The following is a 127,465-nucleotide window of genomic DNA, read 5'->3' on the forward strand; positions in this document are numbered from 1 at the left end:
CATTTAAAGGAGCGTGCAAGGGAGAAAATTTAATCCTACCTCCTTCCCATTCCATCAGTTTTAGCCATTTTCTCCCAAACAAGGTCATTTCTGGACTCTTGTGGTTGCTGGGTGTGTGAATTTTCTAACAAGGCATCAACATGAAATGGGCTGGTCCCTGTTTTCTCAAACAAGGTTGGAGTGAACTTTCTTCAGACAGCCTCTGAAGGGGGAGGGTGGTCCAACGTCCCAGAAACATTCGACTTTTTTGACATTTCAACCATTTGCACAAGCCCACCCAGATGAGGCTTGTGTGCAAGCTGCAGGATAACATCCTTTGCACCCACAGTGTGCTCCTACAAGTGCTGGCAGGCCAAGATTTGAAGTGTAAATGAGATTTCCAGAGAGCAGAAAATGGAAAGGGAAAATTGAAAGCCACAGGATGTCACTTTCATTCTATTCCTATAATTTCTCCGATTTCCACTGGCTGGAGGGAAACAACTTATAGCAATGGAGATTGCCAGAGCACCTACCAGAGTCTTAGTAGAAATTTTTCCTTCTGCTGCCTCAAGAAAAAAATTATAATTTCAAAAACATTTGAATAAATTATGGCTAGATACACTTTATAGCCAAAGGATCCTCGTGCTTGTTTTGATTTTTACCTTTTGGCATTATGAATTGAAAACCCAAATGGTTTTGACAGTTAACTAGAAGGAACATTAACTGTATCTACTGAGCTGCAATTCTGCGGAAAGATCAATCAGAGAATCTTATTAATACATGTCTACCCTGTTCTGCTTGCCCAATACAGTGTTTACAGTAACATAATGGTAGTATCTCTTTCGGACCAAGCTTGACTTCTTGACTACACACAGGCTCCTATATGCACTCAAGGTGGCTATTTAATTGCCTCCTAATAATATGCACACTGCTGGAATATAATCTAGGCACAAACTAAGATGCTCGATTTAATGTAACGTTTCATTTACACACATCACTTTGTTCTGTTTAATATCAAAAGCCATTTAGAATGGAAGTAGAGATTTCACCACTAACTTTCTTCTTGACTGCAAGTAAGGGGCAGCAAAGCACGAGGGTTTCCAGCCTCAGCAGCATCCACTTCCCCAATAGCAACGCATTAACAAGTAAATCACCCTTGTGGGAAAGCCTTGGGCTCTCCATCTGCCATTTATCGTGAGCCTACTTTGCCTTGGTCAGTCTCTCTCCCTTCTGGGCCCGGTTTTCCATCTTCATCTGCTCGAAGTCTATTTAACACAAACCTTCTGCCAGTTTTTCTTGGCATTCTTAGACTTGCTTCATGCTCTTGAATCCTAACTTCAATTTTACATTTTTTAAAGAGGAACGTCTGTCATCTCCTGTCTCTTGTTTTGTTTTCTAGCTTGGATTTTGCCCACTTCCTTGATGGCAGCCTATCTCCCAGTGTGCCCACCCCCCCACCCCGCAGCTCTAGCTCGACTGCCTGGTAGATCTTCCATCCACCTTGGCCAGTTTTTGATTACAGGACTGCTGAAGAGCAACAATCTGTTTCTGGTACCAAACCATTTTCACTGCCTGCAGGTTCTACAACTGCCCTAGCGTGGGAGGGTAGCAGCAGCTGTAGCACTGCTCCTAAACCTTGTGATATCCAGTAACTCCTAATATTGCAGCGCCTGCCTCTGGAATGAGGTCTGCGTAGCCCCCATACCTGCTGCTACTTTGGAGGGCCTTGAAGTCTTGACTCTTTGCCCAGGCCTTTGGCTAGGATAGGTGTTGCCCCTTCTGAGGAGTAGGTGTTTTGTTGCTGCTGGGGGACGGGGCGTTGTCATCTTTTGTTCCTTGTATTATTTTATTTTTTAATCTGTGTTGTATTTGTGAAACCACCCAGAGTTGTTGGGAAGTGTACAAATTTAATAAAAATAAATAAATAATGTGCTGCTCTAGCTCCTCCTGGCCCAGATACCCTCCTGGCCCTTGGTGTTGTTCAGGAGCCAGCCAACTTGCCCTGTAACTTTTTGTTGCAGTGGCAGAGATAGTTGTCAGATCCTGCCCCATGCACTCAATTAGCCGTGGACATTTGTCAGCCAGGCACTGCTCTGTCTGCTCCTTGGTCTCTTCTCCCACCTTCTTGCTCTTTGAGCGCCACTGACAATTAAGGGCCAGCTGCTGAATCGCCTCTGCTCCAGCCCCAGGGGCCGTGGTGGATCCAGCAGCCGGGGCCCCAGCCCAGGCCCACTCACGTGCAATGGAGGCAGCTCCGCCAGCTCCCTCACAGCGAAGGAGGTGCCGGCAGGCCTCCCACCGAGGCACATGTTGAAGAGAATCCTTCACCAAGCTCTTTCCTCTGTTTCTGCAGGGGAGGCGGTGGTGACCAAGTCCTCTTGCCCTCAGCTCCCGCTGCTGCTCCCGGTCCTTGCCTGAGGCCGCTTCCTCCCTCGTCCCTCCTAATGCTGTCTTCTCCCCTCTGCTGCTGCCTCCTTGGCGGGGGGGGGGGGGAACTCTTCAGAATCTCTGCTGCCCCCATATCCGCAGGCAACTCCTGCAGTTCTGGGAAAATCAGCATGATCGTCTTTTTGTGCTCCAAAGAGTGTCCTCCTCCTCCACCTGCAGGTCCACTCTCTTCTCTCCCCAGTGACATATTTCCTCGGCCTTCCAATGATTTCCTGCTGTCTTCTTCTGGCCTGTTTTTGAACTTCGCAAACTATCATTCCTCCCTGGGCTTTCCTGGTGGTCTCTCATCCAAAGACTGATCTGGTCTGCTTAGTGCTGCCACCCCGCTGGGTGATTTGTGATAATAGAGTGCCAAGCCAATCCCACATCCAGACACCATATCTACAAGAAAGGACAGGACTTGGCCCGGGCTCGCCTCCTTTTCACTGAGGGTGATGGGAATTGTTGTCCCAACCATCCTCAGAAGGCTCTTCATTTCCCCCAGAAGCAGCCCGTTGGCGGGTTGCGAGCTGAGGTGGCCACCGGTGTGTCGCTTGTAAACGTCCAGTTCTCTTATTTATATCTAATTACAAAAGGCAGAGGCTGCCTCAGCCCGACTGGAGTCGAGGCGGTGTGCGCACTTCCAGCCTCGACGAAGAGCAAAGAAAGACTAATCCAAAAAAATGGCGGGAATAAAAGGGCAGCGGCTTTTATAGGCTTCGCGTCTGTTCTCTCCCCGCCTCTCCCACTCGAGCAGCCAATGAGAGAGCGCGCTACGTGACAGAAAGGGAAAGTGAACCATTTGTGGGGGAGAAAGGGAGGGAGGTGGCATGAGAACGCTGATTGGCCCGCTGGAGAGAAAAAACCGAAAACGAACTTTCCGAAGGCGAACGCGATAGAGAGAAGAGAAAGGCAAGGGTGCAAAAACATCTGCACGTGACTTCAGAGGCGGGCCAATGGAAAAGCGAGTCTTCTCTGACGCTATTGGTCTTGCCGCCGCCCCGCCTCCTTGGTTGAGAGGATACAATAGAGAAACGAAAGGAGAAGAGTCGTGCGCTGCTCAGAAATTGCCCGTCTGGCTTTTGCCTACCCCAGAGAAAAAGAAACCAGGTGTAAACGCCCGTAGACACCTATATCAACTTAGAAGTCAATGGAAAGGTCAAGATTTCTCCACTGACTTCCAGAGAGAGGGAAATTGTTTTCTATCTCTGCGAGCGAGGGAGCTTCCGCGATAGAGATGCCGCGGGCTAGAGTGCACCGACCTAAATGCGGTTTGTCTGCCCTTCCGGAAATTACGGCTGCTGGCAGCGTCCTGCGCGATGGTGCGATTTAAGAACCGGTGAGGCTTCGACGGGCTGGGGGGGGTGGGCGCCCTGGGGCTGGCCTCTTCCCCCCGGAGCTGAAAGAGCGCGATTGCGGCGGGCGCGCGGCAACTTCGCACGGCTTCGCGCCACCGGCCGAGACAGCGGCTGCTTTCCCACGACGCGTGGAAACGCGGGTCGAGCGCGTTGTGCGAACCCGCCCGCGCTCTTGCTTACGACTCCGCGTGTGCAAATCCGGCAACCTGGGCTTCCACCAAGCCGAATCCGAAGGGCAGGTGGGCGTCTCGTGCGAACGCAGCCAGTCCGAGCGGAGCCTTCGGAGGGAGTTACAGGCTGACTCCTGGAGGGGTGACCGAGTTGTGGAAAAATCCGGGCGGCGGATGTAGACCTGGGGGAGGAGGGAGGACCGCTTTGCTTTATTCACGTGTTTAAAACCGAATTATCCTGCTTTTCTGCTTGGAAAGCGCTGCAAGTGTTCTCGGTGAAAGTCTGGAAAAGATTATTAGGACTGAAGTGGATGCGTTGACAAATAAAGCGCATTTGGAAAACTTATGCAGAACACTTTGTAAGAATATTTTGCTTCTAGGCTTCTAATTATTACGTGTATCTTTTCTGCCGTAAAAGACAGAGGGGAGGGTGCTTTTTGCTCTGGTCCAGCCACTAAATACTCTTTTTGATGTAATGGGAAGCTCTTACTATTGCAGCTCTGAGATCCCGTTCATTGAAAATAGTACAGAAATGTTTCAAGTAAATAATATGGCTTGCCAAAGGAAGCTTTCATTGACTGGCAACAGATCTCCAAGGTTCTGAATCAGCCTTTGCCTGGCTCTGCCTGACAAGGGCAGGAATTGATGCTGCTATCTGCAGGCTACCACCCTCTCAACCGTTAAAACATCTGTTTACGTGTGTCTGTAAATTCTGTGAAGAACACTGCAAATTTGAGCCTAGGCAACCCTGATCTTTGTCTGATCTGGAAGTTATGTAGGTGTTCTGCTGCCCAGCTGCATAAAGCTGGTAGTGCACTATAGGTGGTTTCAAGAAACCTTTCTTTGATCTTTTGCCTGCTCTGCTTTTCCAGGTACTTCCTCTGTGAGATCATCTCCGAAGACCCTCGCTGTCGGCAGCTTATTGAAGAGCGCATAGTGCACAATGCAGTGAAGAATGCTGTTGCAAGAATACATGGAGATTTTGGAGTAGCCTGTTGCTCCATTGCTTTTTCAGGTCTGGTTTCCAGGGCTTTGCCAGTGCGCAGTACGCTTTATGCTAGAATGTGTAGCCACTCCTGGTAATAACAAATAATTGAGGCCCAGTTGAGAATTACATCAATGTTTGGCAAAAGTCTAGTTCAGCCTTCTCAACACATTTGGGAGATGTCATGTCAAGGAAGGTCATTCCTATTGCTTGAATAAGGAAAAAAATATATACAGTAGTCCTCAGTTAACAAAGGCAATTGGGACTGGAATTGCTGTTGCTAAGCAACATGATCATTAAGTGTGACATCATGTGAGTGCGCCACTTATTCCAGCACTCCTAGTTGCCACTGTTAAGCGAATCACCATGGGTCATTAAGTAAGGATGTTATGTGGTCACCATTTGCAACCTCCTGCCAGCTTCCCCATTGATTTTGCTTGTTGGAAGCTGGCAAAGGTGGTTGCAAATGGTGACCACGTGACCGTGGGATGCCGCAACATGTATCATGAATGCCCAGTTCATGAACACGTGACCACAGGGATGCTGTGACAGCTGAAACACTGAGGACTGGTTGTAAGTACCACTTGTTCAGCACCATCACAAGTTTGAACAGCCACTGAACGAGTGGTCATTAAGCGAGGACTGCCTGTATTTAAAAATAACATATAATTGGACAACTTGCTTTTCTTACCTCTCATGTGTAGTTCCTCCACAATGCTGTAGGTGAACACATGGGTTATTTTGTTCCTTCAAGGGAGGTTGGGCAACCAGTCTGAGTCCACCTGATAAGGTTCATGATGAATGGAATTTTATCTTGGGGCTCCACATTCCAAATAGGATTTTTCTTCATTGAACTGGCAGGTCGTTCTGTTAGAACTTTGCTGTCATATTTTCAAGGATGTCTGCACAACTGTAAAAGTTACTAAAGGAAGCCACAATTCTCCAAGAAGGGAGGGAAACCACTGCATGCTGCCCATCCCACCACTTCCCCACCTCCCCTTCCTAGATTGGGAAGCCACCAGATTCTCTTCTGTTTCTCTCTTCAGTAAAGTACCTCAACGCCTACACGGGAGTGGTTCTCTTCTGCTGCCGGAAGGATTTTTATCGGCTTCTGTGGTCATCCCTTCCCTTTATTACTCACTTGGAAAATAGGAGCCAACGCTGCCCCTGTTCTTTTAACACCCTTCATGTTGGAGGTAAGCTTTCTCTTGTAAGAGTCTGCATTTAACAGTACAACTTTTTAAAAATCATCTCCTGTGCAATGAAATCTCTTAATGTAAATAGTCTGATGTGTTATTACTGTGTTCATCTTTGCCAGAAGTGGAATCATTCAGAGTCTCCCAATAAACTTGGGTAGCAGCAGCTGTTATAAATGCAGTGGTGTAAACAGATGTGTTTGATTTTTTTTAAAAAATAAAAAATCTACAGAGTTTACAGTAAGGCCACAAACACGCACGGTATAACGATCAATTGTAAAAAATAGACAGTTGAAATGAAAAAAAGAAAGCCAGGTTGGTGTCGTGGTTAAAGGGCATTGTGCTAGAAGGTTGGAAGTCACTTTTTCTGCTTTCTATCTAGTTCTGCAGTTTTATAGTTTTTCTTTTTTCTTTAGATCTGTACTCTGTCTTACTATACTCTATATTTTGTATTCTAACTATACTTTGAAAATCAGTAAAGTTCTTTTAAAAAAAAAACTGCATGGACTTGTGCAGGCAATTGTCAGGAATTAAGATTAACTCAAAGGCACACAGGTAATGGAAGAAAAAGCAAGCTTCCCAGCATCACCACTAGGATGTAGCCTTCAGGGATGGGTGTCACCTTCTTAGGGTTCTAATCCCCTTTCTGTGAGTCAATATCAAGAGGTTTTTGTCTTGGCACGTTATCCACAAGTAGGACTGGTGTAGTTCAGCTCCTGGGGTCCATCCAGAAATCATGCTAGAAGCAGTTCAGAAAATTTACATTACTTTCTCTTGCACCAATATTGGGCAATAATTACGTATGTATCTTATTTCTATGCTAATTTCTAAACTAATTTCTAGATTTTGTAAGTAGTACATATTTCAGTCACTAGATGGCAGCAGAGATAGAGAACAATGATGTTTTCCTGCCCTCTAGTGGTTGCCTGGATTCTTGCAGCACAGATACTGTAGCCCTAATCCTGAAGGAATTGTGCCCAAGTTCTAAAGATTACATCAAGGGCCTTAATATAATCTCCATTTCTTGCTTATCATATGAATTCTTTAAAAATGGGCAACAAGAGTGGCTCACTGTGGTTTGCTCCATTACTTCTTCCATTGTGTCTCCTTCCACATATTTGGTGCCCACAAGTTTCTTCTCTGATGAATATTCTTGGCAAAATTTCCTGCTACAATTTGTTTCCTGGCTTTTTAAAAATCCATTACTCTGAGCAAATATTTAGGCTGCAAGTATTTCCTCACCTGCAGAGTGCTGATCTTTCCCTTCTCTGCCACTAGCAACAATACGCACGTGTCAGAAGTTCCTTGTTCAGTACAACAGGGACCAGCTACTGCTGCTGTTACGGAACTGTACCAGTGAAGGTAATTATGTGGAATGTTGGCATCCCCTGAGCAAAGTGCAGGCCTGTAACTTAATCTTTGTTTCCAAGAATTTCTCAGAATCTCAGCTGAGACCTGTAAGCTTTCAAAGAAAATGAAAATGAGGGGCGGGGGAATGGCAGGACATAGTTTGGTAAATCAGTACTTTGTTAACTGTGTTGTCTGTAGCGGCAGCTCTTTGAAAAAATGTGAACTGCATCCCCCAACCCACGTATTTTGCAGATCCATTATAGGAAGGCAGACCTTCATATGTCTCATAGCTAGGCCAAAATCAGAGTGCCATGTAAAAAGAGATTGAATCTAACATTACCAAGCACTTCTTACTAATTATCTAATTACTAATCTAATTACCAGGCACTAGGCTCCCTAGGACATTGGCTTTCTTCTTCACTTTCTTTTTGACTGCTTTCTCCAACAGGCTGTGGAGTTTATTTTTTCTTTAAATCAAATCCCCTGTGTATTTTTAGTCAAGGTTGAGTATTACCATTCCTCAGTGGGAGTACCAAAAACCTATGTGGAATACCAGCTTCCTGGAAATCTCAACTTTTTTCTTCTAATTTCTAATCCCTGATGCTCAGAAAGTTAATCTGGGTTGTGTATGAGCAGTCAAAGCCTGCTAAAGGTCAAGGGAGGACAGCCACTTTTTTTTGTCACTCCAGATGCTTGACCAACAGGTTCAGACAGTCAACAAGAAAGACCATCCATTGGATAGAGAAATATGGGAGCTGCCGTCCTAGTTGGGAGAAGGAATGCTACAGAGACACTCCATCGCCATCATCTAAGCTAGATGGGGAGGGCTACAAGAAGACCTTTATTGATGTGAAAATGAGAGTGCCTTGCAAGTTCCTTTCACCTGTTTTGCCAGCTGATAGAGAAGCCATCCGGAAGTCCATCCAGAGCTGTGCACTTGTGGGAGTGGAGCAGTCCCAGAGGGAAGATGAAGAGAGTGAGGAGAACATGGAGTTGGATTGAATTGCATCGCCCTGGAGGTGGTTAAGTCAAGGAGATGGGTTGTGTGGTCCTCACCTGGCAAGGATCAGTATTCCCCCCCCCCCTTCCGTTTTTCAGGATTTTAAAATCTGCTAAAAAACTAGCTGAATGCTTTAGCTAGTGTGTGTATACCAGTATTTCTCAACCTCGATAATTTTAAGATGTGTGGACTAACTCCCAGAATTCTTCAGCCAGCCATCTTAAAAGTGGCCATGGTTGAGAAACATTGGTATATCATATAGATCTGCCTCCCACAGGTCTCTGTCTTCCTATTTGCACAAGTGCAGAGGAAGGGTGGGAAGGCTTTTTGCCAGAAAGGTGCTATTGACCCATAGGAAAACCACACAGGGGCTGAAGCTGGACGGTGGGTGGAAACTGGGGTCACAGGCAGAGTGGAGGATGTGCAGAGTGCAATCAGCAAGTGCTGCAAAAATTAGCAGTCCAGGCAGCAAGTGGCCATGGTTGGCAATACCCAACAACCACCCATGGAGTAGGCAAAGTGGTTCCCCTCCCTCTCTGATTAGAGCAGCAAAAGGGTACCCACGTGAAATCCCGGTTGACAGAAACAGCAGCAAACCCAGAATATGCTTGCTTGGGATGGAACGAGCAACAGTCAACAAGATCTGAATTTGGCAGGTGCACATTTTTGTACTTTTTTTTTTTGTATCGTTTTGATAATTCTATAGTTGTGTTTATTATGAGGGCATGCTATGAATGAAGTCTAGAATCCTTTGTATAATATAGTTATAAAAGGCTGAATAAAATAAAAACCAAAATTATTGGTATATTATTTTTGAGGGGGGGGTTGGTGGGTGATGTTTCTAATCATGAACCATCCAGAACTTCCAGGAATGGGTGGCATTCAGTGTGTGTGTATCCATCATTCATTCAGGAGATAATTCCTTTCTTCAGTTTACATACTATTTGACTAATACCTGACTAATACGCCACTGTTTCAACTCTACCCTTAATTGCACTATTCTGGGTTTCAAAGGAAATTTTCCAGAATAATTTAACCCAGGGGCGTATTCTCACATCCTGCTAAGTGCAGCACAAAATACCCTGCTAACTCTTGTTAAAGGACACGACTGCAGGAAATTTAAAATATGAAATATGCCACTGTAAATAGGCTCTGCTTTCCGAGAGAGGGGAAAATTCAGTGTCTCAAGAGACAGATGCAACAGCACTCTGAAAGGATATCAAGGCCTGTTCTCTTGTTCCCGAGTGCTGGACATGGAGCCACATATTGGAATTGAGGATTAGGGTGACTAGAAAAACATTAACAGTAAGGACAGACAGACAGTGGGACTTGTCCCCCAGAGAGGAGGTGGGCTCTCCTTCATTGGGCGTGTTCAAGGGAGGCTGGACTGAGATGCTTTAATTTGGATGCCTGCCCTGAGCAAGGGATTGACCTCAACATCCCATCCAACTCCAGGGTTCCGTGATACTGGCATTAGACATACTGCTACCGTGTCATTTTCTGCGCAATTACAATTAATGCAAATGCCATTCAGGCCGGGCCATGCCATGCTACAAGGGCCGAACTGAAGTACTTTTGGTAGTCATCCATCTCTCCACCAGCGTCCTTTGAGTCACTGCAGCCTCAATACTGAAGGCCAACTACTGTTTTAGTATATTCTGTAAATCAACATAGCTTGTTCAGGCATCACATGTTATATACACACACACTGCGGTCTGTGAATCTTGGGTTTAGCATGCAGAAGGCCGCTAGGCGTATCTGGAAGTACCATCCTACGAGTTAAAAAGTTTCTTGTACTGCTGTGCTGTATATTGTATGCCTGAAAGCAAAGCAGCATCTATTATCAGAAAGGTGTGTTTCTAAAGGGGCACCTGGTCCTGATGAAATATTCCCCACAGTGGGGAACGTGCCCATCTTCCAGGGATGACTTAAAAAAAGCATCTGCAAAAATGAGGGGATCACACAGACCAAAAGTTTGTGAATTTTAAATTGCTACAAGACGTGTGACTGGTTTGGGCTGCAATGGAGTAACAAAGCAACAGCGTCCTGTTCTGGAAGACAAGCTTCGGGCTTTTGACGCGGCTAATCCCTGCTCACAACGAGACAAGTTGTTTCCAAATGAGAGGGACTCAATCCAAAACAGAATGACAAGAAACCTGCAGAAATGCCAGTTGTTGTGCATGTGGTTTATTGCCACTATTTACCTTTCCTGCTGTAGCACACCGAACTTCATTGTAGTCAATGGAAGTGACACTTTAGTACTAATTAATTTCAGATCAAGCCAAAAGCAGCGCAGAACAAGAGACTTTCTCGGACAAAAGGAACAAAGGTGGGAAAAGGACACACATCATCCTGACCAAGTGGAATCTGGGCGCCAAGCAAACGCCGGGCGCCGGGCTCCTTCCGTGCGAAGGGAAACACTGTTCCTTATCCCTCCCCCCCCCCCAGGAATTAGCACCATGACTCCAAAAGCGGCCGCTGCACGCGGACTGACTACAGCAGGTTTCTTCCAACAAAACTTCTGCAAACACTGCCCTTTGGGGAAAGGTTAAGAATAGCAACTGGAAGCGGGAACCGAGCTACTTGCACCACGACCTATTCTTCATCAAGGCTCTAATTAAGCGGGCACAGCAGTCAGTGCGCCCTCTATCAGCTGGTGTCTTGCCTATGTCCAAAGGGGGGCAACAAGCAGGCAATAAAAGGCTGGCTGCTCTTCGCCCGCTGCAGCCCCAGGCTGGTCGTATGCAACACTGCCTGCCCCCCGAACGGCAAAAGCAGGCCCGCCCTCCACCCGTCGTGCTGTGCTTCTGCGGTCCAACTGTAAGTCGGGTAAAAGGGGCCGGCCTGACATAGCCCACGTCCTTTTGGCTAAGGGTATGTGATGCAATACTTCAGTTTGGTATCAGCAAGCAAACAACATATGCTCATTTTTTGATCCCTAACCCTCCCGCTTCCCCGAAACAGATTGTGTTCAAACTAAAATAATTTATCTATAGCAGCAAAAACACAAAAGCAAACCAAATAAATCAAGAGGAGGAAGAATTTGCTCATTAGTAGGATCACTTGGTATGAACCACCGAAGTACTGAACAACAGCTTTTGCTTCTGCTTTTTTTTCTTGCCTCTTTTCTCCTCTGCAAAAGAAAAACAGCCATCAGCACTTTCCAAAGCAACTTTCATTTGAGCAGGACGGCTAATTACTTGCGAGGGAGTTCCAGCCCTATCTGAGGAAGAACCATCCCTCAAGCAGTACCGATCGGTTCCCTTCCTGCCTCCTAAGCCCACATTCCTAGGAAGCAGTGCTTGGGAAGGAAAAAAGCTGCAGCTCCTGTGACACCTGCCTGCAAATTCCATTACCACCACTGCATGTTGCATGAAGATCCCAATTCTATTTTACTTATAAAAAGTGCAGCCTGCATGTTGTAGAGTACTTCTAGGGCCCGCTCTTCTACATCTCACATGTAGGTCCAGCTACATATTATTTCCTAGTATTATTTCCTTTGTTCCACACCATTATGATTTAAACTCAACTATGAGCCACATGCACTCAGCAACTCCACTACTTGCTGCTGCAGCAGCAAATGCCAACTTAGTACTTAGCTGGCATTGCCACACCATCCCATGAGGTCTGTGATTCATGCACTGCATTCTGCTGGGAAAACGTAAGGAAGGCACAGCCACGATGGCACAAGCGTCAGCACTGCTGGGGATCCTAGCCGCCATGACACAAAGGCCCACCTGCACCTGCATTTGTGCACAGAATTAAGGGCCAGTTCCCTGTTCTTCTACTTACCTAAGAGGTGGTCAGAAGTGGACGGTTTGTCCAGTTTGAGGAAGGCTGCCTCAAGAGCCTGGCTGAACGAGTTCTGGAAACTAGGCACGGGCACACGGTCGGAGTTATCGCTCTCCCCATCGCTATCTCCTGGAGCTGGAGGTGCCCCAGCGGTCATCTCTTCTGAAAGATGCTGTTTTGAGATTCCTAGAAAGGCTGAACAGGCCTGTCACCCCATCACGATGAAATAGCGACTGTTTGAGTCCTCTCTGGTGGCTCTCCACTTGCCAGGAAAAGACTGAGGTCTTTGGCCTTTCAAGTCGCTCTGAGTTTAATATTTATGGCTCGTTCGAATATTTCAAGATAATAGTGTTTTGTTGCCATCCTTGATTCACTTTATCTGTTTTTAATCTTACTGACAGAGGTGAACCTTTTTTGCATTTTATCACTGTTGTTGGCTATTTCAAATGTGATGCACGAGAAAGGTAGGATTATCAACTGAGATAACTCACTGCGCAATTATCCAGAAAAGCCTATTTGAGAAAGCTGCTGTAGAGAAACAGGGAGCAAACCCCACACTCCCCCACACTGATGGTGTTACCTAGTCGGGTAATGAAACGTCTGCAAGCAAACAACCAAGCTCAGAGAGCACCCAGGACTCCAGAGAGGCCTAGACCAAAAGAATAATCCTGCTTACCTTTCTTCTTTGGCTGAGAACTATTCCATACTTCTGGTTTGGCTTTTCCAGCCCTCAGCATCTAAAAAGACACAAGACAGACTCAGAAACCAGACTGTTCACCTCACATGATGGTTTTTATTGATTTGGGAATCAAACTGGATCATCTGATTACCAAGCGAGACATAAACCTTCTGCATAATAACACGGCTGCTTGAGATAAATGAAATGATAAAGGGAATGGCAATTTCTCCATTTTAGATTTACTCAGCAATGTAGGCTGCTTTGTAATTCGAGTTCAGTCTCAACTTTTGCTCTCCATAAAACCTGTTTGTGAAAGGATCTATTGAGAAGAGAAGGTCTTGCATACAGCAGCACGCACCTGGGCAAATGAAGGGAAGGCAGCGTCTTCCTCCAGACTTCCAATAAATAACGTGGGACTGCCAAGGCTGGCAGATGACAGTGGAGTCAACAAGGACTCTAGAAGAAACAAAGGCACATCTTGAGCGTAAGAATGAAGAGTCGTTACTAAAGAGGCAGAGACAGTTTTTTGATACTGTGCCCCCAAAACCCCACTTTTATTACTGTATTAACACTCCTGGTTTTTCAGATGTGAGCGTCCTGTAACTGATTTTCAGCCCTTCGGAGCTTCACCTCGCAAATATCTGCTGCTCTGCTTTGAAAGTATCTGGCGGGCCTGCAGCTTCACTACTGTCCCCTTGGACTGAGTTATTATGCAAATGTTAAGAGTTGCCACTCACTGGTGGAGGAAGCAATTAAACAAGGCTTTACAGCAGTGTTTCTCAACCGTGGCAACTTTAAGATATGTGGACTTCAACTCCCAGCATACTGGCTGGGGAATTCTGGGAGTTGGAAGTCCACACATCTTTGCCAAGGTTGAGAAACGTGGCTTTAGAGGATGCTGCTGGTTGGTGGCTGAAACTGCCCTGGCTGCTCACCTGTCTGGGGAGCGGGACTTCCTCCAACACAAGCCAGTAGCGCGTCGCTCTGGTTCTCAGGGCCAACGTGTTCCCCTGAACAGGCACTGAAGGCCGGAAACTGCTGCAGGTTCTCTAAAGCGAAATGGACCTCTGGATCTAGATGTAAAAGCAAAAGTTCCACTTCTGTAACAAACTTAATCGTTTGGGCAATAGCTTTCTCTTCAGTTACTTTGGTCAACTGAAGCTCAGGCAACTTCGTTTTCTTCCCAGAAGAAAAGGTTACTAAAGGAAGCCACAATTCTCCAAGGAGGGAGGGAAACCACCGCATGCTGCCCATCCCACCACTTCCCCACCTCCCCTTCCTAGATTGGGAAGCCACCAGATTCTCTTCTGTTTCTCTCTTCAGTAAAGTACCTCAACGCCTACACGGGAGTGGTTCTCTTCTGCTGCCGGAAGGATTTTTATCGGCTTCTGTGGTCATCCCTTCCCTTTATTACTCACTTGGAAAACAGGAGCCAACGCTGCCCCTGTTCTTCAATAGCCCCGCAGCTTCACTGCCCAAAACAGGTTTGTTCCATTGCCACCTCTGCAAAATCACATTTGGCAAGCCAACCTTGCCAAAGTACAGCATAAATGATCCCTCAGTACCGACTCGGCTTTCCCTCTCTGCCAAACTAGGCCTGGGCCTGCACTCTGGGTGGTATAAGACGCACGGACGAGCTTTGCCCGGGAGCGCCACTCACATTTGCCTTGCTTCTTGTTTTCTTCCATCTCAATCCTGCGTTCCCGACGTCGTTCATCCCGTGCTTTCTTCTGCCTGAGGCGCTTCCGTTTTTCAATGTCATCTAAGGGCCGTTGAAAGAGAGCCTTGGTGAGATGGGCTACTGCCAGCGAACAAATCTCCCCTGCACAGCCCTTCAGGGAGCTGGGCAGCAGCCCCCCCGCCCCCGCATCCCCATCAAGCCCAAACCCAGGACTCGGGCTTCAGGTTTCACTGGCTGCCAGGTCGTCCACGTCCACGGATTCAACCTCCTTTCCATATCCAACACTTCCACTAGCTGCCTTTCTTCTTTCAACCCAAATCCCAAATACTAGATTTTCCTGAACAGAAAACTCGTTTTTCCTTAGTAGTTTAATTTAAAAGTGAGAGGATACTTTGTCTAAGCTCTTTTTTTAGGCAGTCTTTCCTGTGGGTGATTAATTAAGTTGGGAACCGCTGAACCCACCTCCTGAGGATTCCGTGGCCACCCCCACTACGCCTTCTTAGGAGCGACACGGGAGCACCGGGAGGTTTTCCCTGTGTCCCAGGCTAGCTGCTGCCACAGCATTCCTCGTGGCCTTCCAACTATAAACCAGGCATGGTTCAATTCTGAGCTCCAGCAAGGTTTGTCAGGTGCTGCCACCGGCTCAACAGAGGGTTAACTTTTTCTTGAAATCCTTTTTACAACAGAAAGCAGAACTCCCGGAGCTCAGCTTTTCAGAGCTCACCTGAAAACATCTGCAGAGTTTCCTTCGAAATGACAGGAGGCTTCAAAGCTAATTCGCAGATACTGAACTCACAGGTGAGGGGCAAATGACACAGGTAACGATGACGCTGGCGCACGTCCTGCAGGCAGGAGTTGCGGTTTAGAGAAGAGAAGCGGACCACAACTCTCCCCCCTGCAACTCCCACCCCTCAGATTGCCGGCATACAAAATATGCTAGCCAACGCCCCACGTGAGCAGCACGTGTCGCTATACCCAGCCCCAACAGGCTCCCAGAAAGAGTCTGAGCAAGCACTGGATTGAGCCATCTTCCAGCAAATTGAGGTCTTAAGGCTGACCCGAAAGGCAACGTATGCCCATCAACAATTACCTCCGTCATTGAGTGGCCAGATATCTCCACGACAGCAGCTGTGATCTTCTCTGGACTCTTCTCAAGGCTCCCGTACTCGCGCACGAGGCAACGGACATTCACTGGATGCAGATACAGACACTGTCCGTCTTCAGCTACAGTATCAGAAAAGAGGTTACAGGACAGTTGCTTAAAGTCAGAAAACTAAGGCGACCCCCTCAAGGTGAGGCAGAGTTGAGAGAGATCTATTACTCGCTGCTCAAGATCTAGCGGAGTTTAAGTGAGAATACTTCCAGCGGCAGAGCACTCTACTCCCCATCGCCAAGGCCGGGAAGCGTCTCTGGAGCTCTGTCTGGGTAATTGCGCACAGGCCGTTCTGCTGGGAACAGTGTTTTACTAAATAACTTGCGCGTTTGGCCCCGGAAGAGAAAGGTGCATTGAGTTTGATGAGGAGCCCAAGTCAAGCCCACCTCTGCCGTACAGTATCACCAATGGACTACGCTGTGGGAACGCAGCAACTGACTCTTCTTCCAACCAGCAGAAGCGGTACTTCGGCTATACCGCAGGGTTGCCGCAGGCTACTTTCCCAATCAAATACACAGCGAGGCGGCGCTGATCTCCGCTACTCAAGCTGTAGCCTGACCTGCAATAGGAGTCTGGCGCCTGGGAGGCACTGCAGGGTCACTGCCAACCACTCAGGCCTGGCCGGCAGTGTTCAGGGCGCCTTCCCACTCTGGGAGCAGGAAGCCGTCAGAAAGCCACTCCTGCCCTGCTACACCCCCCGCCGCCGCCGCTCCGCCGCGACTCCCTGTCGTGCTACAATAGCTTGATACCAACCCTCCGTAACATCCGGACTAACCTTGGTAGAAATAGTAGGAAGGAGAACTCTGTGTGTGTCCACTGGCAAGTGCAGCCTTCGATTTTTCAGAGGCAGATTTACGCAGAATGGCTTCCCCTGCACCTGCCGGACCCACGTTGCGTTCTGCTGCGTTATCCACCACCGCCTCTACGCTCCCCAAAGGAGGCGGCTCTCCACTCGCAGGATCCACAGGGGCAGATTCCAGCATTTCATCATTGAAAGCAGAGAGATACTCTGGAATGCACTGTAGTGATAAAAAGCGGTCAGCACCTACTGTTCTCATTCCATTTAACTTCTTCTTTTCTTTCCTTCTGCGGGCTCAAGACAGCAGAGGCCAGCGCAAAGACCGGGGAAAACAGCCGCCATAAAGGCAAGACTGGAGGTTCACGCCCCAGGCCAGTGGCCGAATCTGTCTTCGTTCTGAAAGCAGGCAAAAGCTGTTCAAGACGGGCAGCCTCCAGAGACACGCAGTTCCCGGGGGTCCCTGCGTGGGCAACGGCAGGGCCCCGCACCTCCTGGCGCTCAGGCAGCCCCCAAGCAAGCTCCTGACAAGGCACCAGGGATCCTTCCTCAGGCACCCTCCTCCTGCTCACGGGCTGCCTCAGTGCTTGCGGAAGTAGCAGGAGGCCTTTAGTCAGAAAAGGCCGTCCACCCATGTTTTCAAAAGCCCACGTCCTTGTGAGCAGAGAACACTCCAATGTCTGGCCACCCGACAGAAGCAGCAGACGTTTACAGGGGCCACCCCGAAAAGAATCTAATTTGGCGGTCACAAACTTGGCATCCATCGCAAAATGCGACTCCAGAATTCCCATCCACTGGCCGGGCCCTTCATGTCTTTACATCTGGACGTACTCCAGATTTGAATTTATTTATTGTGAGTACTTCTATGCAGATTGTCAATAATCTTTCACAATGCAGCATCCAGAAGCAGATGGGACTTCCAAGAGCTTCACGTGCAGGACTAGAGAAGGCTGGTCCGGCCCTCGGCCCCAATTCATTCTGGGAAGCCCTTTCTATGTTCCACTGGCCTCCTTCCGAAGGCTTAGGATGTCTGACTCAAGGCCATGCAAAGGCTCACCTCTCTCTCCTGGGATACCGCTGCAGTTCCTTTCTCATAAGCTTCTGTCATGACTAATTTTTCCACAGCTGCAGCGACATCAGCAACATCACTGTCTTCTTTATTGCCAGACATCAAGTTGCCTTCTCGACCCTAGAAGGAAAACCAGCCATGTGTATCTTAGAACCACATTATGTAAACATAATCTGTTCATTTTTTCTATCACTGAGCTAGGAATGTGATCTTGCAATGTGTGAATTATCAGAAAAGTATTAAAAATTTTCTCTTGCCAACATGCTGAAACCTTTATATTACGGAATACCTTCTATTCCTGCCATGAAGTTTTGACTCTGAATAAACAAACACGAACCAATACAAGGGTTTCCGACTTTTTTTTTTTTCTAGCAGACGCCTGTCCATTAGGAACCCACAGAATCATAGAATGTAGGGGATGGGAGAAACCTTGGAGAGTTCATCTAGTCCAACCTCCAGCTGAGTGCAGAAATCCACTCAAAAAGCATTTTTGACCGATGCCAACAAAGGAAAGTCCAAATCCCGGGGCTATCAATTCCATAGTTGAACACCTTCTATTGTTACGGTTTCCTTGACGTCCAGCCAAACCTAGTTCCTTGTGAATTAAATACATTGTTTCTTATCTAGTTTTCCTGGACGGTGCTGAACCCCTCATCTTCTGCAAGATTCTTGATGAAAGCTGTTGAAGAAACCTGTTACAGCCATCTATACCAAATGCCTCCAATCATTCTTCTTTTCAGGCCCTTGGTGGCTTTCCTCTGGACATGCTTCAGATTTTATTTCTTATGCATGTTTCCATTAAATTGTCAGTGTCCACAATGGATGCAATATTCTGGCGCAGTCCGACCAGCACAGAATAAAGAACTGTTTATCCCCATCTTGTCACTACAGTCTGTTAACGCAACCTAGGACTGCATCAACTTTTTCTGCAGCCGCATCAATTATGGGCTCATATTCAGCCTGCGATTCACCAAGATCTCCTCCTCATGAACTGATGCTCAGTATGGTCCCACCTCATGCCTTTGATTTTTCCTATCTAACTGCAGGACTTTGCATTTGACCCTGTTGACGTTAACCTCGCTGATGTTTCAACATTCAAGGTTCTCCTGAATCTTGTTATTGTCTTCTAAGGTTTATTCCTCCTTTGTCTTGTCTGCAAATTTTATTAATGTATTTTCTAACCCAATTTTAGAACATGCTGAACAGCACAGGAAGCCCCATGGGATGCCCCTTGACATTGGACCACTGGGTGCAGCTGGTCGACCAACGCTGTGTCCACCCAATGGCAGCACAGTCCAGCTCTCACACTGTCGTCCTCTCTGCTAGAAACTCATGGGAGGTGCTGTCAAAGATTTCCTAAAGGCAGGGCACACCATGTCCACCACATTCCATGGCAAACTATAATGTTCACTACATCAAAAAAGATCAGGCTGGCTTGGCATAAACACACCTGCAAAGAAATGCACTCTTTGATCAGAAACAGATGCTTAATAACCTGTTTGGCAGAATTTACCGTAGGTAAGCTGACTGGTCTGCAGTTCCCTGTTTTGAAAACAAGAACGCTTACTCTTTTCCAGTCCTCTGGCTCTAAGCCTGCCTTTCAGGACTTCTTACAGAAAAAGGCTCCCAGATGATACCTACGAGCTCCGAGTCCTCCAAACGTAACTGGTTCAGGGTGGCCAGGCGCTCCCTGACCATCATGTTATCTTCCTTGGGTTGCCACTTCTCCCTTCTGTCAGTTGTTCTGCTCAGATGATTTGAGGACAGTTCCCCTTTGGGGACAGGTCTAAAGCAAAGCGGGAGTTGAGGAGTTCTGCCCTCTCTGCATCTTTGCCCAGTGGCAACCCTACCTTTTCTTCTTCTCTGCCACTGGCATGGCCCGAAACACCCCACCCCCTTTTTATGCTTTTAGCTTCCCTTGTGAGCCTAAAGCCCTTTTACACTTTAGCCTTTCCAACTTCCTTCCGGCAGTTATTAGCTGCTTGCTGGTCCATCCTTCTTAAAGGAAATGGCGCATTTTGCCCATCTCCAGTCTTCCATTCTCCTAGACGTCTTGAAGATGCTAAGTTAAAACGTGGACGCACCATCAGTGCCTTCCGTACCCTAGGGCACAGCTGATCTAGCCCTAGAAATGTGAACACACTGGGTATTTCCGGACTTTCAAGCTCAAGCTGGAATCTTCCTCTTTCAGTTAGTTCTTCGCAGTTATTTCATGGAATGCATATCCTCTTTTTGGGTCAGTCTGAGGTTCAGCTCTCCTGATAACAAGCCTGAGGCTATCTGATTGCGCTCTTCCTTAGTGAGCTTCCAGCTTTTTGATTTTCAGTAGCATTTGCGCAGCTGCAACGGTTGCTCCCGCTGCCTTCCTTTTGGCCCTTCCAGGAATGACTTGCAATTGTGCTTTCAGTACATCCTTTTTTATCAACTCCCTCTCGTCTTCAGCAGTTTTACTCATTGGCGCCGTTTATGAAGGAATCCAACTTATAATTGCTCTATGTCGATTTGAATCTGGCTTCCTAAATTTCGAGGGATCGCTTCAGATTTATTTCCTTCAGTATCAATAAATCCAGCATCACATGGCACTCACCCAGTAAACATCATGACCAAGCAAAGACCTAAACATGGGTTTCCCTCAGCTCCGTCCAATCCAATCCTTGTAAAATAAACCATACCGTACAAACTGGAAATATATGTACATCACTATTATAAAAACACACACACACAACCACATTAGCCCATTCATGAAAACAAGGGCATGTGCAATGAAAATGTTCCAAGCCAATGACTGTCATTCTGCAAGCCAGTAAATCATACTGATTTCCATCCTTCTCCACGTATCTTTAAGTCAAAGTTTAAGGGTTCTCCCACCTTCAGTTCCTGAAGGGCTGCTTCAACGAAACATGCTTCAGGTGTATGCTGATCCTCTTCGTACTGATGCAGAAGGGCCATCTTTTCCTCCAAGATTACTTGCTGGAGTACCTGAGCCTTAGACGCCAGAAGCAGCTTTGAATACTGGCTGTGTTGTTTATCTGGTTGAAGAGACAGGAAGAGGTAGTTATTCATGGCAAGAACCATTATCATCTCATTTGGACATACTGGAAATCAACCACCCACAATGTACTTCAAATTCTTAAGCAACATCTTAAAGAAGTTTCATTAAAACTTTGTCTTAAATGGCAAAATACTTGAGACCTATTTATAATGAAGAAGAAAACCTGCATGATTAGAAATAACCTCTAGTTGCTTCAAGCTGACTAATCAGAGTTTGTGTTTAATTGCCTTTAGAGGGCATGGGTTGATTTTAAATAATGAACAGACTGAACAACTGTAGGGCATCAGCTCTTAATGAAACTACTGCCAAGACGGCTGTCCCTTTCAGCAAAGTTCATGTGGGATAACTCTGAAAACAACTGTGCCCCTTTCTGTACACAGCTCGTGGTTTGCAGAACTCAAAGCAACCCCAATCCATGAGACACCTGAATCCTCAACACTTACCTCCCAGGTGAATAGGCTGCTCAACATGAGTTAGCTTTGACTTTGGCAGTGCTATCAAGACCCCTTTCTCCCGCTGCATTAGCTGCATTGTAATTAGATCACCAATCGCATACTGGCGGGTTTCTAGAGCAACAACACTGCAAAAAAGATAAGCAATGAATGACAACTGACTTGGTACGGAAGGAAAAGAACACCTCACTCAGGGAGCCTCTTTACCTCTTGAGGTCCTTCTTGTGAATAGAGCCATAACAGATGGGGCACGTACTCCAGGTCTTCTCACTCAGAGAGAGATAGTGCAGGATACATGCCCAGCAGAAGATATGTCCGCAGCGAGTAATCTTGGCAGCAGTGGGTGGGTATAAGCATATTGGGCAGGAGGGCACTTCATGGCTGTAAATCCGCTAGAAGTGTGCAAAAGAATCCCATTTATAAACTTAAACTCTCAAAAAAGTATTTTTCTTTAAAGAGTAGATTATATTAAATGTGATGTGCAGAGTTGATTATTCAAAATCCCAGCCACCAATGCAATAAAGCAGTTGGCCATGTGATTTATAGGTATGTAAGAAAACATGCATCTCTCGGCAGCACTCAGAAGAACATGTGCAACTGACTCAACCTCTGGGTCTGAGTGTACAGAGGCATTCCTGATAAGGGATGTTATTAAATCTCTTCTCCATCACCTGAGAGGGTAAGGCATCAAATCTTGCCTTTTGTGGGGGCTGAGAGAGCATTGTAGATATTCAGGGAGTGCTGATAATGGCCCCATAGCAGTAAAATTATGTTTTAGCCCTATCGTTTTGTAAATCTGAGTAATTACACAATGTTTAACCTCAGTCACAGCTTTTTCTAAACCCAGCATGAATAGGTGTACCCTGAGAGTCTGCACTGAGCCGAACTGACAGTAATTCATTTCTTCTGAGAAAGTAAACTCATCAGCCAGGATGAGCTGGGCTAAGGACTTGTCCTCAAATGACATGTCAATCAATATCTGGGAGGCGCAACCAAGCTTTAGCCTGAGGAAGTGTTGGCCACCAGGAGATGTGGGATGCACTAAGGACCTCAGAAATGGTGACTGAATTTATTCTAATGCAGATGCGCCCTTATATGCACAGAAGGCTTACCACTGGCTTTAAATTGTTTAATTGCTGCCAGGACAGAATTACTACCATTACAGCTGGAAAATTTTGATTACAGTTGTAATGGATTGTGTGACCCAGCTGAGATGTCATAACTTTGCTGCTTGCAAATGGTGGGAGACTAGAAGTAAATGCCTAGATATTTAAAAGGCCTTGACCTGGTTACCACTGACTGTCCAATCATATGAGTTATTTAGCGTGATGCTTTGTGAATACAGTCACCGGGATTTTGGAATGGCTGATTTCCAGCTTTTTTTCTTGACAATATGATGCTGCTAAGGTTTGTCGCTCTGGTGACCGCATTATCAACATACAGAAACATGGGAACTGATTTGTGAGCCAAGGGTAGAAATCATATTTGGCAAGAGCCTGTATCAATAACACAAACATTTTAACTAATAAAGAGGCCAGAATGCAATTCTGTTTGACACCTTTTAGGGTGTGACACTGTGAAAGCCCTTTGACATATATAAAGGTTTTCGTATGGCATCATCATCAGCTAGAAAGATGGGGCTGCTGATTTCCGCCACAGCTGCTTTTTGGGAACTGTGGTTTTGAATTCCACAGGTTTAGCTATGGGCTGTGTGGAGGACTTCCTTTTCTGTCCTGAATCTCTCCCATCGCCCAGCTCCACAGGCTGACCGCAGTTCTTGTTGTCAGAGAGAGGAAGAAGAATACTAACCACTTGTTGCACAAAGTCCCAGTTGACCAAGGTATCTGGGTCAGTGAAGTGAACCGTGTAGTCCTGATCATCACGCACCACAAACTGGCAGCTGGAAGAAACATGAGGGATTTAAAACTAAAAACTCGCTAATAATAATTACCTGAAACTGATTATACGGAAATGATCCAGGGAGACAGATATTCAGGTCAAGTAACTGTTTTGACAATCTTAAAACAACCCAATTACCTTGACTTTCCCATTAGTCTTTCCAACTGTAGTCTAAATTGTATGATGAGAGGCATCAGTGGGGAAGAATATGCTACATGAGTGAGTGAACTTCTTTCAGACAGTCAAACATCTCAAGGAGAGAAAACCTGAAAGTATCTGCTTTTTTGAGCCTTTCAAGGAATGCTCTCAATTAACCAGAACTGCTGTCACTATTTATTTCTGCAAATGAAATAATGAGCATTACCTCTTCTTAGCTTTAACAGTTTCATAAAGCTCTGCTGTATTGGGCAAAACTAGACTTGAATTCACAGCGCCAATACTTTTCTGCTTCTCCGTTTTGAATAAATTCAAATGCAAGTAGCAATTTTAATACACTTCAAATACAACAGGGCAATAGCAGCCAAATTACCAAAATAGCTTCAAACGTAAAATAATAAATCCAAAGAAAATGTTTATATGGAATACAAAAACTATAAAATAGCAGCTTAACCAAAGGAAAGGACAGAAAAGCAGCAGAGGAACTTGATTAAATACTCCCTCAAATATTTATGATCCAGACAGCTCTCACACTCACTTGGCCTGAAGGAAAAGCTCCTTGTTGAAGGGTTTATTTTCCCATTTGTTCCTTTTCCCCCAGGTGCCATGGCTATCAAAATGGCTAGCTTGGCCACGAGGTTCAAATGTGAAATTCAGCAAATGGTTCAGATTAATCTTCTTGGGGCCAGAGAATTGGGCAGGGCTAAACTCTGCCCGCTGGGCTTCTGCTACCTGAGAAAACAGACAATTTAGTTTGCAGGAGTTGTATTCAAAATGCTGTGCCATACAAAGACCGTTATTTTTACCAGGAAGATGAACATTAGGGTGGAAAGCTGGGACGATCTCCTGAAGGAGGGCAAGGGCAAATTGCTGCTTTACTCTCGCCAAAAAAATCACATGGCTGCTCCATGTAGGAGCAGAGCTCAAACCAAAGGAAGCTTTATTTCCTTATTCCATTAAATGAGCCAATAGCTCTTGAATCAGATAGCATACAGGTCACACGCAAAAGGACAATGGACTTTTCTCTGATATTACTGTCTATGTATCATCAAAAATATTTTAAATATATTTTGCTTTCAAAGACTACAATCTGGAAAACCGCTTATACAACCCTTAAAGTACAAGTTAAAGAAGGATTTGCTATTTACTGTGAATTTTTTTTTTAAATATACAAATGGAAGCAACAACATCAACAGTCTAATAATTTACAGCCTTCAAGTTTTAATTGATTCTTCCAATCCTTGGTGCTTGCAGATGTTTCACGACTAGGTATCATCAGCAGTGCTCGTGAGTGTGTGGTTTGCTCCCTATTTATATACGTAGCTTGCTTTGCCAGTGTTGGTGGGGTGTGGTTTTCTCCTTCGTAGTTACCCTTAATTAGGGTAATGTTTGTCTGCTTGATTCTTTGTCCCCTTGGTAGTTCCAAGGAGAAAGCCACACCCCCACCGACATTGGCAAGGCAAGCTACTGACTATAAGCAGGGAGCAAACCCCACACTCCCCCACACTGATGATGCCGCCTAGTCGGGTAATGGAACGTCTGCAAGCAGACAACCAAGCTCAGAGAACACCCAGGACTCCACAGTTCAGCCCTGAGCTACAGGGAGTCTCTTCTATTGATTGATTCTTCTTTCAATAATTAAACATTCGAGGCCACACTTCAAAGAGATGAAGTTTGGGATTATAACTCTCATCATCCTTGAATATGAGCTAGCCTAAATACAAGATAAAAGCCTTAAATATCTAGAGTTTGTATGTTTGAGGAATGCTGCACGTTATCTTTCTTGCAGCTGAAGACTGCCATACTTAATTACCATATTTTATAGAACTAAGAAAAAAAACATACACACTGATGCCAACATTCCCTTCTGTACATATTTAAAAGCAAAGAATCCGTAATAGCTTTTTGCCTGCAGCTTTTGAGAAGTAAATTTGGCCATGGTTTTTTCACTCCCCACAAACATGATAGGGCATTATTGTTTGATCTTCCCACAAACATAAAGATAAGGTAAAAGCATTCAGTTCAATTAGATTCTTATTTCTAATCTGTATTTTACATTTTTAATGAGAGACGAAAAATACAAGTTTCTATTATGTCAGAAGAGACAGATAAAAGACAGATCCTTTCCTGGATCGGGAAGCCCTTCGGACCGTCACTCATGCCCTTGTTATCTCCCACATTGACTACTGCAACACGCTCTACCTGGGGCTACCCTTGAAGACTACCTGGAAGCTTCAGCTGGTTCAGAATGCAGCTGCGCAGGCTATTTTTGGCGCCCTCAGAAGGGCGCATATAACACCTTTGCTACACAAGCTGCATTGGGTGCTAGTTTGCTTCTGGGTCCAATTCAAGGTGTTGGTTATCACCTTTAAAGCCCTACGTGGCATGGAACCAGGGTACCTGAGGGACCGCCTCTTCCCTGTTACATCAACCCGCCCCACCCAATCTTGCAGAGGGGGCATGCTGAGGACCCCATCAGTAAGAGAATTCCATCTGGCGGGGTCCAGGAAGCGGGCCTTCTCTGCAGTAGCGCCCGCCCTTTGGAACATCTTGCCCCCGGAGGTGAGGCTAGCCCCATTGCTCCTGGCCTTTCGGAGGAACTTGAAGACCTGACTCCGCCACCTGGCCTGGGGCGGGGAGGAGAACAGTCATGCCTGGGGTTGGCTAGTGCCTTGAAGTACCCCTTCCACGCAAAGACTGAATGAGATCGCAGCCATCTGGACTTCACTCTTATTTATATTATTAATGATACATAATTTTATAAGGTATTTTATATATTTCTTGTTTTAGTGATTATTTTGTTGTAAACCACCCAGAGTCCTTCCGGTGGGAGGAGATGGGCGGTGACAAATTAGATAAATAAACAAAACAAAACAAAACAAAAACAGAATGTTTGCTTAACTAAGGCATATAAATGTCCAAGTTAGGGCAGATTCTCACCTCATCTCGTCTTCCACCATTAGAAGAAAGGCTAAAAGATTTGCCACCACTGTTCTGTTCCCCCCTCTGAGGGGGCATCTTGTTAAAAGCTTTGCTTTTCTGTGAAAAGGAGCGACGGGACTGGCTGGAGAAAGTCTCATTTTTGGGATATGAAGTTTCTCTTTTACGATTATAACGCTGTCTGGATCCATTTGCATTTTTTCCTTCTAAAACAGATTTTAAAGCCATAAAGTGAAAGTTCAGCATTAAGTCAAAAGCAACTCCTACCAGAGCAAGTAACTTATATCATGTCAAAGTGATAGCCAGATTGGTAACACAAGCAAAAGTTTATCGAGAGAAGCCTACTGCATAGAACAGAAGTTTCATGAATTCAGTGTCAAACCAAACATCTTTGTTTAAAGATCTTGCTAACGGAAGATATTTGATCTTAAAAACTAGCATATTTTTCTGACCCTTGTGTTGACATAGAAAAGTACTGCACTAATAGAAATGTTGGTATATTTACTTACAACAGGAAAGCATTACCATTATTATTACCCATCCTCCACTTAGGAAGAGAGCTGTGTTAGTCTATGGTGGCCCAAAAAGAGAAGGACTCCGATAGCACCTTTTCAGACTAACACGTTTATTAACATTTGGTAGAAAACCTAATGATTATTAGTTGCTCAGTTGCCTAGTTTCATTATTCTATTGCTTTAAATCATGCTAAGGGGATTAGAAAAACCTGAATGTTTTAGCTATAATAAATTTCTTTTTGCAGACAGTTCTGACATGGAAAACACTGGTCTTTTTAAACTTTGAATTTGTACACTCAAGGTCTTCCCTCCAGCAACATTCAATTTAGCACACATCCAAACATTTGTTGAACAAAATAAACAGTTCTGCATGCAATCCAAAGTAACAATGATTGCTATCCAATGCAGGCAATAAATGTCCATCATCACTAGTTCTGCTGTAATTAGAACAGAGTAATTCAAGAAAGCTGCTGCTAGGATAGGGAGCTTGGGAGTACTATGCAACCTTACATTCCACAAGGTGTAGAATTAAAATTTTATATAATTCCCTAATTGGAAACAGATTTCTCACGTATGTAAAAAGGCTGTACACACACACACACACACACAGACGACAGAAGCTGCCACAAAATGAGAGTCGGGATTTGTAGTTTGCTACTTATAAACTTTAAGAACAAATAACTTCTCCCATTAAAACAGCTAATTATTGTTTGGAAACTATTAGAACCTAGCAAGTACTATACTGAATTTTTGCAACTTGAATCTTGTATATAAAAAGGCCTTTTTGTTCTAAAACATTTGTCATATATGCTTTTAATGCTTATACTTGGAAAATAAATCACTTGATAACCGCTAGGCAGTTCTGTAGCTTCAGAACTGTCACCCCAGGCTTAATTGTATGTGAAGGTAGTATCAGCATCATCAGCTATTTGTGCTACTGGCTGTTCAGATTAGAACGTAATCAATGTCTGCACACACGGCTCTCGTAAGCTAAAAGCAGCACATTCTAAACCCAAACCTTTTATTTACAGAGAGCCTCCAGTTGCTACACTGAAAAATTAGTTCAGTATAGTTGGTCAAACTGAATTTCACCTTCTGTAGTGAAGGAAAGTTTGTGGACTCTACAGAACTATCCACAATCCTGCATTACTGTGACCTGGAATGCAATCAGAACTTCATCTAAGTCCTCTTAATAAAGATATTCTAGTTAAACTATGGGCCAGTTTGGGGCAGTAGTTAAGGCAACAGGCTAGAAACCGGGAGATCACTGACTCACAGGCACAAAAAGTTAAACTATACATAAAACCATATCCTCATTAATATCTTCTTGGGAGGCAGTCCCTTCCTTTTGGAATGATCTTCCCCTGAGATACAGTTGGCCCTGACCCTGCAGGCTTTTAGAAACACAGTCATGCCAACCCCCCCCTCAGACCATGCCATTGGAAGGCAAGTTTCTGGAAGTAAACGGACATGGTGTTCCAGATGAGACATCTGATTTGGGGCTGAGCTACCCCTGGACCACCTCAAATTACTTCCACCGAAACACACACAGAATTGCTTGTAGATTGGCATGGTCTGGAAAGAAATGTTCCCAGGAACCATTTAATTAATTAATTAATTAATTAATTAAGCATGTTTATATAGCCGCCCATCTCGCAAACATTCTTGGATCAATACGTTTCCACACAGCTAGCACCCAAGACCGCAGGCTGAATGCAATACTTTTTTACAGCATGCATTTGCTATTAATCATATCAACGTAATTAATTTCAGAACAATTAAGATTATATAATGTAAGGTTGCATCCCATATAACATTCAAAGCTTTATCATACAGAGACATTAATTTTATGGCATCTGCTCCACAATAAGACCTTTAAAAGCCTCTGCTAAGTCAGTTAAACATGGACATTTAGAAACACATCTGAAAATCTGAGAGAGGATTATGGGGATTGGAACTGTTTTCCAAATGTTGCGGAATTTCAACAGTATCTAGCATTGCTATCTCAGCAGCAGCAGCACAACAGAACTTGGCTGATCTTGGTAAGAAAGGTTTGGATGTGAATAGTCTTCAGATAAGAGATCACCTGGGCACGCCAGGACAGCTGGCTCCCCAAGAAAAAGGCATGGATGCAGTCACCAGGAGTCAAGCTCAATTCCTGGGAGTCTCTACATCATTTTCTAGCTCTGCAAAGTGATGATGCCTCCAGGACAAAGCAGTGTTTCTTCTAAGGCAATTGGCAGCTTGGCACAGAGCAACAACTGCATCAAGAATAATGGAGACAAGGACTCCTCCTCATTGATCATCAGCATTGCCAAAGGAAGTCACTGAAGTGAAGAAACTACTGATGCCATCTGCCCAATTAGTTTCATCTTATTAAAAAGTTGTGAACAATTTTTGGATTATTAATTATTTCTGATGTTTTAATTGCAATATATAAGTATTTCAAATAAAGAAAAACAAATACAATAAAGCTTGGAAATCCAGCTAGCAGTTCCCTGTTTACTGGACAAACAAATGGCAAGCTCCTCATGCACACCCCCTTAAGACTTTTAAATATGCTTTATGTTGTCTACACTTTACATATTTGCTAACAGCTAACATGTTTGATAACATGCTTGCTAACAGCTGATTACAAAACACAGTCTTCCCTAAATGGCCTTTCCCCAAGGCCACTATGGAAATTAGTTCCTACCCCCCCAAGTTACATCTATAAAACCCTGTTGAAACTTAGATTCATAAGGACCTCTGGAGCTCCAGTGCTCCCAGCGTCCAAGTATCTGCCCCTCTCTTAATAAAGAGCAAAGCTGACATATGACCCAGAGGTGGCAGCAACCTTGTCTGAAAGTGTTTCATCCTCTCAGTAAAGAAGATAAACAAGGGCCACCCCCACTGGCTTGTGGCAGGAAGTTGTACATTTATGCAACTGTGCTCACGCAGTAGCTGGGGTTGGCACAGCACCTTGGACCAACCCAGCTGCTGCTTCTTATATTCGGTCTAGCACAGTGTTTCTCAACCTCAGCAGCTTTAAGATGGGAAACCTCCAACTCACAGAATTTCCCAGCAAGAATTCTGCATGGGGAATTCTGGGGGCTCAAGTCCACCCAGCTTTAAAGCTGCTGAGGTTGAGAAACACTGGCGTGGGGTACTCAGATTAACACCGCACCAGCTTCCCCTCGCGGTCCACTCCCGCGCGCCGCCTTACCCCCTTTGGGCTTGGACTCTCCCCCGGCCGGGCCGGCGGAGTTAGAGCGGGGCTGCTGCCCTTTGCCTCCCGTCGCGGAGGAGGAGCCGGAGCCGAGGCCGGAGCCGCAGGGGCTGTTCTTGTCCATGGCGCTGGCAGGCGGGCGCGGGGGCGCCGCTACGAGGCGGGCGGGCGGGCGAGGGCGGCTGGCGGCTGGGGCCGAGGCCCAGGCTCATGGCCCGGCGGCGGGGTCGGCGCAGCGCAGTCGTCTCGGCCACCCTCATGGCGACATGTTCCTCGCTGCTTCGCCCGGGCGAGGGAAGAGACGGGCCGGCGCGCGGCCGCCACAGGCCTCCGGTGCCGAGTCGGAGAGGCCGCCTGGCGCGGCAGGGCCTGCGCCCCGCGGACGGAGGAGCGGCCTCGGGGGGGCGCGGGAGCCCGCGAGGCCTCCGCAGCCGGCCCGGCCTGCGCCGGCGCCTCGAGAGCGGTGGGAAGGGGAGTTCGCCGGCCAAGGGGAGCCCCCGGGCCGCCTCGCGCCGCCGGTCCCGCCTCAGCGCCGCCGCTGCCTGTAATGGCGACGAGTCGCCCACAGCCGTGACGGGAAGGCCCGGATGGAGCCTTTCTCGCGGGGGCGGGCCGCGCCCCGCCGCAAGGCATGCTGGTTGTGGTAGTTCCTCGCTCCGCGGCTAGAAGAAGCTCGCCCGGCCTCGTTTCGAGAGAAAACTACGCCTCCCGTGTTGAGACTCGCCGTACGCAGAGGTGTTTTTGGCGAGCCGAGCCTTGCGAGAGGGGAGGTTTTCGGCGAGCGCGGAAGCGGCTTGTTGTGGCTCAGCGTACTCGTTGCAGCATCCGGAGCAGCGTTTCTCAACCTCGGCAACTTTAAGATGTGGGGACTTCAACTCCCAGAATTCCCCAGGTGGCTTAGCCAGCTGGGGAATTCTGGGAGTTGAAGTCCCCACATCTTAAAGTTGCCGAGGTTGAGAAACGCTGGTCCAGAGGGTGCATTCAGATTGGGGTCACGAGAAGCTGGCGCAACTTCGTGCATTTTACAGCCCAACCTGATAATACACTTATTAGTTTTATATCCAGAAGCTTACACAGGAGGCAAGGTGTCCTTTCCAGTGATCCCTGCAACGATCACCAGTGAGATGGAAAGAAATGACTCTCCCACTCACCCAGTTCCTGTGTCTGGGGAGGCTGAAAATTGGGTCTCCCCACTCCTAGTCTATCTAACCCCTAAACTCTGCGGATGACGTGGAAAAGTCCATGGGGTTCATTAAGACTACTCATGAAACTCTGTAGTTTTTCACCCTGAAACTATACCACAGCTGGACTAACAGGGAGGACCAAATTCCACATTCCTGCCTTATTCATGACCTAAATTATGATTCCACTGCTGAAGTGACTAATAGTGGCTAAACTGGAAAGTGCACGTAACTTTTTGAGCAGTGTTGCTCCAGGTCTAAGAGCGAGTTGTTTATTTCATAGAATCAAAGAGTTAGAAAGGCTGTGACATCATCTAGTCCAACCTCCTGTTTGGGGCAGAGTTTGCTAAGCATTTCAGGCAGCCTCTCTGAAGGCCTCCGAGGAAGGGCAAAGTTCCCCTTCAAGATGCAAGCTATTCCTCTGGTTCGCAGCTCTTGCTCTCAGGAAATTCCCCCTGATAGCTTATCTTCCTACTTCCCTGCACTTCATCCTATTGGCTCTTGTCCTACCCTCTGGGGTGACAGAACATGACCACTCCCTGTCCTGTGTGACAATCCCTGAAGACCAATACAGTATCATATATCTCTCAGGTATCATCAGCATGATATACCCGGTTATACATCTCCATCCCTGGAAGACCAATGATGCATTTTCAAGTAGTGAGAGAATAAGCTAGAAAAACAGAAAACTCTGTTATCAGATGTATACAATAGAAGATAATATATTATGGAGCTCAGGGCTGAACTGTGGAGTCCTTGGTGCTCTCTGAGCGTGGTTGTTTTCTTGCAGACGTTTCATAATCTGACTCGGTAACTGATCAGTCTTCAGCAAAGGATCGTTACCTGGTTGTGGTGCTGGAGCTTGAGCACCTCAGTGATGCCATGAGCTAAACCATGAAGGGCCACCCAAGATGGGAAGGTCATGACAGAGAGGTCAGACTAAATGCGATCCCTGGGGAAGGTAATGGCAACCCACCCCAGTATTCTTGCCGTGAAAACTCAATGGATCAGTACAACCAGAGATATGTCGGTATACCATCGGAAGATGAGACCCCCAGGTCGGAAGATGGTCAAAATGCTACTAGGGAGGAACAGAGGATGAGTTCAACTAGCCCCAGACGTGATGACGCAGCTAGCTCAAAGCCAAAAGGACGGCTAGCGGCTGACGGTGCTGGTGATGAAGGGCGAATCCGATGTTCTAAGGATCAACACACCATTGGAACCTGGAATGTAAGATCTATGAGCCAGGGCAAATTGGGTGTGGTTATTAGTGAGATGTCAAGATTAAAGATAGACATTTTGGGCGTCAGTGAACTGAAATGGACTGGAATGGGCCACTTCACATCAAATGACCACCAGATCTACTACTGTGGACAAGAGGACCACAGAAGAAATGGAGTAGCCTTCAAAATTAATAGTAAAGTGGCTAAAGCAGTGCTTGGATACAATCCAAAAAACGATAGAATGCTCTCAATTCGAATTCAGAGCAAGCCATCTAACATCACAGTGATCCAAATATACGCCCCAACCACAGATGCTGAAGAAGCTGAAGTAGAGCAGTTCTGTGAGGATCTGCAGCACCTACTGGACAACACGCCTAAAAGAGATGCTATTTTCATCACGGGAGACTGGAATGCTAAGGTGGGCAGTCAAATGACACCTGGAATTACAGGTAAGCATGGCCTGGGAGAACAAAACGAAGCAGGACACAGGCTGATAGAATTTTGCCAAGACAACTTAATGTGCATAACAAACACCCTCTTCCAGCAACCTAAGAGACGGCTTTATACATGGACTTCCCCAGATGGACAACACCGAAATCAGATTGACTACATCCTTTGCAGCCAAAGGTGGCGGACATCTATACAGTCGGTAAAAACAAGACCTGGAGCTGACTGTAGTTCCGATCACGAACTTCTTATTGCACAATTTAGGATCAGACTAAAGAGATTAGGGAAGACCCACAGATTGGCTAGATATGAGCTCACTAATATTCCTAAGGAATATGCAGTGGAGGTGAAGAATAGATTTAAGGGACTGGACTTAGTCGATAGGGTCCTGGAAGAACTCTGGACAGAAGTCCACAACATTGTTCAGGAGGCGGCAACAAAATACATCCCAAAGAAAGAGAAAACCAAGAAGGCAAAAATGGCTGTCTGCTGAGACACTAGAAGTAGCCCAAGAAAGAAGGAAAGCAAAAGGCAACAGTGATAGGGGGAGATCTGCCCAATTAAATGCAAAATTCCAGAGGTTAGCCAGAAGAGATAAGGAATTATTTTTAAACAAGCAATGCTCGGAAGTGGAAGAAGACAATAGAATAGGAAGGACAAGAGACCTCTTCCAGAAAATTAGAAACATCGGAGGTAAATTCCAGGCAAAAATGGGTATGATCAAAAACAAAGATGGCAAGGACCTAACAGAAGAAGAAGAGATCAAGAAAAGGTGGCAAGAATATACAGAAGACCTGTATAGGAAGGATAACAGTATCGGGGATAGCTTTGATGGTGTGGTCAGTGAGCTAGAGCCAGACATCCTGAAGAGTGAGGTTGAATGGGCCTTAGGAAGCATTGCTAATAACAAGGCAGCAGGAGACGACAGCATCCCAGCTGAACTGTTCAAAATCTTGCGAGTTGATGCTGTCAAGGTAATGCATGCTATATGCCAGCAAATTTGGAAAACACAAGAATGGCCATCAGACTGGAAAAAATCAACTTATATCCCCATACCAAAAAAGGGGAACACTAAAGAATGTCCAAACTATTGAACAGTGGCACTCATTTCACATGCCAGTAAGGTAATGCTCAAGATCCTGCAAGGTAGACTTCAGCAATTCATGGAGCGAGAATTGCCAGATGTACAAGCTGGGTTTAGAAAAGGCAGAGGAACTAGGGACCAAATTGCCAATATCCGATGGATAATGGAAAAGGCCAGGGAGTTTCAGAAAAACATCTATTTCTGTTTTATTGACTATTCTAAAGCCTTTGACTGTGTGGACCATAACAAATTGTGGCAAGTTCTTAGTGGTATGGGGATACCAAGTCATCTTGTCTGCCTCCTGAGGAATCTGTATAACGACCAAGTAGCAACGGTAAGAACAGACCACGGAACAACGGACTGGTTTAAGATTGGGAAAGGAGTACGGCAGGGCTGTATACTCTCACCCTACCTATTCAACTCGTACGCAGAACACATCATGCAACATGCTGGGCTTGAGGAATCCAAGGCTGGAGTTAAAATCGCTGGAAGAAATATTAACAATCTCAGATATGCAGATGATACCACTTTGATGGCTGAAAGCAAAGAGGAACTGAGGAGCCTTATGATGAAGGTGAAAGAAGAAAGTGCAAAAGCTGGCTTGCAGCTAAACCTCAAAAAAAACAAGATTATGGCAACCAGCCTGATTGATAACTGGGAAATAGAGGGAGAAAATGTAGAAGCAGTGAAAGACTTTGTATTTCTAGGTGCGAAGATTACTGCAGATGCTGACTGCAGTCAGGAAATCAGAAGACGCTTAATCCTTGGGAGAAGAGCAATGACAAATCTCGATAAAATAGTTAAGAGCAGAGACATCACACTGACAACAAAGGTCCGCATAGTTAAAGCAATGGTGTTCCCCGTAGTAACATATGGCTGCGAGAGCTGGACCATAAGGAAGGCTGAGCAAAGGAAGATAGATGCTTTTGAACTGTGGTGTTGGAGGAAAATTCTGAGAGTGCCTTGGACTGCAAGAAGATCAAACCAGTCCATCCTCCAGGAAATAAAGCCAGACTGCTCACTTGAGGGAATGATATTCAAGGCAAAACTGAAATACTTTGGCCACACAATGAGAAGACAGGACACCCTGGAGAAGATGCTGATGCTGGGGAGAGTGGAAGGCAAAAGGAAGAGGGGCCGACCAAGGGCAAGGTGGATGAATGATATTCTAGAGGTGACGGACTCGTCCCTGGGGGAGCTGGGGGAGTTGACGACCGACAGGAAGCTCTGGCGTGGGCTGGTCCATGAAGTCACGAAGAGTCGGAAGTGACTAAACGAATAAACAACAACAAACAAACTGATCAGAGCAAGCAAACGACCAAGCTCAGAGAACACCAAGGACTCTATCAGATGCATGGGCTGCCTTTCATTCAGGACTCAAGGTAACACACTGTGGCCCTAAGGCAGCGTTTCTCAACCTTGGCAACTTTAAGAAGTGTGGCTGGCTGGGGAATTCTAGGAGTTGAAGTTCGCACATCTTAAAGTTGCCTCGGTTGAGAAATGCTGCCCTAAGGGGAGAAATACTTTCAGTCTTGCGAGATTGATGTTAGCCCTCTGAGGTAGTCCAGACAAGAAGCACAATCAGGAGCATTAGCACTATCTTTATTGTACAGTTACATTAACAGAATCTTACAAGACTGAAAATATTTCTCCCCTCCTTTCTTTTCTGTCTCTGGAAAGCGAGGGAGGGTCCCTTCTGAGAGGCTTCCCCTGCTTTCCCCACACCTGTGGACTGAGCTGCCTCTTCTCAGACTGTTGCCTGGGCTGCAGATCTTCCTCCTGTCTGCCAAGGTCATTCCCAAGTACCCTCACACATACCCAACATTCGCTCCTCCAGTTTTTCCCCACAACAACCCTCTGTATAGGTGGAACTGAGAGAAAAGGACAGAGAACTTCAGTGGCTAAAGGTGGACTTCAACCAAGGTCTCCCTCAAGCCAGCCCAGTGTGCCTACACCCCACTGACTTTTAAATTGGGCCCAGCAGCCTACTGGCAATCAATGCAGCTACTGCAAGGTATGTGTTACTCTGCAGAAGCACGTTTCACCTCCTGTAGTTTCTGAGTCATCTTCAAACACAGGCCTGCATAGAGCACACTGCGGAAGTCAAGCCCCCTTGGAGATAGGCATGGATTATCATCACCGGCCCAGGAAGGTCCATGACTGGTGCACCAGTGGACGTTGGGCAAAGGCTACCCTGGCCTTGGCCTTCGCCTGCTGTTTAAGCAGGAGCTGTGAGTCCAGGAGGACCCACAAAGCACAGGCCAGCTTGTTTAGGGGAAGGGGGACCCTGTCTAGAGCAACCACGAGAGCCAGTGTTCTTAGAACTCCCCGATGCTTATGGACAAACAGCCCCCGTCTTGTTTGGGTGGAGTCTAAGATTGCTTCCCCTAAATCAGTCCTTCAGGCATTTCTACAGCAGCTTTAGTATGACCTGGAATAACACTTTACTGTGGGCCCAGACCAAAGTGTACTGATGATACCTCACCCCAAACCAACAGATGTCTTTACCCAGAGGTTTCATACAGATGTTGCATCCACCTAGGAGCAGCTCGATCATTCCTCCCGTGATTATTCTTTGGAACCACTCCCCCAGGGAAGAGCAGAACCACCTTTTTTTTCCTTTCGGTTAGACTAGCAATTTCAGAAATTAGTATTATGCACTATAACTCTGTGAAGATACTTCATTAAATCTGAAGGGGGAAAAAGCCATGCATGAGCCTGTCTAGCAGGAAAGTTGCTGTTAATAATTTCATGGTGCATAAATAAGTTGTTGTCTGAGGACCAGGCAGTGGTAGAGTTCTCAGGCACCTGCATTCTTCACAGAGCATAAGAAAAATCCATCTGGTCCTGCCTTCTGCTTTCCAGCGCCCCTATTCAGCTGGTTCCCCTGGTTAGGTTCATTCTCTTAGCCCAGGTTTCTGGATTCTTGCAATACACTGAAGCATAAAGTAACCACGGGGGTTGGGTTTGTACACATTGCCAAGTTCAACTGGGCTTGCCTGACTGATCATTCAGCACATGGCTACCAGCCTCACCAGCATTAGTAGCCACCTTTGGAAAGACAAGGGCACATTTCCACATGGTGCTAAACCGGTCGGAGTGTCTGCATGACATGCTAGACCAGTGTTTCTCAACTTGGCAACTTTAAGTTGTGGGGACTTCAACTCCCATAATTCCCCAGCCAGCCACTTAGGGAATTCTGGGAGTTGAAGTCCCACAGCTTAAAGTTGCCAAATTTGAGAAACTGAGCTAGATGGTGGTCTAACTAATTTAGAGCTGCAAAAAAACCGAACGACCGCCAGGCGACCGCAAAGGGAAATGGACAGGGCGAACTCCTTGCTGCCACCTAGCGCTCTTTCGGAGGTTTGCAGCCCCGATTTGGCAACCCTGACTAACCAGGTTTGCTGTTGGGCTGGGTTCACTCAAGCCGTGGAACCCCAAACGGGTCCCCTCCATCCTCCCCAGGAAAGTAGCCCCGTCCACAATTCTCACGACCTCGCTCTCCGCGGAACTGAACATTGGAGGAAGGCGCGGCTGGAAAGTCCTGTCAATTATCCGCACGTGATCCCGAGCGTTCCGCCCCTCGGGCGGTCTCGCAGACCAGGATGACTGCGTCCTCCGCGCGCATGCTCCGTCCTCTCTCGCCTGTCGGCCTAAGAGCGGCCGTGCTGCGGGAGGGGGCGTGGTGGGGAGGGTCGGCCCTGGGCAAGATGGCGGCCTACGCGCTGGCCGCTTCGGGCAGTGTCTGGGCGAGTCGCGGCGGGTGCCGAGCGCGGGGCCTCTTGAGGGGCCTCTGCAGCGGCGGGACGACGCACTTCGGGTTCCAGGTCGTGTCGGAGGAGGAGAAAGGAGAGAAAGGTGAGGGGGCCGAGCAGCCTTGTTACCCCCCGGGCGCCCTTGAACGCCCGGCCTCCTGGATGGCTCAGAACGTCCCTGCAAGTAGAAAGCTAGCGCCGCAGGCTCTCTGCGCTGGGTGAGGAAATAAATGGAAGGTGATCATCCCAGCACCTTTCTCCTTCACCTGGCACAGAAGTACGCCCATTTCAGCTACTTCTGTCCAGTCTGTTTCCCCAAGTAATGGACAAATCTGCTATTATGTGTGAGTGCTTTTGGGATAAAACAAAATTGAGGTCTGTTAAATACAGTTTTGAAAAGTTGTCTTTAACAAGTGAAAAAAGTCATTTTGGAAGGTGGCAGTGGATTTTTTATTCCCAAAATAAATATTAAAGTTATGTTAGGTTTCCCTTGACATTAAGCCCAGTCGTGTCTGACTCTAGGGGGCGGTGCTCATCTCTGTTTCAAAGCCGAAGAGCCGGCGTTTGTCCGTAGACACTTCCGTGGTCATGTGGCCGGCATGACTACACGGAACGCTGTTACCTGCCCGCCAAAGCGGTACCTATTAATCCACTCACATTTGCATGTTTTCGAACTGCTAGGTTGGCAGGAGCTGGGACTAGCAACGGGAGCTCACCCCGTCACGCGGATTTGAACCGCCGACCTTCCGATTGGCAAGCTCAGCGGTTTAACCCGCAGCACCACCGCATCCCCTTTTAAAGTTATGTTACTTTGATTGAAATAAACCTGGTTGTATAACCAGGTTAACTCAGGTTAGAAGAATTAACCTCTCCTCTAGGCAGCCCTTAAAGATAAAGTCAACTTTGTTAGTTTGTGCTGCATATGCTGACCATACACTAGAATTTGAGTTCGTATTTCTCTTACTAATCTGTGTATGTCTGTGGGATAAATCCCTACTGAATTCAATCACAGATCTATCTCGTATAATACATACGCTCCTTGCTGCGTGGGATCTTCTTAATGAAGCTAACTACAAGCTTGTAAGTCTTTATGATAGAAATTGCTTACTTCAGAACTGCTGTACCTGCTCTTTGGAACAGCACCCCCAGAGATCCATATGGCCCCCGCCTTGCCTGCCTTCAAGAGCCCTTTAAAGACCTGACAGTGCATCCGGTGATCCAGAGAGGAGGTGGGTTCCCCTTTCTTGGATGTGTTCAGGGGAAGGCTAGACAGCCACCTGCCCGGGATGCTTCAGTTTGGATCCCTGCTTTGAGTAGCAGATAAGGCTTGACCGTTCTTTCCAATGCCACAATTCTGTGAAACAGCTTGAACAATTACTTAAAAATGGACCTGAAGTTTATGTAATATTGCCCCTAAATCTAAACACAGAATTAGCACCTGTCACCTGGCAATTCTCTGTGATCTGGCTTTTTTCTCTTTCAGCGTAAAGAATAGTTCTCTCTAGCCAACTCATTGTTTTGCCCCCAAAGTAGCAATGAACAATAACCCTGCCTTAAAAGTGCAAGTAAAGTTCCAGTGTGCTGTACGCTGCATTTTTTTTTTTTTTTGGTCATCCAAAATAGACATGCCCAGGAGAGGTTTCTGTGTCATGAAGTGTTATGTCCATCCCAAAGCTTTCTCTGTAAAAAGGAAAGTCATTCTGAGGTCTAGATAAGAAAGGCGGATAAAATTTCAGTACTGGAGAGCATAGATCAGGGTTTCAGGCAGGGTATTTGAGACATGAAGACAACAAGTAGATTTGAAGACCGAATTTGTCCTTGCTTGGCATAGGGCCTAGCTGTCTGCTGTGGAGCCTGCCTGCCCTGTCCTGTTTATTCCAACAGAGTCTAGATCCCATCAGTTAAGCAGCGCCATCTAGTGGGACCCTGGAGGTGGGCCTTCCCTCCCTCTCCCCCCATGATCCACATGGTCTCTGCTTTGCCTGTCTTCGTGTGATCTTTAAAAATCTGGCTGTTTCCCAAGCCTGGAGCAGGATGGTTTTGGTGGGAGGGGAAGCACCTTTTAGTGGCAGGTGTTGTAGAGTTAGGTGGTGCTTTCTGTGTTTCCCCCAATACACCAATTGTTGTATACTCTGTTGTATGCTGTATTGTGTATATTGCTGGGTTTTAATTTTGTGAAGCCGCCCAGAGTCGTTTGGAGTTGGGTGGCTTAGAACTCTGACAAACGAATACATATTAGGATAGATATGTGCTTGGCTACATCTGGTATTATTTGAATATGCAAATATTCCTAGTAAATTTGATTTCTATCAGAATGGTATAGATATTAGTATAAATGACAGACTTACATTATTTTGAAAAAAGAAAATTTCAGTTTACCAGGTGTTTGAAAATGTGGCAAAGAAGTATGATCTAATGAATGATTCGATGACTCTGGGAATCCATCGTGTCTGGAAGGACATCCTGCTGCGCCAAATGAACCCTTATCCGGGAGCCCAGTTACTTGATGTTGCTGGAGGGACAGGTAAGCTTCATAATGTCCGCAAGCCCCATCCAGATTCTCCACAGCTTCCGATTCAGGACTTCCCAGGCATCTCCAGCTTGGCCCAGGGTGGTGGTGTATACTTAAGGGACATCAGAGAGACCTCATCCTGAACTGGATGACCTCTCCAAAATTTCATGTAAATGTTAAACAACTGGCCGGAAGTGGGGAGCACCACTGAGCCTGTGCATTCCCATTGATCTGAGTGTGTCTCCCATCCCCACTGACTGGAATTCCACCTCAGGTAGGAGTGGAACCACCATAAACAGCTCCCCCAGCTGCAAGATCTTGTAGGCAGTCCAGAAGGATACATGATTGATGGTGCCGAATGCCAGAGAAGTTTAGTAGGATACACATCCTGTGTAGCATGTTGTATGTGCTCTCCCCATCTAGGTCCTAATGAAAGTCATCCACCATTGCAACCAGTACCATTTCTGTCCACTGACTGGCCCTGAATCAAGATCGAAAGAGTCCAGATAATTCTCCTTCTCTAGGATCCTCCGTAGTTAATTTGCCACCACTTTCTCAACACCCTTCCCCCCAAAAGGGTGAGATTAGGCAACCGTTCATCACACACAGTCTGATCCAGGGATGGCGTCTTCAGAAGACACACTGTGGCCTCCTTTGAATTGTCCTTTTCTTTAATGAAGCATTGACTACCTCCTGGATCCAGCTGTCAACTCCCCACCCAGTTGCCCAGAGGAGCCAAGCGAGACATGGCTGAAGCCTGCTGGTGGCAGAATTTAAATTGCAGAGAGCCCTGTGTACTCCGAGTTCAAAAGGAACCTACAAGCCTTTGCCCTGTTCATCACCATTTGCTCTGCACATCTAGTATACGGTCCAGAATGGATGTGAGAGACTTTATTCGCCAAGGAACCTGCACATTCATCCAGCATACTTGAGTTTTGCCCTGCCTGTGTTTCCCTAAGAGAGTCTGGGTAATACTGAACAGAGCTGCTGAGCAAGAATCTGTAGATGCAATAGAACAGAGAAGTATTGGCACTTTGCTGCTTTTGTCACCAATATGGAGACTCAGACAGGAGCTCTTACTAGTGCTTGGTCACACCCACTTCTGGTTTTCCACCATTGTTGCTCTAGGTATCTTTTCAGTTGCTTCATTTTCCTCAGCTCCGCAGGAAATCAAGAAGCCACTTGGGATCAACAACTGGGGAAGCATCTCACGCGCTGCCCTGGCTACCTCTGCACTCCACAGATCGATCGAGTGTGAGATACAACTGCCCACCAAATGGTCAGGAAAAACCTGAATGGACTCAATTAGGCACTAATTATTCCCGAACCTTTGCAGCAGTCTAGGGCATCCATGATCCGCAGTAACAGCAGGACCAGAACTTCCTATCCTCCCAGTGAGGGAGTAGTACTGAAAAGTCCTTGCTCCAGACCTCAGTTCTTCTTGCTGCACTGAAAATGCGTCTTGGGAAGAAATCTCTCTGGAGGGAGGAAGTTTTCTGCTCAGCATAAGATTTCAGCCACAGAGCTGAATATGGAAACTTGAAGCTACCAACATAGTAACTATGAACTGTAATACCCAAGTGTGCAATGCTCATTCCACATCCTAAGCTTAGCTATAAATTTGAAGGACGAGTAAAGCTTATTGTTTTCATTTAGCTTGAAAAAGTGTAGCATTCAAACGAACCTCAATAACAACAGATTACAACAGCAGTTCTATTTCATGTGCGCATGGACTGTACTGCTCAATCAGCAATCCCAAAAACTAGTGGAAGTAGTTTGAGTGATTTAATGCACAATACCTTCATACCTACCTTTATGTTATTTAATTCCAGGAAAAAAAACCCTCACATTTTGAATCTTCCTTTCAAAACAAATTCAGGTGACATCGCCTTTCGATTTATCAATTATGTTCGTTCCCAGCGGGAGCATCAGGTCCAGCAGAAGCTGAGATCCCATCAGAATTTATCGTGGCAGGAGATTACCCAGCTTTACCAGGAAGAGGAAAATGGATCTCTAGGGGGATCCCATGTAGTGGTCTGTGACATTAACAAAGAGATGGTGAAGGTTGGGAAGCAGAAATCTCAGCAGCTTGGCTACTCTGAAGGTAATAAGTTATTACTTCAACAGCTAGATTTAAATCATGACTGGGTGTGTGTTTGCGAACACACGTGTCTGTGCTCAGTAACTCCTTCTGGTGGACCGATATTTTCTGCTAAGCAAGGGACCTGAGCCCTCTTCCACGTGAAGGAAGACAGGCCCTTGTAAGCATAAGTGAGCATGTAGGTTTGGCTGAGTTATTCTCCTTTTGACTCTGAAACTTTTCAGTGGTGTCAATCAGGAACAGAATGAAGGATCTCAAGGCTCTTGCATCTAGGAGTGAGCCTTTGGGAAGAAGTCTGATGAAGCCTTTATTGTGATCCTGCTGGGGAAAAGAATTAAAGAACTTTGGGGCTAAGCTTAAAAGAAAACAGCAGAGAGGCATAAAATGTATGGGCATGAGAGGTGGTATTTGGATTGTCTGATGGGGCACATCTTTGGGAACTATGATTTGATCCCAAGCCTCCAGTGATGCATGTATGGCAGATGCTTTGTACATTTACTACATCAACTTTATGAACACATTTTTGCTGGCAGACTTTTCAATACATGCTGATTACTTACTCTGCTTCAGCATAAATAGCATGGATACAATAAATCTTTTTACCCTGACCATTGGCTCACAAGCAGATCTTATGGATGATCCAGTTAAGAATGTAATGTTATGCCATGGTTTCTGGGTAATATCCTGTAAGATATTGGTAGGACAGTGTAAATCAAACATAGTTAGAATCCAGCCCATTTTTCAGTAATTAGAATGAGAAGTCCCCCCCCCCTGATTTTAGCTAGCTCAAATCTTAATTGAGAAATAAAGCTCTAAGCCATTATGTAAAAGTGGAGTAAATGTATAGTCAGTCTACATAACTCTTGGCTAACCTCTCTTACATTAGTTGCTTTGGGGATAAAATGAAGGGTCAACCTCCATCTAAGCCACCTTTTGTTCCAGGAAGCAAGTCAGATAGAAATCTAAAAAATGCACGTATACATCGTTAGGTCATTAATTAGTGACAAAAAGTGCCCACTTTCACATTGGACTGTTAACTTTACCATCTATACGTTCAACACAGGTTCTATTTCCATAAACTATTGTTGATCTTAATGAAAAAGCCCGTTGGAAGGTCCCTTGAGCTGGGGCACTGACCGGTTCCATTTCTGATTGAAGGATTGTCCTGGGTGGTGGGGAATGCTGAAGATCTGCCCTTCCATGACGACGAGTTCGATGTTTACACGGTTGCTTTTGGAATCCGTAATGTCACCCACATGGACCAGGTGAGCGAATGCCTCCCATTGGATGGGGGGGGGTTGCTAGATTTATATCTGCCTTTTCTCCAGATACTCAAGGTGATATGACACCCCTCCTCGCTTTCCCCCCATGACAATAACCATGTCTGGTAGTTGGAAAGAAAGAGAATGATTGGCCCAAAGTCACCCAACGAGTGGCCATTTGAGCCTGAATCTTCTTGATCCTAGTCTATCCCTAACCATTACGCCCTCCAACATTCTGTACATATCATCTCCACTGCTCAAACCTGCTGGTAGTTCTGATACTGTCTGTCAGTGGTATATCCCGGAAAAAAGTGTTCCAAAATATCGAAGCAATCAATAGGGTATTGTTTAATCTAGCTATAACACCCTCCCCAAAACTCCACTGTGTGAGCTCAGAATACAGCTACGTGAAGCATCGTAATATGCCTGCTTACTGTGGGTGTTTTTTTCCCATGTGCTTCCAGGCGCTTCAGGAGGCTTATCGAGTCCTGAAACCAGGAGGGCGGTTCCTCTGTCTTGAATTCAGTCAAGTCAACAATTCCCTTCTTTCCAGGTTGAAATAAAGGATCTTTTCATTTTTTCATCCCCCTTAAGCAAATGATCTTCATACAGTACTGTGACAGTATGAGACATTTCCTGTTGATTGAATTTAGTAAAGTACAGGTGGTCCTTGTGTGATGACCACTCATTCAGCACCTGTTCAAACTTACAACGGAGCTGAACGAGTGGTAGTGTCCTAACAGTCAGTGCTCATGACAGGTAGTCACAACCAGTCCTTGTACTTTCATCGGTCACTGTCTCCACAGTCATGAGATTGCAATGTGGGCGCTCAGCTTGCAATCGTGATGTTGCAGCATCCCGTGGTCACAAGATTGCCATTTGCAAACTTCTTTGCTGGCTTCCTACAAGCAAAGTCAATGGGGAGACTGGCAGGAGGTCACAAATGGCGACCATGTGACATCCTCACTTAACAATGGCAACCAGAAGTGCTGGAATTTCTGTTGCTACATGGCGGTATTTTCTTGGCCAAGGGTGGGCAATTTGACCATCTCAGACTGATCTGAAAGACTAGAAGAGCGTCTTCAACTAACCCCAAAGTAGTCAAATGCAGTGCCCAGAACTGGATGCAATATTCCATCTAGTGAAGAGGGAATGACAACTTATATTGACACTGTATTTTTGAAGATGCAAATTCATTAATGACTTGGGAGGAAGAGATGGAGGGATTGGTTATCATCTTTGCAGATGATATACAGGTAGTCCTTGATTAATGACCATTTGCTCAGTGACCGTTTGAAGTTACAGCAACGCTGAGTGAATGGTACTTACGCCCAGTCCCTAAAGTTAGGGCCATTGCAACGCCGCTGCAGTCATATGATCACAATTTGGGCGCTTGGCAGCCTGCCTGCATTTACAACCGCAGGAGTGCTTCAGCTCTCCCCACCTGGCTATCTTCCCCACTTCTCTGCCTTTTTGGCCACCCTGCACAGTGGTACTCCTCAGTGATAGCGGCTCTGGAGCTGAAGCGGAGGCCCAGGGCCTTCTGCAGTCTCAGCCAGCTGCCACCCCCAAGCCTCTATTTCAGCCCCCGTGTCACCACCACGGAGTGGTGTCTCAAGCCCCATGCCGTGGCCAGCCGCCCCAGCCAGCCTTTGCCATCTTCCTCCTGCTGCTGACAGGCTGTGCCAGGCCGCCTTCCTGAGACCATGGGTGCTTCTCTCCAAATTGCGTGCTGCCTTCTCACAATGCTCCAGAAGGCCTTGGGAAGAAGGCCTGGCGCTGGGGTGGCTGGCCATGGCGTGGGACTGGAGGCAGCACTCTGCAGCGGTGGCGGCGCTGGGGCTGAAGTAGAGGCCCAGGGGCGGTGGCGGCCGGCTGAGACTGCCGAAGGCCCTGGGCCTCTACTTCAGCCTCAGCACTGCCGCTGCCACCAAGAAGTCCTGCTGTGCAGGGCAGCCAAAATGGCAGAGATGGGGGGGAGATAGGTAGGTGGAGGGAGTTCAGGAGGGGGCAGTCCTATACCTTTCCAAGGCTCAGGGCTGGGAGGGACCAAGCTGGGAATGGCTTGGATTGGGCTAGGTCCTCGCCTAATGACTGGATTCAGTTAACGATGGCAACTGGGACTGCCAGGATAGCTGTTGCTAAGCAATGTGGTTACATGATGTCACACTTTACAACTGCATCGCTTGGCAACAGAAATTCTGGTCCCAATTACCATTGTTAACCATTGACTACCTGTAGAACTGAGTGGGACAGCAAATTCTCTAGAAGACAAACGCATTTCAAAGTGATCATGTTACGTTAAAGAAATGGGCTGAAATGAACAAAGTTTAACAAAAACAAATGACAAGTTGAAGAAACTTGTCACTTAAGCAGAAATCAAGGCGATACCTGGCTTGGTGGTGGTACATATGAAAGGATCTTAGAATTGTAGAACGTAAGCTGAATATTCTTCAGCAGTGGGACGTGGCTGCTAAAAAGGCAAGTACAATTTTACCAACAAAATTATAGTGTTTTCTCAAGAAGTAACATGTTCCCTGTATCCTAAATTGCTCAGATCCCACTACAGTGCTATGTTCCGTTCTGGATACCACATTTTAACAAAGATTCTGAGAAACAGGAAAAGAGTGGGGATGATCAGCCCACTGGAAACTAAGGCTTAGGAGGGAATGGGATACGAGATTTATGAAAAGAGAATTGAGGTGGAACACGATCACAATTTTCAAATACCCGAGGGGACATCACCCAGGAGAAGCTCGAAGCATGGTGGCGTGATGCCTTGTTTCCTCTCAGCCGGATGGCTCGGCTGACTCTCATGCAGAGTAGGGTAGTCTCTTTCCAAACTTAGTGTGACAGGCAGTTGGGACAGATTCCCACCAGCTCTGGAGTATCAGTCATTCCGGGAGCTGGTGAGTTCCACTAGCCCCAGGCGGGTAACGACCCTGGAAAACCTAACCTGGGAAAGATTCTGCCAACCAGGAAAGACAGCTAAGGATGTATGCCCTGTCTGGATGACCCATCTGACCTGAGGCCTTCAGCAAGAGCGGAACCTGGCTTGTAGGTAACGTAGCTGGAATTGTTGTGGCCACTGTTGGCCCAACCTGCCTTTGCAGGTGTCCCCTTTGGAGTGGCACCAAGAGGCAGTTTCAGCTGCCCCACACGTACCTCAGGTCAGGAAGAAAGGCAGCACGCTGCTCCGTGCAGGGAGAGCCAGGATGCCAGCATCATCCTGCACTCTGAATGTGTTGGGATGGAAAGAAATGCCTATCAGAAGGGGGGGGGTTTCCTTCCTTAAGCCCTGCCACATGTGCTGCCTGTGAATGACTTTATAAAGCTGCTAGAACAGATCTCGGTCCATCGCCCTAAGGAAATTTGAAGGGAAACAAAAACCTATTTACCCTTGTTCAGAGTTTACCTTCAACGTGTAAAAACCTGTTGCCGAAGTCAACAAACTAGTTATGGAAAGTTTATCAGCTGCATCCAGTATCTGTATTAACTTTTTAACTTTTGTTTTTACAGTCTGTATGATCTCTATAGCTTCCAAGTTATCCCTGTGCTGGGAGAAATTATTGCTGGTGATTGGAAATCCTACCAGTATCTTGTAGAAAGCATAAGGCGCTTTCCAGCTCAGGTAAAACAAGTCCTCCAGGTTAAGCTAAACATTAAAACTTCAGTCTTACACAAAGACACTCTGGAGAGTAAGTTCAGTTGCACTTGCTCGTAAAAATGTGTTAAGAGCACCAGGAATCTGAGTTTCAGCACTAAATGCTGTATTTACCATTGCTTTATTTTAGGACGAGTTCAAGGAAATTATTGAAGATGCAGGCTTTCTGAAGGTGGAGTATCAAAACCTGACATCAGGCATTGTGGCCATTCATTCTGGATTCAAACTCTGATTACCGTTTTTTTGTATTGAGGGAAAAACACCTGGCTTCCAGTACTTCAGTGCCCTATCTCCAAGACAGGTGAAAAAAGAAAATGAATCACTCAGAAGGCATTAAATTTCAAGACGGGACAAAAGAAAGCAACTGTTGTCAGCTGTGCTTTTTTAAAACTTTTGATTCATTTTACTGGACACATACACCATTCGTCTGAAACCTGGACATTTTAATGAAGTACTGTACAGCCTTCAGAAGAAAGTTAAGATTGAAAAGATTTCCCATGTTTTAATCATGTCACCCAACTGTGGCAGAAGAGAAGACATGAATGAAAGCCACATTTATTGTTCTTAAGTGACTTTGCTCCAGTCTTTCATCAAGAGACGTGGGATTACTTGATGTATTAAAATTAGTATTTAAATTTTCAAATATTTATCTTTGTTTTTCTGAAATGCAGGACTACATATTTTTTGTTACGAGGTTTCTTCAAGAAATGAAATCTAACTCACATCCTGGTTGCAGCAGCTGTCAGCCAGCTATTTCTGTCTGCAAACCCCTTCTTGCTGAACAGTCTCTCATCACCTACGCAGTTTACACTGTTCTAAGCTAGTGATATATTCTGGTTTAATGCAGTGTGTGAATCTAGCTGCTGTTTCACTCAAGCTGAGAGCCTGCCTAAGCTCAAAGGCGGGGTATACGCTGTTGCACTCTTAACGATTTATGAACTCAGTCACATGGTATTAAACCAAGAATTACTAGCCTTATTCACACGCAGTCTCTCCTTCAAGTTGAGGTCAGTGATTTCATGAACACATCCGTGCAGCTTTTATTAAATTTGTCACAGCCGACCTCCTCCCACTGGAGGGACTCTGGGCGGTTTACAGCAAAATAAGTATAGCAAAGGCAAAACCCTTCCTTGCAACAATACAGATTTGCCATTGCTGCTGAGATATTTTTCCAATTCTCTAGTTTAGCCCAGAACCCTGGAATTCTATCATCCAAGCACAGACCAAGCCCAATCTTTCTTAGCTTCTGGGTCTAAGTAAGGCCAGCTGAGAGCAGCCACCTCCCGAGGTCACTCATGCGCATTTGGTTATAAAGCATGGTTTACAAAGGCCAGTTAACTGGGTTTGTATATGAAACCCAAAACAAACCACACTGCAGTTTAATGTGATGTGCAGATTAGGCCCCCATCTCTACAGAGCCATAAATGTATTATACATAAATGGAACACAAGTTTACTTAGGTAGGATGCTATGCTTGGTAGCCAAAATGCCCAGAGGTTATAGATTCTTCCTCAGCCCTAGCTATTTTTTTCTTGATGGCTATGAATAGAAATCACCCCTAGAGAAAGTTACTGATATTCTCTGCTTGTCCTCTATGGAGATTGATCCCTCTGCTGTACTGTATTGGAATTGACTGACCAGCGTGCGTGTGTGTGCGCGCGCACACACACACACACACTGAATACTTATAATAGCTTGCACATGTGTTGGGTACTGCCATGCACCAAGTTCTTCTAATATTAATTCTTAACACATTTATTTCTGTTTGCTAAAGAGTGCTATAACAATTTACAGGAAGGACTGACAACCTGCTTCCCAGCACCACCCCCCTATGGAGGAATAAACCAGCACATCATTAGACACGGAAGTTGGAACTTTTTAAAGTAACTCTTGGATAATATCTTTGTAATATAGAAGTTGCCATTGCAACTGAAGTGTTTTTACATAAAAAAGGTAAAATATTTCCCTGCTTAGTTCACTACCAGAGTGTTATCCCCCTTTGATTCTTAAGAATGTCCCATGTGCTACCTGAAGTATATCTACCAAATGCATATTCTTGTTACTTCCATTGGTGCCTTCATCCTACACATTGCTCTTAGACCATAAGCCTGCAAGGGTGAAGGAGAAACCTGGTACTCTACCAGTCTATGAAGTGTGCTATTTGTCTACTCCAACTTTATAAAACAGAACTGAAGCTGCAATTTGTCAGCCAGTCCATCAGGTTCATGCATAAACAGGACAATCAGATCTGTCTCTGTATCAAGTTAGAAGGGCGGTTTACACGTCATGTTTTCCAGATACGGGATGCTCTAGTCCTTAAAATATACAGAGACATTCCGCACTCATTTCCCACAGGATAACCTGCTAGTCTTTCTTCCTGCCCCAACTCTTTATTAAGTACAATGCTAATATACAGTACTACTGTACAGAGCAAGTGTGGTTAATAATCCTTGAAGCTGAAGCAGTACAGCAAAGGCAAGAAGCTCTATACAGAGTTTTATCTGACATATACATACGTCAAATAGGAATGAGCATTTAAACAAAAATGCATTTAATCTATTAAGCATCCATAAATTGCATACGGAAGAGTTCAAGGATGTTTTAAATTATACCATTACAGGATATCCTCTTGCATAATGTGCTTCAAAAGAAACCACCTGAGTTAGGAAGTCTAATTTTGTGTCTAAGGTTGTGTTCTCTTGAGAGTGGTGTTTGAAAAGCACTTGAAGCCAATAAAATTAAATGCAAGAAACATTACCTGGTGCAGAAAAGTATTTTCAAGTTTTAACTAAGATATACTAACTAGGTTGATCCTACCAAGCCTTGGAGTTAAGTTTTGGAAAATACTAGTTGATTTGGCTAAACAATTTTCAACTTCAGTGTAATGCAGAACCCCAGTTGTCCGATGGAAGAGCTACCCCAAATATAGAAATATTAGAGTAAGTTAAAGGGTGAATACCCAACTGTTTTATTAGAAAACTTGAATGGATTGTTTGTTTTAGAAAGAAAATACATACAAGCTTACTTTTTTGCTATTTTTTTATGGCCACAACAAAAACACAAATTGGTACATAGAAGTACCTGTAATTAAAACAAAAGGCTTGAAGATCAAGGTATGTTCCCTGGGGAAGGCTGAAGACTTCAGTCTATTTGGAATTAGCGTGCAGTCCTGTAACCGAATGCATATTTGGGTGAAAAAGTCCCATATTCTAACCGGATTTGAAAAGGAGAATAGCAACTTGACCCAGGTAAAAGTAGATGAAGTGTTTGGTCTCGTGAGTCACATAGCTGCCAAAATTTCTTCCCACAATGCAGTGCCAAGTAGGATTGTATTTCTTGTCAAACTCCTGGAAGAGAACCCCTTAACATCTTAGCATCACAGATGTTAATATTTTCACTCAATCTTTTAAACTGGAAAGCATGTCTTATTCCAACTTACTGAATTTTAACCCTTGAACATGTTTTAGTTATAGCATATCCCACTGTCTTCATCAATTCTTTTTGGTGTTTAGACAATACATTGCAACCCCAAGCTCTTAAAAACTTGAAGTGATTATAAATGGCTTCTGGTGTTAATTGGATTTTTTAGAGCCTGTTACTTGAACACCAGTTGGGAGAAGTTACTTTTTAATGGCATAGTATTCTTTTCCACCTATCAAAAACAGCAAAGTGCATAAAAGAACTGCCTCATTTTGAACCCTGAACAAATTAATCAAGGCATTATAAAAATTATTTAATCAAGAACTCACATGGTCATTTTAGCCAATGTTGGAGTTTCATGGTAAACTCTATAAATAAAGATATATATACATCACTCTTTCCAGTGATTAAATCAGAGGTGCAAAATCTATGATTCTGGGAACATTCCAGTATGTTCCATTCCCCTGGGCCACATTGATCCAGGGGTAATTCTCTGAACTGGAAGTGGTCCATGCTGTTCTCAATGAGGATATGTATCTGAAAATCCAGGGATCACCTCTGGAACAGCATGATTCAGAGGAGCAACTGAATATTCCTGAGTCCAAAATCTTGCAGTCCCAGAATGGCAGGCTTTGTATATACCAAAAAAGCGTAGCATGCAGAGGAATAACAATGTGAGCCGGTTTGAACATTTATCATTGAAAGTTATAATGACTGATGATCTGAAACAGAGAACCTTGCTTACAAAGGACTGGAGTCATTAAACTGGTTTTTATCAGTACCCTGAACACCTTTCCACACAGTTGATCTTAAGCATGTTTTACAGAAACCTACCATCGCATCTTAATTTATGCATCTTGGGATAATAGTACATTGGGTAATGTAAAGTTATTTGCATCACTGCAGTTGTTAAGGCATCAAGGTTTTATCACTTAGCATTTTTCTATATTGAAAGGCAGATCCAGAATTTTGGCTCTCACTGGGTCAGTCAAGTGCAGAAGACTGTAGCTGTGTGTCAACTAATGCTACATAAAACTCACCAATTTGGGAACAGAATATTCTGAAGAACTCCAGAAAGTTCTATCATCCTTCTGGATTATGCCAAACATCCTCTGAACCTTGTCATTCAATAGGCAATCCAGCAATTTCTGGAAGTAAATTCCCCAAACTGAAATCATCTTGAAGTGTACTTGGAGTAGTCTGGCCTTGAAGCAGGCTTGTATGATCCACAATTGGAACACAGCATTTTTGGAATGGAAACCACTCTGGAAACCACCAAACTAACCCTGCAAAATCTTTATTACAGAGATTTGGCATGGTCCCAAGGGAGAACAAACTTTTCCATTCCGTAATAGGTGAGTTTTGCATCTCATCAGTGTTAGTCCTCTAGGATTAACTGTGTAATAAAGATTTACAATTGTAAATCCACACCACCCATCCTGACCAAGCTGTGTACTAGTTACAAGAAAGTAACTCACTCTTTCCTTGTAGTTCAGAATATCCCCAATTCTTTCTATTCACCCTCCATCACACAAGTAACACCCTTCCTTGCCAGTTAGGACTTAGTACTACTTTAATATTAACTTATTACCTCAGCTTAGATTATACTCTTGGCAGCACCCTTTTCAAACTAAGAACTCTAACTAGCAGTATGGGATGATGGTTCAGCACTACCTTCTTTATGTGGGCAGCAATATCTTTCTCAATGTTATATTTTTCCAAGGCCTGTGTAGCACACTCCACAGAGTCCTGCTGCATCTCCTCAGACATATCTGCATTTTTGATCACAGCCTTTCGATCACTCATGGTTACCTATAAAGAATGAGAGTTAGAAATGATAATTTAATTAGTTCATCTATTCTGCAAACAAGGTATTCAAAAGCTTAATTTTTAGAAGCATCCGTATGGTCTCTTTAAAACACAAACAACAATCTGATTTATTTTCACCTTGGTAAGGTTTAGCCAGAAAGAGATAAAACAAACCTATTCATATTTACCTATACAGGTAGTCCTCACTTAACAATGGTAATTAGGACCAGCAATTCCATCACTAAGCAATGCAGTCATAAAGTGTGACATCACGTGACTGCACCAACTTATGACGGCAGTTGTGGCAGTCCCAGTTGCCGCTGTTAGGTGAACCCTGCACAGTTGCAGCGTCCCATGATCATATGATTGCCATTTGTGTCCTCCTATTGGCTTCCCCGTTGACTTTGCTTGTCAGAAGCTGGCAATGAAGGTAGCAAATGATGATTATGTGACTGTGGGACACTGCAACAGTCTAATTGCGAGCTGGTTGCCAAGCACCCAAATTGCAATTACATGACTGTGGGGACGCTGTGACGGTTGCAACTACAAAGAACAGTCATAAGTCTCCCTCGTTCACCACAGTCGTAACTTCGAGCGGTTGCTGAACAAGTGGTCATTCAACAAGGACTACCTGTAACTATTTTTGACAAGCTTAAAAAATGCAATGAAGTTAATTACCTCCCATTGCTTTACCAAAATGAGTCCATTAAGTACTCAGAATCTTTCTCCTGGAAGGGATCAATACGCAAAATATTCATCTCAAAAGCTAAACATGGTTGGACTTGACTTCTATGTCGAATACCTATGCCTATAGGCTAGACTGGGAAGTTTAAAACACATAAGCATTCTGGAAGAAGGTAATGACACACCATCTATGTACCCATGAAGTCATAGATGTTGAGGGGACTTTACCTTTTCTTGCTACCATAGCTACAACTTATGCACTACTAAAATTAGAAGCGCAGGCATCTATGTTGTACGCATTGCCTTATAACAGACATCCATGAGCAGTTAAGATTCTGCTCTATCTTTATTCCACCTACCTTCAGGAGCGCAATTACCTTTTGCACAAAAAGGCTGGTTGCTCAGGATCACAAGAGATACCACTCTAACTAAATTCTTCAAACACTAACCCCCTTTCCCAGATTCTAAACTATAATTTCAATAGCTCCAGCTATATTCCAAATGTTAACTCCTTCATAGTAAATCCATCTAGTAATGTTGTCTCCTCATTCACCTGCTAATCCTATGAGCCTCACTATTCAACCACTATAATCCGCCACAAAAGCATTTTAATTTGCAGTGCCATGGGCTACCACCAACCAGCACTCCTCAAGCAAGTCCCCTTGCACCCAAATATTCTTCCCTTCCTGTAGAGTAGATAATCTCTGACATCCACCATTTCCCTGTTCCTTGAAAGAAGGAAGTGGGGAGAGACCTTGCTATTTTTAGATTGCCTCAATAGTATTTCCCCCTCTCCCACATAATGTGGCTCTCAGCCCTTGACTAATTTGATTTTGTCCCTTGTTCAATAAAACCCGGATAAAACTAGCATTGTTAATACTAGATTTTAAATGGTAAACAGGAATGTTAATGCTGAAAAGCACCTAGCAGGTAGGTTAAGGCACTAGGTACTTAAGGATTGTATGTTATTTCTATTTAAAGACTATTAACCCTTTGGTTCATGGACCCAAAGCAATTTATGTAAAACAAGATACCTGTATTTTATTAGGAAAAATGTCAAAACTGCAGTTAGACACAAGGAGCACTTGAGAAGTGGTCCATCAAAGGCTAGCAATTAGGTAGAGCAGATAGTGAGCCTATCAGGCCGATTAACCTTCCACGTTTTTTTTTTCCTCTGCACCATTTAAAGATGCTCATCCCTCCTTCACCCGTTTCACCCGTTCGGCTTCTCTCCAAGGATCGCGTGACTCTTCTTTGCCTTCCAGTTAAATCCCTTCTCCTCCCCCCAAGCCCTCGCATTTCCTCCACAATGCAAACACGTAGGATAGCTGCAGATGGCTTGTAACCCAATATGCTTCTTTTCTGAAATACAGAGGGGGATGCCAGGCAAAAGAACGTGGAGCTCGACCGGTGCGTCTCGTAGCAAAGATCACGGGGCGGGGGGTCGCCACTTCCAACCCGCCCGGAAGGCAGCGACGCGCTGGGAGAGGCGCTTCTGCACCACGCAGCGCCGGGCGGTACAGCCGGGCGTTTGCGGGAGGGGAGGGCGCCCGGCGATGATTCCCCGCTCTCCTGCTTTCGGCGGAGGCGCGTCGCGACAAGCTACGCGGCCCGGGCAGGAGGCTTAGGCGAGCGCGGCGTCCGCCCCTCGAGCCCCTTGCAGCGGGGACAGGCCGGGGCCCGTCCGCTTCCTCCCAACCGGCGGAGACGTTTCAAAATCAACCACGCAGATACCGAGCCCCGGTCCTGAGCAGAGCGGCCCCGGCGGGCTGGGACCACAACTCCCAGGGTCCTCCAGGGAATTTTAGGACTTGTAGTCCCGAGCCGCCCGGGGTCCTCCGCAGCGGCCCATTTAAGGCCACCCCCCCGCCCCGGTCGATGACCTTCCTGATCACGGCCGCCCCGGACGGCTCGGGGCCCAGCGAGCACGATGGGCGCTGTAGTCCGACGCGTGCCCTCGCTCTCCTCACCGTGCGGTGGTGCGGCCGCTGCTGCCGGGCTGCTTCTGAGGAAAGCGGGAAGGGACGTTGGTGGAGCGGGTGAGCAAGTTGGCACCTCGGCGCTCCTCCGGGTCCCCCGTCGCGTAACGCACTGAGGAGAAGCCCGCGCGCGCGCTCAGCCGCCCTGCCCTCCTTCGCCCGCGACAAGCCTCGAATGCCGCCCGGCCGGTCGCTTCGCCCCTCCCTCCGGCCCACGGCCACGCCCAACGCGCCGCGCCCCGGTCCCGCAGGCAACGGTCATTGGCGGCAACAATACGCCTCGCGGCCTATTGGCTGGGACGCCCCCGTCTCCCTCCGGGTTTTATTGTTGCATTTTATTGCGGGCCGGCATGCACCGCGCCGGCGTCCGTTGCCCTGGCGACGGGCCGAGCGGTTTCGGTCCTGCCTCGGCACGTGCAGGGCGGGAGGAGCGCCGGCAGTCTCGTCTGCGTGAGGCTCGGTCGCGGAGTGAACCAATTCAACGAAACAGATTGAAACCCTAATGAAACGGATGTATTAAAAAAATCCAATTCCACAGGCTGAGTTCCTCAGAGCATATGTAGAGATTCTTCTCCTCAGAGAAGGGCGGGTCTTCCAATGAATTTCACCATGCCGTTCTCTAAAGTGTTTTTCAACCTCAGCAGTTTGAAGATCTGCAGATTTCAACTCCCAGAATTCCTAGGGGAATTCTGGGAGTTGAAGCCCTCACATCCTCAAACGGCTGAGGTTGAGAAACATAGCTCCAAAAGGACAGTCCCACCATAGTCCGTCTGAGATCCTGCATGGCATGGCACGTGCATCTGGTTGGCAGTTTCAACCCAGTGAAAAAAGGGGCCACAGAGTGCCACACTCCCTTGTGCCACATTAGTGTGCAACAACAGCAAATTCAGATGCCCACTACATGAATGGCTTGGCTGGAACTTTCTACCTTGGTAAGTGGGTAAAAAGGAGTTTTCGCAAATGAAAACTGACAAGCTGTGTCGAGTATTTATATTGGGAGGGGACTAAACTTTTTAACTGGTCCATCGGTGCTCCAGAGTCAGGCTTAAGCAGTTAAAGAACGTGGTCTAGACCTATTTTGGTCGGGTTTCAGGCCAGGATTTAGCACTGAGACAGCCTTGATCGCATTTGTCGATCTGTGGCGGAGCTGGGATCATGGCGGTGTACCCATCCTCTCACTCTTTGGTTTCTCGGCAGCTTTCAATGCCATTGACTGCAGTATCCTTCTGGCCAGTACAGTGGGTTGGGGATTGGGAGCCCCCTTTTAGGTGGTTCTCTTCCTTTCTCCACGGCTGGTCCCAGCTGGTGTTGCCTGCAGGAGGTGCGGAGAGAGATTGCTTCCTCGGCCCCTCCTGTGTGGGGTACTGTAGGGTTCCACTCTTTCTCCCCTCCTTTTCTACATGAACCTGCTGGGTGAGGTCAGTATCATCCGTATAGAGCCAGTTGGTGGTGTAGTTAAGGCCCCAGGCTAGAAGCTGGGAGATGGTGAGTTCTAGTTCTGCCTTAGGCACGAAGCCAGCGGGGTGACCCTAGGCCAGTTCCTTTCAGCCCCAGGAAGCAGGCAATGGCAAGCCACTTCTGAAAAACCTTGCCAAGAAAACTGCAGGGATTTGCCAGGCAGCTCCAAGAATTGGACGTGATTGAACAGTTTAAAAAAAAAAAATCAGTATGCTGATCACACCCAAGTATATCTTTTGACCACAGACCAGACAAGGGAGGCTGTTAAGTTTCTCTCCCAGTGCCTGGAGGCTGTGTGGGTTTGGACGGGGAGGAACCATTTCCGACTCAATCCTATCAAGACCGAGAGGCTGTGGGTGTTTGGGCCACCCAGATCTGGGGATATTCCACCTCTGACCTTGGATGGGATAGCACTTCCCCCTTCGACACTGGCATGCAATCTGGGGGTCCTGCTTGAAGAGCAGGTATCAGGTGTGGTCCAGAAGGTCTTTTGTACAACTCCATCTGGTGTGCCAGTTGTGCCTTTTCCTAGATTGGGGGCCCTTCAGACAGTCACTCATGCCCTAGTCACCTTGCAGCTTGACTACTGCAATGCACTGTACATGGGCTGCCCTTGAAGACCACATTGAAACTTCAATTGGTCCAAAATGTGGCAATGTGAGCAGTAGTGGGCATGCATCAGTATGTCCATGTAACACCTCTGCTTTGCAAGGTGCACTGGTTGCTGGTTTCCTTCCAGGTGTGATTCAAAGTGCTGGCTGTGTAGTCTTTGGTGCTGAGCTTGGTTGTTTGCTTGCAGATGTTTAATTACCCAACTAGGTAACGTCATCAGTGTGAGGGAGTGTGGGTTTTGCTCCCTGTTTATATACAGTAGCTTGGGACTGGCTTACTTGAGGGACTGTCTCTCCCTGGTTATTTCTACCTGTCCAATCCAATCTGGCAGGATGGGCATGCTTCAGGTCCCATTGGCCAAAGAATGCTGGATGGCAGGGCCTAGAAGACATGCCTTTTCTTCTGTGGTGCCCACCCTATGGAACATTCTCCTTCCAGAGGTTAGAATGATCTTGACCCTTTTGGCCTTTTATAAGGACTAAAGACCTGGTTCTATGCCCAGGCCTGGGCCCGAGTTTGTGAAGGGACCTGTCTTCTGGCTGTATTAACGTTTGTTAACGGTGATATTTTCCTCAGCTACTATGCATTTTAATTTTTGTGTTTAAGACTGTAATTGTTTTCATTTTTATTTAATATGTTTGTCACCCACTTGTGGCAATACAAATCAATCAATCAATCAAATAAATAAATAAAAGCAAATGCTTATTTCTAAATGAATAGTTCATATATTTATAAAGCCATGAACCATAAATTGTGTTTAACAATCTTTTAAGGCTCTACCCAATCCAAGCAAACCACACAATGGGTTGTGTGATCCAATCAGTCACAATGTGATTTCTAAGTTTTGATTTAGAATGTAGAATGAAGAAGACAGCAGTTCTGATTGGTTAACCATCATCTATGATTAACAAATGGTATAAAATACATAGCTCCAGACCAAAAAATATTCTTCATAGGAGGGGGGAATTAAGAGACAAAATGGTTTAATTTTTTTTCAAGGGCTCAAGGTATGTTTTAGTCCTTAAGAACCCCTTGACACATCCCCTCAAATTGGGGTCTGATCTCACTGATTTTTGGAACACAGCTGTCAGAATGCTATACAGTCCATCCCTCAAGCTGCTAATGAAAGTTGCACACCTCTGACTTATGGCTTAGTAAGCTGTGCAAACACAGCCGTTAAATAGCACGCTCATGGTTATGTTTAATCACCCATGCTGCATTTAGAGAGTGCATAGAGTAATATAGCACAGCCCATTCATGATTCAGGGACTTGCAAGTAGGCTACTTTTGGTTCTCTGCACTGTGTGAAGTAAACGGTTAGTTGGGTGAACCTGTCTTTAAACCAGAATATGGTTTATTTGTCCACAGCAGTTGGTGGGACTCTTTATAGTTATTTATAGCTTTAATAACTTTATAGCCATTAAACTTACTTATACACTTTATTTATTATAACATTAATTCTAATTGTTAGTAGATAAAACGCAGAGAGGTTGAGGGCCATTTACAAACAAATCAGTCCGAGCGGCTTTATAAGGTCGCTCCCCAAACCGAGCTGCTTTTCCAGAGACCTCAGGTTGCTTCTCCGGGAGAAAGAGAGAAATGAGAAAATCACCCGCACAGCCGGGAAGAGGCAGGACTCTGGAAAGCTAAACGTGAGGCTGCCAGGGCTGGTGAAGGGCATCGCCGCCGCCCTCGCAAAGCACTGAGTTCCCAGCTGGCGTTCAAACCCGGGTCGCCCTAGATCAGTGTTTCTCGACCTTGGCATCTTTAAGCTGGGTGGACTTCAACTCCCAGCATTCCCCAGCCAGCATAAGGAATGGGCTGGGTAATGCTGGGAGTTGAAGTCCACCCAGCTTAAAGTTGCCAAGGTCGAGAAACGCTGCCCTAGATCAGTGCTCGCCGCCTCGGTCCCTCCCCGCCTTCGGGCAGCCGCAGCTCCAGACCGGGGGTCGCCGGCCCGGGCTCAGCCCAGCGCGCAGCCCCGGCAACCCAGCCAGGCCCCTTCCCCAGCCGGCCCAGAAGTCCCGCCCCGAGGCCAAGCGGGCCCCGCGCCAATTTCCCCGCGTTTTCGGGCGCGCGAGCTCCTCCGAGCATGCGCCCTCCGACTCTTTCTGCCAGGCAGGGGCCGCGGAGGCAGGGCCTGCTTCCGGCGCGCGCTGCGCGGCTGCTTCCTCCTCCCCTTTAAGGCGGGTGCCGCGTTCCTCTTTTCTGCCCTCCGTCAGGCGGCGTCTGAGGGAAGGCCGTGCGGGGAGGCTGCTGCGGTCGCCGAGCGCGGGAGGCGGACGGGCGAGATGTCCGGGGGCTGGGGCCGGGACATGATGGATTACGGTGGCGGGCCCGGGATGTCCGGCGGCGGCCGCGGGGGCGGCGGCGCGGGCGACGGCCGCATCTACGTGGGCAACCTGCCGGCCGACGTGCGCGAGAAGGACCTGGAGGAGCTCTTCTACAAGTACGGCCGCATCCGCGACATCGAGCTGAAGAGCAAGCGCGGCCTGGTGCCCTTCGCTTTCGTGCGCTTCGAGGACCCGCGGTGGGTGAGGGGGGACGGCCTTTCCCGCCTGCGGCGCGGCGCGGCCCGCAGTTGCCCTGCGCGCGCTCGCGGTGCGCGGCCCCGGCGCCCTGCCTGACTCAGCCAGCCTCCTTTGCAGGGCTGTTGTGGCAGGGGTAAGGGAGGGGAGACCTTGGGTGGCGGGCTCTCGGATCCTAAAGGAGAGCCCTGCCTCGTTGGGTCTGGGCTACATCTCCCATCATCCACAGCCGGCCGTGGGAATGAGGGGGGTTGAGCGGGGCTGCAGCCCCGGGGTCAAGCCTCGCTCGGGTTACTGATACGTCGCTGCCGGCCGAGGAATTGAGGGTGAGTTTCTGGGGGAAATATGCCCAAGATCGCGTATGAAGGACTTCCAGAAAAGATTCACACATGCGGACATGCGTTCAGAGACTCGGTTTTTAAACATACCGGGATCATAGTGTTGCTCTTCAATCAGCGTGCAGCACAAGGGCTATTTTTAAAACGGCTCTGAAAATACAGTAAAGCTAACATTTAAGGTCTTCCCCCAAGGCCACTACACAATCAGTCCATTTTCAAACACAGATTGACGGATTATATATCATTTTTCCAAGCCCAGTATCCTTCAGGTGACTGGCAGGAATTCTACAAACAGGGAAGTCATAATTGCTATTAACATGTCTGTGTAAGAAAATATGATCTGTCTCCAAAAATACTGTGCACTTTGCTTTGTCTGTATTGCAGTGTTGTGAATGGCTATGGCAGGGATTCACTTTTTTATCTTTTCTCAATAGCCTCATTCTTAATTAGGTAGGGAAGCTTTTATATATATTACTTTATATGTTACCTACCATTCAGTATCACATTGGCGGGGTGGCTATGAATAATAAAATTGTAAATTCAATAAATCTTCAGTGATCAATAAAAATAGAATAAGATGTTCCTGGGCATTTGTATAATGCTGCAGAATATTCAGAGCATTTCACCTCAGATTATCTTGTGGTTCTTAGAACAATCTTGAAAAGTAGTGGTGGTAATTAATCTTCCAGGCTGAGCTTGATTTGCTATTGCCTTTTTCTGGGAGTTTTTTTCATGGTCTCTTTTCCAAGTACTGACCAGATGTGCCTCCACTGATTCTGTTTACTTTTCACTGGATCAGCTAGGTATTCTCACCTGCTGTGACTCTTCTACAGTAATAACTAGGGCGAGGATTTCTATGACCTGAAAATGTTAGAAATATGCAAGCATCTATGACCTTAAAACTATTTAAATATGACCAATTAAACCAAAAATATGCTTTTAAAGCAAAAATATGACTTTACAATTTTTCTGAAAAAGCACCCAATTTTTAAAAATCTTACACACACACACAAATTAAAAGGTTTATTCTTCTTCACTTCCAGTGCAGAAGTGCTAGCATTGAAGGAATCAAATGAACATTTTGAGAGTAAAATGATCATCCCTGGATTAGTTTTCATTAACAGCAGAATTGCATTGGATGACCATGTGAATCTTGAGGTTATCAAACTCAAAACTCCTTCTGTTGTCCACCAGGATGTTCTTGTATCTGGAGAAACTCCGTTCAACATCACAAGAGGTTATAGGAACAAATTTGAAAAAGCAAACTCATCTGGAGAAAATTCTGGCTCGAAGTCTTCAAATTTTGTTTCGAATCCATTTAGAACGTTACTTATTTTGCAAAGTGTTGAATAACCCAGATTAGATTGCAGCACTCTTTGCACTTTATCACTACTTTTTTCAGCCACTTTCCCCTTTGCTTGCTTTAAATCACTCTGTTTTACAATGTTCAGTGCATCATTAAGTTCCATTCCTCCAGTTTCAAGGTGGGTGATTGCTCTTGATAATCCACTGAAGTTAGATCCTATATATGCTAAGTTTCCAGCCAAGGTTTCAGAAAAGGAATCTTGCACAATCTTGATGGAGGAAGATTCACAACAGTCAAATTCTTTAACTATCTGCTGCAAGGAAGCATAATTTGTGAAATAATACATAGCTGCATCCAGTCAAGTCCCCTGATGTGTCACGACAGGTTGGGGAGGGAGAGCCAAAGTAGGAGCAGTTTCTTTGAACTTTTGTACTCGAAGTGGAGTGTTAATGAACATTTTTTTCCCATTTGAAATTATCTACATCAGGATAGTTGTTTCGAATCTCTTCGCCCACTCTCTGTAAACCATGTGCAAGGCATGTGATATGGATCATTTTTGGATAAAGAAGTTTAAGTCCCTTAGCTGCTTTAGTCATGTATGGAGCAGCATCTGTTACAAAGAGAAGGATATTTCCCCTTTTTACACCATCTGGCCAGAGTAGTTCCATAGATCGTCGAAGAGCATAGCAATAGTGGAATTGTTTACGTTTTGTAGAGTTTCACATGTTAGAAGAAATACTTCACTAAGCTTATCACATTTCAGAGTGCCAATAATAACACTGGCTACATAACTTCCATTTACATCAGTTGTTTCATCTGTTGAAACCCATATCTTATTGTTGTCAACAGCAGATCTTATCTTTCTTAACACATCTTCATAGCAGGCAGAGATGTAATTTTTCCTTACAGTTGATTCATTTGGAATCGGGTGACTGGTGTACTTCTCCAAAAAATGCCTGAGGCTACCACTACCTAATTTCCTTAAGGGAATATTTGAAGTAACCATCATTGTACAGAGATCCTTACAAAATTCTGACTGGGTATTTGATGAACCTGCAGTTGAAGAAGAAGCTCTCTCGAAAAGGAGACGTTGCCTGTTCTCAGTGAAGGTAAATCTTGCTAAACAACTCTTGTGTTTCACGGTGTCACCATGTTGTTGAATATTAAAATGCTTTTGGGCTGATACCTTAATTTCACACAATATACAAAACAAAATATCACCATTGCTACTGAAAATCTGCTCCCCAAATTCTTGAACAAGACGCCGTAATTTCACACTCGCTGAACATCTACTTTTAGGCATGTTGAAATCAGATTACAACTCTCATGTGACTCCACCACCTTGAACACAGACACACCTAAGTTGGGGAGCAAATGAGAAAAAGGAAAAAAAAAGGCAAATTCTCACTCTTTTTTTCAGGCCTGGTCAGGGGAGAAGCCTCTGGCTGCTGAAGTCATTTTAAAAACGGTTGCTGTCCTCTTACACAACACACACACACCCCCCTCCCTGAGTTGGGGAGTGAATAAGAAGAAAAAAAACAGGCAAATTCTCACTTTCTTTGCTGGCTTGAACTTGCTGGCTTATCAGGAGGGTTGCCAATGACCAAAATATGACGTTTGTTACGAATTTAAGCAGAAATATGACATAACACCTTTAAAAAGTCAAAATATGACTTTTCAGGCAAAATAAAAAGCATCTAATTCTCACCAGATTACTCTAAAACATGTTTTAACTTACTAATAAATTCAAATAAAGGCTCCAGAAAAAATATGACATGTCATAGAAATCCTCACTCTAGTAATAGCAATCATGCTGATGCTGGTAATGTAGTGGTGCTTCAGTGTTTTACAGGAGCATCTTGTATCAGTAGGCAGCTCATGTCTAGTACGTTTTGTGCCAAAAGCATGAAGTCTTCTGTGTCCCTTACCAAAGGGACCTATTTGGCCCGTGTTTATAATATAAGCTTAGTGATTTTTAAAAAAAATGTTAATTCTGTTGAAATATATTGCTCATCTGAAATGTAATCTTGGAAACCTTAGCACAATCTTGTGTACAATTATAATAGCTATGCTGTTCTTTTTCCACCTATCTTCACTTTTAGACTTAGGCAAGGAAAGCATTCAGTCCCTCCAGTCTGTTCATTATGAAAGCAAATGTTTTTGCCCACGTCCACCTTGCCTCGACATGCCCTCCTTGGAGACGCTGAAGTTTCCGTTTTTAAACCTCCATCCTGTTTGCCTTCCCCAAACCTTAAATGCCCTCTCTCTTTTTTCTCTTGTGAGATTTGCTCAAGCAATTCACAAACAAGTTTCAGTAAGGTAAGAGGAACACTGCTGACCCATTCCAACAGAGATCCGAGAGTCTCAAAATGGGAAATGCATGTTGCATTTCCCATATGCCTGTGTTCTGATTCTTCTCTGAAAAGGATAATGTTCTTTGTACAGCATGCCTCATTCTTGTTGTTAATAGCTATATTCTACTTAGAAACTAGCTGTACAAAGTGGTGCCTATCAGTATAACCTGGTGGTACTACGTACGTGTAGAAAATAGCTTATCTCTTGGCACCCTGTAGTTCTGAAATGAAAGAGCTGCCACAATGATTTTCTACTCGATAAATGTTTATTAAAATAGGACGCAGAAGCATTAGGTATCTTTGCTGCCTTGAGTTGTATATAAAAAGGTGGGATAAAAATAGAATAACAACAACAGGAATCTTACGAAAGCCACTCCTTCCTACTCCCTCATATTCTGAAACACATTCCATAGTCTTTAACTTGCAATGATATGATGAATAATATTAAATTGGGGTTTCCTTTTTAGACTATAATTTAAACAAAATACAGAGTAAACATGCAATTTTCTAGCTTGGTCATGGTCAGTCAGGAAAAATTAAATGGTCTCTATTATGGCCCATCTGTGGCTAATGCAGACAGAGGTCTGGATATAGCGTGGTTATTGTTTGAGTGTCTGCAGATCTGGTACCCTCTGATCACTTTCAGACAGCTTGATAGTATTAACAGGATAATGAGATTTGGATTCCACCAAATGAAAGAATAACTGAAATATGCTCAAATTTTACTTTAAAAAGCATTTTCCTTTTAAATCTATGACACAGTGGTGGGGAGTCAGTTTAACAGAGTAACTAGTATTTTTTCCTATGTAGACATAGCAGAAACTTGTGCAACATGGATTGACTTTTAAATTTGCTTTAAAAATTTGTACCTTTCTGACTCAAGCTAATCTATGTGAATGTTTCTGAATAGCTAATGTCATTATACTTCAAATGTAGAAGTTTATTTAATTCTTTATTTGAATTCAGTTCGATATTTCAATAGCTAAATACCATTTGTTACTGAACACAAAATCCTCAGCTGATGAAGATCTTGGATTCTTTGAGGCAAGAAAAAGATGGAATGGACTGAACCAAAGATAAAAAACCACTCTATCTAAAACATGGCAAAACTAAGAACAAAGAGTGACCAAATACCACTGTAACACTGATGTTGGAATAAAGATCTTAAGCTTGATAAAAGTAATTTTGAAGGAATTTCTAGGATCAGCCTCTCAATTAAAAACACATTGTTTAAAATGATTTATAGAATGAGAGTTGAAGGGGCCTAGCAATCCTTTTTCCCCAGCTGCCTACTTGAGTGTGGAAATCCAAAGCAGCCTAAATGGATGGCCATCCATCTTGTGCTCAGAAGCCTCTCTTCCTAGTGTCAAGAAGTCTGTTCTAATTCCAGCCAAATTTAGGGGTTGGGGATAGGAAAATGTTAATTGCTCTGTTGACCAACTTGATGCTGTAAAGAGGACAAACTATTTCAGAATACTGTGGTTTTATTAAAGCAAATTGAAATTTGCACTGACCCTTTTTTCCAGCGCCATCACACTTTTGATCTTTAGCTTATGATTAATTATAATTGTTTGAATCTTTTTTCATTTTTAACTGTATTCAGGTCAATTCATCCCAATTTATATATCACTGATCACCTTCCCCCATTTCTTAAACTTAAATAAGGAGCTCTGTGGTTATCTCTAGTGAATGTCATTTTCTTTTCCATACTGTTAGGGTAATTTTGAATTTTTTTCTATCTTTTGAGGCACTATTTATTCAACTTATTCATAAATTTGATGACGATTCCTTCCACGCACTCCTTTTGAAAGTAGCATATTGAAGTGGATTTTCAGAGAAGCTATTGTAATTCCTGAAGCAGTTATACCTTAAACATTACATTTTGCTGAAGTACAATCTTCTTGAATATATACTAGAGACAATAGCTTGGCAATATTCTGCTGATATTCATCAAACTGATAGCAGGTTCTGTGATTATGTGCTGGTGCTTCTTCTAAAGCCCTAAATTTCTCAGTTCCTTTTTGCAGAATGATCTGCAATGATGATGAATAACATTTACAATCCCTCTTTCATGCTACGATTTTTGTTCAAAGATAGAAGCATTTCTGTCACTTACTAACTTCACATGTTCGTGATATTTCTAAAATCCTGATTACCAGGAAGTTCACATTTTTGTGATATTTCTAAAACTGAACACTAATCTTAAGACCATTTTAGATTTAAGCAGATGGATTTGGACGTGTGCTAATGTCTGCCAGATTAGAAACTAGGAGTTTCTAGCTCTTTTAGGCTTTTATTTCAATATTTTACACTTTAAGTTTTAAGCTGCAACATTTTCAAAAACCTTTCATGTTTTCAGTGTTTGAATAGTGGTGAACATGGCTATATATTGTTTGTTCACAGAGATGCAGAAGATGCAGTTTATGGAAGGAATGGTTATGATTATGGCCAGTGTCGTCTGCGTGTTGAGTTTCCCAAACCTTCCAGAGGTCGGGGTGGAGGCTTTGGTGGGGGGCCTCGTGGGAGGAATGGCCCTCCTTCACGACGATCTGAATTTCGAGTCCTTGTTTCAGGTATGTTCCCTTCTGTACTTCATATTGACTGGGATCCCTCCTGATGCAACGTCTCCAGTTGTATTGGGGAGAAGATTACCTTATTGCTACCGTAATACATGGTTTCTTTTTTAATATGGAACCTGTGCCTATGAAGGAGTTTTTTAGAACTGCAAGAGGACGCTATACTTTTCTGATTTGATTCATGGAGGAAGTCTTTGCTTATGGATTCATCATGGTGAATGAATGGTGAGCAAAAATGTCTCCAGCTGGAGGCAAGTGTGAACTCTTGGATGTGAAAAGGGGCCACTATACGGGCGGGCAAAGGGAAGGAAGAAGAACTGGGGGATCAGTTTTATAGTGTTTGTGCCAGAAGGAACAGGTCTTAGATGGTGCTGTGAGACCAAAATATGTCTGTTAAAACCTGAGAATACAGCTGCACAATATTTGTGTTCTTTATGAAAGAAAATTAACCCGAATTAGATCCCCTCTGCTCAGAGCCTTGTGGACTCCTCAAAACAACCTTGATATACTTGGAATAGGTGTCTGTGTCTAGTGAGTTGGGAGACAAGTGAAAAAGTCCTAATCTCACTGGAAAAAAAAATGGAAGTATTTTGGAGGTTTTGCCATGGTGATCAAATCTCTGAAGAAAATTCAGCACGCTGTGGCCAAACATATGGAGTGGCCCACTTAAAACATAAAAATATTCCTATACACTAAAATAAAATGCCAAGAACTGTGCTTCTCTGCATGCTACTGTGGCATCGTGGCTAGAAATAGGAGTACTCACGGTGAGGAAATCCCTGAATGGCGATCTCTCCAGCTTTGCAGCAGGACCTGAAAACGAAAATGCTCAACCCCAGGTGTGCATCTCCCACACAGAAACCTGGGAGGGCAGGGAGGATACCTGGACCTGGCTTCTGGCTTGAATGGGAGAACTTGCCTTACTAGAGAGCATTGTGAAGCATTCTTGAAAACTGCTAGGAAGCAGCAGCATACTAGTTTCTTCAGAATATGCTGTGGAACAGGGAACTCACTCCCCCTTGTCTGTCTTTAGAGCAAACTTGCGGATAGTTAACTCGGGTATCCTTGCATCGCTGCCCAAGGATAAGCTATTGGAATCTAAGGACCCAAACACACACTCTTAGAAGGGGACCCTCATTCTTGGATGGGAATCTGATCTTGAGTACATGGAGTACAATCTGTCCAGTCAGAGTTAGGGGTGATGTTAAATTTACATTGGACAAATAGGAGGATTCCTTTGACTCCCAGACCTACCTGGGGGACTACCTTGCTGACACGGAGGGCTCACCCTTTGGAATGGAACTTAATTGCAGTTTTTTGGACCCTAATTGTAGCACTGACTCTCTGGAATGCACAGGAAGTCTATGGAAATGGTGGAGCGCAGCCATGCCTGGCGCAGCCTCAGCAGCTGGTGTCATCTCTTTACACAGTCTCTTGTGTTTTGTGTTCTCACTGCTCAGGGCTTCCTCCATCAGGCAGCTGGCAGGACCTGAAGGATCATATGCGTGAAGCTGGTGATGTATGTTATGCAGATGTACAGAAAGATGGAATGGGGGTGGTTGAGTTTCTTCGCAAAGAAGATATGGAATATGCACTGCGTAAACTGGATGACACCAAATTCCGATCTCATGAGGTGGGTTCCTGCCTGTGGGTGAAGAGCATGTGCGCGTGCCAGTCGTGGAGGAACATGCATTAACCTGTCCTGTTGTGGTGCTCTCAAGAGGCTTCTGGGCGCAGTCTAGCAATAGTCTTGGAAATGGTGGCTTAAAGTAAACCTAGCAGGATTAAGGGTTGTCAAAGCTGTGTGAAACCTACCCCATGATGGTGTGGTTAAAAGCTCTGACAGCAGAAACTAGGTTTTGTGGTTTAATTCCTGGAAAATGAGCATTTGGATGACTTGCTTTTGACATCTTCTGAGTGAGTCAAGTTGACTTGCTTTGCCATTCTCCCACGGACAGCCAGTGGCTGAACAAAGGTGGCTACCAGCTGGCTGTTTCAATAAGCTTAGCTTGCCTTGTACTGGCAAGCTGAAATGGTATTTCCCAGAGGAGCAGATGAGTAGCTCTGTTGCTTGCTTAATAGTAATCTTCCCCACCTGTGCTTGGATCTTCCTACTTAAGGTGGTCTGATATCTCTGCTGTAAACCAGGTTTTATTCTTGGGGCATTGCTACTTCACTACAACCACCTTCTTCTAGTGGCTGGCTTGATCTACAACCACCCAGTCTATCACAGATGGAGGCTGCTTGTTATGAAATTTTCTTCAAGAATCTGAACTGCAGAAACAATTAAATTAAGATGGACTGGTGAGAGTTCACCAAGACCTTTCCTAACTGTGCTGAAGGACTACACTAGCCTGCATCTCTCCCTCTGATAGCTTAACGTTGGAAACTGACATCACCCTTCTTAGTTACATGGGGACAAAACAGGTCTGTGTTTGCCTACGCAACCTAGCTGTTCTCTAACAGGCCCTTTTCCTGCAGACCTTGAGGGCGAGATCTGAATTGGCCTAAGGCAGCCATAGGATTTGTCCTGCCTGTATAGGAAAACTCTCCGGTCGATCCTGAGCCGCCCGTGCCCTGGTTTCTCGTCTTCGTTTTTGGCATTCATTTATTCGTAACGTTGACCACAGGATGCTATGCCAATGTTTGGGTTTTCTCTGTTCTGAATTCCAGGGTGAAACAGCCTATATCAGAGTTTGTCCTGAAAGAAGCATCAGCTACGGCTACTCGCGCTCCCGTTCTGGTTCAAGGAGTCGCGATTCTCCATACCAAAGCAGGGGATCACCACGCTACTCTTTGCCCTTTAGGCCATTCTGATCGCACCCGCCAGGGACTTGTAACGATGTGAACTGGGCTTGGTATTTCTGCTCAGAGTTTACATTCCAAAATGGATGGATATAGTCTTTCGTAGGAAACCTTTTCGGTTTTTTTTCTTTCTATTCAACGAAATCTTTTTTTTTATGACAACTGTTTTTACTAGGGAAGTGTTGGTAATGAAATATTATAAACCATTGCCACTTAAAATACGTTTTATTTGGAAAATGTAAGTTGTTTTTGTTTCCTTCTCAGTGAAGGAAAATGAGCTTGGAACTCATACGTGTTAATAGTTTGTCTGCTGGATGGGCTTTAAAGCAGTGGAGCAAGGCCTGTTGGTGGTGTTTTGAAATATATTCCAATGTTTCTGTAACTCATAAGTGGGTGGCTGTCCTTTTGTGCAGTAAGGGTGGAAAGGAGATAAACAGCTGATCCTGGATTTTAAGTTGCTTTCTCTTATTGGGTTAAAGAAGCATTTTAAAGTTTTTGCTCGCTGCAGGTGTCATACTGGAAATATCAAAGGGATGTTTAAACTGTTCTACTATAACGCCAGTACAATTACTTTTATTGGCTGTTTTGATATGTCATTTCACAAATAGTGTCCAGGAAAGATTTTACCAAGCTTGGGAATAGGGAAGGGTTAAGAGAGCAGGATTAATACAATTTAATGACTTAATGGGAGAGGCTGAAAATTTGGGAAACTTATTGCAGAGGGGGTGTTCTGTGCTTCTCACTAACTGCAAAATATGTCCAATTTTAGCATTTCTTGAAGTTCTATGGAAGTCCCATCATTAATTTGATCCATAAAATAAAATGGATTTCAGTGGTTTTGTGCTTACTTAACTTGTAAACTGAGGTGTTTCATTTGAATTGTGTCCATAACTGTCAACCTATTAAGAGCTTATAAGGAGAGAGTCATTTTTAGCCAGCTTGCAAGTTTAGAGAAAGTGCTGCCAACTTATGGCTTTGAGAATAATATTTTGAGACTTTGCTCAAGTGAATGGCTACAAAGACCTAGTTCCAGGTCTTCTATTGAATTAATACCTTACTGCATCATATTATAGCTGCAATCATATGAACACTTAAGGAGAATAAAACTAATGCAATTTTGGTATAAACATGGGTTAGGTGCCTTATGTTGTATATGACATACAATTAATATACAATATGTTATAAAATCATTATGCAGCAACATTTGGCTAGAAAAACACAGAGCAACATGTCCACTGCAAAATCAAATGTAGCATATTTGTCAGAAAGTCTCCATGCTTTGCTTCCATATATTAATCTGCTATTCAATATTTCTTTCTGGATTCATTAAGCGCCCACAGCACATCTTGTTTTTGGAAAGCTCCCGCATACCATGTTCTTATGTACATTATATAGTGTGGGAGTAAATTGTCGGTGGAAGGGAAAGCATCTGTGCAACTGAAGCAGTTCAGAGCGTACACACCTGAAGCAGGTGCCACTAAATAGTGGCTGGGGTTCAAAATGTGCTGAGTAAAAAACATGGCTTGCTTGTGGCTTAGTGATTAGGTACCCTGAGTGTGGTTCATTTGCACTCATTTTGTAGCCTGCAGAATAGCATCAGGTGCATTTTATTGTGGTGAGATTTAAGACATACAGTGGTTTAAGACATCAGTTTCATTCTTTTAAAATAAAATTCTCCCCTGAATTGGACACTTTTCTCTGCAAGAAATGCTTCTATCTGCTCTCCCTAAAGCACCAAAAAACAAAACTCTCCCTTTTGGGGCCTTTAGGTGCCATAATAACAACCATAAAATGCCGCTACTGGCCACAAAAGACTATGCATCACTGCAATAAACTCTGGTAGAACAATGCATGATTAAATGTGGGGTCATGGTTTACACATATTATTTGTATGTCTTAGAGAGGGTAGCCTAAACATCTTCCCTCATCCAAAAAAAGGGTTAAATTAATCTCAGCAACGTATCTGCAGCAATTCCCTCTTGAAGACTGCTCTAAGGACTGTGAAAATTGTTCATCACAGTTAATTAAATTAAATCTAAATGCCACAATATATCCTAATAAACAGTACCACACATTGTCTTCTAATTAAATTAAAAAATTTCAAAGCGTAAAAGCAATTGTACTACATTTTATTCAGTTTTCCTGGAAAATATTTTGTGTCATGACTGAATAACAAGGTAACATAGTAATTGGTATACATAAAGCGAATAGCTCTCTTCTGTGATTATGCGCTGGTGCTTCTGAAGCACCAAATTTCTGAGTTCCTTTTTGCAGAATGTTCTGCACTGATAGTAATATACATGGTCTCCCTTTTGTGCTGGGATATTTGTTCAAAGACAGAAGCATGTCATTTATTAACTTCACATTTTTGTGATATTTCTAAAGCCCTGAATACCAAGCTCAAATTGAGGATCTATGAATAAGATTTAATCAGCTAGATCTTGGCATGTGCTAATGTCTGCCACCTTATAGACTAGGAGCCTGTAGCTCATTTAGACCTGTATTTATCTCTCTCTCTCTCTTTATATTTCAAATTTAGTCACCACCCATCTCACTCACAGAGTGACTCTGGATGGTTCACAATAAAAACAAGAAGAAATATTTCTTAAAAATACAATAAAACCATTCTTAAATAATATAGTCCCAGGCGTAGATGATAAAAAGTCCTTAATTTCTGGAAGCATCTTCATGGTGCTAGCCATCCCCAGGGTTGTACCTCCTCACACCCCACATGAGATGGCAGAGCCAGGTCCTCACCCCTTTCTGGAGGGCCGGGAGAGTGGGGGCTCATCTCAACTCGGGGGGCAGCGTGTTCCACGGGGCGGGGCAACGGCAGAGAAGGCCCGCCTTCTGGACGCCACCAGATGAAATTCTCTTACAGACGGGGTCCGCAGCATGCCCTCTCTGCCTGACCAGGTGGGGCAGGTCAATGTAACAGGGAAGAGGCGGTCCCTCAGGTAACCTGGCCCCATGCCATGTAGGGCTTTAAAGGTGATAAACAACAGCTTGAATTGGACCCAGTAGACAGCGTAGGCACAGCATCACTTAAATCACCCGGGATGGAAATGTATAGTCGGATATCATCTGCATATTGATGATATGGTGATGGATGATCTCTCCCAGTGGTTTCACGTAGATGTTAAAAAGGAGTGGGGAGAGTGCCGAACCCTGCGGCACCCCACAAAGGAGGGGCTGCGGGGGGCCAGATCAACACCGACTGGGACGGACTCCAGAGGAAGGAGGTGAACCAGTGCAAAACTGCCGCCCACCCCCAACCCCCTGAGCCTTCTATACTTGAGCTCTCAGGTATAACAGTTTGGGATACCTTTCATGTTCCTCCTGGAGGCTGACTGAGCAGTGCTGGGCATATATTGTTTGCCCACAGAGATGCGGTTTATGGGGGAATTGTTGCAGTTAGGCCAGTGATGCCTGTATACTCAGTTTCCCAAATCTTTTAGAGGTTAGAGCATAGGGACTTCCCCATTTCATGACTTTTGATCACAGTCCCTTCATAATTAAATATGTGCTGCTTTTCTTTGTGGGGATTTGGTGACACGAGTTTAGTGATTAAAACACCTTAACTGCACCACAGAATTAGTTACATCTAAACTCATGCAAAATTTTAATATCTGGATTATTTCTTGTATGGGGTTTAAAACAGATTCTAAATATGTTCCCACAACCATGTGTTAAGTTTTGTGTCAATAATACTCTTTCCTGACCCATACAACTCTATAATTAGTCTTTTTTCTCCTCAGCTAAGCAACACCAGTCATTTCAGTGCCTGTTCCCCCCTCCCCCTGGTTGTATAAGGTACTTGATGTAAAAATTCATTCAAGATGCCACTGCACATCCTGGGTTTCAGATCTAAAAGCTGTCAGTGATGGCATATCAAGTAGGATCTTCTATCAAGAGTCTTCCCTGTGAAGAAAAGTATTTCTCTCTTCAACTTTTGGCAGAGGGATGTTACCTAGTGCAAACAAAATTTGGCAGGAATAAAATACTTTGACAGTTTTGGCAATTTCTATTAGACATAAAAGCTGACTGTTATACTACCCAATATATAATTCAACTAACTGCTATAAAGCTAAATTCTCGGTGGCGAGAACAGCCATGCGTCTGGACCCTGGTGGCTGGCGACCCCGTGGTAGACCCAAGAAACGGTGGGTGGACTGCATTAAGGAGGACATGGAATGCACGAACGCCACCCCTGAAGATGCCTTGGATCGAGTCAAATGGAGACGGATATGCCGACAAGCGGACCCTGCCATAGCGCGGGAATAACGCTAGGAAGAAGAAAAAGTGCTATAAAGCTAAATCAAATGTTTATATTACTTGATGAACAAAGGAAAGAGGATGTCTGTTTCCAAAGAACTTCACCTTTCAATTGCCGCCCTAACAGCAAAAATGAACTTTTTATAAGGCAACACCTTATAAATTATAAATGGAAAATACTATCAGCTTTCAAGGATGTTCATGGCACAGTTCTGTGTGTTCCTTCACACACAGTGTTGACCAAATTATACTCTGCAGAATAGCTGAAATTAAGCACATATAATACTGAATTCAATCATTTAGACAGGTTCCAAAATCCAGGGTGGTATTTCTTAGAGATACAACGGACCCACCATTATTGCTTCCGATATAAGGAAATTAGTTGAAAAGTTCTCAGTAAGTTACTTTCCTTCCATTCACGTTGGGAAAAAAAGTTTTTAAAATTCTACAGCATAAATTTCCCTGCAAGTACCCTACAAAAAGTTGACCTTGGGCCAGTCACTCTCAGCCCAACTCACCTCACAGGGTTGTTGTGGGGAAAATAGGAGGAGGAAGGAGTATTGGGTATGTTTGCCGCCTTGAGTTATTTATAAAAATAACAAAGGGAGGGAGCCTCGTGTGGCGCAGAGGGGTAGACGGCAGTATCGCAACTGAAACTCTCCCCCGACCCAAGTTCGATCCCAGCGGAAGCCGGATTCTCAGGTAGCCGACTCAGGTCAACTCAGCCTTCAATCCTTCCAAGGTCGGTAGAATGAGCACCCGGCTTGCTGGGGAAGGAGACGACCGGGGAAGGCAGTGGCAAACCACCCCGCTCTACAGTCTGCCAAGAAAACGTTGCGAAAGCGGCATCCCGCCAAAGGGTCAGACGTGACTCGCTGCTTGCACAGGGGACCTTCCACCTTTCACCCAATAAAGGCAGGATAGAAAATAAATATTTTTTTTAGCGTTACCTGGTGGAGCTATAAAATATCCTTCAACAGTCTTTGCAGCTTTCTTCAGTAGTTCCTCTGCACAGTTCCCTTCGGAGATACTATCTTCCCTGAGGTAGAGCTGCCTGAGGAGCACAAATCCATCATCATCATCATCATCACCCTGGTAGGAAGCTTAGAAACACGGCAGCTCTCCACAATGTTTTCTATCTGAAGGCCCGGTGATATTACAGGGGCTGCTAAGGCTAGAAGGAGCAGTGGGTGCAAGTGGCTCCACCTTTTATCTGCTCATCAGAATGGGGAATGATCCAGTGGTACCAGCATTGTTCCTTTGCCAGCCTTCTGCCTGCAAAAGCTCTCAGCAGGATCTGGGGGGGTGATGACGTACCCTTCCTCAGAACTAAACGGCTTCTGAGAATACCACATTTGCTTGGCTTTCCTGGGATTGGAAAGTCAGAAAGTAAGCTCCAGAGCTGACCAGGACTCCTGATAGTTACCTGTCCTCCAGCACGGATTCCATGGGCTCCACTCCATCAGTGTTCACTGTGTGAAGTTGTTCAGCAAATTCAACCGCTTTCTCCAAGCGCCGGACACCCTCCCAGTTGCGAAAATCAACAAGGGCCAGTCGCTCAAGATGATCCAGCAACTCCAAAGTAATTTTTGTCTGCTGAAACAATTTTTTTTTCAAATAGTACATTTAAATCTCGCAAAGAAATTCCCAACAAACAATACTGTGTGGCAACTTGGAATACACTGTGAGAAATGGAAGAGAGAACTCTTTTAAAAAATGGAAATTGCCATTGGGAAGCTTTCTAGGGTTCACGTTTTTCTTTTTTGCCTTTAGGTACAGATTTGGTAACTCAATGACTTTTTTTTTAATTCCGCCGCTGAAGCCCATGAGGAGAGCGGAGGAGCCCATCCTTCCCGCCAGGTTAAACAATGCAGCGGAAGGCAGGGCTGCTTTTGTAGCGTCGAGAAATGCTCGCGGCTCTCCGGAAGTGACCTCGCAGCTCATGCTGCATCTCCGAAGCAGCAGAGCCTGGAGGGGGGGGCAGCATCGCCCGTTGATACAAGGGAGGGCTCGCGATCAAGGGCCTGGCGGAGCGCTCTGCGTGCGCTCAGAGACTAGCCTAACTGCCTCCTCCCCGCTATCTTGGCAGAGAGGGGGGCCCGGACGCCCCACTCACCCGGCCGGCACCGGCCGCCTCCGCAGAAGAGGCGCCCCCGTAGCCGAGCGCGGCGCGCAAGGCGCCCGGGCCCCGCCAGACCCACATGCCGCCCTGAGCAGGTGACGCGCGGCTTCCTCTTCCGGCGCCGACGCGGAAGTGACGCTCGTCTGCCTCCGGGGCGCTGGGTCGGTCCGCCATGAACAGCGTCGGCGAGGCCTGCACGGAGCTGAAGCGGGACTACGACCAGTGCTTCAACCGCTGGTTCGCCGAGAAGTTCCTGAAGGGGGAGTCCAGCGCCGGGGGCGACCCCTGCGTGCAGCTCTTCAAGCGCTACCAGCTCTGCGTCCAGGTCAGGAGCCCCCGCGCCAACCGGCTCGAGCCCCGGGCGGGCCTCGCTGGCGGGAGCCGCGGTCTGGCGGCGCGGGTGCTTGGCCGGGCAGCCTCCGCCCCCTGAGGCCCCTGGGCGGCTCGAGGGCTCCCCCGCGCGAAGGAGGACGACGAGCACGCGATATCGGTGCTTCGCATTTAGGGCGCCGCGGTTTAAGCGCTTTCTTTCCGCTGAGCTCGCGCTGGGTGGGAGCGGCGTTTGTAGCGAGACCCTCCCCTGAATCCGGCTGGAGCTCCCGCTGCGCGTGTTCCGGGCTGCCTCCTAGAAGTGATTTCCCGCCGTCGCTGGGCATTATTTTCTACGGTCAGGACCAGAAATACTGGAACAAGAATAACTGTTTTGGTATTTGGCCTCTACACCACCACACTGAAGTTGAAAGGAAACACACCCAGATGGGAGCGAAGTCAGGACTTTCAGCTGTAATTCAAGGGGTTCGGCAAAAGTGGGGCACTAGCAATTCAGGAAGTACAGCCAGGGGCATACAACACCCCAGCCCCCCTTGTTGGTGGCTCATAAGTAATGGAACAAATGGCTGACAAGCAGCTGCGTGGCCAGGTGTGGTCTGTTTCCTGGGTACCCCTTGACCAATCAAGCAGATAAAAGGCCTGGAGGTTGTTCTGAGTGTTACATTTGCATTTGGTAGCTGTTCACTGGAATTCTCAACATGAGGTCCAAAGAGGTGTCCATGCAAGTGAAGGAGGCCGTCATTAGGCTGCAAAAACAAACCCATCAGAGAGACAGCAGAAACACTGGGAGTGGCCAATACAACAGTTTGGAACGTCCTGAAAAAGAAGGAATTAACTGGCTCAGCAACAGCAAAAGTCCTGGAAGACCACGGAAGACAGCTAAAGTGGATAACCGCAGAATTCTGCTCTTGGTGAAGAGGAACCCTTTCACAACATCTAGCCAGGTCAAAAACACTCTTGAGGTAGGCATGTCACTGTCAACATCTACAGTCAAGAGACGGCTTTATGAATGTAAATACACAACAAGCTGCAAACCACTGGTAACGCTCAAGAACAGAAAGGCCAGATTAGACTTTGCCAGCAAACACTTAAAACAGCCTGCCCAGTTCTGGAATAAGATACTTTGAACTGATGAAACCAAGATTCACTTGCACCAGAATGATGGGAAGAGAAAAGCATGGAGAAGGAAAGGAACAGCTCATGATCCAAAGCATACCAGATCATATGTCAAACATGGTGGAGGCAGTGATATGGCATGGGCATCTATGGCTGCCAATGGAACCGGGTCACTGGTGTTTATTGATGACCTGACTGCTGATAAAAGCAGCAGGATGAATTCTGAAGTGTCTAGGGCTATACTTTCTGCTCAGGTTCAGCCAAACAGATTCAGCCAAATGCTGCCAAGCTTCATAGGGCAGATGGGCCCAAAACATACAGCAAAAGCTACCCAAGAGTTTCTCAAGGCAAAGAAGTGGGATGTTCTTCAATGGCCAAGTCAGTCACCTGCTCTCAACCCAACAGAGCCTGCTTTTCACTTACTGAAGACAAGACTGAAGGCGGAAAGACCCACAAACAAGCAGCAGCTGAAGGCAGCTGCAGTAAAGGCCGGGCAAAGCATCTCGAGGGAGGAAACTCAGCATCTGGTCATGTCCATGGGTTCCAGACTTCAGGCAGTCATTGACTGCAAAGGATTGTCATCCAGGTATTAAAGGCGGTCCTTATGTTTGTAATGATGTTGGTTGGTTCCATTACTTAGGAGCCACCAACGATGGGTGTGTGTGTATGCCCCTGGCTGTACTTCCTGAATGGTTAGCACCCCACTTTTGTCAAACCCCTTGAATTACAGCTGAAAGTTCTGACTTCGCTCCCATCTGGGTGTGTTTCCTTTCAACTTCAGTGTGGTGGTGTACGGAGGCCAAATGCCAAAACAGTTATCCTTGTTCCAATATTTCTGGTCCTGACTGTACCTTGCCACTTTAGCCTACAGCCCCAGTGGTCTCCCATCCAAGTACTGCCTGGACCCTCTTGGCTTTGGGGGGAACCAGACAAAGAGATGCTGCCCTGTCAGCTGGTGTTTGCATGGCAGGCTTCCTTAACTTGCAGCTGCCTGGACTATAATTTACTCAGCTGGACATATTTGAGTACCACAAGGCTAGGTTGAACAACATGCTAGGCTGAAATGTGATTAGCAGTTGAAGGATCATTGTGCCATGCAAACCCAGTATCCAGAATGATTACTAAAGGATTGCCAAATGCCTTGTGAGAAAGGAGAAACTAGGGAGTTTTGCCTGCAAACTGAAAAAAAAAATTGCTGCTTTTCTACAGTTGTCTAAAATTTATCTCAAGGTTGTTCTGGACTTCTAGTGCTTGCTATAACTTGCCATATGTTCTTTCAGCCCCCTTAGCATCTTAAAATATCCTTCATTTGTTTCCCTCTCAGAAAGCTATTAAGGAGAAGGACATACCCATTGAAGGGCTGGAATTCATGGGCTCCAGCAAGGAAAAGTCTGAAAACTCTTCGTAAACCTGATGGCACCTGCGACCTGCCTCTGGAAGACTATAAAACAGCCAAACTAAAATGAACTGGCTGCCAAACAAGGAACTCTCACTAATAACCTGTTTATGTGGGTGGGGAGATACAGGGTTCCTCCTCCTTGCAACATCTGTCTCATCAATCCAGTAGCTACTGCTTCATTTCCACTGTTAACTGGAAAAAGGTTTTATCATGATTGCCTGTGTAGATGTACAGTCATGTGACAAAGTAAGTGCAGCCCACTGAAATTTTTGACTTCTTCAACATACAGGTACTTGATCTTCATTTCAAAAATATTGCTAGATAAAGGGGATACAATGTAACAAATATGCATCATTTAAACTTTGTGGTTGTGTAATTTAAATAAACATAAATGCAAATTTCACATGTGGGAAAAGTAAGTACACCCCTTCATTTATCACTACCTCAAACACCTAAAATTAGAATTGGGTGCACTTGATCAGCTGCAAATGATTAGAAAGTTGTTAGAGAGGACCTGGGAGGAACTTTTCTTATTGAAGCCTCAGACATTTAGTTTGATTTGCTCTTTGTTGCTGAAGTGTGTGGCATCGCCATGCCTAGACTGAAAGAGCTCTCTGAGGCCTTCCGAAAGAAGGTTATAGATGCCGATGAGTCTGGGGAGGGATTGAAAAGGATCGCCAAGCAATTGGACATCAATCAGTCCAATGTCTGGAAGATCATCTACAAATGGAGAAGATTTCAAGCAATGGCCAACTCGCCCAGGCCAGGCCTTTGCTGGTCAATGACCAAAATAAAACTACTAGCTGCCCAGGCCAGGCCGTCCCACCAGGTTCAGCCCAAGAGCAGAATGCACGATGCTGAAAAAAGTCCCTCAGGACCCCAGAATTCCGTTACGCGATCTCTAAGTAGCTCTTGCCACTTCTGATGTCAAGAGTGCATGAGCCTACCATTAGAAAGAAGCTGCACAAATTTGATCTACATGGGAGGTGTGCCAGGAGGAAACCTTTGCTCTCCAGAAAGATACTCAGGACAAGACTGAAGTCTGCTCATGAACACCTCGGTGTCACGGCCCAGGACTCGGGCAACGCTGAGTCTGAAGAAGCTGCTCCAGCTGAACCAGTGGAATGTGAACCTCAGGAGACACCAAAACAGGAATCATCTGACGCTGATCAAAAGCATCAGAACAGCTGGAGCAGTCAGACCACGAAGCATGGCCCCCGGCACTCAGGCTTGGCAAGCAGAGCGGACAGCAGAGCACAGACTCTCGGTGAGGCTCCCTGTCGAACGGGTAGGCCTGTTCTAAGAGAAGAGCGCTGGCTGCAGCCTGGTTGAAGAGGCAGCTCTGAACCATGTTTCCTTGTTGGAAACAACTGTCGGATTGCCTGTTCTGGTGTGTCATTCCTGTGTCTGTCTTCTGCTCGTGTAAGAAACCTGAAACTCCTCTTGGACTGGCTAAAGAGCCTGGCTTGGCTCTCTGACCTCTGGACTGAATCTTGACTACTCTTGCCTGTCCTGTGGAAAGAGAGACTACTCAGGCAAGCCTTATCTTCAGAGACTCTGATTTAGGTTACTTTGTCTGCTCAGCCTTGAAACAGGACACTAGGCAAAGACCAAAACTTCTGGAACAGTGTCCTCTGGACAGTCAAGGCAAAGATAAGGTTATTTGGCCACAGTACTAGAAGACAAGGCAAAAACCAAAGACAGCATTTATTTATTTATTCAATTTATATAGCTGCCCATCTCACATACATGGCTCTGAGTGGCTCACAAAGTTAAAATTTCACAGGAACTTACATGAGAGCATCTGTCAGAAGATTGAAGTTCAGCTGAAAGTGGGCTTTGCAACATGACAGTGACCGTAAACATTCCAGTAGATCCACCAGGGAATGGTTTAAAGAAAAAATGGAGGGTTCTGAATTGGCCGAGTCAAAGCCTGGATCTAAATCCCATCGAGATGCTGTGGGTGATTAGAAACAGGCTGTGCGTGCAAAAAAACCCTCAAGCATTACACAGCTAAAAGTATTCTGCGTGGAGGAGTGGGAAAAATCCCAGTCAATGTGAGAGACTGGTAGGTAGTGACAAGTAAAACCTACTTCAGGTTGTTTCTGCCAAAGGGGGCAATGCCAGGTATTAGAGCCGAGGGGGCACATTTTCTGTAGAAGGAAATGGCATGTCTTAATTTTTGTGGACTAAATAATTGCAGAGTCCAATTTGCACAGTTTTTTTGTTCAATTACATCACCTTTATATACTGTTTGAATGAAGATAAAATACAGATATGTCCATTTAAGTTAAAAAAGAAAAAACTGTACATGGGGTGTATTTACTTTTTCACATGACTGTAATTCCTCAGGGCTATGATCTTCCCTCTGTTGGCCAAGGGAGGTGGCTCAAGGTTAGGTGGCACTTACGGGGGCTACTGTGCTGGCAGACAATTTGCAGCTTGCAACTCCAACGTGTTTCTCTGAGGCCTGCAGTTTTAACACTTGGGTGGGGAGCAAGTAGAAATGCTTTGAACTCCTGGATCAACTGCCTCTTGAGGAATTCTTGCCCTCCTAACAAAAGGAGGACCCCTCCTGTATGTCTGTCTGAGGTCACGCGGATGCCACTTGGCCCTCTGAAGGTGCCACAAAGAGGCTTCCTCGCGATTCCACCTTGGCAGCCCCAGAATGTCACCCTTTGATCTACGTCCGGGCAGACGCGATGCCTCCTGGGCAGAGGCTCGCTGCACTGCCCTTGAGGGGCTTGGCTAGTGAGGGAGCGCCAGGCGGGCGTCCTTCAGACCACCCTCTGGTGGGGTTCCCGCAGCAGGCAACTCTGTTAGGTGGTTTGTGGGCTTCAGATTGGGGTGGCCTGTGAGGTCGGCCACTGTGATTCATAAAGCGTAGGCTGGGGCTTAGGGCGATGTGTGAATCCAGCCAACGGTCGCTTATCACCACTCGGTGTGCCCTCAGTCCTCAGACTGGCCTTGAGCCAGCTCACTTCCAGCTTGCCTGCCGTGGCACTTGAGGGGGCCAGTGCCAGGTTAGGGACTTGGGGACTAATTCAGAGGAGAGAGGGAGCGGGATTTGCAGGGAAGGGCAGCTGACTGGTCTTCCCAAGGCTGCCAAATGGGCCACCTTCTCAGGCTGCTGCCCTTTGTACCCGTGTCCACATTCCAAAGCTTTAGCAGGAGCGGGCAAAAGACCCTTGGCAGCCTCTCTCTTCCTCCTCCCTGGATTGGCACATGCAGGAAAAGGGAAATGAAGGAAGCAGCGGTGCCCTCTCCATGTGCCTTGCGGCCTCTGGCGGGTGGAAACTCCTGGGTGGTGACCCTGTGGGACTTCAGGGGCTCTGCCCTCCCAAGGACACAAGCGGGGCATCTCCAGCTGGCAGGGAGCTCATCTGGCCTCAGGTGGTGGAGGTGCCCGCATCATCTGATGCGCAGAACCTCCCAACTCTTGATTTCCGAGCAAGAGCAGCGACTAAGCTGGGAGTTCGCGGGTGGGGGGCGTTCTCCATCTCAAGGCGGCCCGGAGCACATTGCAGGGCAGAGCGGCGGGCCTGTGGCTGGCTTCTGGCGTACCGGGCAGCTCGCCCGTTTGCCTTTCGTGGCGGCTCGCCTGGGAGGCTGCCTGCCCACCGCCAGGCCTTTCACCCCAGGCGCCCTCCAGGCAGCCCCTGCTCGCCGGTGCGGCGCCTGGCCTCGGGCCAGATGCCTGCCGCGGACTGTGCAGTGCAGGCCCGGCTGGGGCAGGCCCAGGTTGGGTTGGCTTGGAGGGGGAGCCCTTGGGCGGGAAGGAGCGGGGGAGATGGCAGGGCCTGGCCGTCCCTTCTCCCCGCCGGAGCCCTTCAGCCCGCGCTCCTCGCTTCGCCCACCAAGCCGCTGGCTGGTCCCCATGGTCTGCCGCTGGCCGGGCTTTAACCCTTTGCAGCGCGGGCTCCTCCCCGCTTCCCGTCCCAGAGAGCAGCAGAAATGAAGTGGCGGGCAGGCCCGGGAGGAGGAGGGATGCCCCCTCCCGGCGCCCTTGACCATGGAGGCCTCGTCCCACAGGTAGAGAACAAAGCCGGTAGGGCGGCCTCCTGGCGAAGCCGTGCGCGCATCCCAGCTGTTGCGTCCCGAACTGGCGCCCTGGCCGCAGGGACAATTCCTGTGTTTCTACTACTAGATTTGGTTTTGAAGAATGGCAAGGACACCTCCCCTCCCCCCTAGAAGGTTTGCAAAACTGTCCTAGCTCACACAGCAACTTTGTGCTTCTTAATAAAGCTAGAAAATTTAAAAAGTTTGCATTTTCAGTTGCAAAGAACAGTCATTTACTTTTCTTACCTAAAAGATCCATTATTTAAATGAGTTCCTTTTTAATCAGCTGCCTCCTAACACCATGAAAGAAAATCTAGAAAGGAAATAATTAGATATTTGGCATAAGCATTAATAAATCCTTATGAATACTGAAGGCATTTTTACCTTAGCCAAACTGAGGCAGCTGGTTTAAAGTGCCTCATCTTTCCTAATGCCTCTAAGAAAGCTGGATACAGCCTGATCTTGGTCAATCCTTGCAGCAGAAAAAGCAAGCCCTGCTTTCAGGAACGCTGCTGCTGCTGCTGCCTGTTAATGCCGCCACCGAGGCAGAAAGATGGCAAAAACTCCAGACTGCAATGTAGCAGGAAGCGCTGAATTTGCGCAGGCTCCTTTCCTGCAAGCGTCACTGCCTTGAAGAAATGCTTTTGTTGGCAGGTCTAGAATCAGCACAATGGAGCAGCTTCAGGCTCACCATAGCAAGCTCTGTAACTTTATCTTTAGTTTTAGAAAATGGGTTTTGAGAGAGGAGCCCTGAGTGGGAAAGCACTGGATGGATCCTTCCCCTGGACCCACCCTGGCAAAACGCCCTTTTGCAATGCTTTACTCTCCCTGGTTCACCAGGAAAAGCAGCAGCATCGCTTCAAATGTGCCAAGGCAATGTGGAACTTACTTGCCTGTGTATAATGGAAAAAGAGAAAAATCTTTGGAGATGGTCATTGGAGATGTGGAAATAATCTGGCAGGAGAAGGTGCCTTACAATGTGATTAAGCAGTTGAATGTGTGTTTTGGTATGTGCAATAATGGAAATTAAATTAGAATAAAATACAAAAGTAGAATTGACTTGCGACTTAGCTTTATGCAGGGGGTTATGTTTTAAACAGCTTGACGGAAAACCGGTTTCTACATCATCACGATATCTATTTATCCAAGGAGAAATCATGGCAACTTGATACTGCGACTCCACCCCTGGACCGATTGTACAACTTTGGCTTGAACAGAGCGGAAGTGCTCCAAAAGTACCAGCGGGAATATCTGATTAGAGCTGCAGGATCCAGAATGAACAAAGGCCATACTTCCTCCGATGTGACGGTCTGGAGCTAGAACCTCCTCCACCCCCATTCTCTTTCCTAATATCTCCCTCCCCAGGGAAAGTTAAGTTTTGATCCCCCAGGCCAACTGCTGCAACAGGGTTCTATGTGCGTAGACACAGAGATTGCAGATGTCTCCTGCTAGTCCTCCTACGGCTTGAGAAGCCCAACCCGTTTCCTGCCCCACAGCCTCAACCTCAGAGAATGAATGCTGCTGTCCGCCAGCAGGCATGTGAGCCTGCACTCGTAGGTTTACCCACAGCCCAGCAACAGATGCAGCTCTGCTGCAGAAAGAATCCTCGCAGAGGCCTACAGCACAGCCACATACTAATACTGTACCCCACTCCCCTTTGGTCACAGAGACATAACATATCCCACCACAAAAATAAAGATCTGTGTAAGATGCAATTGCATACAATAGCAATTCATCACATTGTAAATGGTGTTTTTTTTAAGCAGTACTGGATCACAGATTTGAAAGGGACTTCAGGCGTCATGGTGCAGGATCTGCCAAAGAATTTTGGGCAGAGGGTTCTCCAGCCTCTGTTTGAAGATTTCTGGTGAAGGGGAACTTTAAAAGTAGACTGGTTGACAGCTCTGACCAGGAAATTCCTCCTGGTATCTAACCAAGTCGTCTTAGAATCTAATTTCAACCTAATGATTCCAGTTCTGCCCTCAGGTAACAAAGTACACGTCTGCTCCCTCCTTTATATGACAACACTTTACATATTTGAAAACTCCTATCGTATTTCCCGTCTTCTCTTTTTTAGCATAAACACACCTAGGTCCTTCAACTGTTCGTAAGGCTTGGCAGCTCTCCTCTGAACGTACTCCTTTTAGTAGCTGCACCACATGATTCAGCGCTAAATACTGCTGAAAAAATTAAATTACCATTGCCAGATGAGAATGTCTGCTTTTACCAAAATGACTGGTTACTCATTTCCTTTTCAACTTCCATACTGGAAACTTACTTCTTCAGAAAATAATTTGCTCTAATGCCAAACAGTCTTGTCCAATACCAGTTTCTACCCCATTTTCCCTCCCTACTTAGAAAAACCTTAGCAATTTGAGCACTGCTGCTTTCCTGCACGGACAGTGCTGCTTAATTTTTCCTCTACAAGGCTCAAAGATGTGCCTCCCCAGAGATACTAAAATAAAAGAGTACTGATCTAAAGCAGTATTTCTCAACCACAGCCACTTTAAGATGTGTGGACTTCAACTCCCAGCAGCTGGGGAATTCTAGGAGTTGAAGTCCACACGTCTTAAAGTGGCCAAGATTGAGAAACACTGATCTAAAGAGTTTAAAAAATTCAATAAAAAGTTTGGATAGAATACTTTTATTTATTTCAGGTGACTCCTAGAGGAAGAACTTCAAGAAGTCAGAATAAACAACACAGAACATGTACATTATGGGTCCCAGCTTTAATTCTGGTCCTGCTACCTTTACTGGTCCGTACTGTGGCTGTGATCCACTTGCTTAATGGTCATCTTCATAGCCCGTTGGGAGGGCATTGACATGTGGGTTATGGAAAAGAGTATGGTTTCCGTCACCCCAAGGGAATGGCTGCAAAGAGAAGAGAGATGGTCGTTTTAGCTTCCCAAATTACATCAATTAAGATCTCTTATCATGGCTTTTTGACCAGCAAGGTGGCAGCAGCTAGCCAATGTTAACTGATCTCAAAAAAGCTAAACCTGGTCAGATGTAATTAGTACAGAGATGGGAGACCACTACAAAATCCCCAGGGCTGTAGACTTTTGACTGAGAAGTCAAAAAAGAGAAAAAAATCTCAGAAGGAAAGGCAAACAACTTCCATAGTGCAGCCAAGAAAACTGCAGGGATATTTTTGTGATGTCACCAGGAGTCAAGCTTGACTCAAAGGAGCCTTATGTTTTCTGTACTAAAAAAATATGGTAGGCAATTTTAAAAAATATTCTCTCAAAAATCAATCTTTGAAGATGTTGTGCAACCGAATGTGCAGAACCATGGGTTCATTGAATAATAATACAATGATTTTTTTCAGACTTGGCATCCACTGAAATGAACTGAACATTTTATAGCCTCCTTTACATCAATCTGGCTCAGAGAAAGACAGCAGTTGGTCCAATGAATGTGCACAGGGCCTGTGTGTACAATTAATCAACAAATTGACTGAGAAACTGAAATACTTTTTTCTGAGTTGAAATGAAGCTCACTTCTCATCAAAGTTTACAATTGCGAACTTTATAATTATATAGATGTCTCATTCTTAAGATTTGTTCTGAACTAGAACAAGAGTTCAGGATACTAAACAGCTATAAGCAGATTCCCAACAGGTAGGCAATGTGATCCTCACGCAACTTCAAAAGCACTTTGCAAGCATTCCACTTGAGCCTCACACAAATCTGTGAGAGACTGTTGTAAGAAGGGAAGTATCAGATGAGAAACAATGGATGTCCAGGCTGTCATTTTGGGATCTGAACCAATCTGTCTAAACCTAGTTTTATTGCAGTCCTCTACAAATTATTCCCAAGAGTCTTCAAGAGACTGCATGGAACAATGTCTAGGAACGACACAAATTCCATACCTTGGTCCGGATGTAAAGATGCTTGTAAGGAATAAATGGTGGCCTTTCATGATGCTCGTCTTTCTTCAGGTAGCAGTTTAGCTGGCAGATAGCAACTCCAGGAAGAGCGATCACAAAAGACAAGATTTTCCATGTACGATCTAATTGATTGAATTCAAACACAAGCAGAACTTCAAGGAGTGTTATTCTTTGCAATAAATTAAAAACACAGGACCAACAGAATCACTATCTGAGCATCAAAGTCTTTAAATCCACTGTATAAATCATTCAAATCACTGTGCATTTCAGATTAATCTGCAGACACTGCAGTGAAAAATTGCTGCAGGAGGACAGCTTATAACTGAACTGAAAATGGACCAGGAGGAAGAAAAAGTGCAAGGTGCTCATTAGCTTGGAGTTACTTTTGGATTATACAGTGGCTCAGTTCACAAGATGCTACGCTAAAATTGGGCTGCTTTGTGGTTTGGTCTTTTGTGTGACTCAGCTAGTAACTATTTACATAATTCAACAAAAATATATCCCTAGACCAGGAAGTCCCAAACTGAAGCCTCACTGCTGCAATAACTTCCTGCTTAATGTCAAGACAACCATTTCTCCACCCCGGCTGCTCCTTTCTACTATCAGTTCCAGAATAATATCAGGAAAGGGAAAAGAGCAAGCCCAACACCATGAGAGGAAATCCAGTTATAAAGGATTATGGTTAGTGTCAGTGCTTTGTAAATAGGTCAGTCTCAAAAAAATAGTACGATTTCTGGCCATCAGAATAAAGACACTTCTGTAACTGGAATCACTACTCCACTATCCATGTAGTTTAGCACCTTACATTTTCCCTATTTTATTATTATTATTTAGATTGGTTATAGCCAGCCCACTCCAAAACACTCCGGAGTGCATACTGTGAAATGCTTCCTCTTTTTATGAAGCATGTGTGTTTTTTGGAAACCACTAAATTGCTGTGTAAATGTAATACACTGAAGAGCACCTAGAAGGCTTCTTTCAGCATAATGGCTATAGTCACACCACACACGTAACCGGTTTACATTAAGCCGTTTCCCAGATTCAGACAATCCACTCAACCCTTGACTAGCTCAATGGGCTCGGCTTGCACCACATGCTACACCCTCAAAACCGAACCAAGGCTAATACTAGCCAAGTTCAGTACACTACACATGCTGCCGCAGGAGCCGCTCCCGGAGCGGGAGCAAAGCCTCCCGTTGTAGGAAGCCGAAGGAGGAAAGGAGGCCCCCTCACGCTGCAGAGGGCAAGGGTGGGCCAGGCCGGGGCAGCGCGGTCCGAGGGACAAAAAGGCCCCTTCCCATTCCCCGAGTCCCAGGCAGCGCAAGGACCGCAGGACCGCGCCTAACCCTAGGAGCTGCCCGATTCGCGTAACGGGGATACTCGATCGTGCCACTCGGCCACTAAGCCTCTCTGGGGCGCCAGGCGCACCGCGTCCGGGCTGCAAAGGCCCTGTGCGGCGAGGAGGAACCACCGCAAGGTCACCCGGTCAACGGGCCCGTCTCTCTCAACGCACCGGCCCCGTGGGGCTTCTCCGACTCCGCAGCCGCCGACAGGGCCCGCTTCCAGCCCGCCCGGGCCGCGCCGGCCCCCATTCGCCGGGAGAGCCCGCCGAGCGCCGCCATCGCCACCTCCTCCGCGCGTCCTCGAGAGGGTCGCTCGGAACCGGAAATGGAGGGCGGGCGGCGCGGCTGGGTGACGTCACGGCTCCGCGGCGCTGCCGCTGCGTGGCTGCGGCTGCGTCGCGCGCGAACGGGCTGCTTCCGGGTTCCTCTCAGGCCGGCTGGAGGGCGGGGCTCGGGCGGGGCTCGGGCGGGGCTCGCGCGCCGCGGGTTCGGCCCGGGCGGAGGCTGGGGCGCGCTTGGCTCCGCTTCGGCGACCGGCTCCGGGCTGCAGGAACCGGCGGATCCGCGTACTGCGCAGTGGCTCAGACCTGGGAGCCCTGCCAAATAAAGCCGTGCGGCGCACGAGTGCATTCATACCGGTGGTTCGCTCCTACAGCGCACCGACTCCCTTCCGCGGAGTCACCAAGGACCTTTCCGCTCGGCGAAGCCAGCCCGGGAGCGTGGGGCGTTCGAAGCTGGCTGAACGTGGGCGGAGGGTGCCGTTTATTTACTCGTTTTCATTTATTTTATTTATTCTGTTTATACAGCCGCCCATCTCACAGGCACGACTCGTTTCCGCGGGCGGCAGCTTTGCAGGAGCAACCGGGGCTTGAGACCTGAGCGAAGTTGCACCTGTTGGTGCTCCCTGAGCGGGGTCGTTGGTTGCAGACGTCCCATCGCCCAACTAGGGAACGCGGCCGCGCTGACGATCTTCCCTAGTCGGGCAACGGAACGCCTGCAACCAACGACCCCGCTCAGGGAGCACCAACAACTGCGCAGCTCAACCCCGGGCTACGGAGACGCTCCTCGATTGAAACTTCCCTGCTCGACTACCCCGACGCAGGAGTCTCGTTAGCCACTCCCAAGCCCAACCTCCTATTCCCCTTTTTTAATTGAAAAGGGTACTTTCCAAAGAAGAATCGGGGAAACGGGGTCCCCGCTGAGCCCCTCGGAGGCGCCGGGACACCGTGGCTCTTGGGGCAACAACCGGGGAGGAAAAGCTCCCCCCGGGGGGGGGAACACGAGAGCCCTTCCCGGACCTGGAGGTCGCGCGGAGGACTCGGGCACCCCCACGGCAACGTCCTCGTGGTCTGCGCGCCCCGTGCCCCCCATCGCCACCGATGCTCCCGCGGGACCGGTCCGCCCCAACCCTTTCGAGCCGGCTGGGGCTCGGGGGGCCGCCGCGCCCGGGCCATACCCGTCGGCTGGGGACGCCGAGGCTTGTTCCAGGCCAGGAGCAGCAAATCCTGGCCTGCTGGGCACATCCCGCCCGCCGGCTGGACGGGGCTGCAGACGGAGCCCTGACCCAGCCGGCTGCAGTCCCCGCTGAGTCCGCACGATGGCCCGCGCAGCCTGCCCCTTCGCCAAGCAGTCGCGCGCAGCCCCGGACCCGGAGACGCGCGGAGCTCCCTTTCGACGCCCCGTGGCCAGAAGTCCGAACGGCCGATGGAGCCTTTGGAGACGGTCAACCCTGGCAGATAAATCTGTGTTTCTCAACCTTGGCAGCTTGAAGATGTGTGGACTTCAAGCTGCCATGGTTGAGAAACACTGGATGGATGAACATCTGACCCATGTTGGGCTCTGTCACCTCTGCGGGTGGCCAAGGTCTTCATGATGCATGCCGGTCTTTTTTTTTCCTGCGGCTGGACAGGAGGAGATTCACCACATCCATTAAAATAGCGCTCCCCTCGCTGGTGCCTTCTGAAGTTTAGCTGGGAGTTCGGGATTCTCCAGGGTGCAGGTTAGGAAATACAGTACTAAAAAGAAGGTGCCCACGTGAGTCTGCCTGAGTTCTGAGAATGTCAGAGAAGCCTGACTTTGGGCTGCATTTGGGGAGGGCCTCCTGGATCCACAGCTGCAACCTGCTCTGTGGTCCTTTCGCTCCTGGGGCTGGACAAATTGACTGGCATCTTTATGGCTCATTTGTCTTAATATATTAATTATATATACAATTCTGGATTTTTAGAAACTTTGTTTTGTCTCTTTTGTTTCCGAGAGCGGTTGGCAAGGAGCAGAGGGTAAAAAAAGTCAAGGTGGAAGCTGAAATTGCACACTGAAGACACTTCTCTGTTTTACATACATTGGAAGTAGAAAAAGGGGAGACGTTTCCATCACGTAGTTATGGCTGCCGTCTTAATTTTTTATTTATTTATTTATTTATATTTCAAATTTCCATCACCACCCATCTCCCCCGAAAAGGGGACTCTTCTGACCCCCTTCTTCCCCCCACGCCCAGATGTTCATGTTCTTTCTACTGTTCTTTATTTATTAATAACTGGTTAACTTTGGCTTGGCTTGGACCTTAAGCAGGGTTGGGTCCAGAAGCCTTTTCGGTGGAAGGCTTCTGGGAGGTGTTAGAAGGGTCGGGAAGTGGACAGAAATCTGGGAAGGAGACATGGAGGTTGCTAAGTAGGACCCAAATTTGACTTGGAGAGAGACTTTATTTTCTAACCTGCTTTTTCTCTGGGAACTCAAACCTTCAGTTTATCCTCTCAATAAGCATCTCGCAAGATTAAGGCTGAGTATGACTGGCTTACAGTGACCTGTCAAGTCTCCCTGATCCCTCTGATAAACTGAGAAACCAAAAGATCAAATTTAGAAAATGGAAAGAGGGGCATATAATAAAAGCAGAATGCCAGAGAATAGCCAGATGTACAAGGAAGGGTCCGGAGGACTAAGGCCCAGAATGGGCTGAGGTTTGCAATGAACACCAAGGATATTTTTAAAGGGTTCTTTGGGTATGAGTTGATCAAGAGGAAAGTCCCTGGTAAGAGAAGATGGTGAGATGGTGAAAGAGGTAACTGGGAGAAGGTGAAACTGTTTAATTCCAATTTTGCATCTGTCTTTCCGCAAAAGGAAAATGTGGTTCAACCTATCAGAAGCTGCACCGTGGGGGCAGAAGAGAAATGGAGGTCAAAATAGGCGAGGAAGTGGTGAGAGAACACCCACCTGCTTTGAATGAATTCAAGTCGCTGGATTACATCCCAGGGTGCCACTAAAGGAACTGGTGGATGCCAAGGTGTACTGACTGTAATCTTTGAGAATTCCTGGGATACAGGGAAGGGTCAGAAAAATGGAGAAGAACCAGTATTGTTCCAATCTTTGAAAAAGAGAAAAAAGTGGACCCAGGAAATCAGCTTGATGTCAATACCTGGGAAGGTCCTAGAACAATCTCAAGCAGTAGGTTTGCAAGCACTTAGAAAGGAACAAGGTGATTGCTAAAAGACAGCATGGTTTTATTAAAAACAGGTCATGCAGATTATTATTATTATTTTACGAAGTAACTAGATTAGTAAACGAAGGGAATGCTGTGGATCTGCTGTACTTAGACTTCAGTAAGGCATTTGATTAAGTTGACCATAGCTTCTCTTAGATAAAATGGAACAATGTGGGATGGATAGTCCCACTACTAGATGGATTCCTAGTTGGTTGAACAACCATACCCAACATATGGTCTTTAATGGAGCTTTGTCTACATGGAGGAAGACTTCAACATTTTCATAAATGACCTAAACGATGGGATAGAAGGGATGCTCATCACCTGTGCAGGCAAAAAAAGGGAGGGTGGGGGACTGCTAACAAGTCAGAAGACAGGCTCAAGGTTCAAAAGGTTCTTGAATATTAAGCCCTATCCAACAATATGCAGTTCAGTGGTGAGAAATTTAAGGTTCTGCACTTAGGCAGGAAAAATTAGATGCAAAAATACAAGACAGACAGTATCTGGCTCATCAGTAGTACAGGTAGTCCAAGCTTAGCAACCACAATTGGGTCTGGCAACTCAGTCATTAAGTGAAGTGGTCGCTAAGTGAAACCATGACTGTACTTATGATCTTACTTCAGCTTCCCTTTGCTTTACAGACCTGCAAAGGTCATAAATGTGAGGATTGGTAGTAAAGTTACTTTTTCATCACCAATCATAACTGCAAATGGTCACTAAATGAGGCAGTCGCTAAACGAATTGCTACCTGTTCTTGCAGGAAGGATCTGGGTGTCCTGGCAGACCACAGATTTCGCATGAGCCAGCAGGGTGCGGCAGCTGCCAGAGGAGCCAACACAATCTTGGGCAGCATCCACAGAGGTGTCATGCTGAGGTCTCTCTTGGCAAGTGGTAGTTCCGCTCTGTACTGCGGTGGTCAGGCCACACCTGGAATATCTGGGTCCAGTCCTGGTTGCCACGATTCAGGTGGGATGCTGAGGACCTAGAAAGAGTGCAGAGAAGAGCAACAAAGACGGTGAGGGGCTTGGAGGCCGAATCCTGCTAAAAGAACTGGGTGTGTTTAGCCCAAAGAAGAGGAGGCTGAGGGGAGACATGGCCGCAGTCTTCCAATATGCAAAGAGCCGTCCCAGGCAAGAGGGGTGGATTTATTCTCCGTAGTGCCCAAGGATAGGTTAAGAACCAGCAGGTAGACATTTCACACAGGGAGATCCAAACTCAAAATCAGGAGGCATTTCCTGACTGTGAGAGAGATCAAGCCGTGGAACAGCCTCCCTCTTGGAGTCTTGGGTGCTCCGTCACTGGAGGTTTCCAAGAAAACATTGGACAGCCATTTGTCTGGGATGCTCTGAGGATTCCTGCCCAGGGCAGAGGGCTGGACTAGAAGACCTCCAATGTCCCTTCCAACCCCAGGATTCTATGATTCTGTGGTTGATCCTCGTCCAACACCCCAAATCAGCTTCTATATTACTAAAACGATTGGAGGTAAACGAACAAGCATATAAAAATAGACCCTTTCTAACAACAAAAAAATATGGGAAATGAGTAAAACAATAAATAAAAGAGGCTTAGAGAGACAAAATTGTTTTGGAAGCATGCTGAAAAGTCAGAGGCCAGTGATCTTTGACTGGTGAAACATCAGTGTTGTCACCACAGAGGGAGCATTTATTTGCATAAAAAGTAAAATCAGTTTTTGCTTTGTTGCAATTGGCTATCTTTGTTTGTATCTCACTTTACATGAACTCAATCAAAATGTGCTTTTCCTGTTTGTACGCTACTCAGAGAATGCTGCTATTGGGAAGTCTTAAAGTGTCATGAATAAATATACATTTGGGCTCTGCAGTGTTTCAGATGGAGGCAAAAAAGATGCTCGGGAGCAGGGCCGCAACTAGGGGTGGGCAAGCGGGGCATGTGCCCCGGGTGCCGCATGGGGGGGCGCCAAAGTGAGCGTTGGGGGGTGCCAAAATGGGTGCGGAATCCACATTTGCCCCGGGTGACAAACCCTAGTTGCAGCCCTGCTCAGGAGAGGGCAGGGATCCGATGGTCCATCTGTCTGCAAGTGCTGAAAGAGCCACATCTGTCCCTGGTGTCCTGTGGTTTCCCTCCGCAGCTGCACTATGATCCGAGGGAAGGACACGTTGGGCTCAAGGAGTTCCAGTTCGGGCTGCAGGCTCCAAAGTCCCTTTTTGCTTTGGAAGCTAAAGCACCAGACAGCTGGAAGATATATTTCAGCTGTTATCTTCTTCCTAGTCTTGGTACCAGGCAAAGCCTGTCTCATTTTGTTTGTTTGTTTGTTTGTTTGTAAGAATTTAAATTTTTCCCAGACTCTCCCTTCAATGAGATGGGCAGCTTGCTGGCCTCCTTGAGAAGTTGCCACAGTTTCCTGAGTCCCTTCCCATTTGGGACTGGAATTTGGTGCGATGGCTTATGGCAAATGGCCCGGCTCCATTGAAATGGCGAATTGCTTGGAAATGGCTTCTGACTCTCTGTAAGGCTGAGGGTTAAAAAGGAAGAAGCTGACAATTGAACAGGCGAACTTTAGATCAAGTTAAATTTTGTAAATTTTGTTACCTACATAATGTTTACAGTTAGTAAGCTCCTGGTTAGATTTCAATATTTGTTTATAATCTAAGAGGTAGAATAAGATATAGACCTTTAACTTCATGCCAAGAGAAGGGCTAGCAGAGGCAGGCGAATGAAACATCCTGCCCACGTTCACATAATCTGCAACACCCAAAGATATACACAGTACTACAGTTCAGAATCACGGCCCAGGAGCCACAGCCTGTTCAGGATGGTTTCCCACCACAAACTGAACCCCGAATTCCTCGGTCCCTCTCACGTGTGTGACCGTTTGTGATGTGATAGTTTATCACCATCTTCAGAAAAGCATGTCTGAGTGTTGGGAGACTGTAAAAAGGAGGGCAGATAAAGGTGAGGGCCTGGGTCAAACTGCAGAGGCCGAAATGGGAGAGGTGCCACGCAAGGCCTTCTGAGGTAAACGCCGCGTTCTGGGCTGACTGTGAACGGGATTGGTTCTTAGAACCAGGAAGGGAGCAGGTCCCAAGAACCCAGCAGGAGCAGCTTGTGGGTGAAGGAGGGGCCCAGTCAGCAGAAGACCTTGTGCTTAAAGATCCTGCTCCTCCATTTTGGAGGACATTGAGGCAAAGTCCTGCAAAAGTTTAGGGAGAGAGAAGGGAAGGGAAGGGAAGTCAAGTCTCCTGCAAATGAGGCAGTTTGAATCATAGAATCGTAGAGTAGGAAGGGTTAGAGAGATCACCAGGTCTAACCTCCTACACCCTGTAGGATTCACCATCCCATCCCAGCAGATGACTGTCCAGCCCATCTGAAAACCTCCAATGAAGTCCAAGTTCATCTTCTTTGCTTCCCCCCACAAGTACCTTTGAGCTAGCAATCCACAAGTGTAGTAAGGTGAGCATAATGAATGGATGAATGGAGAACTGACATTCAGGATTATTTTGATTTACCAGAAATTCACCATCGTCCATTTGCTTCACCTGTTTTTTGCCTATGCATTGCAACTTACATCAAAGACAAATAAACAGTCATCAATGGTTCATCTCTCCTCCCTTCTGAACCTACTTTAACATCACATTTATTGCTGGAAAATGTAGCTCCTGGAATAGAACACAGTTCTCTCTCTTTCTGGACAAAACCTCTTTCCTTGAAGCTGTTGTTATAAGAAAATTTATTATGATGCAAATAGGGCTTTCTCTTGAAATATAGGCCTAGCATCTTCTCAAGGCAAATGGCTGAGAGGTTAGCATTCCTGCTTGCCCGCCCACCCACCCCATGGTCTGGGACTTTGCAGCTGTTTTTTGGATAACTCAAATATGTACCACATTGACTGGTGAAAGCCACAAGGCTGGCTCCCAAGACTTGGCTGCTCTTGATGTACTTCTCTGAAGACTTGGAGAAATGCTGTACACGTCGTCAGCAAGCATAAAGTCAGATTCCATGGTGCAGCCTGGTATGACAGCTGCCTCAGTGGCCACTCCTCAAACCCCTTCTGCAGGCAAGAATTGGCCTCTTATTTTTTTCCCAAAATGTGAGAAAAAGAAATTCATAGGACGAGTTTCTGAAGGAAGAACAAAACCATCCAAGAGCTTTTTGGCACCTTGGAGTCCAGGGGTGTCCACAGGATATGGTCAGAAAACTCAGGATGGTGGCTGCGCATAAAAAAACAGGCAAATCTTTGATTACACCATGGCAGCTGCCATCTTGATGTTTTGATCACACTCCTTGGACGCCCCTGTTAAAGACTAGCAAACTGATTATCAGATACGCACAAATGTGTGTATCAGCTTCCAGGTATCACAGAAGTCTTTGTCCTTGGGAAGAGATCCCTGGAAGAGAGGTGGGCATTTGAAGAGCACTGAAGGCAGGAAGAGGGATTGTTCCACCCTGCTTTGGATGTTTCTGGCACTGAAATGTATCTGGAATGCGCAGCCACCCCCTCCTTCGCAGCGAACATAATAGACTGCTCTCATTTGAGATGAAATCACTCCGCATCTTTTCCTTCTCTTTTGTCCCAACTCCGGCAGATTTACAAAGCCAGAACCAAATCTGGCAAAATCTTTTGACTGGAGGTGAGCGGGGTGTGAGAAGACCCCTGTGGGGAGGCCCACCTCCCAGCCTGCTTTCAACCCTGAACTAAGAAGGAACTCAATGGCCCATTTGCAGCCATTAATCTGAGTTGCTGCGAACCAGGCAAGGCAAATGAGAGGACGTGCTGTGGCCGAAGGGCCGCACCTCCACCCACCCCCTTCTTCTCTCTTGGAAACTCTTGCATGTGTCCCATCTCATTGTGTCCTCTCCCCGCCTGCCCTGTCCCCTTTCTTTTGACAAGCCACTCTGTCGGTTTTGCCAGGCGGGAGGGAGGGCGGCATGCCATTGTCTGCCTCTAAAGAACAATCTGGGCGTCCTATGCAAATCTTCATTCGAAGACCCTGGGAACTGGGTCTCCAGAGTGGAGGGGAGGGAGGGAGGAGAGGCCTGGGGCGGGCAGGAGGGAAGATCTTTCACTTCGGGAGCAGTTCAGGCGGTGGGGGAGCCCCTTCCTTTGCGCTGCTTCCTTTTGGAGGAAGACACCACCCAGGCTGAATGTGCGGGTATGTGTGCTCCTTCTGGCTATCCCTGTCTTTTCGGGCACGGCCTGAGCAGGGGGTGGAACAAAAGATGATCAAAGGGACATTCCAAAGCCACCTTCACTCCTGGGAAGTTCGCTGGCCTGTTCTTAGCAAGCCTAGAATTGACCCACCGCTGCCTGGAGCTCAGGTCTTTCCGGTATTTCTAGAGCAGCAGAGAGGTGCAGACTTAGCCTTCTCTAACCTACTGTGTTTGTTGTTTTTCTTTTACTAGATCTTCCAAATCAGCTGACCAGATGGGTGCAAGAGACAGAGGCCAGGTGGTGCAGTTGGATTACGTTAGATTCTGAGTTTCATTTTTTAAAAATTTTTAATTTTTCAAGATATAATTAAGACACATAATGCACAATATGACTGATATGCACAATTGTCAGAACGGTTTAATTTGGATAAAAAAGTACATAATTTTGTTCATGAAAGAGCACAATTTGAAATGGAACTTTAGATTCTGAGTTTCATAATCTTCCAAGAGCTCCCTCTGTAGATACAAAGTCTTAATATTCACTCTTTCCAGGACCTGCTTAGCCCCAGCGTGTTTATGGCCCTCTTGGGCATTTGCCGTAAAGGCCAGCCCCGCCATGCTCAGAAAGGCCTGTGGACCTCTGAGCACCAGGCCTTTGTCCCCAGGAGCAGAGCCGAGCCCAATCCTTGGCCCATTCATGCAAAAATCAACTGGAAAGCAGCTGTCCTCCCTCCCTTGCTTTCTTCAGTTCAGTGGACTAATTTAGCTGGAGAAATTAATGTTGCTGTTGTTCTTTAACCTAGTTAATTAGACATGCTTGCCAATCTGCCCTGAAACACACTGTGCCACACCAAGAGGCCTGAATGAAAGAGCATGGTGGAAGTCAACCTGAAGACCCAGAGAGGCAGAGGATGGAGACCCGGTTGAGAATGATGAAGCAAGGAGGCTGTTTTGGAGGCACTCACTCGGAGATGGCCCTGCTGCTCCTGGAGACACGTCCCACCATCAGCTTTAAAGCTGCATGGAAAACTCTTGCAGGGTGCGGTCCTACCCCTTTGTCAGGCAGAGTTGAGAAGGCAGCTTTGTGGCACATGACTGAGACACACAAGAGGGCACTCGTGTGCCAGGCTGTCCTTTGCCGGATCTGGTCTGGAGATCTTGGGTTGAAGCTTTGAAGGACATAAAATGTTTAGCCTATGGGCTTAGCAGTGGTCCACGGGTGTCAGAGGAATACAGCTGCCACCATCACAGGTGGACTGAAACAACCAAAAATTATAGTAAATTTTGGGAGCATCTTCTGGGAATAGAGACCTGCCTCTTCAGAAGAGGTTCTCTTGTAGGAGCAGAGATCTGAAAAATGGAAACTGCATTCTGCCCAATCCTGTGAGGAGCAGTGATCCTGCGTCTGCCCCCACTGTGGTAGCCGTTGGGAAGAGTGACCTTCCACACAACGTCTAAGTGAAGGAGGACAGGGGAGGAAATGTTGAAGTTGCTTCTATCCTGATTCCTTGGAAGTCCCCCTTTTTTCCTGTCCAGAGTAAAAGAGAAAACTGCCCATCGCTGATAAGACTGTGATGGGGCAGCCCCAGTTCCCTCCAATCCACAGGTAGCTAAAGAGACCCAGGAACTGAATCACAGAGCGTGTTTTCTGGGGAAAGTTTAGAAGCTCTTCGGCAAGTCCCAACTGCCCAAATTATGACTGAGGGAGACTTCCCTGCAGTCTGAGGGAAGGGGAGGGCTGTGGCTGAAGAGGAAGGAGGGCGAGAGGCCAGGCCTGCTGTGTCACCAGAGGGCCACAGTGTGTAGCCAAGGGTGAGATTTTGTAGCTCATCAAAGTTGCTGGAGATGAGGAGGATCACAGGGGTGAAGCCACGTCATGCAGGAGGGGAGAGGAGTTTTCTGAGGGTTGTTTTCTTCCTCTGAAGCTGGTTTGGATCTCCCAGAAAGTATCCCCATCGGAGTTACCTACCCTCCTCCAAAGGCAGCACAGGATCAGGATCCTTGTGCTCGGTTCATTTATCTTCAGATCTGCTCAGAACGTTAGCCTTTGCATGCAGTTGACAATCCAGGTTAGGGTTGGGCAGGGGTGTCTGCAGGGTGCGTCCAAAAAGTTAAGATGGCAGCCACAACACACACAAAAAACAGGCCAAGCTTTGATTGCACCATTGCGCCCAACATCTTGACTTTTTTGACCACATCCTGCAGACACCCTGGAATAGGGCAACCATATCAGGGCTGGAAAAATCTAAACTACTTCTAGGCAGCAACCAAGAATTCACACATTTACTATTTCTTTGTTTCTACCTAGTAGGCCCCTGTATGTTTGCAGCCCCAATATGGTAGCCCCGACAGAGCTCAATCTCCTTTCACTTTGACCCCTTTGGTTGGGAATAAATAGCTGGGCGTTGCTATCCCCCATTCACATGGATGCCAACATGCCTGGTTCCTCCCTTGAGCCTCAGAAGAAGAGGGCTTCTTTTGCGAGGGAAGGGCCCATCCCATTTTTGCAGAGAATGGGTCTTCTGCAGGTTGACAGTATTTATTTTCCAATTGTTTCTTCTACTTATTTCCTTATGGTTAAAAAAAAATCCTTTTCTCCTTTTTTGGTAGGAAAAAAACCCCTCTAGACTAAACTATCTAGACAGCAATAACAACACCACCCTAGGAAATGGTTTTGTTTGTTTTTTCCTAAAAACCCCAAATCTGTAAAGGAGGAAAAGTCAGAGTCATCACTCCGTCGCCTTCTGGCCGCAAGCGTCCCCCGCTGCCCGCAGGAGCCGGCCCTCCCGGCGTGAAGCCGGGACGCGTCCGCGCGGCTGCTCCTTCCACGTCCGCAGCGATCCCCCGCTCGGCTTCCCCCTTTCTTCCCGCGAATCGGCTCAGTGGCCTAGAAACGCGCCCTGCTCGGGAGGGAAGGTGGCCGGGGAAAGGGGGCGGATCTCTCTCTCAGTTAGCTTTGCCGGTCCAGATGCGTGAGCGGCAAGAGGAATTTGAGCCTGCCCCGGCTCGGGGGGTGCCGCGTCCCTTCCCTTCTTGCTCCTCAGGCTCCCCTAATGAGGCTTGCTTGCTCGACGGCTAATATTAGAAGCTGCCTTCCCTTGTAACAGGCGCGGTGCAGAGAATGGTCTTCGGCGAGTGTGATCGAAGCCCCGTTTCTTCCTTTTCTTTGTTCCTGTCCGGGTTTGTTATCTCTGCCGTCTTTGCTCTTTTTTGTTTTCTGTTGGTTTTTAAAAACGTTTGTAACAATTCGTAAACGGCCCAGAGTCACTGGGAGTTGGGCAGCATATAAATTTAATAAATTAAATTAAATTATGTCCTGGAGTAGCTCCAGGGTTTCCCACTCTGAACTGATTCGCAACAGCAACCACCCCAAATAAATTGATCTACAGTAATTCAAGGGCAGAGGGGGAGAACTGCACTGCCATCTTGACTCTTTTGACCAGTCCTGCAGACACCTCTGCAAACAATAAAGAGATGCGATCCCAGGCGGAGGAAATGGGTGGAGAGACGTTTATATCTTGTCTTCCTCATCTGTCTCTGAAAAGTGCCACCACTGACCGCAAGCAACAAGGGGGAAATTGTTCTGGGCAGCCAAAGGGCTGGTTTAACTTCTTTGTGTGCCTGAACGGCACCTTTCATGGATGAGACTATTCATGAGATCTAGAATTACTTGGAACGGTTTTGCCAAGGGTGTGCCATCTTGCCTGCTCCGGCTGTCGCTTCTCCATGCCCTCTGAATCAGCAGCCCCTGAGGACCGTTTCTGCCACCACTTGCCGTTGGGAGAACCAAGATGCTTTAGGAACAGGGGCCACATAGTTTTCTGTCCCTTTCCCAGCTCCTTTTGTGGGATTTCTTCTAGAACTGTACATCTGAGTACCAAGACTATCTGGTTGTTACCCATTTGTAAGCTGCTCTGGGAGAGTGAGGTGCAAATTGATGGCATTTTTAAAGGTTAATAAAAGAACTCCAAGCAGCCAACAACAATCTTGCAAAGTAGAAGTGTGAACCAAAAAGAAACTCGCACATTAAGCTTAATTACGTTCAGAAGTAAATTCAGTCTTCACATAGTAGTTAGAGGAAGAAAAATAGAGATAGCTTACTTTTATTTGGTAGATCTGGATACAGGCAGGTTCATAGTAGAAAGCACTTAATCATCACTGGTTCTTTGTGGACACTTTCTAAAGGGTGAGAGCTACATTTCTGCAGCAGCTCCTGCTTGCAGGTCTGCCAGAAGGGTAATGGAGGTTGTTAATCCCCAAGCCCAAGAAGAAGGAGGAAGTGGAAATCAGGTGACCCATGTGACATCCCACAAGCACAATAGAGATGCGTTTGCTAGAGAGGCCCCCTTATGCTTATGAGACAATGCTGAGTTGACCCCTGATAATTCCAACACAAATGCATTGAGCAAGTTAACTGATTTCAAAGCCATCTTTTCTCCTATCCAACCAGCATCCTCTGGCTGTGTTGCACCAGCTCCCAGGATCATCCATCTGCATGGCCACATGAGAGAAGTTAACCGGGAAAGATGCATTTGCCCCAGTGAATCCCTTGGCAATCCCATTCCCTCTCTTCCCCTCAGCCTTCTGCTCCCATTCACAATATTGGTGAGTCTTGGGGCAAGGAGCATGCCTGCTAGTTCACTCTATGCTGTACAAATGTACACCTGATCAGGTGGCGATGATTCACTAAAACTTATGGGTTCATCAGTGCACCACAAAACTCATTGTGGGTTTCAAGTTTTCAGAAGCTGAAAACGTGTTGCTGATTTTGTACTTTTATAACCCTTCTCTCTTATTCTCAAATGACACCACTGGGTCTCTGCTCAATCATATTTTTATCTTCTTTAGTTAGGTCTGGCTGAGACACAGCCATTGGCCAAGAGGCCATTCAGCAGCTGAGTTCAGATGACCCGCTGAAGCACAATGACATTTCAGCCTGTTGGGTTGGTCTACGGTTCAGTGTGTTGGCTCCATTAACTGAGCTGTGGTTGAGTTTACCCTGGGTAAACACGTGGCGCAATCCCAGCCTGTGAGAGCTTTTTGGCTGCAGGGGATTCGAATCTGTCCCTCCCAATCTTGCTTAGACATGCCTGCCTTACTTGGCGCTAGCGCTCATAACTGCAGCAAACTCCAGTTCAGGAATTGTGCTGGTGAGAGCAGCCACCAACCAACAGATGGCAGCAGAGAGCTTGCCTGGCTTCCTTGGCCTGGTTGCTGCCCCCTCTGGCCTCCCAGTTCTAGCTGCCCACACAAACAGTGTTCTGCGTACTCATGACATGTATCAACTGTAGCCATAATAATATGTACTGACAGATAAGTCAGATTCCTCATGTGCACAGCATACTTGCCACACACACACACACACACATACAGACCCCTTTCATGCACATGAGCCCAAACAAGGGCTTGGTTTTGGAGTTCCTCGGGACTTGGAAGACTCAAAGGACACACCTGCTTTCAAGAGGGTTCCTTTCATGTGGAAATCTGAAAAGACGGAGCTGTGGGTTGGGGAATGTCTCGAGCTGATGCGGAGGGAGCAGCGGCTGCCTCCTTGGGCCTTGCGTGTCTGGACCACAGCCCGGCCTGCCTGAAACCGCCTCCCGATGAAAGCCGGGCAGATGTGGCTGGAGAAGCCGGAAGGGTCCTGGAGCATCTCAGGGCTGGAGCATATCTTCCCCCCCCCCCCAATTCTAGGTGACTCAAACTTGCATCTGAAATGGTTCGTTTCCAGAAGATGAAGATGAAGACGAAGAGGCGCTTTCAGCTGAGGAAACAGAGCTCCAGGCAGACCTTCAGATTTCTGGGAAAAGGCCTTCCTGCAGAGAGGCTGCTGAAGGAGCGACTCCATTCAGTGGAACTGGAGGAAATCTCCCCAAAGCAAGGAGAGTCACAGTGAGCAGGCCAGGAAGGCCAAGCAGAAACGCAGGCTGTCAGCTCCTCTGTGGAGGCGGACTGGAAGAAAGCAATGGTGGACCGGTAAGCATGCAGAGAGACAACGGGAACCTTGCACCCCTTCCACAGGAGGACCTTGAACTCTTATTTAGCTTGGCTTTAACTTCAGTTATTTAGCTTAGCCCTGCGCCAGAGTAGTTGTTCTTTACAGTTGGGGATTTCTGGTCTAAGATAAACTCTTCAAGGTGCTAAAACTCATTATTGGTCCATTGAAGGGATTATGACCTGCTTCAAGTTTGCTTCCACAGCAGCAAGAAATTATTTCAGCGGTTAAAGTGGAAGCACTTATTATAAAAATAATACATTCCTTTGGGCTTCGAGGTACAGTAGTCTTTGCTGGCTGGACAATGGCTTGCTGCATTAACTGCCATACAAAGCTATTTTCCAGTCCAATGGAATAAAATGGGATATAAAAAATTGTGACTGGCACGAGGCTTGTCGCCATAACATCAGCCCAGGCTGAGGAGAGGGCAGCTGCAGAGGGGCGAGCAAAGACCTCTTGGTGCTTGGACGGGAACAGCTCAGCTGGCTGGGAGGGCAGAACAGGCGGGGCAGGAGAGACCTCCCTTGGCCCAGCCCCCCTCTCAGGGTTGTCACCTGGGGAAAAGGTGAAGCAAAGTCTTACGTGTCTCACCTGGAGCTTCTGCAGGAAAGATGGATCTGCATCTAATACAGAAATCCAGTCGAGGAGAACTCATGCTGACTGGACAGACAGTCTGCAAGGAAGCCCCACCATTTTGGCAAGCTGGAGTGTGAAGGCCAGCTTTCCTTGAAGGGACCCCGTTTGTTTCTGAAGCCGCCTGGAGGGTCCTGAGCAGGTCCCGCTCTCCCCCCACCTGCTTTGTTCCGGGCAGCAGGCTGGCCAGCCAGGCAAACCCTCAGCGCATCCTGCTTGAGTGGCCTCATGATGTCACAGGCTGTTCCCCTGCAGACTTCCAAGTGCCATTTTTAAGAGAAAAAAACCAAGACTATTTCTGCAATAAGCTTAACCCTAAGTTCTACACCCAATATTATGTATTCTTGAGAGGCCAGCAGACTTTGGGGTTTATCTTCAGGATAGCTCCCAAAAGAACACAAGGAGCTCAGGGGTGTGTGTCTTCTCATGAGTCCTCTGGGAGGGAGTTAGGTTGAGGGAGCAGCCCCACTCCAAGCTTCTGGGCTTCGGGGTCCTGAGGCCCTTGTCCAGGTAACCCATGGCCCAGGTGCCAGGTGGGCCCCCAGCCTCCCCATGCTCTCCCTTCAATGGCTGCCAGGTCTCAAAAGCTCAGTGGGTTGCACGAATTCAGCCCTTGCTGGCTTCCATGGGACAGACAACCTGGCAAGCGGAGTTCTGGACAGTTGACGATGGGGCTCATCTGCAAAAGCATAATGTGAGAGGAGGGCAGCAGGCTTTCCTGACGGGAAATGCTGAACATACTTTATAACATGGGACTTGGCCCCTGCACTCGGTAAGCAGGTCCCTGCAGGGCCTTTGCACACCGTTACAGAGAAGCTTCACCACATTTGAGAGCCAGGAGCCCAGATCATCCCGAACACAGGTGCCCTGCCGTACGCGCGTGTGCACGTGAGTGTGAGTTTGCTCCTGGGGTTTCAGTCCTCTGCCTCCCGGAAGGGTCCTGCCTGCTCAGCTCCTCTTGGCTTCCTGCCCTGCAACTTCACTCTCACTCCTTTGCGCAGTTTTTTCCTGCTGGATATTTTCTATTAATTTAAGAACCAATTTCCCCAGATGGCATGTTTTAAATTGATTAATGGGGAAGAACACTCTGATGGCATTAAGCTTGCAGTAAATATCTCATGACAATATTTTGACAATTAATTCCAACGAAGTAACCTAATGAGGAAATTCACTGAGGCAACATTGAACGAATTCTTACTATCCAGAACCTGCATACCTGTTAGGTTTGCCATTGGTTAAGTCAGCTGTGGTTTACTGAATCAATCCCATTTTTGAGTTACACAACATGCTGGACTAGAAACTAACCCCTGGGATGAGTTCACACAGCACACAGGAAAAACTGGGCCTGATTGTTTGTGGTTCAGTGTTTCATGGGGCCATTTCTGCTTCCCCCACATTTCATCTAAACTGGGTTTGCGTAACACACAGACCCAGCAGCATGGGGTGGGTAATAGTTAATGATGCTAAACCATCTGAGGGTGTATCTGCAAGGCATGGCAGGTTATGTGAAACAGCAGCTGTGTTTCTTTGCTTGGATTTAGGGCTTAGCATGTTATGTTATAGGCCTTGGGGACAAGGGTATCTGCAGGGAGGGGGTCAAAAAAGTCAAGATGGTGGCCACACCTATGTGACTGATGCCCCACCCTTTTATGTGCAATACAAGATCGCATGGTTGTGGCTGCCACCTTGACTGTTTTGACCCCCTCCCTGCAAATCCCCCTACTTGGGGGTGTGGCCATGCACAAGGCTGACTACAGTTCCCAGCCTTCTCTGGCCACTATCTGTACCAAATTAACCGAAATGAGCATCTCCTTCTGACACAACCGTTTTCCTTTTTTGGAAAAGAGAGTGTTTAGGTCCATGAGAAAAAGCAAAACCCACAGCCCAGTAATACCTGCATTCTTATTTTCTATTTTCTTATTTTCTAACCTCTTGTTATTTTCACCAAAATCAACCTCATGGGCGTGTTGTCAGAATGACACAGGAGGAGGAATATTCCCAAGGTCCTGGGGTTGGATGAACAACCAGTCGGTGATGCCAGGCCAGCCTAAAAGAAGAGGGAGGACTTCGTGGTTCTGGGAACCACAGAAAGAGCCACTGTCTCCGCATGTCGGGTGAACCAGGCTGTTGTGCTAAGCCTAACAGGGTTTATTCGTGCAGGCGCAGCATGTTATGTGAACACAACGCTTGCGTTTCATTAGCCCAGGTGCAGGGTGTTGTGAATCCAGTCCTGGACAGGTCCTGGTGTGCTCTGAGGCGTCTTTCACTCTCTTGGATGTTACCAACCAAGATGCCAAAATGCTGCTCCTCACCGGTGTCCCCATTAGATGCAGGAGTTAGTGAAGCTCCTAGATGAACGCTTGCCAGTTCCAAGGTCTGAGAGAGAAAAACGATTCTGCAAAAGTCGACAGATTCGCCTTCAGCACAAATCTGGGCCCAAGGCCACTTTGGGGTTCATCTCTGAAGGGATGTTGTAGAGCTGGAGAAGGTAATACCAAGTTAAAGCCAACCCCCAGCCGAGGGGTGCTGGGCCCTTCAGAAAATAAACCAAGTCAGGGGACCTGGATGGGCATGAGCGGAACCGCAGTGGGACAGAAACTCATCCAAAGAGGTGCCTGCAGGGCAGGATAAAAAAAATTAAAATGGTAAAATTAAGACCGTGCAATCAAAGCCCCACCCCCTTTTCATGTGTTTGCAACTTTGCCCCCAGAACCTATTTCCCGGGACACACTTGCTGAAAACCAGAGGTGGCGTTTCCTGTCATTTTCAGGCAGAAAACTCCTTAAAACTGGTGGGTAAGCCTACAATAGGGTTTTTTTAAATGACAGCTCCCGAAGACTCTCTTTCCAAAAGAGAAAGGGAAAATAAAAGGGGGAAAAGAGAAAGCGACGGGGCCCCATCCCCTTTCCCTCGTCGCTCCGGCCACCAGAAGCGACGCAGACGCCCCGCCAGCCCTGCCCGCCCGTCCGGTTCAGCGGGCCCGGCCCGCCGCGGCCTGTGCGCCGACCAGGCTTCGCGGGAGGCAGCCCGCCCGGCGTCGTTCCTCTCCGGCCTCTCTTCCACCGGGGCAGCGGCCGAGCGGAGGCCCCTCCGGAGACGCCGCCGCGCGCCGGGACTCTCCGCGGCGATGCCGACCGGCCCTGCGGCGTCCGGTGCGTCGGGCCGCGGCTCCGGCGGGCGCCCGCTCCGTCGCGGGGCTGCCCGGCTGGAGAGCTCCCGGCAGCGGGAACGCCAGAGCGCGGCCCGGCCCGGCCCGGCCAACTCCGTGGTCGAGGGCGTCCTTGTCGGGTCGGAGAGCTCGTCCCTCCCTCGTCCTTTCTTCGGCCCGGCAGCCTTCCGGGGAAAGGGCTTCAGTTGCAGCTCCGGACGGCTCTTGCGCCGCCAGCCGGCCCTCGAGGCCGCCTGGGCCGCAGAGGCGGAGAAGGGGCGATTTCTGCACCCCTGAATGGAAACGGTGCAGCCCTTAGGCGGAGAAGAATGGGGGCGGGGGGGGGTTGGTTCCTCGCTTTGTTACGTGAAACTCATCCCCGCCCGCCTGGCTTCGGGCCTCGGGACCGAACCGAACTGGGCCGCGCAGGAGAGCAGCGGCCCAGGAAGGGAAGCAGGCGGGCGGCAAAGGAGCTGCCAGCTGGGGGGTGGGGCGTGGAGGGCGTTCCGCGACACCCCCTGGAGGGCCTGGGCAAGTCAGGTGGCTGGGCCTCCCTTGCAAGGCTGTTGGGGGGCCATGCAAAGCGTAGACCTGCTTGGATGAAAGGCGGAATAAGCAGAGTTGAACTCTGCAATCGAGTGAATGGGGCGGGCTGCACCAACAGGGGTGATTTCGCTTAGAATCATAGAATCCTGGGGTTGGAAGGGACCTTGGCGGCCTTCCAGCCAGTCCTCATACCATTTCGGACAAATGGTTGTCCTATCTTTTCTTGAAAACCTCCAGCAATGGAGCACCCGCAACTCCGGGAGGCCAGCCGTTCCACTTCTTCAGCAGCTTAGTCCTCCTTCCTGCCCCTCTGGTCCCCTCCAGCAAGTGTGGCTGGATCCGGGAGCAAGGAGGACCACACACATCCCAGCAACCGCCACTGAAACACTTCATGACTTCTGAGGCCGTGTACTTCCAGCTTTATCTTCAGAGTCTTACAGGCTGGAGCAGGGTTTCTCAACCTTGGCCGCTTGAAGATGTGTGGACTTCAACTCCCAGAATTCCCCAGCCAGAAATGGAGAATTCTGGGAGTTGAAGTCCACACATCTCCAGGTGGCCGAGGTTGAGAAACACTGCTCTAGAAACGCGCTTCCTAAAGAGCAAGTTGCAGCATGAGATTCTTTGGGAACAGTCGGTGAAAGAAATACAGCAAAACAGGACAATTTTCGGGCCAAGACCAATCTGCCTTTGGGCATTTTGGAAATGCGGTCTGCAGCGTCCTCAGCAAACAGCACTGGTAGCAGAAAGACGGCCCGTGGGTGACATCATCACGGAAATGCCACCACTACGTGTGTGCTGATGCCTGGCACAAGCACAGGGGTGTTGGGGGCTGTCAGAAAAGCCAAGATGGCAGCCACGTGTTCAAAGCCCTGCCCCTTTTTAGGTGCATCACCATGTATGTAAAAAATGCAGGGCTTTTCATGGTCCTGGCTGCCATCTTGACTTTTCTGACCACCCCTGGTGTAAGTAAACAAGTGGGGCGTTTCTGTGATAACTAGTGCAGTCGTGGCCTTCCTGCAGATCCTGGCTTTGCTTTATTCTGCCCTGTTCCTCTTCTATTTATGATGGATCCCCTTGCCAAGAGGAGGACGGCGGAAGGGCCCTCAGCCTGCCGGTTGAAGAGCTTCATGCTCCAGCCAGCCAGGCATCCTGGAGATGGGGGGAGGGGTCCGCTCTTCCTGAACTCGGCCGGTGAATTCTCCCCCAGTTGGCCCCTCAAACCACCCTCCCGAAGCAGGTGCTCCGGAACTCCAGCCTTCTCACTCATCACTGTGTTGGGGGTCCACAGTGGTGTTAGCCCTGCGACGTAGTCCAGACGAAAAGCACAACCAGGAGTACTCGCTCTATCTTTATTGTAAGGTTACAGAAGCAGAATCTTGCAAGTCTGAAAGGACCCCTCCGGTCCCTCACTTTTACCCTCCTGAAAACAAGGGAGGGTCCCTTCTGAGACATTTGCCATGCCCCCATTCCTGCTGTAGGCTCAGCTGCCTCTTACTTACTAGACCATTGCCCAGTCTGCGTCTCTTCCTCCTGTCTCCCGAGGTCATTCCCACAGACAGTTGCACATGGTGCCTTTCTGCTCCCCAGATCAACAGGAGGGAGTCAGCCAAGGTGAGAGAAAGGTTAGTGGTGCTGGTCATGTAAGGAATCTGCAAATGCTCCTAAGCAGCAGCTTTGCGACCCCACCTTTGTGCAAAAAAATCAGGAAGAGTCTGGTAGCCCCTTTTCCCACTAAGCAGTTTGAGAAGTTCAAAAGCTCAGAAGCTCGCAATTTAATCAGATTGGGTAGTCAGAAAAGGGGCTACCAGACTCCTCCTGATTTTGTGCTGCTGCAGACCAATGCAGCTCTCCTCCCCTAAGGATCCTTGTGCCCAGGTCTTTGGGACAGAAATCTTCTTCTCCCTGTCCTGGGCTGCAGCTGACTCCTGGTTGACTGCCTTGCTGGGTGGCACCAGGGACTCCCAGGGACTAAGCCAGGAGCCTGGCAGGCCAGGCACCGAAACCAACTGGTGGACATCAAGTGCCTGGCCTGGATGGAGAATGGAGGAGGACTCCGAGAAGCAGGAAGCCTCTGCTAGTGCTGATGCAAGGGAATAGGTCTTGTATCTAGAAAGGGGTCAAACAGGAATGACCTCTCTCTCTCTCCTGGAGAAGACCATGACCTTGGCTGGCCTGTTTCTGCTGTTCTTTCGGACAACTGAACCAGAGAGCCTTTCCAACAGGCCCCTTTTCTTCTCAACATCTGAGCTCCTGGATTCCTCCTTGTTTTGGAGACTGCTGGTTGCTGAATCGTTGTTAGGGATGCATGTGCAAGGCTTCTGGTGACCCGTGCCCTGCTTGGGGGTCCCTTCTTGGGGGAATGAGGCACAAGCTTTGAGGGCTCTTAGCCTGACCTGCAGAAACCCTCATTCATTCATTCATTCATTCATTCATCAAATCTGCCACCGCCTATCTCCTCCCATCAGAGGGACTCAGTGTGGGACTTGTTGAGAGGTCTGGGCAGGAGCCCTTGTGGTGGGATCCTGTCAGCCTTCCCATGACCAGATGAGCTAATTCTACTTTACTGTAAGGCTCCATTAACAGAATCCTAAAGTCCGAAAGTACAATTCTCCCTCCATCTCCTTTACAGTCGGAGAACGGAGGGTCCCTTCTGAGCTTCTTTCTCTGCCCATTATACAGCTGCGGGCTATGCCCCTCTTATCTGACCGTTCCCTAGGCAGCGTCTCTTTGCCCCGTCTCTCAAGGTCTTTCTCACATGCCATCACAGATCCCCCAATGTCCAAGTATTCCCACGCCGGTCCCATCCTCCTGCACTTGCTCTTCCGGCCCTGCTTCCCAGGCAGATGCCCCGCTACTATTTTCCTGCAAGGCATGAATTTGGGGTCCTCCAGACCACAGTGCCCTGGACACGTACCCAGTTATCCAGCCCACACCACACATCACATTGCTAGATTGGGCTAGTCCAAACTGCAGAGAATATGGGGGGGAGGGGTGGCCCTGAGTTGGGAGACCGTGGGATTAACTGCCTCCCAGTCTCCTGGCTCCAACCATGGCTAAGTCTCCGAGCCAGGTGGGCAGGAGGATGGGCGGGGACAGGGCTGGCCACTCTCCAGATCGGGGTGGATACCCAAAGGTGCCCGCTTGCTTCCTCTCTGATCTGTGTCCAGCCTCTGCAAGGTTTTCAGGGCACCCGTTCGACTGCTTGAAACGCTTCCAGGACGATCGGGGCTCTTGGGACACAAAAGGGGGCGGGGGAGCAGGGGGCATCGGCTGCAACTGTGCACTCGCACCTTGGAGAGGACTCAATAGGGGAGGGTTGTCTTGTTGAAGAAATCTTAAATCACTTGATGGCATCAGTTACCTTAATTAATTAGATTGCTATCCACTTCTATCTATTCCTCCAGAATTCAAGGCATTCTCTTCAGACTTTTTCTGTTGTTTATTCGTTCAGTCGCTTCCGACTCTTCGTGACTTCATGGACCAGCCCACGCCAGAGCTTCCTGTCGGTCGTCAACTCCCCCAGCTCCCCCAGGGATGAGTCCGTCACCTCTAGAATATCATCCATCCATCTTGCCCTTGGTCGGCCCTTCTTCCTTTTGCCCTCCACTCTCCCTAGCATCAGCATCTTCTCCAGGGTGTCCTGTCTTCTCATTATGTGGCCAAAGTATTTCAGTTTTGCCTTTAATATCATTCCCTCAAGTGAGCAGCCTGGCTTTATTTCCTGGAGGATGGACTGGTTTGATCTTCTTGCAGTCCAAGGCACTCTCAGAATTTTCCTCCAACACCACAGTTCAAAAGCATCGATCTTCCTTCTCTCAGCCTTCCTTATGGTCCAGCTCTCGCAGCCATATGTTACTACGGGGAACACCATTGCTTTAACTATGCAGGCCTTTGTTGTCAGTGTGATGTCTCTGCTCTTGACTATTTTATCGAGATTTGTCATTGCTCTTCTCCCAAGGATTAAGTGTCTTCTGATTTCCTGACTGCAGTCAGCATCTGCAGTAATCTTTGCACCTAGAAATACAAAGTCTTTCACTGCTTCTACATTTCCTCCCTCTATTTGCCAGTTATCGATCAAGCGGGTTGCCATAATCTTGGTTTTTTTGACGTTTAGCTGCAAGCCAGCTTTTGCACTTTCTTCTTTCACCTTCATCATAAGGCTCCTCAGTTCCTCTTCGCTTTCAGCCATCAAAGTGGTATCATCTGCATATCTGAGATTGTTAATGTTTCTTCCAGAGATTTTAACTCCAGCCTTGGATTCCTCAAGCCCAGCATGTCGCATGATGTGTTCTGCGTACAAGTTGAATAGGTAGGGTGAGAGTATACAGCCCTGCCGTACTCCTTTCCCAATCTTAAACCAGTCTGTTGTTCCGTGGTCTGTTCTTACTGTTGCTACTTGGTCGTTATGCAGATTGTTCAGGAGGCAGACAAGATGACTTGGTATCCCCATACTTCAGACTTTTTCTACCCGGTGTCAACCCTGTGAGTTGGGCTGGGCTGAAAGTCCCAAGGGGCACCTGAGGCTGATGGGGATGGGAGGCAGGGACTTGTACTCGCCTCTCTCTGGCCCTGATATCACACTTTAACCCAGTGTTTCTCAACCTTGGCAACTAAGATGTGTGGACTTCATCTCCCAGAATTCTGTGAATTGAAGTCCATACATCTTAAGAGTTGCTAAGGTTGAGAAACTCTGCTTTAACCACATCACACTCACTCTCTATTAATCAGTTCACCAAAAATTAGTTTTGAAATGGGGGGAAATCATGCCCATTTGGTTTTCGGATGATACGGATAGCAACTCAGAAAGGACTTTTTCCCCTTTGCATGCGAGTGTAAATGGTGTGCGTGTGTTTCTTCTAAAATGGCTTTTGTTCCTGCAATTTTCCCTAATTAAAAACCATTAGTCTTTTTAAAAATGTGTTAATAGATTGATAAGAAAATGTCATTAAACTCAATTCAGAATATTTTAAACTACTCAGGTATTCCAGTCCTAGGTGAAGTAATGCATAGCTGTCTCATATTTTTTCCTCCCACCCAGGTTTAGAGTGATGAAGAGGTAGCCCTGAGGAAGGGGAATGAGAGAAAAAGCCGGATCTCACCTGTTTAGGGTTTAGTGGGGCAGCAGGTCAGTTGTTGCTGCAGGAAAGACGCACTCTACCTTATTGGTGAAAGGCTTTTGTTTTTGCTTTTTTTTCCCATTCCAGATGTCCAAATATTTTGTAACTATAGTGAGGGCTAAGTAGTCCCATTTTCATACACAGCTGACATGGTTTCTATTCATTTCAGGAGGACCTCCATTAGGTAAGATTCATGGTGGGCTACTGTAGAGAGAGAGGTGTCCAAGCATTACTGTTTGCCTCCACTTGGTTCATGGTGAGCCTGGCTCCATTTTACCAAGACAGACAGCAGGAGGAGGAGGAGGAGGAGGGGGATACAATAATTTGTATTGGACCAATTTTTCCTCTCCAGTTCCAAAAGGTTTTTTTTAATCATTTGCTTGGATCACCGCCCAAGATTTCAGCAAATTTGGGACTAGGCAAGAAACTGAATTATTTATTATCAATTAGAACTTTTCAGGGCCCTTGACATGGTGTACGGAGCTAGTATTGTTTGCAATCTGTATTTAATGCTCCTACAGATAAAAGGATGAAATTATTACTTTGGAAGGCTTTTATTCCAAACCAGCTCCGAGATGGCTTTTTTGCATATTTGGCAATCTCTGACTCCACTTCAGTTTGTTAATGCTACATCTTGTGGCAGGCTGTAAGGGGAGGAATAAATTTAGAATCACAGACATGTTGAGCTGCATCTGAAGACCATCCAGCCCCCCCCCCCCCCGGCACGCCTCTTGGGCCTTTCCACAGCACACTGACTGGGAAATAATGGGAGTTAAAGTACAACATGTCTGGAAAGGTAGGAAAGGTTGTGAGCAGAGCAGAGGCTGGGTATTATCTTGGCTAATCATTTAAACGGAAATCTTGAGCCCAGATGTCTCCTTAGCCAGAAGCCGAAGAGAAGAAAGACACGGAGAAGAGGTCAAAAATCAGAAGGAGCTGGTCACACCTTTGCAGCTGCAGCTCCCCAAAGAATCTGCCTCTGAGTAGCATTTGTTCATCTGAAAGGGGCTACCAGCACCTTCTGATTTTGGGCAACCACCGACAAGCACAGCACAGTGTCTACAGCAAGGAGGACATGTATCTTCCAGTGACCATATGCCCTTTATCATAAAGGACAGTCCTTTGTTTCAGAAAGCTGCCCTTTAGGTTTATTTAGTTTTCAAAAACCACTTTTGCCCTTTATTTTGGTCCTTTAACTTTTACCACACAAATGGTACCACATAACGCACAGTCTTTCACATTCACGTGAAAAATACGGAAATTGAATTGTCTTTTTAAAATCAATTTACATATACATATACAAAGAAGATGTTCCCACAGCAGGCATCTCTGAGAACCGCCCCCCCCCCCCCGCATGCTCTTCACATTCCTGCCTTAGATCTTGACCTAAGGTGCCTGCCTGATGCAATGCTGGGGATAAGCTGCTCCAAGCCCTGGTTGTGAGTTTGGACTTGCTTTGAGTTTGTCTCCATTGCTGTGTTAACCCCTGACGCTCTCAGCAAATGCCAGAGGCCTCCATGATTTATTCCTTCCTTAGACCTTTTCTTGTCACAGCCCGATACCACTGGCAAGTGGACATGGCTGCCGTTTCATTTTCCCACAGTGCCCTTGAGGCAGTGTTGCAGAAATGCATTGTGGGAAATGGAAAAGGCACTTCTCCCACAGGGCTGCTGTCCTCAGGCTAAGCTCTGCTCTAACGTGGACAGTTTGCTGGCATTGCAGATCTTCTGCTGTAGCCCCAGATTGCAGCCCACGTCAGTTTCAGCCACGTACCTCCTTCAGATTCTCGGGGAACACGGCTGCTGCCTTGGGCAGGACAACCTCCTGGCTGGGGGTTGCAGATTTTGCGCTGCACCAGTCAAACCACGGTCCAGGTCTACTTCATAGCTGGTGGAGATGGGGAAGAGGAGGGAGGGACCTGCCAGACGGAGGCACAGAGGAAGGGAAGCCACAGGGGCCCCCTGCACACATTTTGCAGCAAACCGTTGAACCGTGGGTGGGTGGTAATTCTGTTTTGGTTTTGGTTTTTAAAGAAGAAAGAGTTGCATTAATCCTTTGAGAGCTTTAACACACCTATTTCACTAAGCCTTCTCCAAGCCCCCTAAAATGAAGGAGGACAGCAAAGACTCCAGCCTTGGTCTGCTGCTGATGGACCCGGGCTGTCCCCCTCCCCCTCTGCACTCCAGCACGATGAAGCCCTCAGCCCCCTCCCAAGTACCCCCCCACAGAGCAGGAGTCCCTCTTGCTCACCCCAGTCTCCCAAGGGCCATGTTTCCTTGCCAGCAGCTGCTGTTGGGCACGATTGTCATTTTAAATCAAACAGTTCCTCTCCCTCTCCTTCCTTCCTTCCTTCCTTCCTTCCTTCCTTCCTTCCTCCCACCCTCCCTCCCACGCTCCCTTTCTCAATCTCTCTCTCTCTCTCAGGTCAGCAAACAAGGGGCCAAGGTGCTGCTCCTTTCTGGGTTAGGGGAATGTGCCATTCTTTGGGCACAACCTGGAGGCCTGGATGAGCACAGATGGCCTTGGGGGATGCCCCCCTTTCAGGGGATGACAAAAGACTTATATTTCATTGGGGTGGGGGCGGAGTGAGGGAGCCCCCACCCCAAGCACCCTGGAGGAGCCTCCCCAGGGCCAGGGCTGTCACCAACCCCACAAAGCGGATGATCAATGAGAGGAAGGAAGTCGGGCCTTCCCGCTGGGGCCCGTTCCCAGCCCCCGTTTGCTCGCGTCTCCCCGCTCCCATTGACCAGGCATGCAGAAACATTCCCCTTCCTGGACGCCCATTGTTGCCACCCAGTTGCCAGGCTGCGTGGCGGCTTGAATAGCTCCGCTGATCCGGGCTGCTCCGAAACCCTGCCATCCAGTGCTTGGGGGGCTGGGAGGGGACAGATAGCACTTGTCCTCCCTCCACCGGGCCCCTTTCCATCTTTTGGGAGGGGAGAGCCCTGGATCTCGCTGGAGGCCTGGCGGGGCAAGAGCAGAGGGCGTGAGAAGCGGGCGACACCCCTCCTCTCCCAGAAGGCTCCCAGGGTCGGTTGCCACCACTACCCAGGCTCCCAGGTGCCGGTTTCCCTGCAGAGGTGGGGTCGTCTGAATCATGGGGGCCTGCACTTGGAGACAAACATCTGCAAAGAGAAGGTGGCCCAGAACCTTTCTACCAGGCGTGCTAGGGCTGCTGTTGTTGTTTTTATCCCGAAGAGAGATTTTTACAGTGAGGGAGTCATCAGAAATGTATGCCCACTGCAATTTGTTACCTAAATATTCTACCATGTAACCGTAGACTTTGGATAGGGTAGATCTGTAGCAAGAGGTTGGTTCACACGTATTGCAAAGATCTCTGGAAGAGTACAGCCCAACAGGGGTTCTGGGCCAGTGATACTCAGGGTACAAGGTGCATCCCCATCTTTCCTTGGTAAGAATGGTGGCCTTTCACCTGGAGGTAAGGGCACCCACAGAGAAGCATGTCCACAAAAAAAAGAAAAAAAAGAATCAAGGCAGCAGGTTCAATCCCATGTCTGCAACCGCCATCTTGACTTCTTTGACACCACCTCCCCCCCAAGACATGGAGAAGGAAGCACATCATAACAGAATGACGTGCTGCGCTAAGCCATGCAGCGGTTAACAACGGTTCCCTATTGGCTGGGTTTGTGTCATGTGTACTTAATGCCTTGTGTGCGTGAAGCCACAGTTCACACAGTTATTAAACAGACCACGGCCCAGCACAACATACAGCCTCCCTGAGAGAAAGATCCCAGGCCCGTGAACGGAAAGCATTTTCCCTCTATTGCTCGACTGTGCTGCTGAAACAGTTTGCACTGAAATGTTCAAACTAATCTTAATTGGTCTACGATCACTACTAAATCTTAAGGGTTTGCCTTTCTGTAAAGTAGTACATGAATGCAATTAATCTTTCGGACAGCACCTAAATGCTACACTTTTTTTCTAGAAGTGTTCACCTGTACAAGGTGCTTGGTTGGCACTCACTGTGGGTGGAACTGTGGGGCGGTTCTGGACCCTTGAGGAAGGAAGGGAGTGGCCACAGATGTCGGGAGGGAATCGGATTGGGCAGTCACACTCTGCCCGCCCCCCCCAAGCTACACAACTCTCTTCAGGTCCTAGAATGAGAGAATGGTGGATCTGGAGGGGACTATAAAGATTATTTAGTCCAACCCCCTGTAATGTGCTAGAAAACCAATTAAACCATCCGTGAGATTTGACTATCCAGCTTGTCCTTAAACACCTCAGGAGATGGGGAAGCCACAACCTTCAAAGATTGACTCTTGTACAGATCTCACCATCAAGCAGTTTTTTCTTACAGTTAAACAAAATTCTAGGTAGCTGCCCTACAACTTACACCTGTTCTAGTTTCTGTGGCCATGGACAATGGTTCCTGACCATCTTCCCTGTGGCTTCCCTTGGCTATCATGTCTCCCTTCAGGGACTTTTTCTCCCTAGACTGAACATCCCAGGTTCCTTCAGCCTGTCCCCAAAGGCCATGTCCTCAAGTCCCTGGATCGTCTTTCTCACCCTCCTCTGAACCTGTTGATATCCTTCTGGAAGTGCGTCCAGAATCCTATGTGCTCCAGGTGTGGTCTTGCCAGTGCTGAGCAGAGAAGAATGAAGACTCCGCATGTCTTGGGTAGAATGCTTCTTCTGGTGCAGCCCAGAACTGTGTTAGCCCCTCTAGCAGCTGTTTCACACTGCTGACTCACACTCAGCTTATTGGCAATTAATATGCTCAAGTCCTTCTCAAATGTAGGGTTCCAAGCCATGCATCCCCCATCTTATACTTGTGTCCTACGTTTTTTCCTCCTGTACACTCCTCATTGAAGAACATGTTCTTCCTCTCAACTCAGTCTTCCTTTCAGGCTGTCCAGACTGGATTGCAGTCTTGTTCTGCCATGGTGGGTATTGGCCAGACCTCCCAATTTTGTGCCACCCACAAAGGTGTGGTGAAGGACACTTCCATTGAAGCAGTCACTCTGGTAAGTTTTTGGACTACATTTGCATGACATTATCTATCTACATCGGTGTTTCTCAACCTTAGCAGTTTTAAGATGTGTGGACTAACTCCCAGAATTCCCCAGCCAATATGGCTGGCTGGGGAATTCTGGGCGTTGAACTCCACACATCTTAAAGTTGCTAAGGTTGAGAAACACTGATTTACATTATCTTCAACAGAGATTTTTAGGAAACCATTTCAGTGAAAACTGCCACCTTCTTGTCCCTAGCTCTACCCCTCCGCAATCTTCATGCTGCAGACATTCTCCCTGTCTGGTTTTGTTTCCGGAGCACCTGCTAGGAGTGCAGAACTCTGACCCAAAAAAAAAAGCCTATTCTGACAGGCTGGATGTACACTAGTAGCTGAATTCCTTCAGAGAAGTTCAGTGAGAAGTTTGTCTGATCCGGTAAAGCTCTCCTTACAGTCTTAAGCAAGAGTGCAGGCTCAGGATCATTTCTTTCAAAAGATCCTGCCTGAGCTGCCTTCTCTTGGTCTGTGCACAGGGTACAGCCCTGAACTCAGCCTTCCTGTGGTTTATGCTGGAGGGCTTTTAAAAGCCACAGGGTGAGCAATACTTTCTGTTCAGCTCAACTGAGATGCTGGAAAGTACTAGACTATCGTTCAGGTGCCGAAACTGAAATGTGCAACTGACAGCTGACTTCAGGGAAAGCCAACCGAGAGGCTGATTCATGTTGGCTCCAAACAGCTCTTCTTGCCCCTCCTGTGAGCCAGAAGGATGCTGGAGTGCAGCTTTGGGGTGATTAGCATAACAATCCTTACAGATCCGGCTTCCTCCTGAGCTCAGGACTTGCTCAATCCAATTTGCAGGCTCTGCTCTTTGTTTAGAAGCCTAATTCCTGCCATCAGGATAGTGAAATGACCTTCTTAAGGAGACACAGCACTACCTTGCCCACCCCATGGAACCTGCTGCCACTTTATCACAAACAGGCTGTGGAATTTCCTAGAACGTTGTGCTTTCCAGGTGTATTTAACTACGGAATAGCTGATGTGACTCGGGAAACCCACCAGGTTGGGAAAGCCTTCAAAAGGGACATAAATGTCCTTTTGTTTTGCAAACAAATTCCCCAAAGATAGCAAAAATAAATACAGTGCTAATATATAATTTCAACACTTTTTCTAAATGCTTCCTAAAAATATTACTTAATATTTATGATAGCACAGAGTGATCTTTAAAGAAACAGAACCTGATTTGTCCTTGTACCCTGGGAGCAATTTTATTTCCAGTAATCAGCAACCGAAGCTTGCCATAGCACAGGAAAGAATGTCATAGCAAGGTCATGTAAAAGGCATACAGTACATGCAGAAGCCAGTTAGTATGTCGTCAGCAATCCTACTTCCAAGAATTCTGTCAAGCAGGCTGATGTTATTGTCCCCACGTTAGCAGGCACCACCTGGCTGACCTTACTGGGACTTGGAAACTGAGTAGAGTCATCTGAGTTAGCAGTGGATAATTGATGATGAGGGAATTCAAGGGCTGCTGGACTGGGAAGCTGAAAAAACTTTCTGGAAAGTGGCAGTGGCAAACCCCTCCTCTGTTTTGCTGCCCAGCAAAGACATCTCCCTGAAATTACTTGAAGGCGACCTCCGCTCAACAGAGGCTTTTATTAGAGGGAGGGGCATTTCGACAAGCAGAGTATTATTCTTAAGTCTTGCCATGTCCTCTGAATGGCCTTAGGATTCAGTCTTGCCTTGGTCAATCCCTGGGGGAGATTCTGGTCAGTTTCTCTAGTTCCTGTCTTGAGGATAGTTTTGGTCAGGACAAAGACAGGGAGCTCTTGGTAAGAAAGCCGGGGTTCACTGTGGTTTTCTTCTGACTAGGATGAAAGCCCCCAGTTTTAGGGTTGCCAACTTCTAAAAATTGTTCTTACTCCTGTGCCAGGAGCAACAATGAACATATGATGCCAGTAAAACATTTCTATCACATTGTCTGGATAAAGACATTGAATGAAGCCATGGCTTATTTTAACCATGGTCTATTGAAAATGCCACAATTACTGGGTAAATATAAGTTGAGCCAAAACCCAATAAAGCAAATTATGATTAGCACAATGTGGGCAACCAGCCTGTATCTCAGTCCCAAGAACAGAAAGAGCATCAAAGGGCAAAAGTAAAGTCTCCTTGCACTCCTGTTGGTTGCGTGGATGGTTTTATAGTTTCCCACTGTCTTCTCCTGGGATTTGTTTTTTACTTCCTTGTCTAGCTTATCCTGAGATTTGCTGGTGGTGTTCCATCCACATACAATTGCAATCCCAGGATTGTCTGTCCATATACAGGTAGTCCTCGTTTAGTGTCTGCCTTGTTTAGCAACTGTTCACTGCTATGATGGTGATGAAAAATTAACTTTGCAACAACCTCACATTTACAACCTTTGCAGATCTGTAAAGCAAAGCAAGCTGAAGTAAGATTATAAGCAGGCTCGTGGTTTCACTTAGCGACCGCTTTGCTTAATGACTAAGTTGCCAATCTCAGTTGTGGTTGCTAAAATGACGACTACCTGTAAGTGAATTGGGAGGCTGCCTAGGGTACCAAGTTTCAAGTAAAAAATCCAACTAAAAAATACAAATATTGTGGTGGGGTGGGGGTTGCTGTGGGAGCAAAGGGTTAGGGTTAGGGTTAGGGTTTCAAGACCAGCCAAGGTCACCTTGAGGCTGTCATCTGCTGACCAAAGACTGCTCCGTGTCTGACTTCATGGACAGATCTATGTTGTTTTCTTCCCAACAACCACAGAGGGGGCTTGTTATTGTTCTCTGATCTTTGCTGAAGTATTTTTTTTCCAGCTTCCCAGTGTAGACTACAGTTCTGGGGTTCCGAGTAGCCTTAAATTAAAAGGCAAGCCAGATCTGACTTTGCTTAGCTTGGTATGGGATCTGCCAAGGTCATAGCTTCCTCTGCATTTCTCCAGGCTCCAGAGCCTCCCAGTTTGGTAGTATTCCATTTTACTTCAAATACATTTCTGGAGCACAGTCACCTCTGTCTCCTACACAGGCAGGGATGTCTGCAGTGTGTGGTCAAAAAAGTTAAGATGGTGGTTGCAACAGTGCAATCTAAGCTTATATTTTATTTATTTATTTCTGAAATGTATGCAGTATAGCCACCCATCTCACAAACAAGCGACTCTGGGCAGCATACAAAGAACTAAAAACAATCAATAAATACATTAAAAGATATTAAAAAAACAACTAAAACAAAGTATAAAAGACAAAGGGATGTTAAAAATAAGGGAGCCGCCTCACTAGATCACCCATCCCCTGGGGTCTCCAGGTCTGCTGGCATAACCAGGTCTTGAGGGACCTCTGGAAGCTCAACGGTGATGAGACCAACCTCACCTCGGGGAGAAGATTCCACAACGCAGGAATTGCACCATTGTGGCCTCCATCGTGGCCTTGTTGACCACACCCTGCTCATACTGACCTCCAACTCGGGCACCTGAGATGATACCAGATGACCCTCACTGGCCGCTCTGCCTGTCAGATCTGACTGGGAGGAACCAGAGGCAGCCCTGCTACTGCGGACCCACCACGGACATTTCTGTGATTTCTGGAGAAACGGGATTCTATTGTCTGCAGAACACCCCTTCCTCTTCAGTGTTACTTGAGCAAGCAGAACATCAGAAGGAGTTTGGAGGCACCTTTCCAGACTGGCAAAAGTTTTTAAAGGCATCAGCTGGCGTGAGCTGCAGCAACCTTCATCCGACGCATGGAGTGGCTAAATGTCACCCAATGCAACAGGGTGACCGCACATGAAGTGAGCTGCAGCTTACGCAAGCTGATGCCTTTTAGGAACATTTGCTAGTCTGAGAAGGTGCTACCAGGCCTCTTCCGATGTTTGGCTGCCACAGACTGAGCGCCGCTTTCCTCCGGCTCGAGTGAGACAAGGGGCTGCTTAGCTGAAAGAGGGTGTGGAGGAAGGCCCACCTGCAAAGCCACGGGTGTAGTAGAGGCTGGGCCGGCCCAGCAACCGCCAGCAAGTGGCAGCTTTCAGACCTTCTTCAGACAAGTAACTTGCTCTCTTCCCCAGTGGTGAGAAAAGAGGGAAGGAGGCTGTAAAAAGAAGTGAAAGGGAACCAAGGGCGGTGCCAGAAGGGCATCTGCACCCACATTTGGCTCTCTCAACCCCTTTCTTCAGTCCACCTGCTCCTGGCTGGCAATGGGCCTCCTCGCAGAGGGTTCCTGCAGGAATGCGTCCCGGACGGAAAGAACGTTGCCCTCCCCGGTCGGAGTGGGGATTGACCCCACGGGATGACCTCTGGGGACTGTTCAGTCAGCCGCACGCAAAGGAAGGCTCCAGGGCCTGCTTCGTGCAGAAGGACCACGGCTGACAGCCGCAGCCCCAGCAAACTGGGAGGCCCCGCAGATGACCCAGGAGGCACGGCCAGGGCACCCTGGAGGGATCTGCCCTCCCTCATATCTCACAATCCTGAAACAGCCCCCGGGCAGGTTGTGGTCACGGATAACAAGATGGCAGCCACGACTGAGCAGTTGATGCTCCGCCTGTTTTTTACGTGTTGCTTTGATCGTACATTGTGGTGGTGGCTGCCATCTTGATGTTTTTGACCACACCCTGCAGGCACCCTGCCCGTCCTGGGGTCTGCCCGTAGCTTTGGGTGTAACACTCCAAGCCCTTCTAGAGAGTGCAACCAAAGTGTAATTTTTAAGATGACAGAGGAAGGAAATAATTAATTATACAATATGGGTATGTGATGAATTAAAATTAGATTCAATGGAGCAAATCTAGCTTTCTCCTGGCTCCACCCATTGCTTTTGCAGGGACCCCAGCGCCCCACAGAAAGAGCCCCTTGCTCCTGCCCCCAGAATTCCTTTCCTGCCCCCCAAAGCCCCTGTGCCCTTTTCTGCACCAGGGACTGTCCCTCCTACTTCCTGGACTGAAAGGCAGACATGGAACAGGTGAGATTTGGGGGGGCTTCATCCCTGTGCTGCCAAAAAGCTGACACTGAAAAGTCTGAAGGTGGTGAGGGGTTGCAACAGGGCAAAGAGGACTTGGCTGCGAAAGGCATGGATGCTTCGTCTGCAGAAATTGGGGGTGGGGCGTTGAGGGGAGGGCAGAGAGAACCTTTTTCCTACAGGAGCAGAGCAGAGCAGGGGTTCTCATCTCTTTCGGGCCCTGTGCAGAAGTTGGCAAATTCTCTTCTGTCATTTTAGTTGATCCTCATCAAGTGATGCCCAGCGGTGGACTTTCGTTCCCGTCCTTTGTGAGACCCCTGTCCTTATCCTCCTAATCTTCCTCCACCCCCCCTTTCTGCTCAGGAGGCCCCGGTGTGGGGTGTGCGTGAGAATGTCTCTTTAAGGAATCCCTCCCTGTGCCAAGCCCCATCTCCTCCCCAACCTGAGAACCAATTAAAACTCAATGAATTCAAGTGGGGGCTTTTGTGCTTCCCATGTGGTAGGCTGACAAAGGCTTCTCCAGGCAGGAATAAAAGCTGCTATTCAGCTGCTCTGCTTGTTCCCATTCAAATCACTTCCACACCAGCCTCCTCGCCAGCTCTCTGCTGAGTTCCCAGGCCCGGCTCCCAGCCCGGATGGACCTCCCCCTCCCCCCCCTCATCCAGCCTGCCTGCACCAAATGGCAGAAGATGGCTCCAAGGGCCAAAAGCACTGGATGGGCGAAAGCCCCCCAAAAGAGGATGGCAAAGTTGAGGGCAGCCGGTTCTGGCCATGCTGGACACCCAGAAGAGGGATGAGAAACAACCCAGCAGAGAGGGCTTCCCAGGCAGGGTGTAGGTGCCATTTTGGACAGGGAAGAAGTAGTTTGTTTAGGGTGCTCTTGTCCTAACTCAGAGTGAGGTACCATGCCGAGACAGTGAGTTGGTCCCTAGTGTTTATTAAATGCTCTAGTAGATAGAAATCCTGCCAGACTGAAGGAGCGTGAGGAAGCCACACAGATAAACCCAAAACTCAAGGCGGGTCTGCTCTGAGTTCCTCTGAAGGACAGTTCAAAGCCCCTAAACTGCGCGTGCGTTTTCCCCCCTGGATAGGGGCCCCTCCTGCTCACCATCCGTACTCATGACAGCTCTGAGGATAAACTTCCCTAGTTTTGCATCTTCCGACCAATGCACAAGCTCATACGTAGTTATCACTCAAAAGCCACATTTCTCTGAATGTTGCATTGCTATTTGCAATTTTTTTTTAAAAAAGAGGGGGAAATAGCATTAAAAATTTATTATTTTTAAGACAGATGGTTTGCAAAAACTGTATTAGGCAGAACTTCCAACAAAAGTGCAGAAGTTTGGAGCAACGTGCCCCAGAATGCATACAAATGTTTGTGGAAACCTTTTTTTTTAAATCCTTAAATTTCTTCAACTGAGTGACACAGAAAGTAAAAGAAACTGGAATGCAAAATATTCACTAATTTTAAATATTCATCCAGGGGGGAAAAAAAGGCCCAACTTCCCTGAAAATAATAATTAAAAAGGATGACAAGCACCTGGAGTAAGATGGGGCACTTGGGATACACGGGGCATTGTTGGACTCCGACTCCCTTCAGCCCCAGTCGACCCATTGTGAGGTCCATCGGTATCAGGGTGACAGGGTCCCCACACATCTCTTCCAATTTCAGTGAAAAAGAATTTGCCTTTCAGATAAGTGGGAGCATGAAAAATGGTGGGACCCTGTTTTTCCTGGGAGACATTTGTTACTTTTTTCCCATGTCAGTTTCTTGGGACGAGTCTATCTGAAGGTTACTCTGAAAAGACCCTTTCATGTTGACCCTGATCAACTGCAACTGTACAACTGGTGTCACCTTCTATACTCGGGTGCAGCTTCTGACCTGGGTGGAGCCACCAAATGGAGGCAGCTCGGCATCATCTCATGTGCCATCATGGAATGAATCTTCCCATCCAAAGTGAGTGGATTTAGTCACTCCAGTGACAAAGGTGGGAAAGCCCCAGTGGGCAATCTTGGCCAAGCATGGAGGGGCTGATCCTCCAGAGAAGGGGTCTGGGCGGGTCCTTCAGAAGCTCCCCCAAAGTCCCACCCAGCCTCCCCAGGGTCAGGGCCTGGCATGGAAGGGACCCGAGCAGGAGAGGGCAATCTAGTAGGTGGTCCCTGCACCAAAATTGCTAGCCAGCTGCATTCTGGGGGTCATGGTAAGCTCTGGCTGTGTGTCACAGAATCCACCTTGGATGCCTGCTAGCATACCTTTTTCAGTTGTTTCTTCTCCTGCTCCTTCTCTTTCTGACTCCTTAATTTAGCAGGAACATTTCACTGCTGGACTAACTTTGGTGCCTCCCATTCCCCTTTTTCAGGGGGGCTCTTTTTACCTGAAGATATTTCAGACCAAACATGAGACTGACATGCAAAGCATCAGCTGCTGTGGAAGCTGTGCCCACGCGACACCAGAGTCTCTTGGCTTCCTCAGCCTGGGGCTTCCTGCATCACTGGATTGCAGCTCCCATCATTCCCAGCCAGCCTGGGGGTTCAGGCCAAGGCAAATGGCTGCCGAGGCTGCTTCTGGCTGCTGCTCGGCTGTGCTCAGCCAGTACACCTTGGGTCCTCCCGGCCCATCTTGAAGGAAACACGGTGCCCTTTGTGCCCAGCGGCCTCCGCTTCCTCTTCCTCTTGGCCAGCGGGACACGCTGACCTTTGGCTCTGGCCGTCCTCCTCGCAGACCTCCTGTTTCTCATCAGGGAAGAGAATTTGATGCCGCCAACCTTTTCTGTGTATGGAAATGGCTCCATCCCGCCAGGGAGAGGAGGGTTCTGCTCTGGGCTCGGATAAACCATCTGACCCCAAGCAGCTGCGGGGTCCCTTGACCCAGGGGCACCGCCTGGCCAGCTCGTAGACACGCTGGAGGCCGCCTTGGCTGAGGTGGTTGAGGAGGGTGTCCGACTCCTTCAGCCATACCAGCCCCTGCGTGCAGCAGGATCATGGACCAGCAGGCGGCAAACATTTGGGGACTCGAGGTAGAACCCCAACGTGCCCTCTCCACCTGGCTCCAAGAACTGGGCTGCAGGCCCCCCAGATGCCCAAGAATCAGAAGATTTGCAGCCCCGATCCCTCGGGCTCTGCAGGATTTGCAGTGACCACCGAGGGACAACCGGTAGCCTCCTGTTCTTCCAAACAATGGCAAGGAGGCCAGGGGTGCTCTGAGACCCTCCTGCTCCCTCTGCCCTCCAGAGAAAAACAGACTGAAACAGTGAGGGTGTGTGCAAAGCAGCGCCTGCAGGGTGGTCAAAAAAATCAAGATGGCAGCTGCATAGTCAAAATGCAAGGGCTTTGACCACACAGTTGCAGTTGCCGTCTTGATGTTTTTTACACACATACACCCCTGCAGTCCTGATGATGGGCAGGACTGAGTTAGGTGCCCATTTCTTTATTTCTGTTTCTATTCTGACATATAGCCTGAAAAGTTCCCAAAAAGAACCTAGGGAAGATTCTTAAATATGTCCGGACCACACAAAGGTGGTTTGTAGGTGGCTTTGGAGTGAACTCAACTCCTGTGAGTTGTAACCCATGGTTTATGGCCTGGCATACAACACTGACTCAATCAATTTAGTTCAGTGTTTTTCAAACTTGGTAACATTAAGATGTGTGGACTTCAACTCTCAGAATTCCCCAGCCAGTACTGGCTGGGAAATTCTGGGAGTTGAAGTCCATGCTTCTAAAGTTGCCAAGTTTGAAAAACACTGATTTAGTTTATACAGTAAACCATTGTTTTAAAAAAAATCCTGGCTTTGGTAACATGTGAAGTCTTCCAGTGGGTAATGTTTACAGAATACTTCTTATTTTGACGTTCAATCGTGTCCAATCCTCAGCAACTACCTGGACCAGTCCCTGCAGTTTTCTTGGCAAGATTTCAGAAGTGGTTTGCCATTGCCTTCTTCCTAGGGCTGAGAGAGAGTGACTGGCCCAGGGTCACCCCAGCTGGCTTTTGTGCTTAAGGTGGGACTAGAACTCCCGGTCTCCCGGTTTCTAGCCTGTTGCATACTTAGGACTAACCAAAATGGAATCAAGTACCAACCCAACTTTTGTGTTCATTAGAATTAACATGTAGCTTATAGAAAAATTCTGGTAAACTCAAAAGTTGGTTGTGAAGTTGGCTGTGATCAAGGTATATATTATCTCTTTTGGACCTCATCCTTTTAAAAAAAGATAATAAAATGTAACTTTAGAGAATAAAATGGATACTTTCCTCCCAATTGCTTCCATCTTTGGAAAAAAAAGGAACCTCCACTGAGTTTCTGGTAACTGGCAGACCGTTTCACAGAGCCACAGAGCTTATGAGTCCAGCCCTAAGTCAGGGCAGGACCTGCTAAAGCTGTTCAGACTTATGGCTGTCCAGCTTCTCGGAGGACCTCCTCTGAGGGGATCAGAGCCTTCAAGAGGCAGCCCATTCAACAGGTTGACTGCTCGTCCCTGTAGGAAATTCCTCCTTGTATCCAACTTGAGTGGGCTTCCCTCTTCCTTCCGACCCTGCCCTCTGGGGTGGCAGAGAGGAGGCCCACTCCGTCCTCCTTACGGCAGTCCTGTAGAGCTATGAAGACCTGCTATCGTACCTCTCCCCAGCCTTCTCCTCTGCAAGCTAAACAAGCCCACTTCCTTCATCCAGCCTTTGCCAGATTTCATTTCTGCAGCCTTCACCGGATTGATAGCCGTCTTCTGCACCTCCTCCAGAGTAGAATGGAGAATTAGTTTCCGTGATGTGGACTGTACACTCCTGCTAATACATACCAAAATAGCCCCTGCTTTTATAGCAGCTGCACGGCTCATGTTTAATTTGTGATCAACAAGGACATCCATGTCCCCCCCATCCTTGCCTACATTTCCTTCTTCCCTGATGCAGGACTTTACTTCTCCCTGTGTGTTTTAGTCCACTGCTCAAGCCTCTCTATATCTTTTTGAATCTTCTCTTTCTTGTAGTTTCATGATGTCTGCAATTTGATAATCATCCTCATTCAAAAATCATGGTTGATCCCTGAACTTGACTCAGCCTCTGATAAGATAATTTGTAAAAGATAATGGAAGTTGGAGTGATCAAATAAGAGTGTTAACATGGCTTTTGACAATGATCATAGACTCTGAATTTCTATTAATCTTAGGTTCTTTTAATCCTAGGTCCCTAAGTAAATGCCTGTACTGAGACAGTTTGGTCTAGTGGTTAAGCCCTGGATTAGAAGCTGGGAGAGGAACCAAGAGTCAGAATCGACTTGATGGACCATAACAACGGCCATCATTTCAAGCATAGACTAGATGGAGAATCACCCAGACATGTTGGGACTACAAATCCTAGCACCTTGGCAGGAGATTTTGGGAGCAAATTCCTGATCCACCTGGTGGGGAACAAATGCCAAGAATTCAGAGGTCCCTAAGAAATGCGCTGGAAGCCTCTACCAGCTGAGGACATCACAGCCCCAGTGCTTACCAGTTGGGTTCCCACAACACAGTAGTTTAGACTAAAATGGAGCTGTGTAGCTTGTGTTTCTGTATGTTTGGGAACCCCATCACCACCTTTATCTTAACACATTGCGCGAACTGGGCCATAAGATGATTCATGCGAGCAAGGCAAAACACATTGGCTTTTTGTTAATCTGGTTCCATTTAGCATACAGGTAGTCCTTGTTTAGCAACTGCCTCATTTAGCGACCATTCACTGTTACAACAGTGATGAAAAAGTAATTTTGTGACCAAACCTTGCATTTACAACCTTCGCAGGTCTGTAAAGTGAAGGAAAGCTGAAGTAAGATCATAAGCACAGTCACAGTTTCACTTAGTGACATAAGACATTAACTTCACTTAATGACTAAGCTGCCAGTCCCAATTGTGGTTGCTAAACAAGGACTACCTGTATTGTGTGATCAGAGCCACCCAGTCTTGCCAAGATGTCTGCATTGCAGAATGTCCGTCCTGAGCCTGATAATGCCTTGGATAAAAACCCTCTCTTCATGCTGAGCTCAGGAT

At 47.1% G+C, this 127,465-nt stretch overlaps 8 protein-coding genes across 10 annotated transcripts; 4 read left to right on the forward strand and 4 right to left on the reverse strand.

Moving 5' to 3' along the window:
- Positions 1-3,652: 3,652 nt before the first annotated feature.
- On the forward strand, positions 3,653-8,659 carry POP5 (POP5 homolog, ribonuclease P/MRP subunit). The gene is made up of 5 exons (XM_063315633.1): positions 3,653-3,745; positions 4,807-4,949; positions 5,966-6,115; positions 7,394-7,477; positions 8,361-8,659. The coding sequence occupies exons 1-5, from the start codon at positions 3,726-3,728 to the stop codon at positions 8,465-8,467; spliced, it is 504 nt and encodes a 167-aa protein (XP_063171703.1). The 5' UTR covers positions 3,653-3,725; the 3' UTR covers positions 8,468-8,659.
- Positions 8,660-10,636: 1,977 nt separating this feature from the next.
- Positions 10,637-30,428, reverse strand: RNF10 (ring finger protein 10). 3 transcript variants are annotated; one of them, XM_063315623.1, is made up of 17 exons: positions 29,855-30,426; positions 26,135-26,340; positions 23,733-23,926; positions 22,949-23,039; positions 21,347-21,531; positions 21,131-21,267; positions 20,504-20,664; positions 17,624-17,755; positions 16,546-16,789; positions 15,708-15,841; positions 15,337-15,459; positions 14,597-14,693; positions 13,872-14,009; positions 13,295-13,392; positions 12,934-12,994; positions 12,258-12,416; positions 10,637-11,598 (listed from the first exon to the last, which is right to left on the reverse strand). In XM_063315623.1, exons 1-17 carry the CDS (start codon positions 29,979-29,981, stop codon positions 11,525-11,527), a joined length of 2,361 nt encoding a protein of 786 aa, XP_063171693.1. In that variant the 5' UTR covers positions 29,982-30,426; the 3' UTR covers positions 10,637-11,524. The 3 variants fall into 3 exon arrangements, 2 of the variants coding, with proteins under 2 accessions (XP_063171693.1, XP_063171692.1); XM_063315622.1 differs by having other exon boundaries at positions 12,258-12,419; positions 29,855-30,425; XR_010068748.1 differs by lacking the exons at positions 10,637-11,598; positions 12,258-12,416; positions 12,934-12,994 and adding an exon at positions 13,498-13,672 and having other exon boundaries at positions 29,855-30,428.
- Positions 30,429-37,397: 6,969 nt separating this feature from the next.
- Positions 37,398-47,446, forward strand: COQ5 (coenzyme Q5, methyltransferase). The gene is made up of 7 exons (XM_063315801.1): positions 37,398-37,650; positions 39,922-40,071; positions 41,939-42,163; positions 43,319-43,425; positions 43,887-43,975; positions 46,942-47,053; positions 47,217-47,446. Exons 1-7 carry the CDS (start codon positions 37,398-37,400, stop codon positions 47,316-47,318), a joined length of 1,038 nt encoding a protein of 345 aa, XP_063171871.1. The 3' UTR covers positions 47,319-47,446.
- Positions 47,447-50,107: 2,661 nt separating this feature from the next.
- DYNLL1 (dynein light chain LC8-type 1) lies at positions 50,108-55,168 on the reverse strand. Its single transcript, XM_063315612.1, has 3 exons — positions 54,970-55,168; positions 52,181-52,318; positions 50,108-50,433 (listed from the first exon to the last, which is right to left on the reverse strand). The coding sequence occupies exons 2-3, from the start codon at positions 52,310-52,312 to the stop codon at positions 50,296-50,298; spliced, it is 270 nt and encodes an 89-aa protein (XP_063171682.1). The 5' UTR covers positions 52,313-52,318; positions 54,970-55,168; the 3' UTR covers positions 50,108-50,295.
- A 4,072-nt stretch (positions 55,169-59,240) lies between these two features.
- On the forward strand, positions 59,241-69,802 carry SRSF9 (serine and arginine rich splicing factor 9). The gene is made up of 4 exons (XM_063315629.1): positions 59,241-59,578; positions 65,978-66,147; positions 67,611-67,783; positions 68,824-69,802. Exons 1-4 carry the CDS (start codon positions 59,340-59,342, stop codon positions 68,965-68,967), a joined length of 726 nt encoding a protein of 241 aa, XP_063171699.1. The 5' UTR covers positions 59,241-59,339; the 3' UTR covers positions 68,968-69,802.
- A 1,261-nt stretch (positions 69,803-71,063) lies between these two features.
- Positions 71,064-75,526, reverse strand: GATC (glutamyl-tRNA amidotransferase subunit C). The gene is made up of 4 exons (XM_063315632.1): positions 75,347-75,526; positions 74,657-74,826; positions 74,181-74,284; positions 71,064-72,925 (listed from the first exon to the last, which is right to left on the reverse strand). The coding sequence occupies exons 1-4, from the start codon at positions 75,524-75,526 to the stop codon at positions 72,864-72,866; spliced, it is 516 nt and encodes a 171-aa protein (XP_063171702.1). The 3' UTR covers positions 71,064-72,863.
- TRIAP1 (TP53 regulated inhibitor of apoptosis 1) lies at positions 75,525-78,542 on the forward strand. Its single transcript, XM_063315634.1, has 2 exons — positions 75,525-75,677; positions 78,123-78,542. Exons 1-2 carry the CDS (start codon positions 75,525-75,527, stop codon positions 78,204-78,206), a joined length of 237 nt encoding a protein of 78 aa, XP_063171704.1. The 3' UTR covers positions 78,207-78,542.
- Positions 78,543-84,879: 6,337 nt separating this feature from the next.
- LOC134505742 (cytochrome c oxidase subunit 6A2, mitochondrial) lies at positions 84,880-87,807 on the reverse strand. Its single transcript, XM_063315607.1, has 3 exons — positions 87,659-87,807; positions 86,128-86,267; positions 84,880-85,127 (listed from the first exon to the last, which is right to left on the reverse strand). Exons 1-3 carry the CDS (start codon positions 87,765-87,767, stop codon positions 85,041-85,043), a joined length of 336 nt encoding a protein of 111 aa, XP_063171677.1. The 5' UTR covers positions 87,768-87,807; the 3' UTR covers positions 84,880-85,040.
- Positions 87,808-127,465: the final 39,658 nt, after the last annotated feature.

Source organism: Candoia aspera, chromosome 15, assembly GCF_035149785.1.
Source record: "Candoia aspera isolate rCanAsp1 chromosome 15, rCanAsp1.hap2, whole genome shotgun sequence".
In the NCBI taxonomy this organism is placed as follows: domain Eukaryota; kingdom Metazoa; phylum Chordata; class Lepidosauria; order Squamata; family Boidae; genus Candoia; species Candoia aspera.

Excerpts from the sequence above, each read along its gene's own strand:
- POP5 (XM_063315633.1), top strand. The coding sequence starts at position 3,726 with ATGGTGCGATTTAAGAACCG. Across the intron at positions 4,950-5,965 it reads TTGCTCCATTGCTTTTTCAG|TAAAGTACCTCAACGCCTAC; the intron begins GTCTGGTTTCCA and ends TTCTCTCTTCAG. Across the intron at positions 6,116-7,393 it reads TAACACCCTTCATGTTGGAG|CAACAATACGCACGTGTCAG; the intron begins GTAAGCTTTCTC and ends CTCTGCCACTAG.
- RNF10 (XM_063315622.1), bottom strand. The coding sequence starts at position 29,981 with ATGGACAAGAACAGCCCCTGCGGCTCCGGCCTCGGCTCCGGCTCCTCC. Across the intron at positions 26,341-29,854 it reads AGAGTCCAAGCCCAAAGGGG|AAGGAAAAAATGCAAATGGA; the intron begins GTAAGGCGGCGC and ends AATCTGTTTTAG. Across the intron at positions 12,995-13,294 it reads CCTTCCCTTCATTTGCCCAG|ATGCTGAGGGCTGGAAAAGC; the intron begins GTGCGTGCTGCT and ends GTGTCTTTTTAG.
- COQ5 (XM_063315801.1), top strand. The coding sequence starts at position 37,398 with ATGACTGCGTCCTCCGCGCGCATGCTCCGTCCTCTCTCGCCTGTCGGC. Across the intron at positions 43,426-43,886 it reads ATGTCACCCACATGGACCAG|GCGCTTCAGGAGGCTTATCG; the intron begins GTGAGCGAATGC and ends ATGTGCTTCCAG. Across the intron at positions 47,054-47,216 it reads TAAGGCGCTTTCCAGCTCAG|GACGAGTTCAAGGAAATTAT; the intron begins GTAAAACAAGTC and ends GCTTTATTTTAG.
- DYNLL1 (XM_063315612.1), bottom strand. The coding sequence starts at position 52,312 with ATGAGTGATCGAAAGGCTGTGATCAAAAATGCAGATATGTCTGAGGAG. Across the intron at positions 50,434-52,180 it reads TTGCTGCCCACATAAAGAAG|GAGTTTGACAAGAAATACAA; the intron begins GTAGTGCTGAAC and ends GTTCTCTTCCAG.
- SRSF9 (XM_063315629.1), top strand. The coding sequence starts at position 59,340 with ATGTCCGGGGGCTGGGGCCGGGACATGATGGATTACGGTGGCGGGCCC. Across the intron at positions 66,148-67,610 it reads ATTTCGAGTCCTTGTTTCAG|GGCTTCCTCCATCAGGCAGC; the intron begins GTATGTTCCCTT and ends CTCACTGCTCAG. Across the intron at positions 67,784-68,823 it reads CCAAATTCCGATCTCATGAG|GGTGAAACAGCCTATATCAG; the intron begins GTGGGTTCCTGC and ends TCTGAATTCCAG.
- TRIAP1 (XM_063315634.1), top strand. The coding sequence starts at position 75,525 with ATGAACAGCGTCGGCGAGGCCTGCACGGAGCTGAAGCGGGACTACGAC. Across the intron at positions 75,678-78,122 it reads GCTACCAGCTCTGCGTCCAG|AAAGCTATTAAGGAGAAGGA; the intron begins GTCAGGAGCCCC and ends TTTCCCTCTCAG.
- GATC (XM_063315632.1), bottom strand. The coding sequence starts at position 75,526 with ATGGCGGACCGACCCAGCGCCCCGGAGGCAGACGAGCGTCACTTCCGC. Across the intron at positions 74,285-74,656 it reads GAATCCGTGCTGGAGGACAG|GCAGCTCTACCTCAGGGAAG; the intron begins GTAACTATCAGG and ends TGTGCTCCTCAG. Across the intron at positions 72,926-74,180 it reads ATATTTTATAGCTCCACCAG|GTAACATCCCTCTGCCAAAA; the intron begins GTAACGCTAAAA and ends TGTTTGCACTAG.
- LOC134505742 (XM_063315607.1), bottom strand. The coding sequence starts at position 87,767 with ATGGCGGCGCTCGGCGGGCTCTCCCGGCGAATGGGGGCCGGCGCGGCC. Across the intron at positions 86,268-87,658 it reads GGAGAAGCCCCACGGGGCCG|ATCGTACATGGAAAATCTTG; the intron begins GTGCGTTGAGAG and ends TCAATCAATTAG. Across the intron at positions 85,128-86,127 it reads ATCTTTACATCCGGACCAAG|CCATTCCCTTGGGGTGACGG; the intron begins GTATGGAATTTG and ends TTCTCTTTGCAG.